This window comes from Martes martes, assembly GCF_963455335.1.
Source record: "Martes martes genome assembly, chromosome: 13".
Classification (NCBI taxonomy): Eukaryota; Metazoa; Chordata; class Mammalia; order Carnivora; family Mustelidae; genus Martes; species Martes martes.
The window spans coordinates 85840179-85964306 of record NC_137901.1 but is presented as its reverse complement, the minus strand read 5'-3'; the positions used below and the strand labels follow the sequence as shown (position 1 = coordinate 85964306).

At 52.2% G+C, this 124128-nt stretch overlaps 4 protein-coding genes and 1 long non-coding RNA gene across 6 annotated transcripts; 3 read left to right on the top strand and 2 right to left on the bottom strand.

Moving 5' to 3' along the window:
• Window positions 1-5032: 5032 nt before the first annotated feature.
• On the top strand, window positions 5033-15079 carry HPD (4-hydroxyphenylpyruvate dioxygenase). The gene is made up of 14 exons (XM_080821813.1): window positions 5033-5146; window positions 5261-5287; window positions 5905-5967; window positions 6323-6427; window positions 7010-7052; window positions 7250-7332; window positions 8267-8356; window positions 9671-9774; window positions 10412-10489; window positions 11026-11188; window positions 11296-11367; window positions 12592-12714; window positions 14519-14635; window positions 14733-15079. Exons 1-14 carry the CDS (start codon window positions 5144-5146, stop codon window positions 14841-14843), a joined length of 1182 nt encoding a protein of 393 aa, XP_080677939.1. The 5' UTR covers window positions 5033-5143; the 3' UTR covers window positions 14844-15079.
• A 3306-nt stretch (window positions 15080-18385) lies between these two features.
• Window positions 18386-41362, bottom strand: SETD1B (SET domain containing 1B, histone lysine methyltransferase). Its single transcript, XM_080821406.1, has 16 exons — window positions 41175-41362; window positions 40836-40934; window positions 39884-40154; window positions 37679-37791; window positions 35596-36834; window positions 31176-32003; window positions 30556-30817; window positions 30120-30475; window positions 29930-30032; window positions 28866-29366; window positions 26326-27598; window positions 25350-25509; window positions 23381-23512; window positions 23161-23280; window positions 22946-23083; window positions 18386-21031 (listed from the first exon to the last, which is right to left on the bottom strand). Exons 1-16 carry the CDS (start codon window positions 41346-41348, stop codon window positions 20858-20860), a joined length of 5943 nt encoding a protein of 1980 aa, XP_080677532.1. The 5' UTR covers window positions 41349-41362; the 3' UTR covers window positions 18386-20857.
• A 1527-nt stretch (window positions 41363-42889) lies between these two features.
• LOC308353916 lies at window positions 42890-51006 on the top strand. 2 transcript variants are annotated; one of them, XR_013967829.1, is made up of 3 exons: window positions 42890-44198; window positions 44310-44415; window positions 46323-51006. It is a non-coding gene; the product is annotated as an uncharacterized lncRNA (long non-coding RNA). The 2 variants fall into 2 exon arrangements; XR_013967830.1 differs by having other exon boundaries at window positions 42890-44415; window positions 46323-46419; window positions 48938-51006.
• A 1589-nt stretch (window positions 51007-52595) lies between these two features.
• RHOF (ras homolog family member F, filopodia associated) lies at window positions 52596-63232 on the top strand. Its single transcript, XM_080821069.1, has 5 exons — window positions 52596-52787; window positions 53073-53160; window positions 60552-60661; window positions 60756-60890; window positions 61673-63232. The coding sequence occupies exons 1-5, from the start codon at window positions 52656-52658 to the stop codon at window positions 61832-61834; spliced, it is 627 nt and encodes a 208-aa protein (XP_080677195.1). The 5' UTR covers window positions 52596-52655; the 3' UTR covers window positions 61835-63232.
• Window positions 63209-106210, bottom strand: TMEM120B (transmembrane protein 120B). The gene is made up of 13 exons (XM_080821067.1): window positions 106004-106210; window positions 86684-86802; window positions 85684-85800; window positions 81951-82010; window positions 81185-81280; window positions 76084-76173; window positions 70052-70117; window positions 69197-69258; window positions 67630-67722; window positions 66071-66135; window positions 65633-65701; window positions 63809-65112; window positions 63209-63588 (listed from the first exon to the last, which is right to left on the bottom strand). The coding sequence occupies exons 1-12, from the start codon at window positions 106070-106072 to the stop codon at window positions 64999-65001; spliced, it is 1020 nt and encodes a 339-aa protein (XP_080677193.1). The 5' UTR covers window positions 106073-106210; the 3' UTR covers window positions 63209-63588; window positions 63809-64998.
• Window positions 106211-124128: the final 17918 nt, after the last annotated feature.

The following is a 124128-nucleotide window of genomic DNA, read 5'->3' as shown; positions in this document are numbered from 1 at the left end:
GGCCACACCCTGCTGTCAGGTGGGCTCTTGGACGCAGAATCTGAATTCAAAGCTAGAAGTTGCTTGGGAAGGCAGCAAGGGCAGTTCCCTTCAGAAAGAAAGGAAAGCTTCCAGAACAGTTCTGAAAAACCAAGATCAGTAATGCTCTCTCCTCTCCTCCCATGAGCATCCTACTACAGGGGTTTTGTTTTTCTCTGGTATTAAAAAAAAAAAGTCAGTATTGGGAGCCTGAGTGGCGCAGTCGGTTGAGTGTCTGACTCTTGGTTTCCCCTTGGGTCACGATATCGGGGGCCTGGGATCAACCCCCATGTTGGGCTCTGTGCGTGGTATGGAGTCTGCTTGAGATCCTCTCTCCCTCTCCCTCTCTGTCTTCCCCTCCTGCTCATGCTCTCTCTCTCTCTCACTAATAAATAAATAAATCTTTTTAAAAAATCAGTATGTCCCATTCAGTAACTAAAACTTTAATTCTTTTTCAGTCACTCCCTACCCTCACCCAGACCTTTGTCGGGAAGGGTTCCACACAAGAAGGACAAAAGTGTTTTTGAAGGAAAAAAAAAAATTTATGCGACTTATCTAGAAAGACTCCTTAGGTACAGCAAATAGGGCAAAATCCTGCTTTTTCAAAAATGTTCAAAATGGGTTTCTATAACTCTCTACCCCTTCCACCCTGACCACGGATCTAGTGAGGCCCCTGGAAAAGATAATGTCTTTCGGGGGGACAGCTGCACTTAGCAGATGGCCCCACTAAGGTGTGTGTACCAAGAGAAAGTGAGGAAGGAGAGTCAGACTATCTGTCCACCGATGGAAATTGCAGCTAAAGGAAAAGACAGATGCAACAATCCACAGCCATGGGATGTCCCCCGTCCATCAGGAGTTGGGGGGGGAGGGTCACAGTCCTTGTGACATGCCCTCACCCAACCTGCTGCTTTGGGCAGGGGGGTGCCTGGGTGGCTCAGTGGGTTAAAGCTCCTGCCTTTGGCTCAGGTCATGATCTCAGGGTCCTGGGATTGAGCCATGCCTCATGCTCTTTGCTCAGCAGGGAGCCTGCTTCCCCCTCTCTCTCTGCCTGCTTGTAATCTCTGTCAAGTAAATAAATAAATAAATAATTTTTAAAAAGAAAGAAAGCCTTTCATCATGGACACCTGCAACAACCACACGGTCCAGCAGCATCCGTAATGTTTTCACAGCATCTGCCACTCAGGGGCTGCCCCGCTCCTCGGGTGCAGTGATTTTACCTGATTTTAGCTCCAGGCAGCTTGTGATGGGGCTGAAACAGCCGCAGGTGTCCGCTTGGAGGCGGAGTCAGGCATCTGGGATCTGTGAATGTGGGATTCCGAAAGTCAGTGGCCAAAAGGTAACCGTGTAAGACGATGGATACACTAGTTAGCTTGACTGTGGCAAACCTTGCACCGTGCCTATACCGTTTATCAAAACATCACATTGTATACCTTGATTATCATCAAGGCAATTTTTGTTAGACCTCCCTAAAGCCGAGGGGGGAAAGGCTCTGGCTTTTCTTCTGTTGCAGCCAAGCGAGACAGCTTTCCTAACCCTTTCTGAGCCCAAGTGGATGTCCTCAAAAATATGCCTCTAGGGGCACCTGGGTGGCTCAGTGGGTTAAAGCCTCTGCCTTCGGCTCAGGTCATGATCCCAGGGTCCTGGGATCGAGCCCCGCATCAGGCTCTCTGCGTGGCAGGGAGCCTGCTTCCTCCTCTCTCTGCCTGCCTCTCTGCCTACTTGTGATCTCTGTCTGTCAAATAAATAAATAAATAATCTTTAAAAAAAAAAAATATATATATATATATGCCTCTAACGGTCACACAGGCAATTTCACGAGAGCTCATTAGCAATGAAAAAAACTGCTTTTTCGAGCCTCAAAGGTGTATCTCCATTTGGAGACTGCTTCTCCTTCTCAGTTGCCTTCCCCCCTCCCCCAAGCCCAGATGCTCCGAAAGGCAAAAATCATGGTAAGAATCTTGTTACAGAAGATTGCTCTGGTTTCAATACTCAAAAGATTTCAGGGGTGCCTGGGTGGCTCAGTGGGTTAAGCCTCTGCCTTCAGCTCAGGTCATGATCTCAGGGTCCTGGGATGGAGCCCCGCATAGAGCTCTCTGCTCAGCAGGGAGCCTGCCCCTTCTCTCTCTGCCTGCCTCTCTGCCTACTTGTGATCTCTCTCTGTCAAATAAATAAATAAAATCTTTAAAAAAAAAATTTCAAATTCCAAGCAAAATCCAAGAAAGTTACATCCCAGTGACTTTTTTTTTTCCTTTTTTCCTTCTTTCTTTCCTTTTTTTTTTTTTTTTTTTGTTTGCGACTCTCTCTGATGGGGACGATACCTCCGGCACTTATGAAATTATAGGCATATGACATTTTACATCAACGTTAACCATACATCTAAATACAATAGCTATGAAATACAAAGGAATTTTTAAAATTCCTTCTCCTTTAATTGCATTGCAGATGAGATTCCTGAAATCCGAGTTTCTCAGGACCAGCCAAGGCTTCAACCTTACAAGCAGGCCTTTCCGTGAACGGCAGCCTGGAGCCTGCCAGGTTCCCTCCTCTCTGCATACCAGGCCCCAGTGGAGGATGGGTCTTAAGGGCCCCTCTGAAAAGAGGGCACCAGGAGCAACGTCTCTAGGACCCACCCAGCTCCCAGCTCAGGTTGGACAGAAGGCCGCAGCTCGGAGCAAAGAGAAGAGACAGCCACCCTGGGCCACCGCTGGCCTGTTATCCTACCCGGCCCAGCCTGAGAAGGAGAATTAGGAGGGAACACGGGGGCTCCGGGGACTGGGTCCTGCTGGTCTCCCTCCCCGGTTTCCGGCGGCCGCTGGAGGAGGAACCTAGCAGTGCATCCACAGTGTGACTGAGAGCCACAGTGTTTCTGGAAGCAAAGTCCAGGGGTAGGACAGAGCCACCAGCCCCGGCCAGCTGTGCCACTCACCTGCCTTCAGCACTCTGAGGCTGCTCATAATCTGCTCCCTGGTTTCGGTCCACATTGACTGTGTGCCTAGGACACCAGTCAGGCCAGGCTGCAGGAGCGGGGGCTCGACTTGGCCACTGTGAACAAAGGGACAGGATGTTCACCTGGGAGGCTGAGAGAGCTGCATCGAGCCCTTCTCTTTTGGAAACTTCTGGCCTGGGAGCTCCGTTCTGGGCTACCTCCCTGCCGTTTTCTCAGTTGGAAACCTAGACCCGGGGGCTGAGGAGGACACCCCCAGGAGGGAGGGGCAGAATAAGGAGGTGGGACTAGCTGGCCAGCCTCCAGACCTGCCCAGGAAACAGAGGAGAGAAGCTGGGGGAAGTTGTCTGGACTGGTGGGAAAAGATCCAGTTTCAGAAGCGAAGAGGCCAGGGTTTGGGTCTCTCTTCTTCCCAGATCTGCAATCTTGCAGACCTACGTTCGCCTCTCCGGGGCTTCGGTTCCCCCATCTGTCTGGTGGGAATATCAACATCCCCGATGTGTATAGGAGGCAGTGCGGCCATTAGAAAGGTGGTCTTGGAGTCAGAATAACCCGGTTCACATTCCAGCTCTACTATGTCTCTTGCTAATTGCATGGCCCGGGAAAGTTCTCGAAGCGTCCTGGGTCCCGTCTCCAGGGCTGCGGGCTAAGCTGGCCAGTAGTAGAGCTCAGCCTCAGACCCGCTGAACCTCAGACCTGCTGCTGGGAAGTGCCCACGGGCTTCCTGGGGAAGACGGCAACTTGAGAGCCGCTCAGGGGGCCTGGTGGGGTTTGTAGAAGGAAGGCGGGGGTGGGGGGGAGTCTTCCCTGGCACAAGTCCCTCTCTATTCCCTGGTGGGAAGGGAAAGGCATGGGAGGGAAGAAAGAAGAAAGGAAGACAGTGGCCTCAGGCACTTTCTTGCTGCTTGTTACTTTCTCTCATCCGAAATATGGCAATGTTGGACCGACTGATCCTTGAAGTCATTACTAGACATGCTGATGTGTTTTTCTGTATTTAAAAAAAAGAAAAAAGAAAAAGAAAAAGAAAAAAGGGCTGGTGCAGGACATTTTGGGAACCCAAGTGATGCAAGAGGGCAGGGGGTCGTAACACAGTCATGGGCCAAGACTGAAAGCATCAGGGACTGGAAAAAGTTTCCAGGCAATGACGATAGTTGAAAGTCAGTTCCCTGGAAAGAGGGCAAGATGGCCCAGCAACAGAGTTTCTGGGGATTGGGGTAGAGCAAGCAGCAGGGGGCTGTCCTTGAACCCTCAGGTGAATGCCCTGGCTGGCCAGCAGTCAGTCAGCATTCTATCTTTTAGGAATGTGAGACCTAAGGACTCGGGTGTGGCTTTGCTGGGAGAGCTCTGAAATTCCCCCCAGAGCCATCTGCTCTCCCTTCCACCACCCTGCAGATACTGAGAACCTGGGGCAGGGCCATAACCTCTTTCCCATTACTCAGGCTGTGGCAACCCCAAGGACCCCTGTTCTCCATCCATTGCCCAAAGCCCTAAAGAGATGTAAGTAAGCATTAACCAACATTAACAGGGAAGTTCCTGTGTGCCGGGCTCTACTCTAAAGACTTACACTTTATCTCACTTAATCCCAACCATGCTATTATTGCTTCCATTTTACACATGGGGAGACTGAGGCTCAGAGGGCTTCTGTGACTTTCCCCAGTCACATAGTACATAGCAGGTCCAGGATTCAAACCCCCATACCCATGCCTCTAATCACTATGGAGTACAACCCTTTTACCTAATTATAAAGCACATGCTCGATATGCAAACAGGGCTTCAAGACCAATCCCTAATTCCTCCTCAAATTCTCCCTAAACAGCCACCAATGCACTCAGTCTGGCCTTGACTTCTGAACTTTGGATTCTGCAGAGCAGAGATCATAGTCCTCACCCGAAGTCCTGGAGTGCACCCTTGGCTCTCTGCCTTGGCTCTGCCCTACTGGCCAGCGGCCCTGGGGAGTCACTCCCCTTCTCTGGACCTGACGACATCACCCTGCCCACTGAGGCTGCAGCCAGATCAGAGGCTCCCAAGCCTGGGAGTTTCCAGTGTTGGTGGAGATACCGCCCGTCCCTAGGAAGGCCAGGAAGCGAGGGGCGGGATCTCTTCGGTGTTAAATACTTCTCTCTGGTGCTTCACTGGCCTCTTGTCCCAATCTCGGAGCAGGAAGCGTCACCAAGAACAACCATGGTAAGTGCCTGCCCTGGGGCACAGCAGCCTCCCCTGTGATGATCTACAGTGAGACTTCTAGAAGCGCCTTGTGTCTGAGCTTCCAAGTCTCACTGTCCTTTTCTTTCTCCTTAGACGACTTACAGCGACAAAGGGAAGAAGGTAAGCAGGAGGGGAAATGTAGGGTCCGGGTCCTGGGAAACTGGGATGTCAGCAAAGAGCAGAAAAGAAACCTCAGTGGGTATGTGATGTCCCAAGATGCTCACCCTAATCTCTCGCCTTCCCGTCCCCCCCAAGACTGAGCTGGACCCAACCCGGCTCTCCGAAGAAAAACTTTACCTCTTCTTAAATTCCTGCTAATCTCTTAATCCTGTCTAGGAGTTCTTTCTAGGTTGTTTTTTTAATGTGTAATCTCTACCCACAATGTGGGACTCAAACTCACAACCCCAAGATCAAGAGTCTCATGCTCTACTGACTGAGCCAGCCAGGTGGCCCTGGAAGTTCTTTCAAAGGTCTAACTTAAATCTGTGTTGCTGTAGCACACGGCAGTGAAATCTGGGCAGGCCTCCCGGAGGGGGCTTTCCGATCTCCAACACCCAGGAGCTCGGTTTCTCCATGAGAACCCTTTTTAGGGGCTTGGCAAGGCCGCAGGGTGTTTGGCTTCTCAGTTTTGGAACTAAGGCTGGGACAAGGAAAGTGGTTAGGGGACACCTCTCCATCCACACTTTTCTAGACCCACTTCCAGCGACTGAGCCGTTCCTCCTTTTCTCCTCCTGCAGCCTGAGAGAGGCCGATTCCTCCATTTCCACTCGGTGACCTTCTGGGTTGGCAATGCCAAGCAGGTAAAAGCTAGGGCCAGGTATTAGAGCCGGCAGAGGACGGGCCAGAGGGCCTCCTGGACAAGGGCGGGTCCCCAGCTGGGCCTGTGATTGGTCCCTGTGTGGGGAGGGTCAGGGCCAGTGTTGGGACCATCCCAGATATACAGACACTCTTTAGATCCTAATTACACAATCAGGGCTTTGGACCCCACCAGGAAACTTATCTGACGCTGGAAATGGCCAGGGAGCCGCCTTTCATCCCAGGATGCATTCCGCCCCTGGGGCAACAGGGCAAGCAGGCTGATGGGGACTGGAGGTTTTGCGAGGGGGGGTCCCCGAGGCTGGCCCTCAGGAACTCCACTGCAACTCTGTGATTCAGGCTGCGTCATTCTACTGCAACAAGATGGGCTTTGAACCACTAGCCTACAAGGGCCTGGAGACGGGTTCCCGGGAGGTAGTCAGCCATGTGATCAAGCAAGGCAAGGTGAGTCCCCACCCCAGGACCCCACCCCAGGACCCCACTCACCGAGGAGGCCAGCCTCTCTGCCCCTGCTGGCCTCTGAGCCTCCTAAGGGCTCTGGTGCCTCTGGGTGAAGGAGACCAGGAGGCCCTTTCCCCAGGCCCACCTGGTTCTCTCCCCGGATGTCTGGCAAGGCTAAGGGGACAGGAGCTGAGAGCTCCCACCGGCCACTCCGTTGGCACCTTTGTATAACAGACCACAGGGACCTTAGTTTCGTCTCCTTCTCGGCCTGGCCCAATGTTGGCCTCACAGATGTTTGGGAGAAGTTGACAGAGGCCTCAAACATCAGAGCTGAAAGTCTGACTAGTGCCCCCCGATCCCTGGGAGCCCTGGCGCTTTTTCCTGTGGGGGGCCCAAGCCACAGCTCATCTCTGAGGGGAAGCTGAGGCAGAGAAGGGGCTGGAACCCACGGTCAAGGAGTCCTTCCTGGCTGGGAGGGGTGATCTGATGCAAATGCCCCACGGGGGTGTCTCACACGGGGGTGGGGAGGAGGGGATGGGGGTGCCCGACCCACTGGCTACGTGTCCTCCCTCCTCTGTGCCCTAGATCGTGTTCGTCTTCTCCTCCGCCCTCAACCCCTGGAACAAAGGTGAGGAGGCCCAGGGGGTTCAGGACGCCAGGGAGTGAAGACTCGCTATCATGGGCGGGGCGGGGGGGTGCTCAGGGACAGGGAGGGGGTCTGGCTCAGCAAGGATTCCCAGCCTAGAAGAAGATGGACCCCAGAGGCTGACTGTCGAGGTGAGGGAGCCATGACTCCAGCGCCATGACCTCCCCCACTGGCCACAGAGATGGGCGACCACCTGGTAAAGCACGGCGACGGAGTGAAGGACATCGCGTTTGAGGTGGAAGACTGTGACTACATCGTGCAGGTGAGCCCGCACCTGGGCTGCCCTCTGCGTGCCACAGGGACCTCCGTGGGTCCGGGCTGGAGGGCCCGTCATGTTGGAGTGACAAGCCCAGACACTGGTGTGACACACACCCGAGTTCCAGGGATACCCTGGCCCTCGCTAGCTGCAGGCCCTCTTGCTGAGCCTCAGTTTCCACATCTGTAAAATGGGGACAAGCACAGTGCCTATGTCACTGAGTTGGACACAGAGGACACGAGACCATAATTACCACTTCTTGAGCAGGACTCTGAACCCAACACCGTATTCAAGAAGCAGCTCAGAGGTTCAGAGCATAGAAGCCAGAGGCTGACTGCCCAGGTCTGAATCTTATTACTGTTAGACTTTGGGCAAGTGACTTAACTTCTCTGTGCCCATAGATCTCATCACCTACAGAATGGAGGCAGGAACAGTACCTTTCCTGTAATGTTGCTAGGAGGGAGAAGGAGTTTGGTAAATACCTTCACCAACGCCTGGCATGTGATAGGCACAGCCATGCAGTAAGGTTTCCCTACATAAATGTGGAAGCCATGCCCGGAAGGCCCTGCAGGGGTCTGACACACAGCAGGTGCTCAGTCAGGGCTAGCTCTGATTCTGCCTCTCCCGCCTCCCACTGCCTGGTTTACAGATGGGGAAGCTGAGGCCTGGAGAGGGGGAGGGCCAGAGTGGGTTAGCAGAGGTGGGACACAGCCCCACCCCACCTGGTTTGTCTCTCATAGCCCCAACTCTGGGCCTGGGCCTCGGTTTTCCTATCTGCCAAATGGGCACAAGGCATGGGGGCAACAGCTGGTGCTGGCTGTGGTTCCTGCCTGGGGCTGGGAAAGCTGGGGAGCCTGTGGCAGGCCGAGGTGGGGAGCAGCTAGCCAGGGCTCCGGGAGGGTCCAGCACTTCCTGCCTCCCTGCCCCATCTTCTCTGCAGAAAGCCCGGGAACAAGGCGCCAAAATTGTGCGGGAGCCCTGGATAGAGCAAGATAAGTTTGGGAAGGTGAAACTGGCCGTGTTGCAGACGGTGAGTTCACTTTGGTGCCCCTACCCCTCGTGCTGTCAGCTCCCCTGAGATGCCAGGATCCCCTAGAGCCCTCTCCACCCCCGCTCCCTCATGCCATCCCACCCTGGTGCTTTGAAGCAGACATTCTCCCTCAAGTCTGACTGCCTATAAGGCTTGGCCAGTTTGCAGAGGCTGATGGGAGCTACCAGCACGAAGGTGCTTCCCTTAGTCCTCTGTGGGCGGGGATGGGGGCTTGGGGAGGGCGTCGGGAGGCGGGTGGTTAACAATACACCAAGGATGTAAACTGAGGACAAGGGCTTTAAGAGGGGGAAAGTGGGGTCTGGGGAAGCCCTACTCTGCTCTAGCGGTATGACTTTGGACAAAGCACTCCTCTCCAGGACTCCATTGAAATGAGCAAGGACGATGGCTGGACCACCCGTGTGGCCTGCGGCATGCTACTTAACCCTTTCTTCACCGATAACCCCATGCAGGGTCACTGCAAGGCTCAGATGAGATCATTCACGTCCAGCACTTAGAACAACAGTGCCTGGGATCTCACACACCCAGCAAAGATTCCCGCGTCTGTGTTACTGCCACACAGAGACGATCAGAGGTCCCACCTCCTCAAGGCTAAATACAACTTAAAGATTGTTAAGAGGATTGAAAAAACCCTTTTTTTAAAAAAAAAATCTTAAAGATTTTATTTATTTATTGAGGGGGGAGGGGCAGAGGGAGAGGCAGAGAGAGGGTCTTAAGCAGACTCTTGAGGAGGACGGAGCCTAACACGGGACTCGATCCCACGACCCGGAGGTCATGACTTGAACTGAAATCAGGAGCCAGTTGCTTCACCAACTGAGCCACCCAGGTGCCCCTTAAGATTTTATGTTTTAAGTAATCTCTACACCCAGTGTGGGGCTTGAACTCACAACCCTGAGATCCAGAGTCTCACATACCACCAGCGGAGCCAGCCAGGTGCCCCAGAACCCTGTGATGTCATCTGAGCCAATGTCCTCATCACTCTCACTTAGTCAGTACCTTCGTATGGAGCATCTCCAGTGAGCTGGGCAGTCCTAGGTACTGAGAACGCCGTGAGGAGTAAAACAGTGACCCTGCCCGCGCAGGGATTCTGGTCCCGTGGGGCAGGCGGACTGCCAAAGAAAAGTCCTGAACAAATGACAGACTGCAATTCATTTCAGAGAGGGGAAGTGACTTCCCCAAGATCACATAGAGAGTTAGGGTCAGACCCGGCTTGGAACTGTGTAGGCACCACGAGATGGGGCCCAGTCTCGGCAGGGATGGGGTCTCAGGCCAAGCCGCGCTGTTTTCCACCCATAGTATGGGGACACCACGCACACCCTGGTGGAAAAGATGAACTATACTGGCCGGTTCTTGCCTGGATTCGAGGCCCCAGCATCTGTGGACCCCCTACTTTCCAAGCTGTGAGTGCCCCTCGGGCTGGGGCGGTGGGAGCAGAAAGTCCTGAGGCAGGGGGTGGGGGAGGGTGGCAAGCAATGCCTTATCCTCCATGCAGATTGGGCATCTCTGAGCTGCCCTGGGAGACTGCTGGGGAACGCCTGAGGGTCCCTAAGTGTAGCCTGAAGAGGCAGCACAGAGGCTAAGCACCTAGGCTCTGGAACCAACTGCTTGGGCTCGAACCCCCACTCTGCCATTTTTTTTAAAGATTTTATTTATTTATTTGAGAGAGAGAGAGCAGGGGGGAGGGGGAGAGGGAGAAGCAGACTCCCTGAGGAGCAGGGAGCCCGATGTGGGGGTGACCCCAGGACCCCAAGATCACGGCCTGAGCTAAAGGCAGCCACTTAACCAACTGAGCCACCCAGGCGCCCTAGGGCTCGGTCATTTCCTAGCTACTTAACCTTTGTAGTTACTTTATTCCTCTCTGCCTCAGTTCCCCATCTGTACAATGGGGCTGGTAATAGCACGCCAGTCATGACACCTGCAAGGTGCCTCCAGTAGGCGCTATGTCACAGTGAGCTGTCACTGTGGGGAGGGGGAGGTCTAGGAACTAATCCTGTCCTCACCTCCTAACGGCTTGCTCCCCACCCCCATCCCCCCCAGGCCTACTTGCAGTCTCGAGATTATCGACCACATTGTGGGAAACCAGCCTGACCAGGAGATGGTGTCTGCCTCCGAGTGGTGAGTCCCTGGCCCAACCCCTCGCTGCAAAGGAGACAGGCCTGCTCCCCAGTTCTCTTCTCGGGACACGTGAGTGGGAAATGGAGCGTGAGGGAGAGGGAGCTTCGCCTGACGTCCCTGAGCCATCTGTTCCCTGAGGACCAGAGGCTTGAAGGCTCAAAGGGAGCCACAAGTCCTCCGTCGGAGGACTCCTGGGGAAGTTTGGCACACAGAGCGTCACAGTCTAGGGAGACTGGAGAAAGTCTGTCGCTACCCCCAACAGTGCCCTCGTGCAAATGAGAAGCAGGTTCCCTTCTCAAAGCATTTCTCTCGGTCGGACCCGTGCCAGACCACACAGGTCTTGTCACGGGACACTTCACGTCCCCCTGAAGGAAGATGGTCAGCATCGAGGTCCTGGTGTACCATGTGTGTGAGGTGAACAGTGGCTCCTTTCTGGAGCCTGCTCAGGAGACAAATTCTGGAAGGCGGAAGTCGGGGCAAGGACCCAGTCCCTGGTGGGCACGCAGAGCCCATGTGTCCTTACGGTCACCCCACAGGTACCTGAAGAATCTGCAGTTTCACCGGTTCTGGTCCGTGGATGACACGCAGGTGCACACAGAATATAGCTCTCTGCGCTCCATCGTGGTGGCCAATTATGAGGAGTCCATCAAGATGCCCATTAATGAGCCGGCCCCGGGGAAGAAGAAGTCCCAGATCCAGGTGGGGCTTTTCCTAGACCCTGGGGCCCTGGGTGCGGAAGAAGAAAGCAGGGAAGAGCTTGGGTGACAGGAGCCAATGACCGTGTTTGCCTCGTTTCCCGCCCACAGGAATATGTAGACTACAATGGGGGCGCTGGGGTCCAGCACATCGCTCTCAAGACCCAAGACATCATCACAGCAGTGAGAAGCTCATTCCTGGTCCTAATTCACCTTTCGCCTAGCTCCAGAGCCAATCTCTGCAAAATGGAGGGGGGGGGCGGGTAGTGGCAATCCTAGGCCCCCTTTGCCAGCCCCTATGGCCGACCGGGCTCTCTTACTAGTTCCCGCTACTCAAGGGCAGGCACAGTCTCACCCCAGAGAGTTCCCTTTCTCTGCTGTCAGAAACACTGCTGGCTTTACAAGTAGCAGGTGCCAGAGGAAGCCTGGATTCTGGTCTTAGTTCGGCAAGTGACTTGCTGTGTGTCCCTGGGGGATTCAGCCCCCTCTCTGGGCTTCAGTTGACTCACCTTGAAAATGAGGATATTAGGCTACAAGACTGATGAGGTCCTCTGAGCCGAGTTAAATGTGCTGAGTCTGTGGAACCAGCCTATTCCTAAGGCAGCCGTATAGCAGAGTGGACACGAGCCTGACTGTCCCATTCCATCCTGGCCTAACGGAGAAGTCACTGCATGACCTTGGCAACTTCATCCATTCACTCACCCAGGCACTAGCTGGGTATGGGGCACCTACTAGGTGCCGAGCACCCTTTTAGGTACTTGGGATGCATGAGCCGACAAGACGAGAGTCTCTGCTCTAATGATGGCAGAAAACACAGCAGGGAAAATACATGTGTTAGATGGTGTGAGTGCTCTGGGGGAAACCAAGCAGGGCGATGGGAGAGGAAGGGTGAAGGAGATCAAAATGTGGCTGGGACAGAATGAGCAAGGACGAGAGGGCAGGAGATGAGGTCAGAAGGTGGGAGTGAGGACAGATGGTGAGGGCTTTGAATGTGACTCTGAGACAAGACACCGTGGGGTAAGCAGAGGAGGGACGTGCTTTGACTCGTGCTTTTAAATAAAATCCCTCTATTATGTTGAGAACAGATATTTAATCTCTTGATGCCTCAGTTTCGCCAGCTATGAAATGGGGATAATAATTGTCCAGGTGCCTCAAAAAAATGACGGCATGGACATAATGAGGCAATACACGGAAAGTGCTCGAGACAGGCACACAAGGAGAATTCCATAAACGTTAGTGTTTGCGGTTCTTCTCCCCGGGCCCACATGGCTCCGGTGTGGGAGGGCATGAGGTCACGGGGATGCATCTTGGCAGGCAGGGGGAACTAGGATAGGGACTCTGCCTGCTCCTGGCTGGGGGTGTCGTGCACGGAGAGAGGAGACTGACCCTGACGCTTCCTTGAGACAGATTCGCCACTTGCGAGCGAGAGGCATGGAATTCTTGTGTGTTCCATCAACATACTACAAACAACTGAGGGAGAAGCTCAAGTCCGCCAAGATCCAAGTGAAGGAGAGCATTGATGTCCTGGAGGTGAGGCTAGTGTGGGACCCTTGAGTTCCACCTTACCTCACAAAGACTGTCTAAGCCTCTACCCTGCGATAGGTACTGGGACACAGAAGGAAAACCAGACCAGATCCCCGTGATCATGGGACTTGAAGGCTGGTGGGGAGACAGAGGACAGGCAAATAAATAACAACACAAACACCATCGGAGAGAGAGTTGGTTCTGCGCAGAAAATTAAAACAGGTTACAACAGAGAGTGACCTAGGGTTACTTTACCAGAGGTGATCTGGGAGGGCCTCTCTGAGGAGGTGACTTTTCAGTGAACTCTAAACAATAAGGGGGAGATGACTGTGTGAAGGGCTAGGGGAGGGACAGTGCTGGTGGAGGGAGAAGCAAGCACAGGTGAGTCAGGAGCAAGTTGTGAGTGTCCGAGGAACAGAACGAAGGCAAGAAGGGATGAAAGGAAGTGTCTGGGGACTGGCCTAGATCACTAAGGTAGGCAGGGGCTGATTCCTCTTACAGGCTCTTTAGAAGTTGGGATTTTGTTCTTCCTGTGCCCATACACCACTAGAAGATTTTGTTTTGGTTTGGTTTGGTCATATAACATATAAGGCACTCTTTTAAATTTGGGACACCGGGTGGCTCAGTCAATTGAACGTCTGCCTTTGGCTCTGGTCATGATCCTGGGGTCCCAGGTTGGGATCAAGCCCCATGCCAGGCTCCCAGCTCAGCTGCTCAGTGGGGCTCCCTGCTCAGCAGGGAGTCTGCTTCCCCCTCTCCCTCTGCCCCTCCCCCCACTCCTTCTCATTCTCACTCTCCCTCTCAAATAATAGAACCTTTTTAAAAAGTTAAAAAAATAAAGCGCACAATTCAGTGGTTTTTAGCTACTCACTATGTTGTGCAGCTATCATCAAAATCAATTTTAGAACATTTCCATCACCCCAAAAAGAAATTTCACACCCCTCATCACCTCCCAGTCCCTCCATGCCCCCTGCCCAGCTCCCCGCAGCCCTAGGAAAGCATTCATCTGTCTTCTGTCTCTATAGATTTGCCTATTCTGAACGTGTCATATAAATGGACTCATGCACTACGAGATCATTTGTGTCTGGCTTCTCTCACTTAGCATGTTTGCAAGGCTCAGGTGTCCGTTGTAGCAGGTGTCCATGCTTCCTTCCTCTTTGTGGCTGAATTACCATCGTCCATTGTGTGGGTCTATCCCATTTTTCTTACCTATTCATCAGTTGATGGACATTGGGTTGTTTCCCTTTTTTGGCTATTATTGTGAGTAATACTGCTGTAATCATTCATATACAAATTTTTGTGTGGACCTGTGTTTTTAATTCTCTTGGGTGTATGCCTATAACCTGCCAGGTTATAGGTAACCCTATGTTTAACCTTTTGAGGACTCGCCAGTTTTCCCCAGGGGGCTGCAACCATTTTACATTCCACCAGTAACACAGGAGGGTTCTGATTTCCATTGGAGGATTTTAAACCGGGGAAAGACATGATCTGATTTTTTTTTTTAAAGATCCCTTGGGGTGTCTACGGAGAGGCTGGATTGTAAGGAGGCAAGACGGAGGCAGGGGGATCTGTGCAGAGGCCACTGGGGTGATCCAGGACAGCCATGGGGGCTTACACATGGACTGTGGCCGGCAGATGGTAACAGGAAAATTTAGGGATCTATTTGGAGATGTCTGGAACTGCGGGAGAATGGGGTCTTTTCTTGGCTCTCGGGTGCAGGAGTTTTCATGGACTTTCTAAGGACTCCACCTTGCCCGGTTGGGGTGTGGGCCAGCCGCCCCTCTAACTCAGCCTCCTGCCTCCTACCTAGGAGCTGAAAATCCTGGTAGACTACGACGAGAAAGGCTACCTCCTGCAGATCTTCACCAAGCCCATGCAGGATCGGCCCACGCTCTTCCTGGAAGTCATCCAGCGCCACAATCACCAGGTACCAGCTACCCCCGACAAGCCCCCGACGCCAGGCAGGGTAGTACGGTTGGCTTTCTCTAGGCCCGCAGCTCACCTTCTTCTCCCTCCCGCTCCAGGGTTTTGGAGCCGGCAACTTCAACTCACTGTTCAAGGCTTTCGAGGAGGAGCAGGACCTACGGGGCAACCTCACCGACCTGGAGACCAACGGGACCCTACGGGGCATGTAGGCCCTGCGGGACCCACCGAGGCCCCGCCCACCCGCGACGTACGGTGGGCCACGCCCTCAGTCCTGGAACACGCCCGCCCCACAGACCCTGAACTGCAAGCCCGCCTTCCTGGCCCCGCCCTTTAGATCCCGCCCACCAACCCAGTACGCCCCAGGTGTTGGCCACGCCCCCTCGGGTGGGCCGCTCCCTGCTCCCTGCTCCCGCCCTCTGGAATAAAGCCGACCCGGGTCCAGTGAGCGGTCTTGGTGTTTGCGCCGGGCTGGGGCAGTGACGCCCTTTGGCCTGCAGGGGGAGCTCAGGGCCGCAGCATTGCGGGAGGCGTCGCGTTCCGGCTTCGGAGCCCTGCCGAGGCCGAAGCCGGGAAGGGGGGAAGTGCGTTTTGCCTGCCAAGTGGGACCGCGCGGGTCAGGGAGAATTCTGGAAACAAGGGGAGCAGAGGGCTGACACGCTAGAGGGGAAGACTATTATTTGACAGAGGGTTATGAAGATAAAGCGGCGATGATGAGATTGTGTAAAGGTAAAACTGGGAGGGGTGCAAATTTCGGTTGAGAGAGCCCCTCTGGAGAGACGGCTTTTGGGAACCAGCCACGGAAAAACCTGGGAAAGAGGCATACCAGGAAGGGTAGTAGGCCTTGTGGCGAAACCGTGCTTGACAGCATCCCGTCTCATGACTTGATGATATTTAAAGATGAGCTCTCCCCAGGGTTGCTGCCCTGCGCCCAAACTTCTGGGCATCAGAGGGAGGAAAGTGTTAGCCAGGGGACTTTGGGACACATCCCTGCCCAGCAACCTAAGGACATAGTTCCTGGTCTGAGAAGTAGAGCAGGTGGGGGTGGGGAGCTCTGAGCCCCTCAGCTTCTGCCTTTGGGTTTTAAAAACCAGAAGAGGAATTGGGGGCAAATTGGGTCTCTTCTGCTTCGGCAGGCGGATCATCTGAGCATAAGGAAAAATTCTAAGTTGGTAAAATAGGGGGCTTACCCCCCCCCCCGCCCAGATTGTAGAAGTCAGGGCTTCTAGGATCATGAACTTCAGAAATAAAAAGAACAGCAGTGAGAAGCCAGAGGAACAATGGCAACCCTGGTTAAAAATATTCTCCCTCCATTTTCCCATGGCTTATGCAAAGCAGAGAAATTCTGTATCTCAGGAGGTTGCAAACTGGTGGCTCATGGGCCAAATCTGGCTCACAGATGTATTTTATTTAGTCTGTATAGTTTCAAACAAATGTGAGTCATCATTTCAGAAAGTTGGATATTTCACATACAAATTCTAGGATTCTGTTCTTGGAATAACCAGGCAGTTCTGGGCTTGTCTTCCTATGCAGTAACAATCACCTGGTGCCAAGTGGTGGGTGCCTCCTTAGACAGGAGAGCAGAGCGGACCCTCATTGGCTGAGCACAGACGAGGGAGCAGGATTGCCTGGGTTCATATCCCAGGTCAGCTGCTTGCTAGCTGTGTGAACTTGGGCAAGCTACTCGGCTTCTCAGTGCCTCCATTTTCCTTGTCTGTTAAATGAGGATGGTAACAACACCCACCTCCTAGCACTGCTGTACCTTTAATAGCGGATGTTTAAAACAGTGGCTCTTGGCATGATGTCACTGGTATGTGTTTGCTTTTGTTATTTTGGGAGAGGGCCCTGGGTGAGGGGTCTTGCCTGAGTCTGCCTGGCACTTCCTCCTCCCCATTCCACCCTGGTCTACACGCAGATGGCTGAAATTGGGGTTCCCTTTTTGGCCCCCACAGCAGGACCAGAGAAGAAAGGACTTGTCCTATGGGACTGAGAGGGCAGAAGGAGCAGTGGGTCGATTTGAACAAGGAAGGAGAACCGTCTGACTTGGTAGTGAAGAGAAAAGGAGAAGTTCGGGGTTTCTGGGGTTTGGGTTTAGGTAACCAGCCACAGCCGTGGTGGGTGGAGGGGACAAGTAGAAGTGCCATTGACCAAGGTGGAAATTAGGGCAGGAGGAGCAAGTTCAAGAGGGAAGATGAAGGAAACTCAAATTTGGATGTGTTTCCTTTCTTTGCCTTTGGCTAGTTGCCCTGGGTTGTCCTCACTGCCCTGCCAGGCCCCCCACAGCATCTGCCTTCCCCTCCCCCCAACTCGGGACCTCTCAGACCTCATTTCCTTTACTCCCGGCTCCCTCATTTAGCTGCAGCCACACAGACCTCCTCTGTGCTGGTCCTCAAATACACCAGCCATCTTTAGCCTCAGGACCTTTGCACTCACGATTCCTTCTGCCTTCACTACCCTCCTTCGTGGTGTCCACGGCGCTGCCTCCCTGATCTCCTTTGAGTTTTGCTCACATGTGTGCTAAGCAGACTTCCCTGACCACTGTATTTAAAATTTCACCCTCTCTCAACTGATACGCCTTTCTCGTAGCTGTTTTTCTCACTATAGCTTGTGTTCTTCATGTTTGCCTGGCTCACAAGAACACAATCACATAAAGCCGGGGGGTGTGTTTTCTCCAACCCTGTGTCCACAGTGCCTAGAGAACTGTCTGACACCTCATAGGTGCGCAGTCACCTTGGCTGAATGGACAGAATGGCCAGCAGCTGCTCTCTTTCCTGGTCAGGCCCACCCTTAGCTTTTTCTTTCCCCACAAATCCACCTTCAGTGGTGTTCCCCTGTCTGGAGGGACAATTCTGGAAAGCAGCCCACCAACAAGGGCGTCTCCCCTGCCTTCACACGGAAGGCTGCAAAGAACATCCGTGTACATACTGTTGCCTGCTTGTGAGTGTAGGGCTCAACTCCAGGCAGCAGAACACCTGTGCCGAAAGTTTTTGTGCCTTTTTAAACCAATTGTTATTATCTACTTTTTCCTCTCGGAGGTTGTGGCCATTTGAGCTTACATTAATGATGTCCAAGTGCCCCCTGCCCCATACTAGCCAACGTTGGCTATTTTGTGGTAGAATTCACATGTCCCTAGTGAGAAGGGAGGTCAGGCTTTTTTTTTTTTTTTTTTTTCAGTCAAGCTGCTTATGGCTGGAGTTTGGCATCTGTCCTTCTCAGGGGTAGGTGGACAACATCTAAAAAGGCTCCAGGCACCCCATGGCTACCCCGCCACAGGATTAGGAAGAGTTGAGACCTGCGGGGCACAGAGGCCAGAGCCTCAAACACCACGAACACTAGATTCACTTAATGCTTCTCGGCTTATGACTGTTTTATCATTCCCTTTCCCCTCAAATGCAAACCAGAGGGCTGTCTCAAAAGTAGTGACCATCTTTGAGATACTACCTTTCCAATTGGATATTTGAGCTTGTTTCCGAATTACAAGCCTTTAGCAGTGTTAGATACCTAAGATTTTAAGCAAAGTTGTAGAAGCAAAACTTAAAAGCAAAAAAACCTTGAAAGGGTCTAACTAGGCCTAGTTCACAGAATCCACCTAACAGGCTCGGAGTTTAAGAACCACCGGTCTGAGCGGACCACACCACACCTAGCTCCTTCTACCCACTGAGCCTCGCCAGGACACCCTCCCTGTGAGCAGGGTGTGCCCCATCAGAAAGAGAGGAGGAGGAGAGGGAGAGGAGAGCAAGAGAGACGGCGTATCTGTAAGAAAAGTCAGTATATTTATGGTTTGCTTTATAAAAGTTACTATAATACAATGGTACATAGTATTGAATTCACAAAAATATGAACAAATATTTACAGCAAGACACACCCACAACGGAAACACTTCTCTTCAAAACAAGTTACATACGGATGACAGAGTCTATATGCACAAACATCCCTAAAACTTATGGGTTCTCTTCTTTGCAGGAGGAGAGAGGCAGGGAGGGAGGGACAAGAAAAATTTAAGAAACAAAAGTAGAAACCCCCAACTTTTCAAAAGTAAAGATTTGTTCAATGAGAACGAAGGCATTGAAAGAAAAACGAGCCATGTTTCTGGATATGGCAAACCATTTTGGGGGTGGGGAGGGGGTTCCCAGGGACAGGGAGGGTGCAGCCCCTCACCAGTTGGGCATGGTGAGGCCAGGGCGAGGCATGAGGCTGGCCCCCAACCCTGGTTTCCTCACATCCCTCTCCACTTCTTCTCGGGGGAGAGGGGTGAGCACGAAGGCAGCCCCTTGGGGGCTGCACGAGTAACTTAAATCAACCATCTCTACAGACTACACATTTCCTCATGTGAAAAATAAATATTTCCTCAGTTGCACAATTAGGCAGAAAACTGCAAACGGAAGAGAAGGTCGCCGCTGTGCCCAGGTCCCTCCTCTGTGTCTTAATGCCACCGATTCCATCGACCTTGAAACCTTGAAACTGGTGGGCACAATCTCAAACAGGGAGGGCATGGGGTAAAGAAATTAAAAAAAAAAAAATAAAAAACCACAACAAAACCACCAACGACAAAAAAAAAAGAGAGAGAAAAATAACAATTCTTTGTACAGAATTTACATGATAACAAGCTTGACACAAGCTGAAGATACCAGAGGCTCCGGGCCTGCGTCCCGCAGGGTTGGGGGGGGCGGCCCCGCTGGGAGCTCTCCCGTCTGGGTGAAGATGACTCCTGGTCACAACAGTCACTTTCCAGAAATTATTTACATGCCTGCTCTGCTTTCTGGGATGCAAGGGACTTGCCTTGTGTGTGTGTGTGTGTGTGTGTGTGTGTGTGTGTGTGTGTGATTTTTGGAAATACAAAGAAATGAGCAAAAAAGTCTTCCACATGTTTCTACAAGAAACAATGTTCCCGAGAAAAAGTCCTTTATGGCAGCCTATATACAGAAGTTGGTTCTGAACTTCAAAAACCTATTTCTTCCCTTCGTTTTGATTTTATACACGCACAGGAAAAAAAAAAAAAATCTATGGAAATAAACCCTGAAGAGGATGATGGGAAGGGGGTAAAAAAGGTTAAGGGGAAAAAAAAAAAACCAAACCTGTCAGACTTAGATGAGTTTTAAAATCTTCTCCAAGATTTTCCTCTCTCTGGGAGAATAATCTTCTCACTCCAAAAATAAATATGCTCTTGCCTTCTTGGGATGAGGGGGCTGCTGGCTGGGTGAGTTGGGGTGTGGGATAGGGGCAAGTGGGTGAAGCTTATAAATGAAAAAAAAATGCCACGTGCATATGGTCAGAGACCCGTAGTGGCAGGACTGGGGGACCCGCCTGCCCTGGGAGGCCCTCCTGCCCAGGTGAAGGTGAGGGCAGGAGAGTAGACAGGACCCTTCCCAGTGCCCCCACGCCCCCACACTGGGGCCTCCGGGAGGCTCCCTCATTGCTGGCATTCGAATGAGAAAGTAAACATTGAACCCAAGATTTTGGGGGTGGCAGGGCGTGGGGTGGCAGGAGAGCCCAGAGGGGAAATCCCTGCCTGGGACCAGCTTGGCTCCACCAGGGTCTGCTAGGGGAAATGGCGCCCCCAGGCTGCTGGGGAAGGAACAGAAGGCAGGGGTCTTCTCCTCACTGAGTCATCACCAGCAGAGAGGGGGCCTTGCGTAGTGTTCTGAGGTCAGAGCCATGTGGCCCGACCCCCCTCCTCTCTGCAGCACCTGGCCCAGCGCCCTGGCCCGGGGGGGGGGGGGGTTCCGGAACGTGGGCCGACACACCGTCACACCAAGGCCTCTGCAGCCCCCGCCGGGGGTCCCCGCTCTCTGATTCTGCGTTCACATTTCAACGGTTAAAACGTCTTTCCTTACGACAAGGAAGAGTAAAGAGAAGACAAAACAACATAGCAGCATTCATGGGAAGAGGCTGGTGGGGAAGACGGAAAAAGAGAAGGACAGAGACAGAGAGACGGAGAGTGAGAGACACAGACAGAGAGAACTTTACGCTGGAGTTCAACAAAAATCCTGAAGGGAGCATTTTAAAAAACCAAAGAGACGTGGGCCGAGAGACAGAGAAGCCCTTTCCCGCTGAGGGGCTGGAGCTGCGCTGGGTCCTGGGGGTAGTGTTGGGGGCGCCAGGCCCTGACATGGCTGCTGGGTAGGGGAGAGCACCTGAAATGGGGGTGGGAGGTGGGGCTGGGCCCCAGGGCCCTGGGGTCCACGCTTGGGAGCCCTAGGGCGGCACGGGCAGCCGTCCGCGGGGCCTAGTTGAGGGTCCCCCGGCAGTTCTCGGAGCCACACAGGCAGGGGATCTTGACGTCCTCAATTGGGAACTTGTAGTCGTAGGTGATCTCCTCGTTGACGTTGATGTGCTGCTTCGAGTAGATGACAATCTTCTTCTGTGACTCCACCGTGATCACCTTGGCATAGCAGTTGGGCTGTGGGCAAGGCAGGAGGGGACGGTGAGCTAATGACTCACCCGGTACCCCAACCAGGCCCTCCGCCATGAGGCCCCCCAAAACCCGACGGAGCTCCCTGTAAGGCCTGACAAAGGTGCCACACGACCTCCATGCCCACTGGCCACCTGCTCGAGCCTCGGCTGCCCTATCTGGGTGACAAGGGGAGCCCCTGCCTCTGATACTAAACAGGAATGATAATGATGGTAGTAATAATAATAAATGTTCCCCAGGGCATCAATTTCCATTTATACTACAGGTGACTCCTAAAATTCTGTTCCTAGCCCAGGCCTCACTTCTGGGCTCTAGAGGTGGGGTCAGCAAACACTGGCCCCTCACTACCCGTTTGAGCAAACAAAGTTTCACTGGCACACAGCCATCCCCATTCATTTACATACTGTCTGTAGCTGCTTTTGTTACAATGACAGTTAAGTAGTTGCTAAGAGATCCTCTGGGCCACAAAGCCAAAAATATTTACTATCGGGCCCTTTAAAGAAAAGGTTTGCTCGACCCTGCTCCAGACCCAGAAATCCAAGTACCTGCTTTTGGTATCTGCCTTTGGCAGCTCCAGGAGACATTTTTTGACTCTGTAAACTCAAACCTAAAACTCACAGCAGTAGCCACACTAGGCCCTCAGGCCCCTGGACACGCACCTCCCGCATCTTCCTCCACACACGCTGGATCTGCCACGTCCTGTGGGTTCTTCCTCCAAAGGACCTACTGATTTTGTCTACTGCTCTCTACCTCCACTGCCACAGCCCCAGCCAGGCTCCTCTCATCACTCAGTTGGACTTCTGCATTTCCCATTGCCTCTCCAACCTCGGAAAAAAATCTACTCCTGACCCAGCAGCCAGGGAAATCTTTCCCAGGGAACAGCAGATCCTGTCATCCCATGGCTTGAAACCTTCCAGTAGCCTGCCTGGCTTCTAGAGAAGCTTCTCAGTTCCGCCAGCAAGGCTCAGTGATCTGGCCACCCCAACCCTGCCAACGTCCTCTCTTACCCACCCTCTCGCCCCCCACTGCATCCCAGGTACCAGCCTCCCTGTCTCTCAAGCAGGTGTTCTCCCCTCCTGGGCCTCCCTGAGCAAAACGCCTGCCCCACTCACCGCCACCTGGGTGAGTCCCTCCAACCCTTAGATCCCAAAGGAGAGGCAAGCAAAAGTCCCTACTGGCCCAGGTGATGAGCCAGTGACGGCTGGGAGAGCTGCCCGTGTCACACACGCAGAGGCCATGCACTCAGGAGCACTGAGCTCTCCCAACAAGCTACAAGGAGGGGCGATTCCCATCCAGATCAGGAAACTGAGGCCCTGAGACATGACATCACCAGCCTACGGTCACTTGCTGAGTAGCGACGTCGTGACTTCAGAGTTTGGTATCTTTGCTCTGGAACTCGCCCGCCCGTCTGGAGCTCCCCATGCTTATCTTCAGCATGAGAACCACCCCTGTTACCAGCAGCCGTTGCGCCCCCCGGGCCAGCGCCGTCCGGCACCATCACCACTAGCCACGTGTGACTATTTAAGCTTAAGTGAAACCAAAGTAAACGATGAGCTCAGCTCCTCAGCAGCACGGGCCCCGTGTCCAACCCACCCGCAGCTCGTGCCCCGCCGGGGGACAGCGCGGACGCAGAGCATTTCTGCCCCCGCCCCAGAACCAAAGTTCTCTGAGGGCGGAGCCCAGGGGCGAGGAGGAACGCCGTCCTGCGAGCCGAGCTGACCGCTTCTTCGGCAGCTTGGCTCTCGTTACGCCCGTTTTACAGAAGAGAAAACTAGAGAGACTCCGCGGACGAGACCTCACGCCCCGCCCCCATCACCCCGTGACCGGAACTTGGGAGGGAGGCCACGCCCATCCTGTGCCAGAAGCTTCCGGGGGCAGCCGCCGCCCGCGCCGGGCACTCACGTTGCAGCTGTGGTTGATGAAGCGTGCAAAGTTGCCGCACTTGGTGGCATCGATGATGGTGTCGTGGTCCACCCGGAACATGTAGCTGCTGCCAATGCCCTCGTCCTCGTAACGCTTTTCCCGCATGTCCGCGATCACCTGGCGGGGAGAAGGCCTCAGGTTGAGTTGGGCCGCCCCGCCCCCACCCCATACCCTCCCCGCCGGGCAGTGCCTACCTGGCGGATGTTCTGGCCCACGTACTCAATCACCATCTCGTCGGCCGCGATGGGCTCCATGGCAAACAGGCCCCAGTCGTGAATGTGGCTCTTGCAGAACTTGAGCTTCTTCTTCCGGAACTGGGGGAGAGAAGGAGCTGAGAGGTGAAAGCTCTGGTCTCAAGAGTCCCGCGCCCCCCCATCCCCCTCCCCCGGCTACCCTAGGTGGGGCCGGCCTCACCTTGAGCTGGTTGAACTTGAGCAGGTCACTGTCACAGCTGCCAGTGAAAGAGGACAGCAGACGACGCTGCTCGGATCGCCGCTCCGAGCCCGCCCGAGTGGAGGCGTGAGGCTGCGCCGGGATGCTCATGCCCTGCGGAGGACAGGGGCCACGGGTCAGGGGCGTGGCTGTCCTGCGGTGGCCTGGGGGCGGGGGAGCTGGCCCACTCATGGTGCTACAAGGTACCGTGTCCCTATCACATTCTTGGCGACTCCATCCTAAGCTCTGGGTCCCTGTCTTCCCAACTTCCCAGCCCTTGCTCTGGGCCTGTCTGCGCCTGTCCCATCCCTACTTGTCACCTCTCCTCTTTGCTGGTCCTTCCTGCTGGAATCTGAACGTGTTCAACGTCCTCCAGGCAAAGCAAATAATACAACTTTCCCTTCACACTTGTTGTCTTTCCCGTCTCAGCCAGAAGTTACCTCTACTTTCAGGAGGGAGGATGGTGCGTGTCTATCCACCCCACCCCTCTTGCTTTCACCACGGGGCCTCTGACTTTTCCAAGCATTTGAGATCACAGCTCCTTCCTCAACATCCTTGCCTCCCTCCCTCTCCCTTGGTCGCCCTTGTCCTCTGCCCTCCTCCCCACAAATGCCCTCTCCCTGAATAAGCTCATCCTTGCTGTGACCTTCCCTTAACATTTCCATCCTGATGACCAGACAGCTGTCCTCCTCCCAGGCTCTCTTCTGTGCCAAAAATCTAACTGCCTAACAGACCTCATTACCTGGATGTTCCACAAACCCCAAAACTCAAGCTTCCCACCTCAGTGCTTGGCACCCCGCTTCCTAGTTCCCCAAGCCAGGCCCAGTGACGTCCCAGCTGGTTCCTTTGTCCCCTGTGGCCAGTCTGGCCCCCAGGTGCGTCCTTTCGGCTTCCTAGTATTCTTTCAAACACACCCCCTTTTTTCTCATGGCCAACGCCGTCGAATGTGCCCACATGTCTGGACTGGGAACTGCCACAACTGTGCCACAGTCTCCCCTCAGGACCCCTGCAATCAACTCTCCACAGCAGCCAGAGGGAGTTATCAAAATCATGGGCTGAGCCACATCGCCCTCACCCTCCGTCAGGAAGCCCCCATGCAGCTCGCTGTCACACACAGAATACATAACCTCGTCACCACCACCTCCAGGGGCCTTGATGACCTGCTCTGTCTCTGGCCTCAACTCATCTTTCCTTCCCTTTCTCACACCACCTGAGATCCTCTCTACCTCAGGGCCTTTGCTCATGCTGTTCACGCTGTGCTGACTTCCAGACTTAGTGAGTCCCTCTCCTGTTCCAACTTTTTTTTTTTGAGGCTCCCCACCCAACATAAGGTTTGAACTCACCACCCCAAGATAAAACTCACATGTTCTACTGACTGAGCCAGCCAGGTACCCTTCCTGTTTTAACTTTTTACTGAAGCCTTCTTCTACTTCTCTGTGGTCTTTCCCAGTTATCCACATGGCTCATTTCTTTACTCTATTCAGACCTGGCTCAACTGTCTCCTTCTCTGACTCACCACACCTAGCCTCCTCTCCTGTTTACCCCACTTGAAATTCTGCTTATTTGTTCACATATTTCCTACCTCCCTTCTAAAAGGTAAGTTCTGCAAGGAAAATGATTTTATTTCATTCACTGAACCCAGTGAATGAACCCAGAACAGCGCCTGGGGCACAGCAGGCACTCAATAGACATTTGCTGAATTTAAAAAGGAAAGAATGAACCTTCTGGAAATGCAACTCCACTCGGCTCACATCCCTGATGAAAACCTCGGAGGCTCCCCCTTCCCATCCTCGCCGCGCTTTTCCAACCCGAGCGCCCAGGTGAGTAACACCCTCTGTGCCAGCCCCTCTGACTCCACAAGCCCCCCCACATTCCCTGGCACCCCGTCCTGGAATCTCCACCCACCACAGCCCAAGAGGCTCCAGTGTGGCCAGGCGCCTGATGGCAGTACCTGGGTGTCTGTCGGGGGCTCATCGGTGCTGGCGCGGCTGCTGTTGAGGTATCTGAGCTTGTCCTTCTTGTCGATGGTATAGAAGCCCTCGCTGCGGGCACAGCCCGTCACGTGCTCACGGATGCCATCGTCCCGTTTCTTTTTCTTAGCTGAAGAGAGGCTGGTGGGTGGGTGTGGGTTAAGGGCCACAGGGACATTCTTGAAGAGCCCCTCCCAGTCCTTCCGGAGGCCAGTCCCACAGCCCAGCCTGCCTACCCTGGGGCTGATCTCCAGGAGGCTCCACCCCCCACAGCTAACCCACAGCTAAGCCACTGCCCTGAGGCTGCCCGCAGGCTAACCCTGCTTATGGTCTGACCTCTGTCGGGTCTGGGTACCAGGTGCACGGCCCTGGGTGTGGGTCTTAACAATGCCTCTCTGAATGAGTACATATGCTTAGGCGCCTAGCAGACTTCCTGAAGTGGAGGTACTCAGTAAATTAGTTTGATACAGTGGGGACAACGACCACTCCCAACTTGATAGTGCTTAACCAACAATCCAGGTAGCATCGTGGTCCAGAGCCCAGAGTCTGGAAGCAGAGTTGCCTGGATTCAACTCTCAGCTCTGCTACTTCATAGCTGTGGGGCTTCGGGCAGGTCAGTCAACCTGAGCCTCAGTGTCTATATAGATAAGATGGGAGTAATGGCCCACACCTCCCTGGGCTGTTGGGAAGATTAAATGAGGTGACAGGGCAGCTAGGAGTGGGCCCTCAGTCTCCGCAACTGTGATATTGTACATTCACGTTGCTACCTTGGGCCCCGAGACCTGCACAGGGTGAGACGGGCCTGGCACGGAAGGTGTGTTTCAGAGTGCCAGTGATGACTCCGTACAGAGCCCGCATCTTGCCGGCCCAGACACGGCTAGTAGGTGATGGGCATTTGTGCTGGTGCCTGTGTGGGTGTCCTGGGAGACAGGGCCCAGGGAGGTGGGCGAGGACCACACCCCGTAGGCTAGGATATAGGGATGGTAAACCCAGAGGGTGTCATTGAGCCAGTCCATGCCGTTGTCCTGCTGCAGCAGCCGCTCATAGGTGACACACAGGAAGCGGATGTCCTCCTCATCGATGCCACCATTCCAGATGTCATACAGGATGGTCATCTCCTCAAACTCCGACCGCGGCCGGAAGAGGGGTTGTGGTGGCGAGAGCTCGGGCGAGACTGGGGCCACCAGGTCCTCGTGGCGCTTCTTAGGCGGCCGGCGCCAGGGCCCCCGAACCTTGGCCAGGTCCATAAACTCCTCGGTGACTTCATCGCGCCCACGAGAGCCTGGAGGGATGGCCTCTGAGGGCCACTGGTTCTCTAGCTCCTTAAAGGGCAGCTTGGACTCAACAGGGGGTGGTGGTGGGGGTGGAGGAGGCTGGGGGGGCAGGGGGGGTGGGGGGGCTGGGATCCCCGCGTTCCGGAAGTCCAGGGTCACGGCCCGGGGGTCATGGGTGCTAGGAAAGACAGGGGTCTGTGGCTGGCCTGGCAGGAGCAAGAGGTCCCTGCCGAGGGTGGCGCCTCCTGGGGCCCGGACCAAGGGCCCATCCAAGGAGAGCACAGCCGGCGGGGATCGCCGGGGCCTGCCCGGCTTCCTCTTGATCGGGGGTGGGCAGGGGGCCAGCGGCGCGGGCAACAGAGGTGGCAGCTGGGCTGGGGCCCGTGTCTGGGCCCGCAGGACGGGGACAGGCAATGCCAGGGGCAGGGGCAAGGACAAAGGCAGGGGGAGAGGCAGGCCCGTCTCCAGGAGCACCGGGGAGGCCAGGGGGCCAGACCGCTCATCGCGCCGGCCGGCTGGGAGGGGACAGACAGGCAGGAGCAGGGGCCCGCCAGGCTCGGGGAAGGTGGGTGTGAAGCTGAAGTCCCGACCAGGTGTCCTGGGGAGGCCCCCACTGCTCAAGCTCGGGGACTGGGAAGGGTAGGAGAAGGGGCTGCCAGGCACCTGCGGGGAGCTCAGCGACAGGCCGCTGCTGCCCCCTGAAAGTGGGGGCTCCCCGCTCGGCGTGGCCGGCACTGTCTCTGTACTCTGTGACTTGGCCAGGCTGCCACAGAGGCCCGGAGTACGCGGGGGCTGCTCCTCTGCAGAGGGCTCCAGAGGGACAGGTGGGTGCGAGGGGGGTTCTGGGGTCTCAGGCTCTGGTGGTGGGCTAGGCGGCCGGGGCGGTCGTGGGGGTGGTAATGGCGGCTGCAGGGGTAAGGAGAGCAGCGCAGGGGGCTCCACTTCCAGGTTCTCCTCTGCAAAGAGGTGGGCAAAAACCAGACCATTAGTATTCGATTCAAACATCTCTTGGTGCCCTATTCATGCTGCCACACTATGTGCTTAATACCTGACCTCATAGCCCTCTGAGACCCCTCCAGTTCTGTGAGTATGGGGACTGTCCCCGTATAGCTAAACTACTCAAGGCTTCTCAATATTCAGCCCACTGTCAGGCACACGGTAGGTGCCTGATAAATGACGGTGGAATAAATGAAAGACATAAGAGGACATGGTTGCTAGCCTTTGACATTATGTCCTTAGAATGGTGTCCTTGTGAACAGGAAATGTCCTGTGGACCAAGAAAATGGACTCTGCTATTGAGTAAAATTCAAGTCCCTTTTCTGCAGGACTTATCAGAGCCTTTCTCCTAGCATTTATCTCCACTGTCATATAAAACATTTTTCTAGCTTATCTGCTGTCATTTATCACCCTGCCCTAGAATGTAAGCTCCATGAAGGCAGATACTTTTGTCTGTTTGGCCCAGTGTATTGACGATGCCTAAAATAGTACTGGAGACACAAAATAGGCTAAATAAGTACCTACGACAATATTAAAGACCCGTGGTTCTGTAGCCAAATTATACAGAATTACAGAAAATACAACAGGTTTTTTTTCCCTAAAGGACTTATTAGAGGTACGAACTAATCACACATGACTATGTAAGTTTAAACTAATTAAACTTAAATAAAATTACAAATTCAGTTCCATTTGCTACATTTCAAGTGCTCTTAGCAACACTGTGTCTAATGGCTATGGTACCGGACAGGGCAGAGAGGGGACATTTCTATCACTGCAGAAAGGTCCACTGGGCAGTATGTTAGAGCGCTGAGTATGCTCTGTGCAGCTCCATAAAAATGGTGGTGGGGGCAGTGTCCACAGCCTCCCCCACCTGCCTGTCACTGAAATGACCATGCACGTCTGTCCCCCACCCCCTTCCTCCCCACCTTCCTGGGAGCATCCCATAGGACTCACGGGCCAAGGCCCAAACCATGGGGAATTACTCGCACCGAGGACTATCCGGAGTTCTGGCTGGGTGCCAGGCTCTACACTGGCACATTATGTCCCCTCCCTCTCTCGTTCCATCTGACCTCATGGGAGAGACACAATCCACTGACCCCGTGTTACAGACGAGGAAACCGGAGCTCGGGAAGGTTCAGGGATTTACCCAAAGAAGCCTGGGCTCATTCTGTGGGTGAGGCCATCCCGCCTCCCTCCCCACCATCCCACAGGCGGCGCAGGTGTTACCTGGGGTGCGCTCCGGGGACGGCGGGGGCCGGGCCTCCGCCTCTCCCCCTGCGGGGGGCTCTGGAGACAGCAGCCTGGCCGCTTCCTGCTTCAGGCCCGGCTCCTGGGGGGGCTCCTTGCTGCTAGCCAGTGCCTCGACGCACACAGGCAAGGGGGGCTCTTCCGGCACGGGGGTCCGCTCCCTGGGGGGTTCCTCCTCAGCCTCGACGTCCACCTCCTCCTCCATGACCGAGGACTCCGTCACAGGGGCCCCCGTGGCTACGTCCTCCTCAAAGTCCTCGTCGGGAGCCGCCGGAGCCATACTTTCATCCACTGCTGCCTCTTCCTCCTCTCCCTCCTCCTCCTCCTCCTCCTCTTCCTCCTCTTCCCTCGCCGCCAGCTCTTCTTCATCCTCCGAGGACGATGACGAGGACTCGGAGCTTGATTCGAACTCAGAAGACTCAGAACTCTCGCTGGAGGACCCAGCTCCAGCCTTGGAGGTGGCGATGCTCACGGTCTCCTCTGGGACAGGGGACACAGGCAGGAGCCCTTTAGCATCTGCGGCGCTCCAGGGACGCTCCCCCGCAGCCCCCGCACGCGTGGCCCCCAGGCTGCACGGGGCCCTCAGGTGGCCGGGGGACATGTGTGCGTGTGTGTGCTCACGTGTGGTAACTGGTCACCATCTTAAAAACTGAGGTGGATCCACAGAACATAAAACTAACCGTTTTAAGGAGAATAATTCAGTGGTGTTTAGTACATCCGCAGTGTTGTACAACCACCTCTAGTTCCAAGACATCCTCATGAGCTCAAGAAGCAAGCCAGCGCCTTTAGCGTGATATCAGGCCTCCAGCCTCCCAGCGTCAGACCCAAGCAACCACTAGTTTCCTTTCTGTCTCCAGGGACTGACCTATCCTGGACCCGTCAATGTACACGGAACTGTCCCTTACATCACGCGTGGGCACGTCACTGAGCTTACATGCTGAAGGCCAGAAATCCTGCCCCAAAAGTATAGCTGAGAGCTGCCCAGGCTGTGTCCTGCAGGGGGACCCTGGGCCAGGCCAGGCGCCTCGGCCCATGCCGCTCACCTCCGTCCGAGTCCCCTTCCTCCTTCTCACTCGCCTCCGAGAGGGCTATGTCCTCATCGTCATTCTCAGACTCATCCTGGTCCTCACTGTCGTCGTTGTCATCCTGGGAGAGACGGATGGGAAGCCAGGGTGAGCCAAAGGGGCGCCTTCATCGGGCACAGCACCCCAGGCCTCCCCAACCCAAACGTACCTTATCTGACATAGATGAGGTAGAGGAAGAGGAGACCTGGCTCCGGGGGCCTTCCTCCTCCTCGTCCTCCTCGTCCTCCTCGTCCTCCTCCTCCTCTCCCTCTTCTTCTTCCTCAGTGCTTTCCCGCTCCTCCTTGTCGGAGGCTGAGGACGACGGTGAGGTCGTGGAGGAGCCCGAGGATGAGGACGCCGACGACGAAGAGGACACCGACAGGGACTCCTTCTCGTCCTCCTCCCCACCGCTGTCCAGCTCCAGCGGCCGGGCTGGCCGTCGCCGCACACCGACACCCTTGGGGTCCCGCTTAGTGAGCTCGCAGGGAGCGTCGGCCATGTCCCGGTCCCGCTCCCGCTCTGACTCTGAGGGGAGAGAGGGGTGTCTGAGCCGGGCTGGGGACACGCTGGGGGACAGCCGAGCACCCGGTAAGGGGTGCATATACCTTCATCTTCCTCATCCACAGAGGTTGAAGGTCGCAGGCGCTTCTGGTCACCAGAAGAGGCTGTGTCTGGCGGCTCCTTTCTCTTGACCTTGAAGGACGGGAGGCGGATGGCCCCACGCAGCCCGATGCCCAGGCCAAGGCCCTCGTAGCCCAGGCCCTCGCCCTTGCCCCACGACTCCAGCAGACATGAGGCGATGCGGTCCTTGGGCTTTGGCCTGTCCTCGTCCTTGTGCTCACCTGACTTCACTGGGGTCAGTGAGGCCTGGGGGTGCCAGAGAGGAGGAGACTGTCACCATGGTTACGGGCGGCCCTCTCTCAGCAGCCTGCCTTCCCTCAAAAGTGACAGCCACATCGTAACTGCTGCTTCCTTCCCACAAAACTGGCTGCGCTTTGTGCCCACGGCTCAACACACAGGCAGCGCTCCACGCTGCCTCCCTGAACCCCGACGTCCCCACCCACAGAGCGGGTGCACACCCGTGTCACGGACACACACGCTTCACGGAGTCACACGCACACTGTCCTACTTAGGAGTTAGAGGGAGCGCTGTTTCCAGTAACACAGCTTGGGAGAGGAGTGGGGGCCGGCTGGCCGCCCCGGGGCACTCCACAGCTGCTGCCTACCTTGGCCATCCGCTCCTTCTTGTCCCACCACTCGTCAAAGGCCCGGAAAGCCACCACCTCCACCATCTTGCGGTTCAGGTCACGCTTCATGATGGCCTTGAGCTCTTTCAGTACCACGAGCAGGACGCCATCGACCGTGGCCTTGTGTGGGTCTTCCTGGCGTGGCACGTAGCCTGGTGGCGGCACTGACGGGTCAAACTTCGGGAGGGGAGGCCAGGGCTGCCCACGGCCCGGCCCACTGTTGCCCAGGGAGAACGGGCCACGGTAGGGCGGCAGGTTGACAAACTGTAGCCCCGCTGAGGCCGCCGCCGCCGCCGCAGCCATGAAGGGTGGGTAGGGACAAGCGCCCTGGCCGGTCATCAGCCGGCTCAGCATCTGCGTTTGCATCTGGAAGGACATGGGCATGCCACCCCACTGGCCACCCAGCACGTGGCTCATATCCACCTGCATCACCGGAAAGAGCCCGGGAGGGAAGGGCGGCAGCGGCGGCAGGATGGGTGGGGGTGGGACACCGGGTGGGGGTGCTGGCAGGGGTGGTGGGGGCACTGTCACAGCTGGGTGGGCCGGGGGCGGTGGGGGTGGGGGCGGTGGCAGAGGTGGGGGCATGGGGAAGCCTGGCTGTGGTGGGGGCGGTGGCGGTGGTGGGGGCAGTGGTGGGAAGCCGGGGGGTGGGGGCAGCGGCAGGGTGGGAGCCAGCACAGAGGGGGCCGCCACAGCCGCTGCCCCTGGGGTCACCACCATGGGTTTGGGGCAGTCGGCGCTGGTGATGGGGGCTGAGGGCATCTCATCATCCGAGATCTCCATGTCCTCGCCCGAGGACTGCTGGCCCTGCAGGGAGAGCCAGTAAAGAGAGTGCTGAGGTTAAGCCTGGGAGACCAAGCTGGCTCACAGAGCCCTTCCAAACACCAGAAAGTCAGAGAACCCCCCCCTCAAGACTGAGGAGCACTGCGGATCCTGTAGTTCAGATCCTGGTCTCCTCCCTTCTGGACCATGTAGGCTCAGTGAGTCTCTTAACCTTGCTAAACCCCAGTTTCCCTGTTTGCATAATGAGCATCTCAGTACCTGCCTCACAGTTCATGAGGATTCATTCATTCATTCATTCATTCAACAAACACTTGCTTGGCACCCACTGTGGGCCAGGCACTGTTCTAGGTGCTGGGAACACAGTGGTGAACAAGACGGATAAAATTTTTGCTCTCATGGAGCTAAGCTTCTAGAGGGAAGAGGCAAAGGATGAGCAGAACGAAGATGGGAAATACACAGCCTACCATGGAGAGGAAGGAAGCTGGGGAGGGAGACAGGGGGTGGCGAGAGAAGCACATTCCGTGAGCTTGAGAGATTCTATTTCCATCTGTACTCAGAGAAGGTAATACTAAGGTGCTACACTGCTTCCATTTCCACCCATCTTCCTAACGACTTGATATGTGGACTGAGTCAGGTAGTCCTCAGAACGACTCTACAAGGTGGATCTGTTATCTCCTTTTTTTACCAAGGAAACTGGAACACAGAAAGCTTAAGTAACTTGCCCAAGGCCACAGAGCCAATAAAGAGATGGCACCAGGATTCAAACCAGTAAGTGGCTCCCCTGCCTCCTCTCCCAGTCAGCCTGCCGTCCTCATTGCGACAGGGCCAGCTGTCCAAGGTGACATTTGAGCTAAAGGTTTGGCAGTTTTAAGGCTGTATAAACAGGAGGTATGTCTTTTCCCTTCCTTAGTTACTCTTGGTATCTGGTCCTGAGACCGCACGCTGAGCGCGGGCCAGTGTGGGGCTGAGTGCTGTGGGTACAGTGTTTCATTTTTCATCCGCGCTCTAGCCTTGTAAGGTGGGGGGTCGACTCCAGTCCCCCTGACAGGTGAGAAAACGGCCACTGGCCAAGGAGGCACAGCCAGTCAGAAAGAAGGCTGGGACTCAAGCTCAGGATGGATCCCCATGGAATCTAGCAACATGGTACCAGGTGAAGAGGGGAGGAGCCGAGGACGACCCCAGCTCTGAAATGGGCACGGGCCCCTTTACACTGGGACACAGGACTGGAAACTGGAAGGGGGCACTTGGGTGTACATGGCAGAGGTAGAGTGAAAAGGCAGAGCAGAGGTGGGAGAAAGAGTCAGGCTCTAATGTCAGGACAGGAGGTGAGAAGGTGGCTCAGGTCTTGACCTAGATGAACTTGGCTGAGGAGACAGAGCGTTTGTAGGTTGGAGGGACGGAGAGTGCATCTGAAGCCTGAGGAGGCGGGGTGTGTGGAGGCTCTAAGTTCGGGTTCAGATCTTTAGGACAGTGAGTGCTCAAAGGGAAATTGGGGGAGCACCGCAGGGAGGAGGAATACCAAACTTTCAGCACCTGTAGGAAGCTCTGGATTTTGCTAGACCCCCTCTACACACACACACACACACACACACACACACACACACACACAGTCTCTCTCTCTCTCTCTCTCTCCCCCTCTCTCCCCCTCCCTCTCAGGGTCCATCAAGCACATGCTGGACGAGACACAGACAGGCTCAGCGTGAGTCTCAGGGACGGAGCCGGGGAGGGAGATCAGTCCCGGACAGCGCCCAGCTTCGGGAGCGCAGCACACACAGGGTTAACCCGGCACCGCGGCCAGCCAATCACAAGGAGACCCGGAGCCTGCGCTCCAGCCCTCGGCCCTGCCTCTCCCTCCGCCCCTCCGGCGCCCGGGGGTGGGGGTGAGAACCAGCGGGAACTAGCCTACAGCTGAAGTGCTCAGCACCAGGCCGCCGCCGTGCCTGGAGCTCTCCTTGGGGCACCTCACTTAAGCCGAAGACAGTGGGAGGCAGGTACTTTCACCGTCCCATTTCACAGACCATGAAACTGAGACTCAGAGAGGGAAAGTGCCTTACCAAGGTCACATAACCAGTAAGTGACAGAGCTGGGTCTCCAGGCTCAAGAACTGGAGCCTGAACTTTTAACCACCAGCCTCTGTGAAGAAAGGGAATGCCCCTTAGTGGTGCCCCCTGCTCTCTCCCTGGAGTCTTCTGCATGAGCTGGGACAGCCTCCCAGTTCAGTCTGGAGGAACGCAGGTGCCGCTCTCCAGACTGCCAGCAGGGGGCTCCCGAGGGCCAGCCTGGATGTTATCAGTACTGTGGTCTTCCCAGGGCTAACGTCCTGGGGCATCCCGACCCCACCTCTCTTGGGCCTCAGTCTCCCCTTTCCTACAGTGACAAGATGGGAGAGCCCCGTCCCGCTGGCTGCCCTGGGCTTCCCAGTCCTGGGCCAGCCAGTCAGCATGGTAAACTTCCCCTTACCCCAGGTAGCAGAGGGAAGAAAAGACGGCAGGGCTATCAGCCCCTCACCTCGGCACACCTGTCAACTCCCCCTGCTCAGACCCCTTGGCACCAGAAACCACTTCCCTAGAACCGTCTCGAGGGTGTCTGGAGCACCAGCCACCGGCAGTCCCCTCCTGGGCAGACCAAGTTCCTCTCTGTTCCTCCCTGAGGCAGCCAAACATGCCTAATCAAAGGGCCTGGGAAGGGGGGAACCCTCCTTCCTGCCACCCACAGGGGCAGAGAGCTCTGTCTAAATCCCTGGCTGCTCAAAGCCACTGGGCGCACATGTTCCAACCCAGGTCTCTGGGAGTACAGGGACAGGTGCCTGGATCAGAAATGGGGAGGAGCAGAGCCAAGGGAAGATGACCTAATCCTTCCCTCCAAGGGACTGTAGCACAGCAGTGCGCCCACCCCACCTCGGAGGCTGGAGATTTGGGTAATAAGACCCCCGATGAGGTTCTATGGGTGATGAGCAGTGGAGAATGATGCTTTGCCTGTTTCTGGCTGTGGCCCTCCCCCTGGGCTAACCCTTAACTCCTTCACTCCTGGAGACAGAGAGAGAGGGCTAAGGGAAATTTCAATGCCCTCCCTGCCCACCATGGCTTTCCATTTCTTCAGAGGGCTCTAGGTTCTAGGATACAATGCTCCAGAGCTCCCACCTGGCCTAGCCTAAGAATGCTCTGGCTAATCCCTTTCCCAAATAAGCCTGAGTGTCAGGATCAGCCCTGATCATACCCAAGCCACCCAACAGAGGAGGGGATCCAGAACCATTACCACAGTCCATACTATCTGGGGCCTCAGTAAACTCCCACCCGAGAAGCTCAAGTCAGAATGGATCCCTAGAAAATGTCTTAGCTTCCCATACCTACTAGGAGAGCAACAGAACTAGGTCATGTTTCCCTTCTCTCTATGGCTGCTGGGCTGCTCAGAGCCAACCAGCTGCTCAGTCACAGTCCCTGGTGCTTTTTGCATTCTCTTTTTATTCTCTGTATTTGACCTGTTATTTTCGCTGCCCTAACCCTGATGCTTCTGTGTTTTAGCTCATTGTCCTAAGGGGAGAATGTTTCAGAGGAGGAAAGAGGGAGACACAAGAGAGACAAAACCAATCCAAGACAGAGGTGGACAGACATGGTACCTCATCCATCTTCTCTGAGGTTGGGGTCCTGTCTCCAGCCAGGTCCAAGGCTACCTCAGCTGTCTGGCCCAGAAGACCAGAAGGGTCCGGGGGGCCTGGCTCCGGAGGGGGCCGGGGCCCCAAGCCCAGGTCGAGCTCATCATCCTCATCTGAGTCAGGCAGTGGCGTGGGGCTGATATCCTCCAGGCCGGTGCTGGAGGGGCGTGAGGAGGGTGGTGTGGGGCCTCGAAAGCCTGGCTGGGAGTTGGTGCCAAAGGGGGCCAGTGGGGAAAGCTGGGAGGAGGAGGAGGAGATCGGGCTGCCCTCCATCTGCAGCTCGGTGTCCGAGTCCTGCTCCCGAAGGAAAGGCAGCTTGGTGCGCTGCTCCTTCAGCAGCATCTCTATGCGTGAGTCCAAGCTGTCATGGGGCTTCTCCAGCCCCGCAGGGGATGACTCCAGCGTAGGCGTGCCTGGACTGTCACAGGGCTCAGGACTCCAGCCAAAGGTCGGCCGGCCACCCAACTCCATGCTGTTGGCATCAGGAGGTGGTGGGCCAGGCGGGGTGCCTGGCTTCTCCTTGGTCAGGGGCTCAGCGGGTGGCAGGGGTGGGGGCACAGGTGCTCTCCGGAATTCCCCGCTGTCACGGGCCCCAAAGGTGGTCGTGGTGGCGGGCTCCTCGGGGGGTGGGGGGAAAGGGGGCACGGGGGTCTGATACGGAGAGAAAGTCGACTTGAACGTGACTCCAGGAGTGGGGGTTGCTTGGGCAGGTGGTGGAGTGTGGGCGAACGTGGCCGAATCCTGTGACTGGGCCTTGAACGGAGGGCCACTGTTGCCCCCACTGCTGCTGACTGCCCCAAACGGGAGGTCCACGGAGCCCCTGAAGGCAGCCGGGGCCCCTGCCACCGCAGTGACGGCACAAGAGTTGTGGACGTAATGATGCTCGTGGCGGCGGTTGTAGGCATCTGTGAACTTGCTTTCGTGGCGCCGGGCCTTGAAGGTCACTGTGGGGTCCTGGCTGAAGAGGTAGGAGGGTGTGGGCTGGCGGCTGGAGTAGCTGGAGTCCTGTGAGAAGGGGGTGCCCAGACGCGGTGTGAGCGGTGTGCCCTGTCCGTAGGAGTTGGGCGTGTCCAGGCGGCAGCTGGAGTATGCAGTGTCCTGGGAGAAGGGGGTCCCGCCACTATTGGGGGTGACAGAGGATGAGCCAGAGCCACAGCCCGCAGACAGGCTACCATCCTTGAGGCGCTTCAGAGCATCTGACAGCTGAGGAGAGGGAAAGAGAGGGAGAGCGGCATGTGAGATCCAGGGTGGGTGGGGGGGCGTCGTGCAATGGGGGGGGTGCCGTTCTCCCTTCTCACTCTGGGGATCTCAGAGCCAAACTGGTCACTCCAGAACTTCGGCCTGGTAAAAGGAGGCGGCAGGGCGGGGGGTGGGGGGGCGGGGAAGGGAGCAGGAGACTGAAGAGGGGTTTCTGGATGGTCCTATCTTTAATCTTAGGATATCCAGTTATCCTCAAGGAACCCTGAGGATTTTTTATCATCTCTAAAGCAGAGAAAAGAGAAGATCTTGACATCTTGGTTTGAACTGGGGTTTCCTTCCTGTCTCAGATTGTCAGAAATCAAAGACCTTCCAGCAGGAAGAACTACGGTTTGGGGAGGGAGGGGGTGGCCAAGGGCCCTGTTCCCTCTGGCCCCCCAATGTCCGAAGAGTTAAATAGCATGACATGGTTAAAATGCCTACTGAACACCCCAGCAAGTCAGCAAAGACCCTTCGTTCTGGAAAAGCTCCTCCTGAGGGCAGCTGAGCTGTTGCCGGGGAAGGGCTGGACTGAGAGCCCGTCCGAGGGCCGTCCAGGTGGAAGGCAGCGGCAGAGCAGTGACAGGGCTGTCAGACACAACACTGCACCGACACAAAGCAAGCCCCGGGAAGCCTCGGTCTGCGGGAGCCCCAGTCCCCGACAAGGCGAGGCTCCTTTCTCTCCGAGGCTCTGGAGTCCAGCGCTGGAGATGGTGACGTGGGGGCGGGGGCACGCCAGAAGCTGGTGATGAGTGTGAGTGTGAGTGTGAGCGTGATGGGGGGCGGGGTGTGCCGATGGTGATGTACCCACCTGCAGGGTCTCGTTCACGAGCGGAGAGACAGCGTCCAGCTCGCCCACTGGGAGGGTCTGGGGTGTGTATCGGCCTGTGACCAACAGTTCGTAGAACCGCATGCGGGTTTCCCCTGTGAGAAGGGCGAGGGAGAGAGGACTGAGGGAGGCTCCAGGTTGGGGCAGACCCCACAGGTTGGCTTCCTTGTGGCTCCCTTGTGCCTGAGACCCCAAGCCTGGGAAGCTGTGTGACCCTGACTGGGTAACCCCCTCTCTTTGCACCTGACTCAGAAGTCCCATCGGTTCAACGAAGCTGCTAAACTGTATGGTTTTTTTTTTTTTTTTTTTGGACAAGATTCAGAACTTAATTCTCTGTGGGACTGGGACTGCCCCCACAACAGAAACGCCACCCCCAACACAAAGCCCTTTCCTGTCACTTGGGCCAGGGCACCCAAACAAAGGGTTAGGTCTTCCCACTTAAAAGCCAGAGGCTACAGTAAGCGGAGAGACCCAGGGACACAGAGGCAACAGTTTGTTGCTAACTTTATCAGGGGCCAGGTGACAAGCAGTTTGTAAAACACACTCCAGCTCCCCATTACTGTGAACTCCACAGGCTTCCTCCTCTGACCAGGCTCCCCGGGCTCCCCAGCTCAGCGTGGGACTCAGTCCCAGAGCCCTGTCTGGTAACCCTCCCCCCACAGCAGAGAGAGGCCTCTATAGACCAGGGGCCCCAGATTATTGATATTTATAGAGCCCTCTGAGGCAGCTGCTTACATATGCAAAGGAGACACATTCCTTGAGCTACACTTTACACTTTACTGGTCTCTTTCTCGAAATACAAAGTTAGCTGGTAGTTTCTGAGGGCCTCCCACTTCCCCCCCCCCACCTTTGCAGAAGTGGAATTTTGGTGAGAGCTGGCTGCTCCTTAAAATGGGCATGTGACAGGGGAGAGGGGTCCATAGTCAATTCTCAGGGAGACATCAGGAAGCAGCCCCCCAAGGGATGAGTAGATTTGGAAGGGTCGGAATGCCTCTGACAGAGACTGAGAAACTAGAGGGAGGGACAGGGGTGCTGTGTCGTGGCCAGGAACCTGGGCTCATGCCCTGAGGAAACTCAGATCCAGGTACAGGCTTGGCAAGACTTGTGGGATAACTGTGCCCACCCAATTCCAGCGTCCCTCTACAACCTCTAGCAAGGGCTTAGAGACCCAGTCAACACGTATTCATTATTAAAAGCAAAAAAGAAGGGTTTGGATTTTCCTGTTTGGGTCTGGTGTGCCCTGGTTGCCTTGAAACCCTGTGCTCACAGAACTCCTGGAAACTGCAGGCCAAAGCCCTCCCAGGCAGAATCTCCCAGGAGACCCCAGGAAGCCCTGGACCCAAGGAGGCCTGCCCACTCACAGGGCAGGCTGCTCCTCAGGGCACCCAGCACCTCCTTCTATATTGGTGGAAACTTCCCTAAAGAGGCCGCAGGCGAACTGTGGGGGATGCCCAAAGCCCCTCTCTGCAGCATCCAGCTTCTCCTCCCAAGAACCTAAGGGAGGAAGGGTGGCTTCTCCAGCTGCACTCTCCCAGCAGCCAGCTCGGAGAGAGCACACAGCTGGATCCCGGTGCATGGGAGGCGCTGCTGTCTCTTTAAGAGAGAGGAGGGAAGGCACAGTGTCAACCCTTGAGCACCCAGAGCAGCTCCATCGGAACATTATCAATGAAACCACACTCTGGGCCCAGACTGGCTTCCACTTCCAGAGGGAAGGGGTAGCATGGGGGCGGTGGGGAGGACCCTGGATCCTCGGAGGGCTCTCTTTTTAGTTGAAGGACCTACCCTTTCTGTATTTAAAGGCATTCTGGCGGCTCTCCCTCAGCCCCTCACAAATAAACAAACCCCGCCTCCTCCCCTAACACAGATGGCAACACTGGGGACTGCCTAAACCCAGGCCACCAGGGCTCCAAGAGGGGCCCGCAGGGGTGTCAGTTGTGGGGAAGCCTCTGGGTGGTCCCCAGGGGTACATGCAGTAGCCAAGGACAGCACATTTGGTAAATTATAGCTTGTCTCCTAGCAACAGACAACACATTTAGCTCCACGTGACTCTACCCTCAGGAGGGGGGCAAAAAAAAAAAGAAATAGGGTTGGGGGGTCCCCAACGCTACGAGAGAGGCTCAGGGAGGGAAAGGAGTCCTAGTGACAGAACAGCCTACTGCAAAGGGGAGGCAGGACCTAAGCACTCACCTTTAGTGTCCAGCTCCACGTGGATGATATTCCCCATGACCGAAGTGCTGTGAAGGTGCTGAACGGCCTCCTTGGCTCCCCTGACCGTGGCAAAGACCACCTTGGCGATGCCCAAGTGCTTCTTGGTCTTGGGGTTGTACAAAATCTCCACCTCCTCCACCTCCCCATACTTCTTACACATGTCCCTCAGGAAGTTTTCTCGGATGTTATCATTCAGCTTGGCAAATGTCACCTGCTTTGGAGGCACCGGGCCCACGTAGAACTCATCGATCTGGCAGGGAGGAGGGGGAAGGGAGTTTGGAGAACATTGAAACCAAAGGGAAACACAACATTCCCCACTTGCATCCCCGTTTAAAGCAATGAAAATTTAAAAAAAAATACATATACATATATATGTATGTTTTGGGGGTTTGTTTGGTTTTTTTTTTTTTTTTTTTTTGGAAAAAAATGCACGCGGGCGGGCCCGGGAAGCGGAGGATTAAATCGTTTGGAACGTGGAAGTCCTTTGGGTTCGAAAGGAAAGGGGAAAAAGAAACAGTTTCTCTTTCCCCACCCCCCATTCCGGCCTCCTCTCCCTGCTGCCGGGTCAGGGGCGAACCCTTGGTCTAGGAAGTTGGCCCCCTTAAGCCGTAAGGCTGAGAAGGGGGGCGGGTCCCGGGGCAGAGCAGCCGGCTGGCAGGAGCCAGGTGGGGACCCGGAGCCCCCAGGTGGGCCGGCAGGACACTGTATCAGATCCTTGATTACAGTTTCACTGAGTGTTACTCTGTTTACAGCAGCCCGGAGGGGACACCCCTCTCGCTGCCATCTCCCCCTCCCCGCCAAAACTTCCCCAGCCGTGGACGGCGGGAACTCAGAATCTGGCTGGGCTCGGTCAGGACTGGCGTTATTTTCGAACTCGGGGAGCGGGGAGGGGGCAGGGAAGAGACCGTGGGGTCGGGGGGAGGGGTCCTACCTTGAATTTGGGCACCGACAGCTCCAGCTCCTTGTTTTTGGTCCAGATCCCAACCACCCGGGGATCTTCGACAATTTCCACCGGGCGGTTGCTGGACATCTGTGGGGAGGAATTGGTGAGGGGGGGGGGCGGAATGGGAAGGCTGGTCCCACTCCCCAGGGGCAGGGGCAGACCCCCTCTTCTCCAGGCACTTGTCAAACTCCAGGACTGGGGACCCGGCTGACAGTTGGCCCAGTGGTCGGAAGGGGGGTAGCCTGGGCCGCTCGGACCCTTTTCCCCCTCGCCCCGGGCTCGGCTGGGGGTGGGTGGGGGCGGCGGGGAGGCGCGCCGGCTACTCACCGCCAGGCTGAAATGCTGCCCATCGTAGCGGTACAGTTTATGATGCCCCTTTTTCAGAGCCGGGTCAATCATCAACTTGTAACTTCTCCAATGGTGGTTCCTCCTCTCGCCCGAAGGGCCGGGCTGCGGCGGGGGCTGCTGGTGGTGGTGGTGGGGGGGGTGACTGTTCTCCATGCCGTTAACCCAACCTGAAAACGAGCAAGTTGTTGTCGTCTCCGCCGCGGCGGCGGCGGCGGCCGCTTCTACACACACGCGAAAGAATCAAATCGTCCAGCCCCCACCCCCTCCCACCTTACCAGCGCGCCCCAAAAGGAGCTGTCTCGCTGGCTCCCCCCAAAATAAGAATAGAGCGAGAGAATAACCCTTCCGGGAGAATTAGGCGCCCGCCCGCTCGGCCACCGTCTCGGGGCGGCAGCGAGGGGCTCCCGGGGGCCCCCGGTGCGTGCTGGCGGGGCCCGGGGCGCCGGGAGGACGCGGGCTCCGGCCCATGGTGTCCGTCCGGCCGCCTGGCCGCCCGGCGTGGCGCTCGCTCGCTCGCTCGCTCGGCCCGGCTCCCGCGCCGGGCTCGCGGCAGGCCTGGCGCCGCCCGCCCGCCCGCTCGGCCGGAGCCGGGGCCGTGGCCGGGGGCTCGGGGCCGCCCGGCTGCCGACCGCGGCCTCTCTCTCCCCGAGCCGCGCTTACATCCCCGCCGGGCGCCGGCCTCCCTGCGCCGCCAGCCAGTACATGGTGTCCCCCGCGGGAGCCGAGGCCGGGGCGGCCGGACCGGGGGCCGGGAGTGGGGGGCGCCGCCGCCGCGGCTGCCGGGCCCGGAGCTGCTGCCGCCGCTGCTGCTGCTGCTGCTGCTGCTGCCCGGGAGGCGGCTGGCGGCGGAGGCTCGGCTCCCAGTAGCCGCACATCCCACAATACACCGCTAAGGAGCCCGACCCGAGCGCTCACCCTCCTCCTCTTCCTCCTCCTCCTCCTCTTCCTCCTCCCCTCTCCTTCCTCGCCGCTTCCCCAGGCACTCTCCCGGCGGCGGCAGCTGCGCCGCCAAAGCCCCGGGCCCCAGCGGCCCCCCACCCCTCACTCGCGCGCTCCCACACTGCCTCCCCCCTCCCCGGGGGAAGGCCTTTTAATTTATTTATTCTGCTGGGACTTAGGTGGGGGGCTTGGCTGGCAGGGGAGGGGGGGGGTCTCCCCGGGCTCTACCTCCCGCGGCTGGGGCTACCCTCCGAGCCGCGGCCGCCGCGGCGTGCGCCTGGGGCCTCCAAAACTGTTTCCAAACTGCCAAGACCGGAGGTGGGCGCGTGGGGGCTCGAGGGAAAGGGCTGGGTTTTTTTTTTGGTGGGGGGGTGTGATTGTGTGTTTAGACTCTGGGAACCATGGGGGGAGGCAAGGCGACTCAAAACGAGTTGCAATCGAGGTATCTCTGCTCCGGCTTCCTCCTCTGCCCCGAGACCCCCTCCCCCTTGGAGCTGAGCTAGGGAGGGGAAACCAGGATTTTAACCAAATTAGCATTCACATTCCTGGGAGGATGTAGCCCTCGCCTGGACCTGGGTGATAGAAGCTTTTTGCTCTGTTTTTTATTTTTGGAGAGGAGCGCCCTGTAATTGTCCTAAACACATGCTTCTCCCCCCCCCCTTCTTCCTCCACCAGCAGAGGAGAGAGTCCCCCTTTTTTGCATTTATCTTTTCCTTCCCCTTTCTTTATTAAAGGTCCGGGAGTGGCGGCGGCCAATCAGCGCGCGGCTTCCATTTTGTGAGTTCAACTCCGAGGCTCCCGGGCTTCACGAGGACGCATTTGCAGCCCCCTCTGCCTCTCCTCTCGGGCCGCCGAGGCGAAGGAGCCGCCTTGCTGGGGCTTCGTGGTGGTGTATTTCATATTGGGGCTCTTTTCGGGGTTTGTAATTTGGCCGTGGGTAGGTAATTGGCTGGAGCAGGGCGGCAGGGCGCGGCAGCCAATCAGCGCGCGGCTTCTATAGGGCTTGAGTTATTAGACGCTGATCTCAAAACATCGTTCATCAGACACCAAGGAGAGGCCAACAGATGAGGGGAGCCATTTTTCTGCAATGGAATTAAATGGCCAAGTGGGTTTTTCCTTTGTTGCAAATGGGGAATGTTTTTCCTTTGACTCCACCATCCAGTTCAGGACGCCTCAGTGTTGTGTTTAACATTTGTCAACAGGCTAAAGGACTCACAATTGGAAGAATGAAGAAGACTTTTTAAAAAGATCTGGATTTTTCCTTATGACTTGGAATCCATCTTTGTCTTGTATAACTAGGTCATAGCACACCATTAATGTCAGCAGTTAACAATTTTGAATTCCAAAAAACCTAAGTAAATGACATATTTAATTATTTTTCCTCTTTTTTTTTCTTGGGTGGGTGGGGGGAGCTTGGAGCTGTCTTAATCTGTATTCTCTTGACTGACTGAACAATAAATTTTTAAATATATATAGTTTCCTCTATTAAACACTTAAACCTGGCCATCTTATTAACTCCTTCTGCTCTCTTTTTAACAAGGTAATGTTTTAAATGTATAGTTTTAGGACTAGCGAAATGGCAGCAACAAAAAATTGTAAGCAGTTGTTACTTTTAAGTTTTTAAAAACCTTTTACATTGTAAGTACCCAATCCATTGTGTCCTTACGCAGTGCAGTTTCTATGTTAATGTTGCTGAGATGTCCTTAATTTTCTGAACCTTCATCTGCATGTATGTCTTTGTCGCTCTTGTCTAATATAAGCCAGTTAAAATGCTTTTAGACGATTTTGCTTTTTAGAAAGCTAAGGTTTTAGCTTTAAGCTTTTGAAAATGTTTACAGCCATAAATGCTAGTCAGCTTTCTTCCCAGTAACATGTACACTTTCTTTGAAAATCGATCTATTTGAAGAAAAACAGCTCTGTTTTTCTCGTCTTGGTAGGGGAGGGGGTGAGGGAAAGGAAGACCTTCTCTTTGTGTACAGAGACTAAAGCCGTCACAGGAAACTAGATTAAAACTGGAAAACAAGTCCTAGCTGGTTCGAGCCAAACACCAACGTTAACTCGCGGGTATTTTCTATGGTGGTTGGGATGGCCGTGCGTCTTTTGCCTTTTGTTTGATTTGACTGTGTATTTTCGCCTTTTGTCTCTTAATGACGATCACACCATTGCTATATCCAGAGCAGTAAACAGTCCTCAGCGAAGCCGCCTTTTGCCAACCCAACCCTGGAAAGTTTGCAGAAGTGGAAGGAGCAGAAAATGCCATGAGAGTGTAACTTACAAAAAGGTAACAACAGGAAAGACACCACCATTCTCCCCAAAATCCTAACTAAACAATCCCCCCCAAAAGATATTTTTTACATAACACGTCCAAAACCTCCGCCCAGCTTGATCTTCCAGACTCCATGGCACCGGGCTGAGCGGGTAAGTTTAAAAAAAAAAAAAAAAAAAAAAAAAAAAGGCCTTTTGCCCCTTCGAGGAAATCTTTTTTCGAGCAGGCCAAGGGGCTGCAGATGCTTGGGAGCCGAGGGGAGGAGGAGGTTTCTGGAGCTTTAGGTCTGGCAGCCGGATGGGGAGGGGTGGGGGTACGAGGAGGGCTCCTTAGACCCTTCTGCCCCGGAGGCGAGGGGAGGGTCTCCCCCAGCGAGCTCGGGCATCCATGGAGCTGCCTGCGCTCATCCCCTCCTGGCTTTTCTAGGTCTGCGCCTTGATGGGGAGGGGAAAATTGAAGTGTTTTGGCGGTGGGGGGGCTCAAAAGACAAGGAAACGTCCCCGCTCGGCCTAGGAACTCTTTCTCTTTTGATTGTGGGGCTCGCACTCTGAAGCCGGCTTTTCGGGGCTCCGGGGCGTGCCTGCGCTTCCTAAGCAAAAAAAGGACAAAAGGCCGGCGTCCATGTTGGCACCATGACGCAGCATCTCTCCCGCCTGCCACCGAGCGGTGCCTGTTCTCCCGGCCGCGCTCGCTCCTCCCTCCCAAACACGAGTTTTATTTTCAGGTTCAGAGCAGAGCTGTCAGCCGGGGCCCGGGGCCGGGGCCGGGGCCGGGGGGCAGGCAGGCGGGCGGGCCGGGCTGCCGGTGGCTAAATGGCGGCCGCCCTCCTCCTCCTTCCTCCCTCGTTCCTTCCCCGGTTGTCGTTGGGGGCCCGGGGCTGACGGCGGCCCCTCGCCGGGCCGGGCCCCGAGAGCCCGCAGGGCACAGAGCCCCAGGTCGGAGGGTGGCCGCGGAAGCCGCTGCGGGGGGCCGCGGGCTCGGGGGCGTCGCGCGCCCGGGCTCCCGCGCTCGCCTCCGCCGGGCGAGGCGGCCAGACGGGCGCCATTTCGCGCGCCGCCCGCGGCTCGGGCGGTGGCGGCTGCTGCGCGCCAGGCGGGAGGAGGGAAGGAGGCGGCGGAGCCGGGCGAGGGGGGAGGGGAGGCCGGCGCGCCGCCGCCCGCGTTCCAGGCCGCCGCCCGCGTGGACGCCCCTGGCCCGGGGAGGCCTCGACGACGATCGCGGGCTCCGCAGAGGTCTCGGACCCCGCGCCCGACTCGGGGCCCACGCGGGCACGAGGAGGCCTCATGGCTAGGCGGGGCCGTGGGAGCCAGTAGCAAGGGACCACGGGGACGGTCGGGGCCTCGAGGCTCCCCCTGACTCCGACCGGTGCCTCCCGAGGCGGGGGCAGCCTTCCTCGGGGCCCGGCCCTGACCCGCTGCCTACCCGGGCCTCGGCGCCCAAGTCTGGCTCCCCGAGCCCGAGGGGTGGGGGCCCGCTTTGTCCCCAGTTTGGGCTCGAGGCCCTCCCGGAGGCCACCGACGTCCTGATTTGGTCGTTGAGGGCACACCCTGCAACCTTGCGCTCCGGAGGCCGGGGGTGGGGGGTGGGGAAAGAGTGTAGCCTGGGAAAGCTGAGCGGGCCTTCCCCGGGATCCCCCGAGGCGGAGGGCTCTAGGGTAAGCCCTCACATCTCCGGCCCTTTCTCGGGGAGGGGATGTGGACAGGGCGGGCCTTTGGAAATGTAGATGAGTCGCCTCCTGCTGCTAGTCGCCCGGGCTGAACCTTCGTGACTCAGCGGCACCCCCCCCCTCCTTTCCAGAGTGAGGGCCGCCTGGGCAGATGGAAAAGGGGGGGGGGCCTATTGTGAGGCTCCCTTTCAAAGGGGACCCTGCCCGGTTTGTGGCTGTCAAGTCCCTAACAAACCCTCCGACTTTGTCCTGTCAGGCTCTTGGCTGGAGGAAGGGCAACCGCCCAGTACCCCCAGAGTGAACCACCCTCCTTTGGACCGCAGGAGCAGGCCTGATTTCACTCTGACAATAAGGTAGGTGTGAGTCCTTTGCCAGCCTGTGAAGGAGATTTGGGGGGCTTGGGCCTGGAGCCCAGGGAGGGCGGGCACCCCAAACCCGCTAGGCTGGTTCTGCAGCCCCTCCCCCTCACAGTTGTGTGGGACTGTGTGTGTGTGTATGTGTGTGTGTGTGTGTGTGAGAGAGAGAGAAGTCGGCTCCCTGCTGGGCCTGCTCGGTCCATCCATCCCCGCCTGTCAGCTTCTGTTGTCAAGCGTTTGGGGCGTGCAATTCTCTGCCGTATTGAGCCGCATAGGAGGCTGCTTGCAAGCATTTCCCAGTTGTGTGTTGGGGGGGGCGGGGGGGGCGCGGAGGGCCCTGGGTGCCTCTTCTGAAAGGCACTGTCTGCTGCCAGGAAGCCCGGCCCTACTCTGGCCCTCCCTTCCGGCGCTGAGTGGGGGCGTGTGGGGTGACTGTGTGAGCTGGCCTCTTCCCTCTGCTGTCTAGCTGCTAGGGAGGTGGAGAACACGAGGACCTGAGATCTGGGCCAGCTTCCTCTTGAGAAAGAGGTTTCTTAACTCTTCTCCCCATTCCTGGGAATTCCACCTTTCTCTGTGCCCCCACGCCCCCCCCCCAAAGAATACTGTTTCTAAAACCAGACAAAAGGATTTGAAACCTGGCTAGCCACTTACGTGCTGTGACTCTGCTCGAGCCGCTTAGTCTCTGAGCCCGTTTCCCCCTGTGCACAGATGGGGCTGGGTCCTGATTCCCGGTCTTGGGCATGCCCAGTAGGATCGACCGCAGGGTCCAGTTTTTCATTCGGTAGGCGGGGTCCGAGAACTTTTATTTCTAACAAGGTCCCAGGTGATGCTGATGGTTGCAAGCCGAGGACACATTTTGAGAACCTTTGGGCTGGGTAACACCTTGGAGGTTTTGTGAGGACGGGAGCTAGTGCACTTGGAAACCCCACGCTCAGGGCCTGACACAGGCGTTAGCTTCCCAGTCGTGGCAACTCTCTCCTTACTCAAGCTGACTGCTGATCGTTTCCCACTGTCTCCCGGAAGCGCCACAGCTGGAGGTGGTGTGGCCCTTGATCTCTGCCCCCTCCCCCATGTGATCTCTAGTTAAGGGATTACTTTGATGAACCTTTTGGGCCCAGGTGCCGCTGGCCGGCAACCACTCCCCCATCAGGACTGAGGTCTGGCTTCCTTGTGGGATGAGCCCTGCCCACTTTGACCCCACCCCACAGTGTGAGGGCTAAACTGAAGTTTGGGGGAGCCCGAAGGGCTTGACCTAGAGGTTGGGTTGAGAGCCATCTTGGCACTTGATCAAGGGAGGCTCTAAGTCCAGTGGTTGTGCGGGTGACCTTGGGTGAGTCTCTCCTGTGTGCAATGATAATAAAGATGCAGGCTGGAAACAGGAGTGGGAGGATTAAGTGTGATTAAGGGGGCTTGGCCTCACGTTCCGGCTTCACACTACTTGGCCTCCATTCCCATGTGGCTGCAGGGAGTGGGGGTTGGGCTGTCTGTGAGCTCCTCCCCCACCAACCCACCCCCAAGGCACGTGGCACAGCCTCAGGGCAAAGGGGAAGACTGACTTTCTGTAGGCAGGGAGCCAGCCCCGTTTTTCCTCCTGTGTGGTTTGAGTCGGAATGGTGGCCTGCCCTCAGCTGTTCCACGATCAGGTCATGATTTGGGGTCACTCTCCCAAAACACAGGGAGTAGAAGTGACTCACCCAAGGTCACGAGGCCACCACTGGCAGCCAGGATGGGATTCCAGGTGTCTTGACTTGCGGCCCATCGCCTGTGTCCATGGCACCCCCCCACCCCAGCTGTCTGGGTTATTTTGGGCTCCCTCCCGTGCCAGCTGTCTGCTGGCATCATTGCCAGGAAGCTGGGAAAACTGTCTGGTTGAAAGTAACCAGCGTGGTGCTCTTGGCTCTTTCTGGCCCCTTTGCCTGTGTGCATGAGGGTCTCCAGTCCCAGATCAGCTGGGTTTGTCCATCTTGTGCTTTGCGGGGGGCGGGGGGGGGTGGGAAGGAGGTTCACTCTGCTGCACCTGGCACCAGGCCCCCTTCCCCCTGTGGGGGGCGGGGGAGCACTTCGTACAAGTTGATGAGGTTCACATTCTTATTATCCCATGGGGCTCTTCCTTCCACTCTGGCTCCAAACTCTTAGGATTTAAATTTGGTGCTATTGAATTGCTTTCAACCCCCTTGATCCGCACGTGACTGGCTCGCTGCCTGAGGGTGTCCTCCCTCCCTTTAGATAGAGTCCTTAGGGCTTAGGGAGACAGGGGTCTTTATGTCCGACGGGCATCGGATGGTTAAATGATTGGTTTAAACTACCCCCCCCATCCTAGCCACAGCCCGAAGGGCTACAGCCAGCTCCTCCACTCCGGCCCTTGGAACAATTAGGGAGCAATTAGGTGCGAAACTGTGGTCTGGTTGTGTGAGGGAGAGGTGTCCCGGTGACCTGTAAGGGTCATGCGCCCCTCCCCACTTCCCTTTCTTTCTTACCTCTTTCACCTTTCTTTGTCCCCTTCCCCCCACCCCAGCCCATCACCTCCTGGGGACGAGGAGAGGCGGAGCAGCCTGCCTGTCCTCCGGCCGCGGGTCCTCCTGGCTCAGAGGCTGGCCCCGCCCCCGGTCTCCCAGCGAGCTCAGGGCGGGGCTGCTCCTGGCGCCAATCTGGTAGGGCCATCCTGGAGAGGGCCACGCCAGCGGAAGGGCGGCCCAAGGCTGGGAGGTGGCTGGACCTGCCTTGCTACTGGACACCAGGGTCCCGCCTCTTCCGGCCCATCCACCGAGAGCCCCAGCCTGGAATACGACCTTTTGGACCCTCTGGGTGGAGACTGCCTCTGCCTGGACCGGGGCTAGAGGCACCCTGCCATCTTGGAGGCCACCTGGGTCCGGCGCTGTCTCCAACCGGCCAGTGACCTCAGCAAGTCCCCGCCCCTCTGGGAGCTGAGGTCTCCCCATGTGAACCAGGAGGAAGAAGGTGGATGGTGACCTTTTGAGCTGTTTCCGAGTCCGGCTTTGTGAGGAGAGCTTTTTGTGTCTCAGCATGACCTCCCCAGCAGCACCACCAGGTACTGAGCCCTGGAGAGAGTCCTTGACTCCCAGGCTAGACCCCTGGCCACCTTCCATCGCCGGTACCTCAAAGAATAGCTCAGTTTCTTCTGTCTCATCTGGGGTGGATGACTCCTCAGGTGTGAGGTGACCTTTTAGGAGGTTCTGAGGTACCAGGGAAGTAGAAGCTGGAAGAATTGTCATTACCTTCCCCATCCTGTGCTGATCAGACTTTTGACAAGACAGAAGTGGATCTGGCCCTTAGTTCTCTTCCTGGGCTCTGCTGGCCTTACTCTAGCACAGGCCAAGTGGGTTCACCCCACAGATGCGTCCTGGCCTGCTCCCCTAGGCTTCGGTGTCCAGCAGCTCTATGTTAAGATCCAACGTACAGACTCTTTCTTGTTTTCCTAAACCTCTCCAGGAATTCCTGGTGACTAGAAGGTGAATGACTTGGGTCCTCAGAACCGCTCACAGGTAAGGGAGCAGGGCTCCCCGGGCGTGTGGGCAGGCCCAGCTCCTCAGCCGGCCTGCCCTGGCCCAGCTGCCTCTGAGGAAGCTCTCAGCAGCTGGCCAGGCTCCTGGGTATTTTTAGGTACAGATCCAGCCCCTACACCACCACTGGAGCCCGGTCCAAATCAAACACACTCCAGGCCGTGTGGGGCTGGGGTTGTGCCAGCCTCTTGGCGAGGTGGGGGTGGGTGGGTGGGTGGGGGAACGGCTGGGGCCAGTGTCAGCTGTTCTGCCTGGAATCAGGCAGGGCTGGGAAGCCTTGCTTTTCCTCCCGGACATCCCTCCCCCCCCACCCCCCCATTCCCCCCCCCCACTCAGTTTTGTAGAAGCCATTTGTTCTGTCTTAAGTTGGGATCAGAGTCCTGTCTCTCAGGGGGAGAAAATGACAACTTGAGGTCAGGGATTTTGAGGAAATTTCGTCAGGAGGTGTGGTTAACCCCCAGGTGACAGTTTGCTCAGAGTGGGGCAACTGAACTCTCCCCCGCCCCTCCTCCTCTTGCCCTCCAGCCCCTCCCTGAGCTTCAGGGTCCAGGCCAGGGCTGACTGTGAAGGTAAGTGGTCCTCGCCTCACTCAGAGTTTCCTTCCATCCTTCCTCTCTTGCTGGCCTCAGGCTGCCTCTATGAAAGTGTGACCCCAGCCCTGCCTCACCAGCCAGTCACAGATCCTCTTGGGTCACCAGAGAGCTTGTGGGACTGGCTTTGGCTGGGCACTTCTTTTCGGGAGCTTTCTGTCCCACACCCGTCTTGAACCTGGCAGCAAGGCCCTCCCTGATCTAACCCCAGTTACCTTGACAGCCATGTCTGGCCTCACTGCCCAGGTGCTGTGGAACCTGATGGGGTTTTCCAGCTACCATGCCTTTGCCCAGGGTACCCATCGTGCTCCCACTGGTCTGCCTTCCCAACACTGACTAGCTTGGGCTCAACCTTCCCAGAACCCTACAGAGGTTCTGGTCTCTAAATTGTTCTCATCTCCCAGGCTCCTTTGGACTGCTTCCTCAAGATAGCTCCTTCCAGGCAGGAACACAGTTGCCTCTCAATAAACTTGTTTTGCAAAAAAGGAATCATTGAGTTGCTGTAAATTTGTATGGGGGATGCTTGGCCCAGCGGGTGGCCCTCTGACCCAATGAGAGGCGTGGTGGGGCGGGCGTAGGACTCCACTTGACCTGGAGCTGGGCCTTGCCTCCTTTTCCCAGCTCTGGGCTCTTATTTGTAAGCTTCCACGAGCGGTCGCTGCCGCCCTCTGGTGGTCAGACCCTGCCTTGCTTCCGCGGAAAACCTACCCGGCCTTTATGGAATTGCCAAGTTGGCAATTTCCTCCGTGAACTAAAGTTTACCTGGTCTTTGCTGAGAACTTGAAAATTGAGAATCTTTCCTGGGGGGTTGTGGGGGGGGGTTGTGGCTAGAAGATCCTGAGTCCTTCCTCTCTGAGGAAACTACCAGAATAGACAGGGTAGGACCTGTCTCTCACTTGCCCCGCCTCAGTTAATGCCTGCCAGCCGCACACTGGCTCCAGAGGTCCCCTGCCTCTCCTGACCGCCGGCCTGGCTTGTGCAACGGACCGTTGGCCCAGAGTCGCGGGAAGGGAAAGAATGGGGGACAGGAGTGATCTCAGCCAGCAGCCCCAGTAGTACCTGCACATTGTGCTCAATAAATAGCTGTTTTGATCAGGGAAGTGGAAGGGTTGGTGAGTCCTTGGGATGAAGATACAAGGCTGCTGGCTGGAGAGCGCTTAGTCAAATTTCAGGCTGGGGTGGGTGTTACCAGGGAGCCCAGCTTACCTCAACTAGATCTGCCCTAGCTTTACCCATTCCTTCCTCGACGGTGTTTTCCTCGGTTCATGCCTCTGCCCCTGCTAGAAAGAGACTTCCGCCCGCGTGGTTTGGGGCCAACCCCCAAAGGGTATTGTTCCGGAGTCGTTCACCTGCTCTCCAAGCCGCCCGCCCCAAGGCGATTGCCCGCCAGAGGGCGCCAGACGTCCACCTTGCGCTCTTGGGGAGGTCGCCCGGGGGGGAGGGTGGTGAGTGGAACCGCTATTCCCCAGCCCCAACCCGCACCCCTCACTGGCGCCCGCAGGGCTGGTCTAGGTGAGCAGACACGCCCCCCATGCCAGCATCCTCCCTGGCACTAACAACCTACCTCGTGGGGGACCAGATCAGAAGCCGACTTGCCCCAGGCCACACAGCTGAGGCGGGGCAACGACAAGGGGCTTTTCCCTGAGCCGGAGACCGAGGCTCCTGGACCCCTGGTGTTGGGGCAACGATCCGCCAATCAAAGGGTCTCTGTCCGATGGTGGGGGAGGCGAGCCGGCCAATCAGAGGGTCCCTGCCAGAAGGCGGAGCCTGCCAATCAGAGGTGCCCGGCGAGGAACGGCGGAAACGATCGAATCTTGTCGGTGGGGGGCGCGCCTTGACATGAAGGGAAGGGAGTGGGAGACGCGCTTCAGGCTGAGTGCCCCCGTTTCCCAGTTGCCTCAGTTTCCCTGGGAGTGAAAAGTGAACGCCCCGGTCCGGGACCGAACAGAAAGGAAAACTGAGGCTGGGAGGTGGGCCCGGGTGGCTGCCTGGCGGAGGCGATGCCGGCACATAGTGGGCGGGGTTTGCCTCGCCCCGCCCCCTGGATCCCGCCCCCGCTCCCGATCGTTCAGCCCCAGAAGTCTGCCCCGCGCTCGGTTGCAGTTGCCGGCTGCTCGCAGCTATGGATGCCCCCGGGGCCCCGGGCCCCAATGCGGGCCCGGGCAGGAAGGAGCTGAAGATCGTGATCGTGGGTGACGGCGGCTGCGGCAAGACATCACTGCTTATGGTGTACAGCCAGGGCTCCTTCCCTGAGGTGAGGCCCGCCGGGGGGTTGGTGGGGGTGAGACTGCGGGGCAAATGGGCTTGGGACCACGGGGGGCGACGGACGGCCTTCAGCCTGCGCCTCGAGCCTGGACCCCGGCTCCCCGGCGTCCTGTGCGCAGAGAGGCAGCCGCCACCCCGGGGCGCCCCCTCGGGAATTCCGGAGCCCAGTAGGGTGAGGGGAGCTGAGCTGGATGGGGTGAAGGGGAGGCGGCGCAGCTGGGCCCTGGGCACCCCGTCGCACCCCTTAAGAACCGGCCGACCCCTTCTCCGACAGAACTACGCCCCATCCGTGTTCGAGAAGTACACGGCCAGCGTGACTGTGGGCAGCAAGGAGGTGACCCTGAACCTATACGATACCGCCGGTGAGTGCGCCTGCGCACCGAGGGTCCCGGGTGCCCGAAGGGTTTCCCCCGCCGGGGCGTCCCCCTCCGGGCATCCCCGCCCACCAGCCGCTGTGGGGCCCTGACCTCCCAGCACTCCTGAGGGCCGCCAGGAGCTCTGGCAGGGTGGCCCTGGAGGCTCAGAGGGCCTCAGTCACCCCATGTTTGAAAGGAGGGGACTTGAATGAGAGGAGCTCCTGGGCCACCCTGCTAGCGCTAATGTGCTGAGAACCCACGGCTTCATTCCTCTCCTGTGGTTCTAGAAAACCGTGGGCATCGCTTCTGCTTCGCATGGTTCCAGGCTTTCGTGTGTTGCATGCTGTGGTCTCTTAAGATTCTGTGGGCTGCAGATTTGAGTGCCCTGGTGCTAGGATCCTGTGGGCTGAATTTCTGGGTCCTGTGGTTCTAGAATACTCTGGGCTACAGATCAGAGACTGTGACTCCAGGATTTTGTGGTTGACACTCCTGAGGCTCGGGGTCCTGTGGACATAAATTCTGGGTTCCACACTAATTCTGAGTTCCACACTCCCGGGATTCCATCTGCTACAATACACGGTTCTGGAATTCTGTGGTCGTTTTGAGCCTGTAGTTCTAGGATTCTGGCTACAATTCTGTGTCTTCCTGGTTCCCTGGGAGTAAACCAAACACGGAGGAAGGAGCAGAGCTCCCAAGATTCTCTTGGCCACCTGCGGCTCCTAACACAAGTGGATTTATGCTAATCCTGTCAGTGATCAGAGACCCTGTTTGGGGAAGGGGGGGAGCCGGCTGGGTTGGGGGGGGCAGGGAGTGTTGGGTGTCTGCCCTCAAGGAGCTTCCATCCTGTCCTCAATCCCCTCCTGGGCTGAACCACCACTGGGGAACAAAGGTCAGGATCTCACCCCACCTCTCTGACTCAGTGTTTAGTGACCTGCATGGAACCACGTCATTGGGTGCCCTGTCCACTGCCAGCCAAGCCTTGTATATGCTAGGTCTCCACCAGCCTTGGATGGAGCCAAAATCCAGACATCCCCCACCCGTAGGCAGCGAGTGGCATCTCTTCATTCCACCGTGGAGAGAATCAGAAAAGGGATTGGCCCATCCCCAGGCCCCTCCTCCATTCCTGATTTCCCCAGCCTTTACTGTATGGTGGGCCCTGCCCTGTAGTGGCTTCTAAGGACCCCCTCTTGTTGGTTGAGGGCCCCGAAAGTCTTCCCCCACCCCCAACAGGGCCCCGCTTCCAGCCCTGAGAACTGAGAAAGGCAAAGGTTGCTGAGAAACAACCCCAGGAGCACTGTCGTGAGAGCCGTAAAACTTACTGTGTGTCTGGGATACTTTCAGTTTCACATACTTTCTGTCGGGGACCCAGGGAGGGGCAAGCCCATGAGCCCCACTTTGTGGGTGAGGTGCCGGTTTTCACTCTCCTCTGCCCTCCAGGACCTCAGGGCCTCTCCTATCAGATCCCTGGGGTTCACTGTTCATGGAAGCCTCCCCCATCAGACCCAGCACAGGGACCACTTCTGGTCTTTGTGGCCTCACCCAGAGAAAGATGCTCAAAGAACACGTTAGGGCCGATTGTGGTGTGGAGGTTCCAGAAGTTTTCTGTTTGGTGTAAGGAAAGGACTTGCGCTCCCAGCTGCTGCAGGAGGGACTGGAGGGGCACCAGAGGGTCATCAGAGGCACGTGGCCACCACAGCAATGATGCTCTTCCCGCCACATGCTCTGGAGTCAGACCTAGGCTTTGATGTTGGCTCCCTGGCTGTGTGTCATCTGGGTCTCGGTTTCCTCATCTGTAATCGGGGCTAACTAGATTAGTCTTGAGAGTTAAATTAGATCCATGTGATGCGTAACACAGGGGTTGGTTCTTGGAAAGGGCTAAGTGTTGTCATGATTTTTTAAGCCCCCTCCACCCCCGCCCGGCCATTCAGGCCCAGACCCAAGTCCAACCAATTCGAAGGCCTGAAGAGCTCCAGGCTGGCCCCTACCCTGCCCTCCCCAAGGACCTTTGCAAGCAGCAGAGAAACAGAGCTGGGGGGTTGAACGACTCATTGGAGTCCTAGGGAAGTCCATTGGCTTCGCGGTCAGCAGGACAGCCCAGGGGCGAATGAATATTCAAGATGAAAGAAATGTGGCCACTCCTTCTGGGGTGTCCCGCCGTGACCCAGGAAGCCCTGTCACAAGGAACATGAAGGAGAGACTGGGTCATTCCTTTTCCATGTGCCAGTGCCCAGCACGGTGACTGTGGAATGAATGCAAAAGAGATTGGAGGCAGAGGCCCTCCTGGAGAATGTTCCATGTGATAAAGGCAGTGAGATCGTCTCTACCCGTGGATGGACAGAGATCAAAAATCAGTGGCAGGAAAGGAGGCTCAGTGGACCAAGTAGAGGGAGAGAGTAAGGGTGGGGGAGGGGAGTGGCTGAACCAGAGACAAGGCTCGTGAAGGTTGTAGACGGTTCTGGAACCCGCTGAGCTGGACCCCGTGGTGGGGGATGGTGGTGCAGAGTGCCATCTTTCCAGCTGACCACCGGTGACCAGAGCTATGGAACAAGGGTTGGCCCCTGGGAGGCCAAATTTCTCCAAACCCAGGACCCGGGCCGTAGGGGTCTGCGTGGGAGGCCAGTCTGGCTGCTCATCTCCATCCTGCGGAAGCAGACGCAGACGCCACAGCAGTGGGAGGGTGGCTGGAGGGGTGACGGAGCTCTCGGTGCCGACAGGGGAAGGGGAGGCAGGCACAGTGAGCTCTCTTGCCCCAGCAGCCTTGCCTGCTGTGGGCCTGACACCCTCCGAGGCAGGAAGCTGTGGTGCGGTCCGAGGTTTGCTGGGCAGAGGGGAGGCGGGGGCAAGGTGGGATGTTAAGACACCAGCTAGAGGTGAAGCTGTCTGGGTCTTGGGGTGGGGCCCAGGGGTGGGGCGTCCAGGATGGGATGAGGGTTGCCCCCGGGAGGTGGGGGGCTGTGGTCCCCTTCCCAGCCTGAGATGGGAACAATGGGAACAGTGGGGTTGGGGGGGGCGGACAGAGGAGTTGCTGAGTCAGGGAGTCAGGGACCAGGGGGCTAAGAGCCAGAAGGCCTGGGGGCTTGAAGAGCTGAAGCCTCCGGTCGGTCGGAGCGGCCTCCTCGGCTCCGGGCTGGGGCTGCCCAGCCGCTCCTTCCTCTGGGGAGGAAACGCAGGTGGGCGGGGAAGTGGGTTCCTCTTCTGGCCGCTTCCCCTTCTCACGCTGCCTGCGCCCCTCCCCTGACCAACGCCCTGGCTGGAGCCGGGAACCACTGGCTCTCTGTGTGTCCAGCAGATATGGGGGTCCCTGTGGCCCAGTGACACCCTCTTCTCAGCTTAGCTCCGGGCCTTAGAGACCCCTGCCTCTGGAAAGTGACTGGCACAACAGAGCTCCTTCCCACAAAGGAAATACCCTGGTACGAGGTGAGAGCCTCACTTGCTCTCTGCCCCACAGCCCCACCAGCTTCCGGAATATGGGCCACTTTCAAGGGGAGCTGTGGCCCAGAAGACCTTTCCTGGCTACAAACAAATGCATCCCTTTGCACGTAACTCCGTGCAGGCCCATCGGCAGAGGCCAGAGAGGGACCCCGGTGTGCTGCTGGACAGGTGACTTGGCCCCTTTAAGTCTTGGCATCAGTGTGGGTAAACGGGGAAGGCGAGAGTATCACCTTGTGGCTGGGGGCCCCCTAAAGCTTGTGGGTCCAGAGATCTGGGGTTAGATCCCCGCCCAGGCCCCCATCCCCTGGAAGTTTCTGTTTTAACAGTAACCATAGTAGCAGTCCTTCACCTTTGTTCAGTTTTGCTTAGCCTGCAAGTCCTTTACTTCTGGTGTGGGGGGCAGGTAATCATCCCCTCCGCCGGGTAACCGAGCTCCAGAGAGGGAAGGCACCCAGGTCACAGAACATGAGTCTGCATGTAGCTTGGTTCTCCTGACTCCTATGGGAGAGGCGTCTAGGGGGACACGAGGTCAACGTGTCCCTCTTTTGCAGGCCTGGTCCCCACGTGGAGGTCCACACTGAATCTTGCGAAAAGTTGAGCCAGGCCCAGTCAAGTCAGGAAGGCAGCCTGGAGGAGGGAGCTAGGATCCAGGCTGGCTGCCCATCCCCTCCCAGAGCCGCTCCCCCCTTTCTCTCTCTCTCTCTCTCTCTCTCTCAATACCTGTGTTGGCAGCCTTTTGGTCAGGCCTGGGGCTTGTAGGGTGAGGACAGCTGCCTAGCCTCTGGAGTGGGCTGAGAGAGAGGCACCCCCCCCCCGCCCCCAGTAGTCTTATGGAGCTTCTCCTTAGCTGTGCAACCTTAAGGCGACTCACTTCACCTCTCTGTGCATCAGTTTATGCATCTGTAAAATGCGGTGGCAATAGCCCTACCTTGTTAGCGTCATGATGAGGCATGACGGCTTAGTGTAGGCTCTGGGCTTCAAGTGAAGCCGTGTGCGAGCCTAAGAGCCTTCATGACAAGGGAGCATTGCCAACGTGCGTGGTTGATTGTCACCCCTTTTAGTATTGTTATCAAACTCACCCGCTTCTCAAGTACCCATTTCACAGGTGAGGAAACCATTCGTACGGGAAATGAGGTTGATTCTCAATTGGGAAGTCTGGAGAAGCCTTCCTGAGAGAGTCTGTGGCAGTTTTAGAGTGGCGTGGCCCTGGAGGGACCCTGGAGTTGACCGAGTTGGCCCTCCAGCTCACAGGGAACCTGTCTATGACCTTGGAAAAGGTCCCTCTCGGCCTTATGGGCTCCTTACAGGAAGAACTTTCTCGGCGTGGCTTAGCTCCCCAGGGCGGCTGCTTAAGTGAACACAGGTGACAGAAGTGAAATGCCCTTGCAGGAAACCGGAGAGGTTAGCGTTACACCTTAACCCACACTCATTTGTTCGTTCCTTCACCACTTAACGGAGGAGCTCGCTTGTGTCCCAGGGGCCGTAACTGTCCTCAGGGCCTTCTGTGCTCACGGGACAGACAGAGCCAAACCAAAACCCAACATCGGGGAGTGACGCGTACTCCAGAGAAAAACAGAGCCATGGTGGGGGGTGGGGCAGCAGTCAGGGGAGCGCTCCTGGAGGAGGTGATGTTTCTGCAGACCTGAAGGAAAGGAGGGAGCAAGGCACGTTACCTGGACAAGAACCTTTTGAAGAGGGACGAGCGAGAGCAGAGGCCCTCGGGGGAGGGGGCAGGCGCAGTCTGACTTCCTCCTTCCAGCCCCTGCGGCCGACTTCTGCTGAAATCCTCCCCAGCCCGAGTTACTAAACCCCCTGGGCCGTGGCAGCCCTGCTCTCTGCTGCATCTGAGGGAACTGAAAAGCTTCAGGCAATGAGCAGCCAGACTGGACACCTGCCAGGCGTCGGTGATGATTTTCAAGGACAGACGAGGTCCCTGCGCTCAGAGCGCTTATAGGCCCTGGGGAGGCAGGCCCAGGCTGTGGACACCCAGGGCGGGGTGGGGGGGGGCAGATGCTGTGTGGTGAGGGAAGGCCTTGGTCAGGAGGAGGGAAGCCGACAGAGCCCAGGAGGCCCATTTTGCAGCTACTTGTCCACTCCCGCCAGATTTCCAACAGATCAGATATGCACATTGTGCCAGAAGTAGGAGCTGCGTCGTGACATCATAGGGGCCCAGAAGCTATGTTTGCACAATGCAGAACCAACTAGAGGACTGCTGGGTGTCAGCAGGACAGCTCCACCGGGACCGGGCAGACTGGGGCTAAGCCCTGGCTGGGTCACTGGTGCTGTGACCTGGGGGAGATCACTTCTCTGAAGTTCAGTTTCTGTGGAAATGGAAATATTCTTCACTTCCTGTCTAGCCCATCAGGTGATGGCTGTAAGGATTTCTTAACTGTTCATAGGCAGAAGGACTCTAAAAAGTGTGTAAAGCATAAAGTGGTGTTACTGTGGAGGAGAAATAGAAGACAATTATCCTGAAAAAGGAAATAATGTAGACGTTCAGTTTGAATGTCTTAAAGTAAAAGGCTAAGAAGGAAAGGGGGGTGGTAAGTAGGGAAATCATTCCAGGTTGGGGGAGGGGAGCAAGTACAAAGGCCCTGAAGCACAAGAGCTTGGTGGGTTTGAGAAACAGGAGCAGGGGGTTGGGGGCTGGGGGGGTGGGGGGAGAAAAGGTCAGGGTCTGTGGGTGCCAGGTCATGCGGACCCTTGGGAGATGTTCGGACTTTATACAAAGGACAATAGGGAGCCATTGAAGGTATTCTTTGAGGGGAGAGAGGCAGGATCTTATCTTAGATTCAACCAACTGCCGGGTGGAGAATGGATTATTGAGGGGCAGCATGGATCACAGGAGGCCAGCGGTGGCTGCGTGGGGATGGTGCCATGCTGTCCAATAGAACTTTCTGTGGTGCTGGGATGTCGGGTATCCACACTGCCTGTTACGGGAGCCACTAGCCCTGTGTTGCAATTAATCACTTGAAATGTAGCTAGTGCAATGGAGAACCTGAATTTTTAATGTTCATTAGTTTAAACAGCCATATGAGGCTAGCAGCTACCCTACCAGACAGCACAGATCTAGAAAGACATGGACCAAGATTAGGAGAGGGCACAGTTTGGAGGACGTGGGCAAACCTACAGCCCCCCCCCCCCCCCACTGAGATGTGAATGTGGCCCGTGGGCTGGGTTAGATAGAGCACAGAGTCTGTGGTGGTTGCCCCAGCTGGCTGCCTGTTCTCCGCGAGATGATGGAACGCTAGTTCTTAGAAATCTGCAGGCACTGTCCTGGGGCGAAGCCGCGGAACACGCGCAATTACGCTTGCCTGTTCAAGTGTTTACATATAAGAGGACAAGTGGGGCAAAATATAAACACTCAGGAATCTCAGGAAGGGAGTTCTTGGCACCCTCTTTGCAACTTTTCTCTAAGTTTGAAATTGTCAACGTAAAAAAATTACAAAAAAGCATTAAAAAACCACACCCAGCCTTGGGGGCTGATTCAGTGGCGCCGGGGAGGGGCCGGGCACCAGCCGTCCCCCCACCACTCTCCTCCTGGGGTTCGCAGAAGGGCAGGAGGAATTCAACCCAAGGCCAGGCCTCTGGGCCTGGGGGTCCCCTTCCAGATCCTGCAGTGGCTTGGTCGTGCCCCGGCCCCAAACCTTCTTCAGGGAGAGGAGCCGATCTGGCCCGAGTCTGTTCTCTTCAACCTGAGCACCAGGGCAAGCTGGGGGGTTGAGGGGAGGTGGCAGTAATTGCCAAGGACATAATTGCTAGCAGTTTCTCCAGCTTCTCCTGATTACCCTGTAATCAGACCTGGTTCTGAGCCCTGCCTGGGTTTTATCTCCTCTTATCTTTGCTACTGTGGGCTGCCCCCTCTGTTTTACAGAGGAGCAAACCGAGGCCTTAGAGACAGAGCCCAGACTCACGTGGACAAGGAGGGGGTGCCTCCCTGACCCCTACCTCCTCTCCCATTCCAGGGCAGGAAGATTATGACCGGCTTCGGCCCCTGTCCTATCAGAATACCCACCTCGTGCTCATCTGCTATGACGTCATGAACCCCACCAGCTATGACAATGTCCTCATCAAGGTGAGGCCCGTGACCCAGCCAGCCTGTCTCCGGGGTGGGGCCCCCGAATCTGGCCTTAGCCCTAAGGCCTAAGGCCTGCCCTCTCCCTCCGCAGTGGTTCCCTGAGGTGACACATTTCTGCCGTGGGACCCCCATGGTGCTCATTGGCTGCAAGACAGACCTGCGGAAAGACAAGGAGCAGCTTCGGAAGCTCCGGGCAGCCCAGCTGGAGCCCATCACCTACATGCAGGTCAGGAAGGGGTCCCCCACCCCCACCTCATTTAATCCTTACAACCCCGGGGCACGGGCTGTTCCCATCCCCCGTCACACAGGGGAGAAACTGAGACCCAGAGAGGCAAGGTAGAGGTTGAGAGGGACACGACTGACCCGCAGCGGAGCCAGGATCCTGTCCCACCTGCCGCAGGGGACTGGAGGGGGGGCCCTTGCTCCAGAGTAGGGCTCCCCTAGCCGTGCGGCTCGTGGGCAAAACCAAACCCTGCGGCTTTTCTGGGTGAGGCGTGGGACAAGAAAAGGAACACAAAGGACAACTAGTAAGAAAGTTTAATAAAAAGGAATAAGCATTAATAAAAGTAAATTTTGGATGAAGAGCTAGTTTTTACTGTCCTCGCCAGCTCCGTTGCCTGGATGGAGCTTGTGAGAAGGGACGAGGGGGAGGGAGGGAGGAAGCCCTTTTTGTCTGGAGGCCTCTGGCTCCTGTCACAGGCCTGGTGCACACAGCGGCCCGGCGTCGGGATGCAGCCCCCTCTCCGCCTGAGGTGGTGGTGGGGATGTGGGGGGGCAGGAGGGAGGGCAGAGGCCAGGATGGGGCTTCTCAGCTGCAGCCCTTGGGCCACACCACAGGCCTTTCCGTTCCATCCACAAACACTGTTGGGGACTGGGCCTGGGATGGGGGAAGGGCCCCGCCTTGGAGAGTCCCCAAAGCCAGCTCCAAGTCCCCAGATCCGTGGAGGGCTGTCAGGAGGTGCCCCGTGCTCCAGACTCATCTAATGCCAGCCCCTCCCCCCCACCCAGGGCCAGAGCGCCTGCGAACAGATCCGAGCCGCCCTCTACCTGGAATGTTCTGCCAAGTTTCGGGAGAATGTGGAGGACGTCTTCCGAGCGGCGGCCAAGGTTGCCCTCAATGCGCTGAAGAAAGCACAGCGGCAGAAACGCCCGTTGTGCCTGCTGCTCTGACCCCTCCGGGCAGGGCACACAGCCCTCATGGCAAGACTGACAGGGCCTAGGCTGCTAGGCCGGGACTGTACCCCAAGATCCTGCTCTGTCCCCAGCTTTCCAATGGCACTTTGAGTTAGGGGTCTCCGAGTGTCTGGAGCCTGTGGCCAGACTTTTAGAACATTCTGGAGATCTCTCCTTTCCCAGCTGGGGCTCTGGCCATGAACTCACCTCAGGCCAGGGTTCCCACGCCTGCAAGGAGGTGGGTGAGGGTCCCAGACTCAGTCCCTCTGTACCCGAGAACCAGCATTTGTCCCTAGGACGCAGGAGTACACAGCCTCCCCCCAGCCATGTGAGTCCCCCTTTGCACACCCGATAGGTCCTGAAAACCTATGCTTGAAACAAACAGCCGCATCTGATACGTGGATAAATGTGGATTTGTCAGCGCTCCACACGGCCCCCCACCAAGCCCGCCGCTCCTGCGTCACCCGCCTCCCTGGGCTCCTGAGATAGGCACGGCTGCATCCTCCAGCTTCTGGCTTCCTTCCTCCAGGAACGTGGGGGCCACAGTGGGATGGGGACTTATCGGGACAGCACACGCACCAGCCCCGGACATGGGGGCTGGCACCGGCCCCTACCCCTCACCCCCCGAAGACTTCGGTCTCAACCTTCGGCTAGGCTGCCATCTTCCCAGAGCTGGGCGCACATACCCAAGGGGGAGAAGGGACTTTCTCAAGAAGCAAAAGGTACCCTGGCCCGCCCATCCAAGCCCTGCTCCAGGGCTCCTCACCTGCAAACCCCCCCCCCCCCACTGCCGGAAACTCAAGACGAAGAGTGACATCAGCTGCGAGTGATCGTGGGCAAGTCACTTCTCTCTGCAGACCGTTTCCCTATCTGCAAAAGGACAGCACTGACTCATTTTAATAGTCATCATGCTCCCTCCTATCCCTCACAGCCTCCACTGCTGCCAAGCTGAGACTATCCTGGCCTCCCGCGAGAACACGCAACCCCCGGCTGTAGATTCACGGAACTTTCTGGAAGGTCGGGGGCCAGGAGTTTTTAAACAAGTGCTCCAGGTGGTTCTAATGCCCTGGAGAAGGAGAGCTGCTTACTTCCTGAGTGAGCTACAAGTCCGTGTTACTGAACCTAGGATGGTGGCTTGAGGGGGCTCCTGCCCTCCCAGGGATCTCCTGCCTCAGCCCCCACTAAGACTGAGCCTCTGAAGTCAGCTGCTGGAGAGAGAGAGAGAGGGAGAGGGAGAGACTCCTGTATCCCGTCCCATCCCACCGCACCCACCCCACACTGGTTCCCCAAGGCCTCATGGACAAGCGATGGTATAGGGTGGCGGTTAGCAAACCGTACTCCGTGGACCAAATCTGGCAGCTGTGTGTTTTTGTAAATAAAGTTTTGCTGGGACTCAGCCACACCCATTTATTTAGGTATTGGCGGCTTTGGCCCTACAGCTGCCGCTGAGGGAAACGGGGACCGGTTATCTGGCCCTTTACAGAAGACGCTTGTCGACTCCTAGTCTCAGGAAAAGTCAGGTGCCCCAGGGCCAGATGGAAAACCCAAAGGAGTCAGAGAGGGCACGTATGAAAGGGAGCGGTGGGTGTGTGGCACCAGAAAGCAAGCACCCCATCCTAAGCAGGCAGCTAGCCCAGCCCAGAGCTTTCCATTTTTCTAAGCAAAGTAGAAATCTGGGTTTTTTATGCAGACCCTTACTGGGATGGAAGGGAAATTTCTTATCTTAAAAATAACAGTTAAAAAGGCGCAAACTCGGGCGCCTGGGTGGCTCAGTGGGTTAAGCCGCTGCCTTCGGCTCAGGTCATGATCTCAGGGTCCTGGGATCGAGTCCCGCATCGGGCTCTCTGCTCGGCAGGGAGCCTGCTTCCCTCTCTCTCCGCCTGCCTCTCTGTCTACTTGTGATCTCTGTCTGTCAAATAAATAAATAAAATCTTTAAAAAAAAAAAAAAAAAAAAAAAAAAAGGCGCAAACTCCTCTGGGGGCCCAAGCAGGACCGAGGATGCCAGCTGTGAACTCCGCTCAGAGGACCCAGAGGGAGGTAGTTAAGGGGAGCTGAGACCCGTGCGTGCGTGGGAGGGAGGGCTGCAGCTCGTGGGGGAGCGGGGGCAGAACATTCACCCAAGCCTGCCGGCTTCTTCACCCTCGCCTCAAATATAGAATCGGACCCAAGGTGACCAGCGGGCTTGTCCTGGCCTCCCAAGTGCCACCTGGAAGGGGGCCTGCTCAGACTCTCTCCACCCCATTCCAGAACCTGAGGGGAAGGGAGGGAAGGTGGGGAGGGTGGGTGAGCTCCACGATGGCCTGAGTGTCAGCCAGCGCGGAAGTGCGGGTCCCACTCTGAGAACTCGCTGCAAGAATTCCGGGAAGTGGGCTGAGGGGTGGGGGTCAGGAAGCCAAACTCAAGTGTCCAAAAAAAAAAAAAAAAAAAAAAAAGCCCTCCAACCGCCCAGGGGATGCCAAGGCTGGGGCGCCCTCTGGTGGTCACAGCGAACCCTCCCGCCTCCGGCCCACGCGGGTGGGGGCGTGGGGCCAAGCCCTGGGGCAGGAAGGGCAGCTGTCCCCGGGGGGGCCGGCAGCCTGGGAATCGCAAAGAGCACAAGGCACAGACAGACAGTGGTTCTCTGAGAACTTAAATACCCCCACCGCAGAGCAGCGGCGGCCAGGAGAGCTTACAGCAGAAGCGGTGGGCCCCGGGGCGGGAGGTTCCACAGGACGCCCAGGGCTTTTCTCCCACCCACTGGGGGTCAGTAAGGAGTCGGCTGGCACCCCAGTGAGGCACATCCAGACCCCAACCTGAGGGGCTCCCTGAGGCTTTCGGCCACCCCACCCCAGGAAGACTGACCCAGGCTCAACCGTAGCCAAGAGGGCAGCGAGGGAAGACTGCAGGTTCCGGGGCAGTCGGGAGGAGGCCGTCGTGAATATGTCATAAATAGGGAGGCCAGGGCAGGCGACACTGAATGGACAGGCAGGGCTCACATTCCTCTTGTCCGCCAGGGACCGGGACCTTGGCCCTCCTCCCCGCCATGCGCTGGCCCCCGAGCTGGCTGCTGCCAGTGGCCACAGACACCATGAGGAGAACCGGGCAGCAAGGGGGCCGGGCGGAACCCCCTGCAGTCTTGAACCCCCCGGGGGGTGGCTGGGGGGCGCACAGGTCCCTTGGCTCACAGCTTCTTCCCCTTGTTTCTGTTCTTCTGAAGTTTCGCGTGCACGACTTTGAGTGTGGTCAGGAAATTGCCCAGGAAGAGGATGAGGAAGGTGAGCGCCAACACGAACACCTGGGCAGGGCCATGCAGGGCGACAGGGGAAGGGGTGGCAGGGGGAGGAGAGGAAAGGAAGAAAAGGTTGAGTCAGCTCTGGTCAGCTCGCTGCTGAGACGCCCCCCTGGCCAACCCCCCCCCCCGCTACCCACCCCCACCCCCCGCCCCGTGACCTTGCAACCCCCTTAGCACAAGCCACTGACAAAGTGCAGAGCTCCCACAGCAGAAAGCAGAGATCTGGGCTAACTGCGTGGGAAGGTGTCTCCTCTGGCACCCCCACGGCATTCAGTAGGGTTCTCAGACACTTGGGGGGTCCCTGGCTTCCCGAATTCCCTCCCACAGTTTCCCGGGCCCCAGTGGCAGGGAGCTCGGGGTACAGGGCCCCATGGTGGGGAGCGAAGGGGTGGCTGAGGAATTCTCTCCAAGCTAGCCCAACCTTCCCCAGGAACCCCCACCCTCACCCACAGCCACAGGCACACGCACGCGCGCGCGCGCACACACACACACACACACACACACACACACACTGACCCCATACCTGCCATTCTCTGCATTCCTCGTGGCTGGAGAGCTCAAACAACGTGACGGCATTGTAGAGCTGCCAGAACTGGAAAGAGGGGAGGCAGGCAACACTTACCCCCAGTGGATTCCCCCAGACACCCATGTGGGGAAGCCCTGGGAGTGGACCAGGTCCCCCAGCTTCTGGTATCAACTGTCCTACGACACTGAGAGCCCCCCAAAATGAAACCGGGGCACTCTAGGCCGGAGCAGCCTAAAACTCTGGGGCTCAGCGTGCTGGTGCTGAGAGCCACTTCTGGCTCCTGCCTGCGGCCCAGGACCCAGGGGCTATCTCCGTCCCAGGACTCTGGGGGGCCCAGCTCAGGGATGGCTGGTGGATGCGGGAGAGGCCTGAGGACCTTTTGTTCTCAGGGGTCAGCCCAGAACAGGGGATACCCACAAATTCCAGGGGACTCACATGGCCACAGAACAGGAAAGGCAGGAGGAAGGTGAGGCCCCGCCACATCCAGGACTGGAATCCTTCTGTGGAGACGAAGGAGGAAGTGAACGGCCTGTCTGAGGGGGTTCATTTGCCCCCACAGTCCCCCGAGATTAGCCATGTGGGGCGGGGGGGGGGGGGAGCCCTCACCTATCATCAGTGTGTGAGCACTCAAGTATGAAAATCACCCAGAGACCATGCACAACACCCGTCACGGGGCCTGACTGCTCTCATGCCTCAAGTCATCACGAACTCACAGGGCTCGACAACACTTACAGAAAGCTGAAGGGCCAGGCACCGGTTTTTGATAATGTCTTTGATCTGTATGGGGTTTTGCATTTTATAATGGACTTCGGCACGTATCATTTCAAGCGAGTCTTGACAAAGTCGGGCCTACTCTGCAGAGTAATTTGGTAGAAATGACCATCTCAAAAGATTTGAGAATTTTATTAGTTTCCTGTGAAAGTTAAGACTTCTCCAAGTTAAGAGTTAAGAAACTCTTAAGAAAGTTAAGAGTTCTCCAAGCTCTTCTGACTGGGCACTTGACCCGTGAGTTAAATAAAGAAGGTGAGCACAGGGGAGCTAAGGTGGCTCAGTCGATTAAGTGACTGACTCTTGATTTCAGCTCAGGTCATGACCTGAAGATCCTGAGATCAAGCCCCATCGTCAGGTTCCAAGCTGGGCATACAGCCTGCTTAAGATTTTCTCTCTCTCTCCCTGACCCTCCCCATTGCGTTCTCTTGCTCTCTTTCTCTAAAAAAATATATATACACATATATATATATTTACATATATATGTATATTATATATAAAAGCTAAGCACACATTCCCGATGTATGTCTCTACATATTTATACGTAGCCATATTATTTTTTAAGTAGACTCCATGCCCAGCAGAGAGCCCAACTCATGACCCTGAGATCAAGACCTGAGCTGAGATCAAGAGTCAGATGCTTAACAGACTGAGCCACCCCTGTGCCTCTATATGTAGGCATATTACACAAATTATACATGCACAACATAATGCATATATAATTACATGTATTACAAAGCACAGACAAAAAAAAATAGGCCTTTAAAAAGGATAAGACATGGGGTGCCTGGGTGGCTCCATTGGTTAGGCAACTGCCTTCGGATCAGGTCATGATCCCAGGGTCCTGGGATCGAACCCCATCCCGTGTCAGGCTCCTTACTTAGCAGGGAGCCTGCTTCTCCCTCTCCCTCTGCCTGCTGCTCTCTCTCTCTGTCAAATAAATAAATAAAATTTTAAAAAATAAATAAATAAATAAATAGGATGAGGCAGAAGCCAGCATCGAGGCCTGGCATACAGCTGGCCGCAAGCTCGTCGGCTGAAAGAGAATCCACGATGAATTATGAAAAGCAACTCAGGTAGAGGCCGGCAGCGCAGGCTTTGTGTTGTTACGTTCTTAATGGCTCATGCTCCCAGGGCGGGGAGTAGCGATGAGGTCTGGGGGAGCAGGGAGGGGCCGGTACTTGTCCCCCACCCACTATCCCCTCCCCAGGCTGGGGGCTACTCACCCACCGTGAGGTCCAGATGATTCCTCTCCCCCAGGGCACGCAGCCGGTAGAGGCAGCCTCTCTGGTAATAATATTGCAGGAACTGGACACAGCCTATAGGGGGAGCACAGCGCCCGGCTCAGGGCCCGGAGGACGGGATGCCACTACAGCATGCACACCCAGGGGTCTTCACAGCCCAGAGGGCGCCCTCTCTCACCCCAACACACACACACACTTCAGCCTGAACCTACTTTATCCCTTCTCCAGAATACAACGAGAGCAGGTTATCTGAAGACCCAACTAAGCGCCAATGAGATTAGAAACTTCTAGAGCAGATGCTTGCTGGAATGGTGGCACCGTACAGGGAGCTGTGTGTAATGCCAAGATGGCAAGAGACACTTTCATACAATGGGATACTTAGTCGTTCCTAAAAATGAGGTAGAATTCTGTGTCTTGACATAGAAAAATACCCTTCGTTATTGTTAAAAATAAATAAAATAAATAAATAAAATGAATAAATAAATAAAAATTAAAAAATAAATAAAAATAAAAAAATAAACAGGTTATAAGCAAAGCTCTGTGTACAAAGGGATCCCATATTTATAGACAACATAATGAAGTACATATGCATATATGAATCAAACTGAAAGGACATAGATCAATTAACAGTGATCACTCCTAAGGGTGAGATTAAACATAATTGTCATTCTTGGGGCACCTGGGTGGCTCGGTGGGTTAAGCCTCTGCCTTCGGCTCAGGTCATGATCCCAGGGTCCTGGGATCGAGCCCCACATCGGGCTCTCTGCTCAGCAGGGAGCCTGCTTCTCCCTTCCTATCTGCCTGCCTCTCTGCCTACTTGTGATTTCTCTGTCAAAAAAAAAAAATAAAACATAATTGTCATTCTTGCCTTTACAGATTTGACTTTGTTGGCAGGGTTTTATTTAAAAATTAATTGTATTTTTTGAGTCAGTAATATGTACACAATAAAATTCAAAGGGAACAAACAAGTACTTGGTAAAAAACAAAACTCTCTTTCTGTCCCTATTCCCCACTATCCAAGCTCCTTCTCAGAGGGGACCCTTAGGACTGGTTTACTGTATATAAATCCAGAGCTATTCTTTTTTTTCTTTTAAAGATTTTATTTTTAAGCAGCCTCTATACCCAACATGAGGCTTGAACTTACAACCCCAAGATCAAGAGTCATTTGCTCTACCGACTAAGTCAGCCAGTATCCCCAATCTAGAGCTATTCTTAAATGAGAAAAAGAACATATACTTTATTTCCATTTTCACGTAGTGTCCCCAACACCACTCAGATCCCAAAAGTCACCATTGGTCCCCAGAAAAGGCAGCAGTGGGGGTTCCTGAAGGTGGGGGATAATCAGGCTGTCCCTCCCCCAGGACTGGGTGGCGATCTGGGGGCAGAGAGCTCTTTGCTGGATTTCTGGGACCATCCCCTGCCCCAAGCTCCCTTCAACACTAGACACAACCCTCACAAGGGAAGAGGGATGACAGGGGCCTCCATCAGCGAAAGACCTGGAAACCGGAAACCGTACCCCCTCCCCTGAATCCAGGCAAGAGGCACTCACTCTGAAAAATGGAAAACGCTAAAAACTGATTACGAAACTTCTGATAAATCAGTCCGTTGGGCCTGCGGAGAAGTGGGGAAAAGCAAAGGTGAGGTGTGCTGTGAAATCAGACATTCATCCCTGCCTCTCTCCGTTCCAGCCAAGATCAAAATAAAAAAAAATTATTTAAGGGATGCCTGGGTGGCTCAGTGGATTAAAGCCTCTGCCTGTGGCTCAGGCCATGATCCCAGGGTCCTGGGATCGAGCCCCGCATTGGGAGCCTGCTTCCCCCTCTCTCTGCCTGCCTCTCTGCCTACTTGTGATCTCTGTCTGTCAAATAAATAAATAAATTTTTAAAAAATTATGTAAGTAATCTCTACACCTAATGTGGGGTTCGAACTCACCACCCCGAGATCAAGAGTCACATGGTCCACCAACTGAACCAGCCAGGCACCCTCAGAAGAAAAGCTTTTACAATGAAAGGGAGGTCCCTGATTTCTGTCCTTCTTTAGCACCAGTGTCCCTGGGGCTGGACCCGATTACTTTCGTCATTGCTTTAACCCTGTTCTAGAAGCAGGGGGACCAGTATCATCATTCTGAAGCCTAAGTTCTCACTGATCTCCACTCTCCGTCTGTCTCCTTTGGAGCCTCATCCCTGTAATTCTTTCTGTCCATTGCTCCCTGCCACTTCTGTCCCAGCAGGCAAGCCAACGGGACATCCCCAGAAACTTCCCAGTTGGCTTGGGGGATCCCTGTGGCCCGGTTGTAAGCTCACACTTTCTTTCTTGGCCTAAAAGTCAACCCATGCCAGGAGCCTCGAAGGTGTCCCTCGCCCACCACCAGCTCCCCATTCACGGGCCCCCATGAGACACTCACCAGGTCAGCATCACTCCAGAGAGGAACGTGGACACGTAGTGGTGAGACACCCACCAGCCTTTAATTCTTGGAGATAAGAGAAGGAAAGGGCGTTCAGGTGGGGAGGGAAACACAGGTGGCCCTTGCTTCCCGGACTCTGTGTGCATGGGCTACTCTGCGGCCCCCAGCCATGACACAGGCCCAAGCCATGATCTCTCCCTTTCCTTTGTCCTCCAGAGATGCACAATCACATGTAAACCACCCACAGATTGGCCAAGAGGCCCACCGAAGTACTCGGGCCTCCAGGGGCTTCCAGCTACCCTAAAAACACATCTCTCACTGCACCCCAACTTCAAGCCCTGTCTCCCTGTCCTCTCCTTGAACCTGCCAAGCCCATTACTATTTCAGGGCCTGCTATGGACAGAACTGTGTGCCCCCCAAATTCCCATGTTGTAGTCCTAACCCCCTTAGGGCTAGTACCTTAGAATTTGACTGTATTTGGAGATAAGAACTTTAAAGAGGTAAGTGAGGTTAAATGAGGTCCTAAGGGTGGGCCCTAACCCAACAGGGCTGGTGTCTGTGCAGGGGGGAGACACCAGGGGTGGGTACGCTCACAGAGAAATGGCCCCCTCAAGACACGGTGGCATCTGCAGGCCAAGGAGAGGCCTCAGGAGAAACCACTGGGGCTGGCACCTTGATTTTCAACTTCTAGCCTCCAGAACTGTGAGAAAATAGACTTCTATCTTTTCAGCCGCCCAGCCTGTGGTCATTTGTCATGGCAGCCCACACAGACCAACAGGGCCTTTGGACTGCTGTTCTCTATGTCCTGAGAACTTGGCATGCCTGGCTCCTGGTCCAAATTCAAGTTTTGGACCAACTGTCACCTCCTCCGAAAGGCCTTCTCTGGCTACCTTATCTAAAACAGCCAGGCGGCCCCACTCTGGATCACACTGCCCGGTTTTATTTTCTTCATGGGGCTTACCGCTATCTGAAATTATTCATTTCTTCCCCTTGGTTTGTTCTCTGACCCCTCTTCCCCGCTCACATGTAATCAGGAAAGCTGGGGTCTTGTCCGTGTCCTTCATCGGTGTATCTGTGACCCCTGGCTCCGAGCAGGTGCTCAGTGTGTTGAATTAACACAGCATACGTGCGCGTGCGAGCGCGTGCATACACACACACACACACACACACACACACACACTCACGCTCTCCCGGAGCTATAGCTACCTGTTATCCCACACAGACACAGAGAAATGCCAGACTGCCCACACAGCTTCTCAGCATCCCAGACGCACTTTCTCCCCGGGAGCTCACGCCCTGGGCTCATCCACTCCCCCATCGGCAGCAGGCCCTTACCCAGCCCTGGACGTCATGTGTCCAGTCCAGAAGCTGTGGGAACCCTGGTTTCAGAACCCGGTACTCCCCCAACTGAGGGCTCTCATTCCACAGCAGGGCAGGGAGTCTCGTTGTCACCCCACCCTCTGTGTCAATGTCCCAGCCTAGGCTAAAAGCTGGACCCTCAAACCCTTACCCTTCAAAGTCCTTGAGTCTGTCTCTGGCCTCTGTTGGCCTCCTCCGGCCCCTGTCTCGGAGCTCAACGAACACAATGTGGCAGCGATTTGCTTTGCCAAATACAGCCTGGGAGCAGCGGGGCTCCTGCCTCCCAAGGACTGGGCAGTAGAAACTGGGTGCCTCAAACCCTCACCAGTGCTGGATTCCAAGCTTTAAAATTTCAGCCAGTCTTATTGGGTGAAAATCGGTATGTTGTGGAGGCGTCCGTCCACGAGCCCCTCAGCCATCTGCACACTCCAGGGTGCTGAGCTGATTTTGTGCACGTTTATGCAACCGTATTACTGTCACTTAATTCAAATATCATACAATTCCCCCATTTAAATTATACACATCAACGGTTTTTAGTACATTCACACAGTTGTACAACCATGAGCACTCTCAAATTTTAGGACATTTCTATCACCCCAAAAGAAACCTGGACCCACTAGTGGTCACTCTTTGGGCCTGTTTTGCCACGGAAATACAGCTTGCGTGGCCTATGGGTATTGTAAGGAGCAGACAGCAGATAACCAATTAAGAGTGGTACACACAGCTACGGTGTAGGAATAGCACGGCCTGCTATCTGGGAATTGTGCCCGAGCATACCATGGCCCTCCTTTCGGGACACCTTAGCCACGTGGGCACCACTCATAGGCACCAGCAGCCACAGACTGTATCTGGCTTGAGTTTCGGGTCACGTGGCAGGTGGGGGAATGGCTTCCACACTGAGGATCCCTCCCTCCTGGCCATCCCTACACGGCTTTATCCCAGGAAAGGCCCCTCTAATAGCCAGTTGGAAGCAGGCTCCCATGGGCTGGTTGGCCAGAAAAGCTAACACGATCCCTGATTCATTATTTATTCTGGCCCAGAACGAGCTGTAGAGGACATCTGCTGTTTTGCCTCTCTGTCAATCACCCCACCCCCACTCCACCCCCTATGTTCTGGTTGCACGCCAGGCCTTTCTTTGGGTGAACCACCTCATCCCCACACTCAGTCTGGGTGGCTGAGGGGGAGCGGGAGTGATATAACTGGGCACGTGACTCCAAGCCAGCCAACCAGGGCGCTGCATCCTCCACAGCCACACTGATTGGCTCAGGAATGAGCATGTGACCTCACCTGAGCCAATCAGAAATCTTGTGTCAAAATCACAACTCAATCTGCGAAGGAAAGAGCTCTTTCCTGTGACATTGTCAGTCTGGCGGGGTGGTGGTCTGGGCTGCTAGAAGCCAGTGCTTCCAAGAGGGGCCAAGAGATCAGGGTGGAGGACGGTTAGCACTGTGTGAGCCCTTTGCACCTCCTTGAACCATTGATACACAGGCACACTTCGGAGATACTGTGGCTTCCCTTTCAGGGAATAAAGCAAATGTCATGGTAAAGCAGGTCGAATGAAGTTTCTGGTTTTCCAGTGCCTCTCAAAGTTACTTTTACACTACCCGGTAGTCTAGTAAGTGTGAAATAGCAGGTCTAGAAGAACAATGTACATACCTTAATTTAAAAAAAAAATAGTGCTAAAAAATGCTAACCATCATCTGGGCTTTCAGCAAATTGTAATCACTGATTTCAGATCATCATAACAAATATAATAATAATGAAGAAGTTTGAAATACTGCAAGAATTATCAAAATGTGACAGAGACACAAAATGAGCAAATGCTGTTGGGAAAATGGCGCCAACAGACCTGCTGTACACAAGGTTGTCACAAACCTTTAATTTGTAAAACACACACACACACACACACACACACACACAATACCTGCATAGTGCAATTAGACAAGGTATGCCTATATATGTTCCCCCATCATATTTACTCCTATCAGGCAGTTTCCCTCATTTGCAGGATTTCCAAGGGAACTTTATTTGCTTATTGCATTGAGCTAATGAGCTACAGCTCCCAGTCCTTCCAGAAGATAAAGCACCAATCCCACCCCACCCATACCAGACCCCAGCCCCCACCACATCCAAACCCCTGCCCCAGGCCGAAGCAGGCAGACAGGCCCAGAGGAACAGTACCACTACAACTTCAGATATAGGCTGAAGTGTTAGGCACATGAGGTCTGGCTTTGGAACTTCACTTCTACCCCACCTCCAGGGCCGTGTCCTCCTCCTCACTTTCCTGGTGTGCCCCACCCTTGCAGGGACCTCCAGTCAGTCCTGTTCCCTTCCCTCTAGTAATCACACCACACACTGCCCCCCACACAGCTGCCCACCACACACAGCTCGTCACACTAGATAAAGAGCTGACCAGAGTAACTCTTAATAAAGTAAGTAAACTTTAGTAACTCTTACTAAAGTAAGAGTAACTCTTACTAAAGTGTTAGTGATTGTTAGAGATGTGGCATGCCTTTGAAGACTCAATAGGAATCCATCAGAAGGATGAAACTGTACGACTGGCAGCAAGCGCATGGGAACAGGTAGAGAATTTATGACAAGGAGGCCTTGCCATTTGCCCAGCCCTCTTTCCCGACTACCTGCCACCCTGGCTCCCCTCCAACGGCACCCCAAAGCAGAAAGATACTATTCAGTAAAATTAAGGAAGACTATGAATGTTATTTCCTTGGTAAGATTTTCTACTTCAGTGTTTCCCAAAGCATGGGGTGCGTACCACCAAGTTTTAGATGACATTCAACCGTAACTCTAGGTGATACTGAACCAGGTGGCGAGAGGTCATCTGTTCAGTTCTTTGGTCTCCCGATTAAGTCAAGGAGTCTCTTTAATGCCTCTCAAGGCCCACTAATCTCCCTTTTTATACACACGTACATACACGGAGAGACAGCAGGCCTCAGGCTCAGAACCTCCCGGAAGCAAGAATAATTGACTTCAATACATTATACAAGGAAAACAAAAGGAGATTTTTACACTACTTCCTCTTTCCTGCAACTGATGCTGGCTTTCCACGTATAGTGATGAAATAAAATTTCCTTTTAAAATAAACTAGTATTTACTTAAGTTAAAAAAAAAGGGGGGGGGAGGTTGATTTAGAATGTTGAAAATTATCATCCGGGTGATACACGGAAAAGGCAAAAATGGCGAGGATAGGTCAAGAGTAAGTGCTGTTTGAGAAACACTGATCTTTTCTAACGGGCTACATGCTACAGGGCTGCACACCTAAAAATCGCTGGGCCCCTGGTCCTTACCTCTGGGCTCTACCTTCAGGTTAAGGCCCGGCAGGGCAGGGATCTGCCATAAGAGACCACTGGGCAGAAAAGCGAAAAGGTGGCAAATTATTTAGGGGTTTGCAGACACCCCCAATCTTAAATACACAGTTCATGATGTTCCTTACTAGCGCCCAAGAGGGAGGAAGCAGGGAGGGGCGGGGAGGTTGTTACTTTCCGTTTCAGGGAAAAACTGGGACAAGCATGGTACACAGAGAAGAAACAGCTTACCCCAGAAAGGAAATCAGATCTATGGAAAATGGGTCCCACAGGTGGCAAATCATGGGTCTTAATTGGGCCCCAAGACTCTCAGCTCAGAGACAGGTAGGGTAGGAAGGAGAGTGACAAAAGAGCAGGGCTCCTCGTATTTGCAGCCCCTCAGAGGTGGGGACCCCCCCCCAACTGTGCCTCCATTCACTCAGCAATGCTGAGGCACATGTCCTTATGGGGCTGTGAAATAGCCCAGGGAGGGGACTTCAGTTGCCCAGGGCCACAGAGCCACTCAGCAACAGCCGCGGGACTAGAACTCAGGAACTCTCATTCCCAGCTTGGCTGTCTTCCTCTTTAGCACCGTCTGGGTAACAAGGTAGGTTTGAACCAAGACCCTCACCACCTGTCCTCCGTCCTCCCCATCTCCCTGTGGGGGACCTCCCATTCTTGTCACCAGAATCCATTCATCCTTCTAATGACACTATCCCAATTTTCCTCTGGGGACCCACCCACTGTCCCCTTGACACTCAGCTCCTAGGCTTCTGATGGTGGCCTGCAGGGGCCGGCACGAGGCTCAAGCCTGACCAATCAGAGCTGCGCATTCTCTGACCACAATGATTGGTTCAGAGACAGGCACAGGATTCAGCAGGTACCAAGGGGACCCAGTGAGACTCTTGGAAAACAGCAAGGTGCCCTATTTTGCTGGGGATGCTAGAAATAAAAGACGTGGGCCCAGAGCTCCGGGATGCCTCTGCATGGAGCCTGAGAAGGAAGACAGCATCACAGAAGGCAGAAGTGAGGGATGGAGAGAAAGTGGATCCTGATGCCATTGTCTAAGCACCTGGATTAAGCTTGACCTGAAGTCAGTCCCAACAGACCTGTTCCTTGAGAGGAGAAAACCAACTTTCTGTTGTGTTAAACCTCTCTGAGTTAGAGTTTTTGGTAAGCAGGAGACCACAGAAGGTGGCCTCGCAGCAGCAGACATGGTTTTCCTCCACCCTGGGGCAGTCAGGGACACCCTGCCCCTCCACGGAGGAAGGGAATATGGGCTGAGGGTGCCAGCCCTCACATGCATCCCTTCCATGACAGACCTCCCTTTGGCTCCCCCAATACCCCCTGCAAAGCCGGGCCCCCAATTACCTTGAGCCATTGCTGATGAGAATACTTTCTCGAATTGTCAGGGTGCAGTAATACCACACCAGCAGGAAGTTAAAAACTTCGTCCGTCACCCTGGTGGAAAGAAACAGCCCCGGGGAGAAGCGCAGGCATGAGAACCAGGGATGGCTCTTACCACCCCCTCCCCCACCACAGAGCAACAGAACAGCAAACCGGGCTGCCTCTGGGAACAACCCCCCCCCCCCCACCATCCTGCAGAAGACAGAGTAAGCATGGCTGCCACCTAGCCTGCCTGTCCCCCTCCTCACCTTTCTGCCAGAATCCTGCTTGCTTTTAAGGCTCTAGCTGAGGTTTTGTCCCCTTCCCTGAGCACTGGGACACCCTCGTTCCCTTCTAAGTTCTTACTGTCTGATGTAAAATTTTTGGTGGAAGGGCAGCAGGAGGACTTCAAGCAGAAAACTGAGTCTCTTAAACCGTCTACAGTGTAAATGTAATTTACAAATGTCAATTCCCTCGGACCCCTTAAAAGATCTATTAACTTTGTTGCACTTACAAAAGAATTCTTTTTTTTTTTTAAATATTTTATTTATTTGGCAGAGATAGACACTGCGAGAGAGGGAACACAAGCAGGGGGAATGGGAGAGGGAGACGCAGGCTTCCCGCTGAGCAGGGAGCCCCATGCAGGGCTCAATCCCAGGACACTGGGATCATGACCCGAGCCAAAGGCAGATGCTTAACGACTGAGCCACCCAGGCACCCACAAAAAAATTCTTATGGCCCGAATGGTCTGTAAGATGAATTAAGAACCCCCTGCCTCTTCTGCAGTCCTCGTGGCCCAGAGCCGGGCAGAGAGGCCTTAGGACAGCACAGAGAGGCTGGAGCCGGTGCTGTGCCCTGGTCAGAGCGGAGAGCTGGCAGACAAGTGGGGAGAGCTGGCAGACACGTGGCAGGTGACCTCATCAGAGACCTCCCTCCCACTACCGCCCTGGCCTCAGCTTTGCTGTGAGATTCGCAGGCTGACCCCCTACCTGACTATGGCTGGATGAAGGGTCCCCGGGCAGAGCCTATGACAGACGGCCCCTCGGGACCTCCTCTGCCACTGACTCTAATGGAGGCTCTAGCTTCCAACCCAAAGGGAAGCGCCTCTGTCCTTCCCAGTGCCAGACAAATCCTTTCACGACTGTGGGGGGGGGCAGTATCCACCTGCACCGGGGAGGGAGAAACTCCCCATCTCCTCCATTTCCATATCTGAACTGGGACAACTACGATAACCCTGGGAGGGAAATGGAAAGGTATGACTCAAACAGTAAGAGCCGAAGTTGGAAGGTTGGCTTTTAAGCAATGTGACCCTGTTTTGTGGTCACAGATGACAGACTTTCAACCCCAAGCCCTCCTGAGCCATCGCCTGTGGAAGGCCGGGAACCATCGCCCTGGGAGGGCCAGGAATGGACTCTGGAAGCACAGGGCCTGAGTTCAAATCCCAGCTCTGCCTCTTCCGAGCTGTAGGATGAGGGGCAAGTCATTGATTCTCCCGTGTGATCACTCCTGCACTAACGTGGGGAGAGTGAGAGCAACTCTCGTGTAGGCTGGAGTTTAACCCAGGAAGCACGGGGAGTGGGGCCTGGGGCATAGGAAGGGCTCCCTGCATTCCCTGTTATGACTCTGGGAAGGATCACAGAGTACCCAAAGCCTGAGAAATGAGTCTCAGGTGCTGAGTTCTGAGGAAATCAAAAGCCTACTTGACTTGAATGGAGTGTTGGCGTGGGGAGGGCCTCCCCAGGGCAGAAGGTCACTCAGACACCGACTTCCGGGCTCCCCTTCAGGCAGGAGGCAGGCCCAGTTGTGAGTCGTGGTTACCAGGATGTTTCTCGATGGGCCTTTCCTACACCTTCTCCATAAAGAGGGGAATAAAAATAAGGTTTTATGGCCCCAGCACTTCAGGGAAATGCTTGAGGTACCAGCCCCAGCCTTCTCTGCCAGAGTGTATGAGCTCCCTGTTGCGGCTGTAACAAAAGAATTAGTGGCTGAAAGCAACACACATTTATTCTCTTAACAGTTCTGGAGGTCGGAGGTCTGAAATGGGGAGGGCTGGGTTCCTTCTGGAGGCTCTCGGGGAGAGTGCACTTGCTGACCTGTGCCGGCTTCTAGACACTCCTGCATTCCTTGTTTCGTGGCATCACATTTCCTTCTCTGACTCGGACCCTCAAACCTCCCTCTTATAAGGATCCCTGGACTTACTGAATAATCCAGGATAATCTCTTCTCAAGTTCCTTCACTTAATCTATCTGCAGAGATGTTGTGCCAAGCAAGGTCACACATTTGCAGATTCTGGGGATTAGAACACGCACCTCTTCGGGACCGTGACTCGGGCCACGCCAGGCCAGCTCTAATTACCAGGAACTTACAACGCCGCAGGCATTTCACGTGAACGATCTCTCTGAATCCTCGTCCGACCCTACAGGACGGCTTTCTGTGGTAGATGCACTTAACCACATCTGCGCCCGTTGACAGAGCTCCCGACAGCCAGACCCTCCCGTTCTGGCACGCCTGGCTTTCTCAGGCCCCCGCTGCTGTGAGAGGCAGATCGGGGCCGGGGGAATTGATGCCCTCTGGAAACAGTCCTCAACTCCCCTAACCAACAGCAGCTGGAAGATAAACACCCTTGCTCCTTCACCCCTCAAGTGGGTAACTGAGGCATGTTCCATGCTGTCCCCCAGGTCTCCAGATGCCTATAGGGGAGCCCCTCCTGTCTTACTTCCCATTCCTCTACCATTGTTTCCTGGGATCACCTGTAAAAGAAACTACTGGCACTCAAATGCTTGTCTTCGGGTTGCCTCTGGGGGAACACACACCAAGACAGGACAACTTCCCATTTTACAGATGAGGACATTGAGGCCCAGAGAGAGGAAGCAAGCTGCCCAGGAGTGAGATCCAAAACCAAGCCCCAACTAACCTGAGCTTAACTCCAACCACCTTTTTCCCGCAGCTTCAAAACCAAATCCTGGGACGCCTGGGTGGCTCAGTGGGTTAAGCCTCTGCCTCCGGCTCAGGTCATGATCTCAGGGTCCTGGCATCAAGCCTCACATCAGGCTCTCTGCCCAGCAGGGAGACTGCTTCCCCCGCTCTATCTGCCTGCCTACTTGGGATCTCTCTCTCTCTCTGTCAAATAAATAAATAAATTCTAAAAAAAAATAAAAAATAAACACTGCAAATAGAACCTATGTGGTCCTCTCAGCCATCCTATCAAGTAGCTCCCGTTACCCTCATTTTGGGTGTGAAGCAACCCAGGTGGGGAGAGGTTAGGTCATTTGCCCAAGGTCAAACAGCAGGGCAGACTTCCCTGAAGGCAGAACAGAGAGGAGCTGCCTGTCCAGCCCCCTTCCCCCGTCCTATTTTTAACCCACGGAAGGGGTACTAGTGTTGCCTCAAAATTCATGTCCACCCAGGACCTCAGAATGACATTTGGAAACAGTGTCTTTGCAAATTTAATTAGTTAAGACAAGGTCATAACAGGTTAGGGTAGGCCCTGAATCCAAAGACTGGTGTCCTCCCGAGAAGGCCATGAGACAAACACAGGGACACACAGGGAAGGGGGCTACGTGACAAGATTGAGGCACAGGAGGCTGAGAGGGGCGGGAAGCAGCTTTAAGCCAAGAAGAGCCAAGGAGGCCGGCAGCACTCCGGCTGGGAGGCGAGACGGGACCTTCCCCTACAGCCTTCAGAGTGAGCATGGCCCCACCAACACCTGGATTTCAGACTTCTGGCCTCTAGCACTGTGTGAGAATAGATTTCAGTTGTCCCAAGCCAACCAGTTAGTGGTGCTTTGTTATACGAGCCCCGGGAAATGAATATAGAAAGGGATGGGGAGAAGCTGAGAGAGCCAGGCCCTCGCTGAACTTTAGAACCAACCACAGGTTTGCCCTTTGAGGGCCCCCGAGGTGTGCCGGCGCCAGGGGATCTGGCTGCACATCGAGAACGTCTCTCCCTTCCAGAGGGGCATGTGAGCGGGCAGTGCCGATGTGTGCAGCCTTTAGCCTCTGGGGAAACAGGCCAGCCCAAGGCAGCAGGTGGGCACGGGCCCGGGACCTAAAAGAGCCTTTGTCTGGACATTCAAGTGGCCAGACCAGAAACCGGACTCCCAGCCAAGCCCTTGCCAGCAAATAAGCCCGACACAAGGGCCAGATGCCCAAGCTGTACCCAGCTGCCTCCCCTCGAGGCACAAAACCGGGGGGGGGGGGTAGAAATGAAACCCCCCGAGGCACTGGCCTTCAGCCTCTCAGAGCCACGTGGCTTCTTCAGGCTCCAGAAGGAGCGGCTGGCGCTCTCTCTCCCCAGCACTGCTGGCGCCCGGCAGAGCCCTCCGCATGCAGCGCTAACAAAGCCTGGTGTCACCCCCGTTTTACAGATGGGGAGACTGAGGCTCCTGGAGGGAACCCGCTCATGGTAACAGCCAATCAGTCCCAAAGCCAGGATTCAAACCCAGGCAGGCTGTGATCTTCCTTTTCTTCCTTCCCTTTTTTCTGGCTTTCTCTTTTTATAACTGATACATAATTCACATACCATAAAATCCACCCTCTCAAAGTGCCTAATTCATTACTTTTTAGTATATTCGCGGAGCTATACAATCACTGCCTCTATCTAATTCTGGAACATTCTCTTCACTCCAAAAGAAACCCCTTCCTCATCAACAGCACCCACCCCCACCCCCACCCCCACCCAGCTCCTGACCACTAATCTGCTTTCTGCCTCTATCGATTCACCTGTTCCGGATATTTCATGTAAGTGGAATCATATAATGTGTGACTGGCTTCTTTCATCGAACATAACGTTGTCAGAACCCATGTTGTAGCATGTGTCACTACTGTATTCCTACTCATTACTGGAATGATATTCCACTGTGTGGGTGTGCCACTGGGATCCTTCCTAACTCCTAGTTATAAGATCTCTCCAGTAGTGGTTCAGTAGGTATTTGTTGGACAGATGTCGAGTAGACAGGACTGCTGTTCTGCAGGAGAAAGGGCTCTTCTCTACCTACAATCGCCCAAACACTGCAGACGCAGGAGAGAGCCACCCACCCCCGCCAAGCCCCCGCCAAACCTACACACACCACCATGTTTCCTGTTACCTGTAGTGAAGGACAAATCGACAGGCCACAGCCCCTAGGAGCAGGATGATGGTCAGGTAGAGCTTGAACTTCTCATACTCGTCCTTGTAAGCAAATCTGCAGTGACAGACACCCCCAGGAAAGGTCACGTAACTATTACTATAGTTACAGTAATATAACTATATCCCGTCTGGGGACAGAATCCTCGGCACCATCAGATCCTCCACCTACCACCAGCCACTGTCCACAAGAACCTCGTGATCCCACTAAAGGAAAGCTCTGGCCTTGAATGAATGGTGATGGTCAATGAGAGAAAGAGGACCGATGGGCAAAGCTTCCCACGTCCCTGGGCTCCTGGGGGAGGTCTCTGGGCTGGTGATGGGGATGGGCAGGGGGTGGAGAAGGGCTCCTCCCTAATCAGCTACGGCAGCAGAAACACCACAGCTCGACCGCCCCTGGGACTGACTGATTTCAGGTGGACAGCACTGCCTGCTTCCCAGGAGAACCGTGTGTGATGAGGGGTGGAACGGAGCAGGGACCGTTTCTCATGGGAGAGTGGCAGTTCTGCTCACCCAACCAACGTACTGACTGCATGAAAAGAAGGAAGGAACACTCCCAAGGCGGTCTCCTCACTGAGTAGGAGAGTGTCAGGAAGACCAAGGGCCCCAGCCCACACTATAATTTTTTTTTTTATTTACACAAAAATTCTAGCTAGTTCATTTCTTCTAAGTTGAAAGGGCAAAATTCCTGGATTCCCTAGAGTCAGGCGGGGGTCAGAGATACTTACTTGGCCTGGTTGCTGAGAAGGGTCACATTCACATTGCCAAGGACCAGATTTAAGTAGAGCCTGGAAGGAAAGGACTGGTGAGGGCTGACTCAGCCCAGCCCTAGGAATGGGCCCCAACCAAAAACATTCAACCAATAAGCATGCCTTGAGCACCAATGTTAGAAAATAGCGTGCTAAACTCAGCAGTAAAATTCTCACATGGAGAATAAAGACTAACTAGAGAATGCAACAATTATGACACCCAGCAGTCATGACTAACCCATTTCTTCCCATCTTAGCTGGCTTAGAGACCATATTTCCCAGGCTCCCTTGCAGCTCATGTGAGCATGTGACTGAGTTCCAGCCAATGAGGTGATGGCATATGTATAATTTCTACAAATCTCTAGGTCAATTTAAAAAGCTTTTATTTTTTTTTTTTTAAAGATTTTGTTTATTTATCCGACAGACAGAGATCACAAGTAGGCAGAGAGGCAGGCAGAGAGACAAGCGGAAGCAGGCTCCCCGCTGGGCAGAGAGTCCGATGCGGGACTCGATTCCAGGACCCTGAGATCATGACCTGAGTGAAAGGCAGAGGCTTTAACCCACTGAGCCACCCAGGAGCCCCAGAAAGGGTTCTTTTTTTAAAACTGAAGTATAATACTTCAGTATATTTATAGGTATACCTATAGTATATTTTATGGCTGAGTTCTTTTCCTCAATATTATGTCTGGGAGGTTCACCCACATTGTCTGTGTATAGTATTCCCCTGAGTGGAGACCCCAAAACTTATTTATTCATTCTACTACTGATACACGCTTAAGTTGTCTTCAGTTTTTGGCTAATAGAAATACATTGCTGTGAACAGCTTTCTTTTTTTTCTAACTGAGATGTAATTCACATACCATAACATCACCCTTAAAAAAAAAAAAAAGTTGTATTTATTTATTTAAGTGATCTCTCCACCCCACATGGGATTCGAACTAACAACCCTGAGGATCAAAAGTTGCATCCTCTTCTGACTGAACCCATTAGGCATCCCCATAACATCACCCTTTTCAAGCACGCAACTTCACGGTTTCCAGTATATTCACAACATTGTACAGCAACATCACCATTACTTAATTCTAGACCATTTTCATCATCCCGAAAGAAAGCCCATACCCATCAGCAGTCACTCCCTTTCCGCCCTCCCCCCCAGCACCTGGCAACCACTATCTATTCCACATGTATGGATTTGCCTATTCCGGACATTTCACTCAAAAAAAGACTCTTGCAACATGGGGCCTTTTGTGTCTGGATTCTTTGCTGTCAACCTTCTTATATACGTCTACTGGAGGCCAGAAGCACTCATTTCCATTGGCTATGCAGACAGGAGTGGAATTTCTGGATTATAGAGTAAGTGCATTTTTGGCTTCCCCAGGAAAGGGCAAACTTTTTTTGGTAAAAGGTATCTGCTTGCCCTCCACTCCCTGGAGATGAGACGGTGAGAGCCAGCTTTGGCTGCGAAGGTGAGGACAACTCCCTGAAGGGTGGTGAACCAGCGAGCTGGAGACGGAAGCACCCTGAGTCCCTAGACGACCCCATGAGCCCACCACTCTTGGTCCCCTCAGCTCTGGACTGCTGTGTATGAGAAGAGAAACCTCCCCCTTGTTTGAGCCCCCGTATCATTGGGCTTTTGTTACAACAGCCCGTACTCTAATGGCACTAATAAAGGTGCAAGTAAAGAGTTACAAAATCTCAGGGGAGAAGGGTTTAATTCTACAGAGGGAGGCGGGGTCTTTGGAAAAGCTTCACTGAGTTGGTAACATTTGAACTGGGCTTTGAAGGGTGAGTAGTAGAAGGCTGAGAGGAGAAAAGCAAACAGAAAAGTCTTCTTTCTAGCTCTGAATAAATTCTAGGGGCATTTCTGGTCTGAGGTAACTGAAACAGAGATGTAAAAAGAACATCAATTTTTTTCCCCCGCTTAGAGATACAGCCCCTACGTCCTGAAAGAGAGGTTCCATTTCCCTTCGGAGAATCTCTCCGCTCCCCCCCAGGTCCCAGGGTAAAGCATATGACCCAGCCTTAGCCAACCAAAGCACTGCACCCTCCTGATTGGGTCAATGATGGTCATGTGACACAATGGTCTCAGGCCAATGAGACTCAGTCCTGGGACTTTTCCCAGAACTATAAAGAAACAAAGAGGCTTTCTCTGCTGGAATTGCTAAGCTGGCAGAATGCAAACTGAGAGCGCCTGGGGCCAGCTTGTAGAGAAAGTCTCCCTAAGAACAAGACACACATGGCAAAGGGAATAAAAGAAAAGCTCATGGAGAGACAGAGCCTAACAGTATCATTTGAGCAGCAGGATCCAGCCAGACCTGCAGCCACATCTGCACCTTGAGGTTACATGAGCCAATAAATCGCCCATTTTTTTGTAAGCACTCTGAGCTGGGCTTTCTGTCATTTGTAATCCAAGGATTTCCAACTGTTGCAAAATACACAGAGGACTCAGGAGGCTGGAGCTGGGAAAGTGGACCTGGGCCGCTCTGTAAAAAAGGGTCATGGGGTTTCATTCTATGGAAAATTATCACCACCCAACTCAGGGAGTTTTTCCTATGGCAAAAGAGGAGAAGCCAAGAGGAATGGCTTCAAGTGTAAAAGAGCGAGTAAGCCTCCTGATCAGAGGCTCTGATTCAGCGCTAGGCAAAACCGGGAGAAAGGGCCACAGGGAAGTGATGGGAGCGCACTTAGCAGCCCACCTCAGTTTCGATACAACACTATCCGATCTCACTCTGGAACAGGTGGCAGTCATGTCACCTGAGGGAGGAAATGGACTTCTCCAAAGGAGGAAGAGTGTTCACATCCAAACCTGGCCTGAGCCGCCTGAGCAGAACACCCCCCTAATGTCTTTGAACCTTGTAGAATTTGGATACCTGGGTCTGACTCACCAAGCTGCAGACAATTCAAGAGCTCCCAGCACAAGGCTAGGCATAGAGCAGGCACTCAATACGTGTTTGTTCTTAAAGGAAAAAAAAAGAAAAAGAGAGAGAGAGAGAGAGAGAGAGAAACCAACAAACACACTCTTAAGTGCAGAGAACTGATGGTTACCAGAGGGGATGGGGTGCGGGAGGGGTGAACTAGGTGATGGGGATGATGGAGTGCCCTTGTTGAGATGAGCACTGGGTGACGTATGGAAGTCTTGAATCACTCTGTTGTACACCTGAAACTAACACAATACTGTTTGTTAACTATCCTGGAATTTAAAATGAAAATAAAATCAGTGGGGGTGCCTGGGTGGCTCAGTAGGTTAAGCCTCTGCCTTTGGCTTGGGTCATGATCTCACGGTCCTGGGATCAAGCCCCAAATCGGGCTCTCTGCTCAGCAGGGAGCCTGCTTCCCCCTCTCTCTCTGCCTGCCTCTCTGCCTACTTGTGATCTCTGTCTCTGTCAAATAAATAAATGAAATAAATAAAATAAATTAAATATTTGTTTCCTGGGAGAAAACATCTTTCCTCTTCACCTCGACTGACACCAGGCATGCAGCAGGTGCTGGAAACCAGATCTTGTATGTGGTTCCTCACAAAAGGCCTCCTGCGATCCCCTCCTGTTCCATGGAGGAATGAATGTATGAGGAAGCCTCCTTCTCTTTCCTGCCCTTGCTTCCCTCCTTTCCCCTCAACCTCAAGCCCTAGCAGGGAGATGGGAGTCACCAGACCAGGTATGCTAGGCCTGGGCATCTGCCCGCAGCAGGGGTCCAATAAGCTCCCAGCTCCTACCCATTCTTCTTGGGCAGGTAGGCCTCCATGTCGAAGAAGACGTTCTGCCGCTCCTTGATGTTGGCACCCATCTGCTGAATGAGCTCTGCCTCCTCCCGGCTGGCATGCTTCCTGTACCTGTTTGGCCAGAGATGTGGGCACAGGAGAAGGAGGGGTGTTACTCAGACTGGAGGAAGAATGTGGGAGCTCTGGGCACTGCCCTCCCATCTTTCTATCTCGATGCTTCTTACAACCTCAACCAGTCTCCTTGCCTGCCTGGGGATCACAGCACCCATTGGACTCCTTCACCTGTGGGGGAATGAAAGCACTTTCCAAACCATGAAGACATGAGGACTGGGAGGTGAACATATGATCGTGGCCTCAAGAACTGAACTAAGTCATGAGCTTAAGTATTTCCCCCTGGGGATCCCAGACTTCCTACCACCTACACCAAAGACCTACAGCAACTTTGCTCCGGGAAACTACCTCTCATCCTCTTTCCCCCTCCATATGGTTCCAGTAAGGCTCTTCCATCCTATCCTCCAGGTCCATGAACTGAGCACATGACCCAGTACTGCCCAACCAGAGTCTCAGGGATTGGTTCACAAATGCTCACGTGACCAATTCCAGCCAATTAGGCTCACACCCAGAACTTTTACTGAAAAACAAGTTATTCTCCTGGGGTAACCAAACCAATAGGAAGGAAGGCTGGAGGAATTATATCTGGATGATATAAGTTGGGCACTGCTGGCGGCCATCTCGGTGACCCTAAGGGGGCAGTCAGCCTGAGGGTGAAGCCAATCTAGAGGAAGGCAGAATTTAGAAAGGGGGCAAAAACAAACAGATTCCTAAAAACATCTGTTGACCCCAGGATCCAGTGATGTCTGAAGATACTCCTGGGTTTTTTGTTTTTTTGTTTTTTTTGGTTTTTTTTTTCCCCATTAAAATTTCCATTCTCTGCTTCAGCCAGCTTCGAGCTGGGTTTCTGTCCCTTAAAACCGAGGAGCTCAGCCTCGCCTACCTCTGGAGTGTGTGCTTCAAGTCCTTCAGGCGCGCCTTCTGCTTGTTGATGGAGCCGCTACACAAAGTCTGGAGCGAGGTCAGCTCCTCCAGCTTCTGCTTGTAGATCCTGTGGGTCTCCTGGGGGATGGAGGGGCCCGAGCAGGGTGTACAGGAGAGTGTGAGTGGGTGGTTCTGCACCGCCGGACATGACCGGGGAAGTCGGTTTGACAGCTAAGATGATACAACTACTATGATCAGAGAGGTGGCTTAGACAACCAGGACGGGAATTGGGGGACGCAGCACGGCACAGCACTTCTGTGCGGAACTCGTGGTTTTTTTCCTACCCAGGTTCCACCCTTCCTAATAGCAACAGGCGCCAAATATGCCTCTGAGAGGCAACCTCTTGTCAACCTCTACTTGGCCCAGGTGGTTTGAGAGGAGTCAAGCGTCTCCGCGTCGACAGCGGTCATGTGATCCAGGCCTGGCCAATCAGTATCCTCCAATGCCCCAGCCACTGATTGGTTCAGAGACAGTACACACATGCTCAAACTGGGCCAATGAGAGTCAGCCCTGGGACTCTGGTTTAGAAGTATTGGTTTACAAACGCCCTCCTTCTTCTGGGTTTGCTCATCTGGGAGAAAGTACACCCGGGACTGCTGAGCCAATGAAGCCAAGCAGGGAAACAGAATTGCAGTGCAGTATGGGACAGAATTCTCCCCATCAGCTGAGCCCTGAGATCTAACCAGGTCTGAATGTAATGCTCTTGGTGATATGATGCATAGACCCCTTTTCACTTAGGCCAGTCTGAGTTGGGTTTCTGATCCTGGCAATGAAGAGAGTTCTTGCTAAGCCAACTAAGAAAAGGACACACCTCTTCCCTTAGAGCCAGCCCTCCCTACCCCAGGCTCTGGAAATAACCACTCAGGACTGCAAGGCCTGGGGCAATACAAGAGACTTCACCTCAAGGCAAGGAGAATGAACGCATTAACTGAACTTCTCAATCTTGCTGCCCCAGCACACTCCCCCAACCTTCCGCCATATGCTCCGAAACAAGCCCTTCCCTCCAGTGTTCTGATAATCTCAGACAAGCACCAACAACTTGGAGGAAACAATATGAGGGACAGGGACCATGAAATTAAAAACAATAACCCAATGAACATATTTAAAGTGTCTGTTTTCTTGGGGGGAGAGAAATGTATTTACCAAGGGAGAGAAAAACAGGATAGTCAAAGGATGAGGCCAGAGCCTAAACGGGGTCTCTAGACATCTGCCAAGCGGGGTCTTTAGATAGGACAGTCAAGCCAGAAAATAAAGAATCGAAGGCAATGAAGTGAACAGGTAACAATTAGGAGTAACATCAAAGAACAATGTGAGCAAGTCTCCCCTGAACCCGAGATGAGAGGGTCTGGTCCCCTGAATTCACACAGCACCTTCACTCTCTCCTTCCTGGGTCCCCGGAGAGGAAAATCATGTCTTTTACGTAACTTTCTCTTTTTATTTATTTATTTATTTTTAAAAAAGATTTTATTTATTTATTTGACAGACAGAAATCACAAGTAGGCAGAGAGGCAGGCAGAGAGAGGTGGTGGGGTGGGGGAGCAGGCTTCCTGCCGAGCAGAGAGCCCGATGCAGGGCTCGATCCCAGGGCCCCAGGACCATGACCTGAGCCGAAGGCAGAGGCTTCAACCCACTGAGCCACCCAGGCGCCCCTAACTTTCTCTTTTTAAATACTTTCAACCTTACTAAAGAAATCTAAGAATACAAAGAACCTCCCCCCTACCCTTCACCCAGATTCACTGTTGGCGTTATGCCATATATATTTGCTTTATCGTATGTGTGTGTGTGTGTGTGTGTGTGTGTTTTCTTGGTCTATATCAGGCAACAGTGAACTACAATCCACAGGCCAAATCACCAGCCACCAGATTTTGCATGAGCAGTAAGCTAGGAATGGTTTTTGCCTGGCTGGGGGAAAAAAAAAATCAAAAGAATATTTCAGGATGCATGAGAAGTCCATGAAGTTGAAATTTCGGAATCCGTAAATAAACTTCATTGGAGCACAGCCACACCCGTTCGTTTGCATATGGCCGAGGATACTCTGGTGCTGCGGCAGCACAGTGAGTAGTTGTGACACAGACCATATGGCCCGCCAAAATCTAGGATCCTCATTACCTAGCCTTTCTGCCAAAAAAAAGTTTGCCTACTCCTTCCTAAACCGTTGGTCGTAGACAACATGCTTCTTTACTCTTAAACACTTCACAGCACCCATTTCCTAAGAACGTGGCATTCTCGGGGCGCCTGGGTGGCTCCGTTGGTGACGCATCTGCCCTTGGCTCAGGTCATGATCCTGGGGTCCTGGGATCGAGCCACAAGTTGGGCTCCCAGCCGCTCCCTCTCCCTCTGATGCTCTCTCCACTCCTGCTCACTCTCTCTCTCTCCCAAATTAAATAAAATCTTTACCAAAAAAAAAAAAAAAAAGAAAGAAAGCTCAACATTCTCTCATATATCCATAGTACAATGATCAAATCATCGTATCTCTTTAGGTTCCTTTAACAGTTCCTCAACTTCGCTTTTTTTTTTTTTAAGATTTTATTTATTTATTTGACAGAGACAGACACAGCAAGAGAGGGAACACAAGCAGGGGGAGCGGGAGAGAGAGAAGCAGGCTTCCTGCTGAGCAGGGAGCCTGATGTGGGGCTCGTTCCCAGAATCCTGGGATCATGACCTGAGCTGAAAGCAGACACTTAACGACTGAGCCACCCAGGCACCCCTCAACTTCGTCTTTCATGACATGGACGTGTTTTTTTTTTTTTTTAACTTGACACAGAGAGAGAGAGATCACAAGTAGACAGAGAGGCAAGCAGAGAGAGAGGGGGAAGCAGGCCCCCCGCCGAGCAGGGGGCCCGATTTGGGGCTCGATCCCAGGACTCTGAGACCATGACCTGAGCTGAAGGCAGAGGCTTAACCCTCTGGCTTAACCCAGGTGCCCCATGACATGGACATTTTTCAAGGGTTCAGTCCAGTTGTTTTGAAGAATGTCCCTCCATCTGGGTTTGTCAGATATTTCCTCATGAGCGAATTTTGGTTATGCTTCTGGGACAGAAATGCCATTAAAGTGATGCTGTGTCCTCCGTTTCTCCTATCAGGAGGGACACAGTGTCTGTGATGCTAACTTTGATTGCTTCTGCCCATTGCTTTCTCCATTCACAGTGACCAGCTTCCTATCTGTAATTAACAAGCACTCTGGAGAGAGGGAGGCTGTGATTTACTACCTTTTGAATTCCAGGGCCCTCTATGTTCAACTAATCTGCTAGTAATAAAGGAAACCCTCCAGAAAGGGACAGGAAGGATGGGGGCAGAGAGATCCCAAGTACCCTACGCAGGTCCTGAGAAGGTGGCGCCTCAGACTCAGAATTCCTCAGCAAGAGCAGCTGAGGCTCCTGGAAGATAAAGGGCTCTGCTATCTCCTGGCACTCTCTGGGGTGGGGTCCCATCACAGAAAGATAAGACCAAGACTGCAACATCAGACAGCCAGATGCTCACCAGGTCCTCCTGGGTTTAAATTAATATTTAATTTCTTAAGTAAAACATGAAGACATGATCCTTGTTAAAAATTAAAACACTACCGCCAGGCCTACAGTCGGCTATGAATATCCCACATCCTGTCTTCTCCCCTTTCTCCAGAGGTAATTACTGGTACCACTTTCTTCTGTCTATGTATTCCTCCAGACTGTAGCCTGGCATTTCTATGTTCTATATAGACCTATTCGTATATATATGCACATAAATATATATGCATACATATGAGAAATGCACACCGTTGCAAAACCAAATTGTTCCTAATGCTTATTCACCTTTACTTCCTTTAGTAACAGGACCCCACTGAGTAGTAGCTCGGCACATGGTCGTCCAGTAACAGACATTTCTCAGACTCCCTTGCAGCTACGTGTAGCAGCAGGATGACGAGCTGGCCAAAGGGGGGCAGGTAGGTGTGTAACATCTGAACCACACCTTTATAAGGAGCTGCTTGCCCTCCGCTGTCCCTTTCCCTAACAGCGATATGGCGACAACAGGTGCCGTTAGTTACCTTGAAACCGGATATGGAAGCCGCGTGATGTCAATGGCAAAGCCTACTGTCCCTTCCCCAGCCAAGCCAACCTCTGTGACCTCATGTCACAGAGCTTCGCACCTGTGATGGTGTTAAAACATGATGGCCCATCCTTTAGCACGCCTCACGTAGAGGTGGGATCTCTGTTCCCACCTCTTAAATAGAGACAGGCTTGTGGCTGGTTGTGACCAATAAAATATGGCAAGAGCAACACTACAGGCTCTGAGAAAAAAAAGTCATGAAGCCCATGTGGCTTCTGCCTTATTGCTGGAACACTTGCTTTAGAGCAAACAGTCCAACTACCCCGAGGCCACCATGTTGTATGGAAATCCTAGCCACACAGAGAAGTCACACGTAGGCACTCTGACCAACAGTCCCAAATGATACGAACATTCTCATCATTGCAGATCAGACATCTAGGTGTGTGGGTAAAGAACTACCAGATGATTCCGGCCACAGCCAAGTAAGCTACCCCCGTCCATTCAGTCTTCCCAGCTAAGATCTCCAACATCACAGAGCACAGTCAAGACATTCTCATCACGCCCTGTCTAAACTCCCAACCCACAGACTCCATGAGCAAAATGTAATCATTGTTGTTTCATACATATGAACACACATAACTGAAACTGAACACCATTTAACCTGGACCACACCTCCCTTTGGACTGTTACGTGAGAAAGATGCTATCTCATTTAAGCTTCTTTTTTTTTAAAGATTTTATTTATTTATTTAACAGAGAGAGATCACAAGTAGGCAGAGAGGCAGGCAGAGAGAGTGAGAGGGAAGCAGGCTCCCTGCCGAGCAGAGAGCCTGATGCGGGACTCAATCCCAGGACCCTGAGATCATGACCTGAGCCAAAGGCAGCGGCTTAAACCACTGAGCCACCCAGGCACCCCTTAAGCCTTTTTTTTTTTTTTTTAATTTGGGGATATCTTTGTTATAGCAGCTTAGCTTATATCTTAGCACATACTTTTGATTTTTAAAAATATATTAGCGGGGGGGCGCCTGGGTGGCTCAGTGGGTTAAAGCCTCTGCCTTCAGCTCAGGTCGTGATCCCAGGGTCCTGGGACCGAGCCCCGCATCGGGTTCTCTGCTCAGCGGGGAGCCTGCTTCCCTTCCTCTCTCTCTCTCTGCCCGCCTCTCTGCCTACTTGTGATCTCTGTCTGTCAAATAAATAAATACAATCTTTAAATATATATATATATATATATATATATATATATATATATATAAACAGTATCAGGGGCGCCTGGGTAGCTCGGTCGTTAAGCGTCTGCCTTCAGTTCAGGTAATGGTCCCAGGGTCCTGGGATCGAGCCCCGCATTGGGCTCCCTGCTCAGAGGGAAGCCTGCTTCTCCCTCTCCCCCTCCCTCTGCTTGTGTTCCCTCTCTCGCTGTGTCTCTGTCAAATAAATAAATAAAATCTTTAAATATATATATATATAAACAGTATCAAAATATGGACATGATTCCACAAGTTTCTTTTTATTGCTCAACAATATGTCTTGAAGATCTACCAACATGAGAATGTAGAGATGTACTTCAATCTTTTTAGTGCTAGGCAATATTTCACGCTACGAACATACTACCGTTTATGGAGCCGTTCTAATGCTGGACATTTATTTAGGTTGTTTCCAGTCTCTGTCTGTAACCAACAACGCAACATTGACTAATAGCCTCGCACTGCCTCCCTGGGCACACACACAAGCATCTCTCTAGGGAAGAGAAGGATCACTGGGTCAGAGTGTACAGCCTTGTTTTTAGTTTTAATAGATCTTGGCAAACTGCCCACAGAGTGGCTGTACCAATTTACACTCCCACCCACAGCTTATGACAGTTGTCAACACCTCACCAGCACTCCGTGACATCTACTTTTCTACAGGCACTTCTCTAATCTCTGCTGGTGATACTTTCTGCTCAATCCTAAGGCATCAGACTGGGTAGGGATAGGAAGTCCATGAGCCTTGCCACTATTTTGTCCCCTGCATATGGAGTCACTCCTGCTCCCCTTTGGTTCTTTCTCTCTGCCATTAGCTAGAGCCACTTCCCAGGGGAGATCTTATATTGGAGACCATACATCTGGGACCAATCTTGTCTTCAGTTCCTGACTCAAGATTTGTCAGTTAGGAGGAGGACAATGTGGGGTTGGGGTGGGGGAGTCAGAAACAGGGCCCTCAGTGTGACATATTCTCCACTCCCGGGGCATTCCTTGCCCACAACCAGACTCTGCTGATTCCACCTCGTACCAGTCCCACAAGCAGTAGGAAAGGTTATCAATTATTTCTTGGATCCTAACTTTTCTCCAGACAGCTGCTTCCTATTCTCGCTCTCTAACTGTGGTAAAATACATATGAAATTTACTGTTTTAATAATTTAAAATGTCAAAAATTTTTGATTTTAATAAAATACATATAGTATTAGCATCTTAATAATTTTTTAAAAGATTTTATTTATTTATTCGACAGACAGAGACCACAAGTAGGCAGAGAGGCAGGCAGAGAAAGAGGGGGAAACAGGCTCCCTGCTCAGTAGAGAGCCCGATGTGGGGCTTGATCCCAGAACCCTGAGATCATGACCTGAGCCGAAGACAGAGGCCTAACCCACTGAGCCACCCAGGTGCCCCAGCATCTTAATAATTTTAAGTGTAGGGGCACCTGGGTGGCTCAGTCAGTTAAGCGGCTGCCTTTGGCTCTGGTCATGATCTCAGGGTCCTGGGATCAAGCCCCAAATAGGGGTCCCTGTTCAGCAGTGAGTCTGCTTCTCCCTCTGCCCCTCCCACTCGTGGTCTCTCTCTTTCTCCCCGTCTCTCTCAAATAAACAAAATCTTTAAAAGTAATAATTTTAAGCGTACAATTAGGTGGTATCAGATATGTTCACATCATTGTGAAACCATCGCCACCATCCATCTCTAGAACTTTTTCATCATCTCAACTGAAACTCCAAATCCATTAAATAATAACTCCATTTTCTGTTTCCCCAGCCCCTGGAAACCACCATCCTACTTTGTCTCTGAATTTGACCTTCCAGATACTCTATATATGTAGAACCATATATTATGTCTTTTTTTAAAAAAACCCAACAGAAGAAAAAAAAACCAACAGAAGAGAATATAGTTTAATTGAATCATACAACATGTGAACCCTTCTAGTTCTTCATAATTTATGTCTGACTTCTCAGAAATATTTTGGGTGGGTGGAACTAGAGGGTATTATGCTGAGCGAAATAAGTCAATCAGAGAAAGACAATTATCATATGATCTCTCTGATATGAGGAATTTGAGAGGCAGGGTGGTGAAGTTGTGGGGGGCCGGGAGGGAAAAAATGAAACAAGATGGGATCAGGAGGGAGACAAAGCACAAGAGACTCTTAATCTCACAAAACAAACTGAGGGTTGCTGGGGGTAGAGGGGAGGGATAGGGTGGGTGGGTGATGGACACTGGGAAGGGTGTGTGCTATGGTGAGTGCTGTGAAATGTGTAAGACTGATGATTCACAGACCTGTACCCCTGAAGCAAATAATACATTATATGTTAATAAATAAATAATAAAATAAAATAAAGAAAAATAAAAATTAAAATTTTTTTTAAAAAATACATATTTTGGGAAAAATGCAGAGAGCTTTTGGGGGGAGTAAGGGGAGATAAGTTACTACATTTTTAAAAATTCCTATCAGTTAACATACAATGTTATATTAGTTTCAGGTGTACAATATATTGATTCAACCCTTCCATACATCACCCAAAGCTCATCACAAGTGCCCTCCTTAATTGCCATCACCTATTTAACCCATCTCCCCACTCCCCTCTCCTCTGGTAATGATCAGTTTGTTCTCTATAATTAAGTTTGTTTTTTGGTTTGCCTCATTTTTCCCCTTTGCCTGTTTTGTTTCTTACATTCCACATATGAGTGAAATCACATGGTATTTGTCTTTCTCTGACTTATTTCGCTTAGCATAATACCCTCTAGCTCCATCTACGTTGCTCTAAATGGCAAGATTTCATTCTCTTTTATGGCTGAATCATATATATATACATACATACACGTACATACACACACACACACACACACACACCACACCTTCTTTATCCATTCATCATTCGATGGACATTTGGGCTGCTTCCGTATCTTGGCTGTTGTGAATAATGTTAGTATGAACATTTGGGTGTATAATATCTGTTTGGAGTCCCTGCTCTCAGTTCTCTTGGGTATATAACCAGAAGTGGGATTGCTACATCAAATAGTAATTCCACATTTAATATTTTTTTTTAGGAACCACCATACCATTTTCCATAGCAGCTGCACCATTTTACAACAGCTCTCTCTCTTTCTTTTTTTTTAAAAGATTTTATTTATTTGACAGAGAGAGTCACAGCGAGAGAGGGAACACAAGCAGGGGGAGTGGGAAAGAGAGAAGCGGGCTTCTCACAGAGCAGAGAGAGCCCAATGCAGGGCTCGATTTCAGGATCCCAGGACCATAACCCGAGCCAAAGGAAGACACTGAACAACTAAGCCACCAGTGCCCCTCAACAGCTGTCTCTTAATGCACTGTCCATGGGGTGGTTCTGGGAGGTCGGGTGGGGAATACAATTCTTGTCTGCCCTTGGAATCCCCAGCTATCCTCCGCACATGAGCGTGTCCCTCAGACACAGGTCCCTCAGACCTGTGTTTTGAAATGCATCTTCCAGGAGCAGGAAGAGCCACACCGCAGCAATCCAGCCCTGGCTTTCATCCAGTCGGCCTTGAACCTGTAGCCTCAAATGGAATTGGTCACCATATGGAAGCCTTCTATTGCTTCTGCCAACTAGGCAGCTATTCCCCTTCTGGTTAATGTCTCCACGGGTTCTTTGGAAACCCAGCCCTCCCCCTACTCAGTTACTGAAATCTGGCTAGGAATGGGGTTGAACTTGCCCCAGGTTCCAGGGCATGTGATCCGGGCCTGGCCAATCAGAATATCACCCTCGGGACCCAAATGGCCAATTCAGGGACAGGCATTCAAAACCCACAAATCAAAAAAATAAAATAAAATAAAATAAAATCAAAAAACAAAACAAAACCCACAAATCTCAGTTGGGGGTCGGGGAGGGGGAAGCTTTTACCAGAAATGCTTTAAAAGAGCAGCTCTTTTTCCACTAATCTGAAGGAGGAAGAGCTCATGTGAGCCCAGAGCTAATAGAGCTGTCTTGCTTGAACATGAATCCAAATGATGGGAAAACGGGGCAGAGGGGCAGATGAAGGCTGAGCCCGGATGGCTCCATTTGAGCCCCTGGATCAACTCATTCCTGCAGCTGGTACACCTCTGACTTCCCAACTACATAAACAAAGAAATGCTGTTTTATTCTGTTTGGCTTTGCCAGTTTGGATTGAATGTCTTTATTTCAGAGGCAAGTGTCAGAATCTAGACTAAAATGCCAAAGCACAGAGTTCTCCTTCTAGGCAAAGTTAGCCACACAAAGTAAGAAGAGAAGCCACAAATCTTGGACTCATTATTACCAAACTCTGGCCCTGGGCGCTATCATCCTAAAGACACAAAAAACAAGGACTTGGAGCCTCGTCGAACGAATCCTTCATCAAGCTAGTAACTAAGCAGACACCTAAAAATGTAGATCTTTGAACAATCAAATTGGGTGTTTTTTCTACAAACCAAAAACGTTAGCCATCATTTTTAAACAATTTTGAGGTGTAATTCACTCATTTTTTAAAAAAGATTTTATTTATTTATTTGACAGACAGAGATCACAAGTAGGCAGAGAGGCAGGCAGGGAGAGGGGGACGCAGGCTCCTTGCTGAGCAGAGAGCCCGAAGCAGGGCTCAATCCCAGGACCCCGGATCATGACCTGAGCCGAAGGCAGAGGCTTTAACCCACTGAGCCACCGAGATGCCCCTAATTCACTCATTTTACGTGTACAATTCAGTGATGCTTATATATTTGCCAAGTTATGCAACTATTACCACATCATTTTTGGACATTACACCACCCAGTAAGATCCCTCACGTCTATGACAGCGCTCACTCCTCCCTCTGCTCCCCTCCCTCCGGCCCCTGGCAACCCCTACCCTACTTCTGTCTCTACAGATTGGTCTTTTCTGAATAGTTCATATAAATGGAGTCATACAGTTTGTGTGTGGGGTCTGGCTTCTTTCACTCAGCAAAAACACTCCTGTTTTTGAGGTTTATTCATGTTGGAGCATACACAAGTGTCCCGGCTTTCTGAAAGTTCACGTTATGCCATTTTGCTTTTACGAAAGACCGCCATTAGTAGAGCAATGGTTTGTTTTTTTTTTTTTTTTTAAGATTTTATTTGTTTATTTGACAGACAGAGATCACAAGCAGGCAGAGGCAGGCAGAGAGCGAGAAGGAAGCAGGCTCCCTGCCGAGCAGAGAGCCCGACGCGGGGCTGGATGCCAGGACCCTGAGATCATGACCTGAGCTGAAGGCAGAGGCTTTAACCCGCTGAGCCACCCAGGCACCCGGAGCAATGGCTTTTTTTATAGAAGTGAGAATCCTCCTTGGATCTCTTTTGGTTAGCAAAAACAGGTACTAGTGGAGGTCTTTCAAAAAAAGCAGTGGTGTAACTCGAACTTTCGGGAAGCAGGGGATACTCTTTGCTTTACGCCATTCTGGCGTACGAAAGGTTTCACCGGAAGGTGGTACTTTCGGATAGTAGGGGGGAAGCATGTATTACTATGTTCTTATTGCTACTTAACAATAAAAATTTAGTATAGATGCATCACACTTTGTTAATCCATTCACCTGTTATCGGGCATTCCAATTATTTCCACTTCTTGGCTATTATAAATAATACTTCCATGAACATGTACAAATCTTTGTGTAGACATATTTTCATTTCTCTTGGGTAGATACCTAGGAATGGAATTGCGGGTCATATGGTAAATGTACGTTTAAGTTTTAAAGAAAATGACAAACTGCCAAACCACTATTTTAATTTCTAAACTTGGCAGCAGTGGATTGGAACACGGGAAACACCAAACACTGGGAGTCCGCTCTCTGCACATGGTGCAGGGAGTACCAGCTTATTAAATGTGATTGACTCCCACATCAAGTTGCTACCTCTAAAAATAACCCCGAGTGCTGGGGGTACCAAAGTAGACAAACAGCTGCAAAAGAAAGAAAGAAAAAACTCCATTCGGGAGCACAAAGCAAAGCCCCCAGCCCCTAACTTGTCTAGTTCAAGGCCAAAGAAAAGAAACACACTTGACAGAATATCTAAGGAAGGAGCTTTAAGCGGTTAAAAAAAAAAAAAAGGATAATTATAAGCACTGCCAGTAAAGAATTAAATGCTAACTATATAAATTTAGTTAAAATCTCCAAAAGAGAAAAAAAGCATAGTTCACTACTCAACTCTGCAGTAAACAATATCTACATGGTCATAATCACATGTAAATGACAGTGAACCTATAAAACTGCCTTTCTTTTTTCTTTTCTTTCAGTTTTTATTTTAATATTTTATTTATTTGTTTGACAGAGAGAGAGAGATCACAAGTAGGCCAAGAGGCAGGCAGAGAGAGAGGGGAGGAAGCAGGCTCCCTGCTGAGCAGAGAGCCTGACGCGGGGCTCGACCCCAGAACCCCGAGATCACGACTCGAGCCGAAGGCAGAGGCTCAACCCACTGAGCCACCCAGGCGCCTCCTTTTCTTTCAGTTTTATTTATTTAAGTAATCCCTGCACCCAACATGGGGCTCGAACTCGTGACCCGAGATCAAGAGTCACAGGCTCTTCCAACTGAGCCAGCCAGGCACCCCGGAGCTGTTTTTCTTTATTAGCGTTTTGGTACTGTTGGGTTACTTTCTGGCCTCCTGCTCATTGTATTATGAAATATTCCAGGCATACAAAAAAGAAAATCATATAATTGATAGAAAATAAACATCAGGACCCATTTTGTCACCCTCAGTTTAACAAATAATAGTAGTGCACAGAGAGTTAAAGGCCCCCTAAGTATTCTTTTGAGATGGTATTTCTATCCTCTGTCCCCAAAGAGGGGAACCCGTTTGCTGGTTATTTCTGCCCCCATGTTCACCCCAGATCAATTCTTTCCCTCTGCCCAAGGAGGCTGACCCCTGGATCAGGAGGCTGATCTCCTGGATGCCGCTACCCTGCCTCCCACTTGAGACTGGCCCATGGGATGCACAGCAGGAAGAGAGAGAAGCTGGGGTATTTGTTCCTCCTGCCTCCTCTGGTTTGGTGCAGCCATCAACCATCGCAGCGCCGTCCTGAAGCTCTCCTTCCCCAGCAACAAGCTTTGGCCAAACTCTGGTGATGCCCCCCTCCCTCTGCCCTTTTAGGAACAGGACTGGCCCCAGCTCTAGAAGCCTCACCCTTAAACTGCCACACTTCTGTAAATAGTCCCTCCTTTAAACTCCTTTGAGGGGTGCCTGGGTGGCTCAGTCGTTAAGCGTCTGCCTTCGGCTCAAGTCATGATCCCAGAGTCCTGGGATCGAGCCCCACATCAGGCTCCCTGCTTGGTGGGAAGGCTGCTTCTCTCTCTCCCACTCCCCCTGCTTGTATTCCCTCTCTTGCTGGCTCTCTCTCTGTCAAATAAATAAATTTAAAAATCTAAAATTAAAAACAAAAACAAAAACAAAAAATAATCCTTTGAATGAGACTCTCATCAGGGCCCTGCCTGATCTCCACTATACTGAATCTGGCCCATATCACTCCCTTGTACTCCATAAACGTGTATCAGCAAGCAATACATAGTATCGGTTAGAATGTGTTTAACTTTATCATACATGTTATACTGTATATACGTCTCTGCAACTTTCCACTCAATGTTGCTCTTCTTTTAAAAACATTTATCCAGGTTGACACATGTAGCTCTAGTTTACTCATTCTGCTCATCATACCTCATTCTAAGGATGTTCAGTGGAGTTATCCATTCGGAAGAACATTAGGTTTCCAGTATTTAGCTGTTAAAAACAAGTGTTCTGAAAATTCCTGAACGTCTCCACTTGAATATTTAACTTTGCAGATATGTGTTACTTCTAACTAAACATGTAGGATGGATCAAAAGAGAGGGAGAGAGAGAAGCGCTAACATTGCCTCTACGAGCTGGGATGCCAATACCTCCTTTCCTACACAGCTAATTGCCATCCTTCTATACCACGCACAGAAGACACAAACAAGCAGGTTTCTGTTGGAGGCTTAGGCAATCTGCTGCCTCTCCCGTTCTCTGAGGCCCCAAGCTCTGCCCCGGTGGGAAGATGAGGTTAATGATGCCAGGTCTCAGCACGGCTGCGGAACATCTGGAAATGCCTGCTTAACACAACTTGGCTACATCACAAGATCCAGAACCTGAGTTCACATTTACTGCATAATTGCCAGCAATGGAATCTCACGGCATTTTCCGACAGGGGTTTGGCCCAGAAGCATCGCAAAGCTGGGTGGGCAACCCAGTAGGTTGCAACAGAGGCATGGCCACCAGCAAAATGTGGTGTCTGATAGTTGTGCTTCTATCAGAAGTTTTTGAGAGATTACATTTACGTAGTTCTCTTTCCAAGGAATCAAGTTCAAATGAAGATTTCTGGATGCTGAGTATACTTCGCTAAGACTCATCACCATGAAAACACCACCAAGGATAGCAAGTTGACTTCACCAAAACGGCATCAGTTCTGTATTGGCAAGAACTCTTCATGGGCCAGGATTGATTGGTGATGTCTGTTATAGGAGCGGTAAGTGCGGGTATTAGACAGCGGTGTCAGACATTTGGGAGGCCAGATAACCTAACTCTTCATCCCAGAGTTGTCACTTCTTAGGTAAGTCATACAAACTCTTTGTAGTTTCCTCAGCTGTGAAGGGGTCATGAGATGAGTTTTATGTAACAGGCCATATACTGGTTTATTTGTTTTTAAATCAGTTTTATTAAGGTATAATGTACATACCAGTGCATCCATTTTCAGGTGCACAACTAAAGGAAGTCTGGCAAATATATACAATTGTGTAAACACCACCGCAATCAGGACATACAACAAAGGTTCACAAACTTTGCTGGTTCTCCATGCCCTTTGGGTCTCAGTACACTTCCCACAGTCTTCAGGCCAAATAATTGAAAAGTATTTATGTCCTAACAACTTAGTAGCCTTTTGGGGGGAAAAAAAAGAATACGCAGAAATGTACAAAAACATTTTTATTTCACTCTGAAATAACCAAAATTATTTACTAATGGAATGTGTGTGGCTATTGGGCTCAGCACAAATTCTCTGACCTTGGAATCAGATTGGACACTGTCACCCTCCTTTCTTTTTTCACACGGATTTTCACACTACTTGATTTTTTTTTTGAAAGATTTTATTTATTTATTTGACAAAGATCACAAGTAGGCAGAGAGGCAGGCAGAGACAGAGAGAGGGAAGCAGGCTCCCTGCTGAGCAGAGAGGCCAATGCGGGACTTGATCCCAGGAACCCAAGATCATGACCTGAGACAAAGGCAGAGGCTTAACCCTCTGAGCCACCCAGGCACCCCATACACAGTACTTGATTTTAATCACAGATCGCTAAAAACCTAACTGTACAAAGATATGCCATCACCAGAAAGAATGTGACCTAATGTGTAAGCATGAACTACCCCAAGTTAGCAGTCTAAGCGGTGTAGGACAGATGTTACTGTGTTTCCCTTGAAAATTGAAATTACCCCATGGTGTCCCTGGGAGCTTAATGCAGCTCCTCGGGGGTGCCTTGACACAGTCTGGGAATGACAGACATAAACTACTTCTATGACCCCCCCGCCAAAGATGCCTGTCCAGCATCCCTCTCTCTTTTCTTACTACCAGTATTTTCATTTTCCTTTATAGGTTTATCCAGATCTCCCTCATTCTTCTTTCATATGGCTTGTGTGGGACTCCTGTGGGAATTACCAAGGAAAAGTCGCTCTGTCTTGGCCAGATTTGCTGAGTTGGGAGACGTCAGCCTGGGGTGGCCAGTGTGTACCTCTTTGCCACAACATGAAAGAGACTGCCTGAGAACAAGGCTGATATAGAAGACACAGAGAGGGGGTGCCTGGGTGGCTATTTAGTTATGTGTCCAACCCTTTGTTTCGGTAAGGGTCACGATCTCGGGGTTGTGGGATCGAGCCCCACATCGGGCTGTGCCCTCAGCATGGAGTCTGCTTGTCCCTCTTCCTCTGTTCCTCCCCACACTTGCGAACGCACACACATCTCTCTCTAAAATAAATAAATAAATAAAATCTGAAGAAGAAGAAGAAGAAACAGAGAGACACACACACACAGGGACATCATTGGAGCCCCTGGACCTAGCCTGGCCTGAAGCCGTTTGTCACTGGACTTCCCAATATATGAGCCAATAAATTCCTTTTTTGGCTTAAAGCCAGCTGAGTGGGGTTTCTGTCACTTGCAACTAAGAATCCTGACTAATGTATTATACATATGCATTTATATATATATATCTATAGTTCAGTGCTTTACTACATATACATTTATATTATATATAGAGAGAGAGCATATATAAAGTAGTGCACGAATGAAATGAGACCCCACAAGTTCAAAAGCTTCTTTGCAGAGCCAAGGGTCTCAAGATACTTTGGGAGCCCACAGTGTTAGGAACCCCCAAAATATCTGACATACACAGCAGACCTGGGTTCAAATTCCAAAATTCCATGACTTTCAAGTTAGTTAACATCTCTTAGCCTCAGTCTAAAGCAGGGTTGGTCATTTAGATTAAATGGGATAATCCATGTACCCTACAGTTAGCTCTTACCGTTATTATTGTCAGTCTTTGTTTTGTAGATAAAGAAACTCAGAAGCTCAGAGTGATGGCTTGCTGAAGGTCAGATACTAGACAGGCACAGGCCTCAGGCCTGAACCCAGGAACTGTGACTCCCTGTCCAGGGGCTTTCCATACAAAGCACTTCTAAAGAAAGAGACCCGTAAGGCAATGGAAGATGGAAGAGAAAAGCCTACAAAAGTGTGCCCAGGGCACAGACCTGCCTTAAGCAGTGGTTAAGTGTATAGACCCTGACATTCAACAGCCTGGGTTTGAATCCTGACTCCAGTACTTACAAGACATATGACTCTGGGTATATGAGTTTCCCTCTGTAAAACGGGATAACAGGATCTCTTTCGTAGAGTTTTCATACAATAATACTGACCTTCTTGCTTCCCTCTCATGTGTCCCTCTCTTGTGTCCCTCTCATGTCTATAGTATACACAGCAGCCAGAGAGATGCCTGTTTCATTGGTAGGAAAAGCCAAAATCTTTACAGTGGCCTACCAGGTCCCTGCATTTCTGTAAGGTCAGATTTAGGGAACAGCCTCTTCGGGCCACCTCCTTCCTGGATGGGGAGGGATGGGGTCAGGTTTCCAGTGATGCAAGTCAGGAAACGCTTATTAAATCACCTGCCACAGTGTCTGTAAGTGACCTTCTGTGGTCACACCACAGGCCACAGGGCCAAACGTAGGCTCGTCTCAGACTGATGCTCAATTCACCAGCATGGATGAAACCCCAGCCAGCCAAAACCAAAGTTCCCACAGCCACCTGACCTTGCCCCTGAGTCTAGTGAGGCCCTGGCAGATACAAATCAGTCAAAAGAGAACAGATCCTTTCCTCTAGAAAGTCCCAGAGAGTATGACTTTTGCGGTGAGGGGATTCCAAAGACATTTTGAATCCTCTGTGGTCTGACAATTAGGTTTCCTCTTTCCTCTATTCATTTGAAAAAGGGAAGAAGAGGTGAAACACAGACATTAGCTATGACCCCAAGAAAGAATCAGAGAGATACAAACATGAAACCCACAAATCCCAGATTCAGAGGCAGATTTAGGAAAATTAAGATACACGGGAATTTTCTGGTAAAAAAAAAATTAATCCTTCCTTTTAGTTCCAATCTGTTCACCTGCCTACCTGTTGTGACCTCCTTGCCCCCCAATAAATGTCTCATATCTGAAAGTCTGTCCAACACAAACCCAATGACAACGTATACCCTACTTATTATACACATATCCCAGAAACTTTCATCTCGGGAGTTCAAAGCTCTCATATTTATTATGGGGGATGTGGAAGTGAGAAGAGAGAGCACAATGACAGACATCCAAACTAAGCATTCAGACTACTAAGTTCTTTTTTTTTTAAATTTTAATAAACATATAATATATTTTTATCCCCAGGGGTACAGGTCTGTGAATCGCCAGGTTTACACATTTCACAGCACTCATCATAGCACATACCCTCCCCAATGTCCAAATCCCCACCACCCTCCAGACTACTAAGTTCTAATGGCAGCTTTACCTCTCAAGAGCTGTGTGACCCCAGCTGAGTGAATTAGATTCTCAAGTTTCAGTTTCCTCATCTATGAAGATACAGACAATGTCTATGACCTTGACTCATGGGGGACTCTGTGGCCTTCCATCCATCACTGACCTCTGACCCAGGAGTTGTCCACCAAACCCTGAGGCCAGCAGAGTCCCTCCTCCCCATAGGCCCAGTCCATTCCAGTTCCCCCACCTGAAGAACTGAGTAACGGACACCACAGTTTCCCCACAGTCAGCTGTCCTCCAGCCCTCGCTGTGCACCAGGGGACAAAACCCAGAATTCCCAATTCCTCTCTGTCTCTCACATACCTGAACCCCAAAGATACCAAGTAAGAACACAACAACAAATCCAATGTCTCCTTTGCGAGCTCTGCCTGCCAAGACTAGCTAGCTAATTGCTGTTGATTGCATTAATTGCATGGCTCTGAAGTGTTAAGACAACTCCTCCTCCTAGTGTAAGGCAGGGCAAGGGAAAGGAATTCAGGAACGAAAGCTCCACACGGTAAAACTCTTCTCCCTCTCCCGACCCTAACATCCCTTCCATGGCTTCACAGCTGAATATGACCCAAGAGCCAGTAGGACAAAGTGTTAGGAGGCAGCTGAATCTTCTTGATGGGACTGGGGCCAGACCGGTCCCCTGAGAACTGGGTGGGCCCCAAGCCCCAGACGTGAAGGAGAGGGCACCAACCCACACATGCCGCACAGGCCGAGAAAGGCATACCGGTTCTGGATACTTTATTCTCTGCTCATGCCTAAAACAGACCCCTCGCCCCCGTCTTCCTGCTCTGTCTCTGCAGCAACTCCCTCTTTAAACATCAGGGCCTACTGCCTCAGGACCAGAAGACTCATCACAGACAATCTCCTCTCCCCTCCTCTGGACCCTGTAAGAGGCCAGTCAACTGGAGATGAGAGCTACATGGACAGGGAAAATGTCATGGCTCCAGCCGGGGATGGGAAAAAGTGGGGCAGAGCTGTGCAGTATGGTTTCGGGCAAACAGAGCCCAACTTCAGAGAAAACAGACACAATCTAGTAGCTGCAGAGGAAAAAGCCCCATCTCCAAAACTGGTCCAGGAGTCCCTCTTGGCCAACCCCAAGGTTTCATGTGTGAGGTGTCTCTAGCCACCCGAGTTGGTAGCTGAGACCTGTCTGAACCTCCTTTCAGGGGCAGCTCTTCCTGCCAGGACCCCACAGGGGCAATGCCATTTTCTCAAGGGTCCTCTCTTACATCTGCCCTATCCCTACTCCGTATAAGGTTCTGGGCCAGATGGGTGAGGGCTGAGAGCAGCCTCTATCACGGAGGGAGGCAACGCAGCTGTCAGAACTGACAGATGCCATCCACAACGCCAAACTCAGCCTGCAGTAGCAGCACAGAGGAGGGCACAGACACCAGAGTCCCAAAGACGCAGAACAGGGGTCTCTAATCCCTGAGCAAAGCCTAGGGGTTCAAGGGGAACGGCTCCCAAGCACATCTCTCAAAATGTAGTTGCAGAAGAGAGCACTGCTCCACCAAAATACAGAAGTTAGGCTGCCAAAAGCAGGTGGACAGGGGTGCGGTTAGGAGAGACCCCTGCGGAGGTGGGGGCTGGGCTGTTCTGAGTCCCAGCACTGGGCTGAACTGAGTCCCAGTTCTCCAGTCCCCTCAGGCCTCCCCCACATGACACACCTGGAAGTTCCCCTCAGAGGCCACAGACCAACTTTCTGCAGAGAAGGAGATGCGCGGAGCAAAGAGTCGGTGCGAAGGCGGAGTAATGGGGAGCTTCCACCGGGCGCCCCAAGTGGATGAAGAACTGAAGTGCTGGGAGATAGGAGGGTGCTGGCCCACGCGGACCACCAGCCCCCAGTGCCCAGCCAGGGGCAGCCCCCTGGACCCTGATGGTCCCCACCGCCCCGGCTGGGTTGGCAGGAAGGGGAAGGCACCGCACCGCAGGTAGCAGAGTTGCGCGACCAGGTGGCCCGGCCCTACCTGCAATTCCTGAAATTCTCCCTCCAGCTCATGCCACTCGCGCTCGCAACGCTCCAGCTGGCCGGACATGGTGCGGCGGTGCGAGGCGGCGGCAGCGGCGGCGGCGTCAGCTCCCGCAGCGTGGCGCGGGCGGCCACCAGCACCCGAGCCCGTCCGCCCGCCGGCCGCCTTCGGAGGCACCAGCTGTTCCTGCGCAGCCGGAGCCACGCGCGCACCTGACGTCACAGCCCCCGCCCCAGCGCCCGCCCCACCCCCTCGCCAGGAGGCGGGGCCCTGCGCATGCGCAACGCACCACCCCAGCTCCGCCCCCGCGCGCGCCCGCGCGCCGGATGGGGGGCGCTGTAGTTTGGCGCGGCTTGGCGGGGTCTGTTGCCGCCCCCTTGAGAATGCTCTGCGCTTCCAGTCTCTCCTGTGAGGCTGGGGAGCTTGTCCACAAGCTGCATTTGCAGAGCTTATTTTACTTGGATTGTGTTTATTTGGGATGTCTGGAGTCGTAAGGAAGATTCGGGGGAGGTGAAAGCTCACCACCCCTTGGCATTGCCTGACCAGAGTCGAAGCCAACGGCCTGGAATGCTAGAACTGACATTGACCATCCAGCAAGGTCGCCAGGCAGGGCGGGGAAGCTCCGAGAGGGACCCGTCGTCTCCCCTGTCATTACTTAACTGCAACCAAGACTCCTGCCCTCTAAGATTCTGCGTGACTCTCTTGACAGCTGTGTCTGTCGCTCATGTGACACCATTGCCTCCTTTCCCTGCATGGACCTCCGAGATCTAACCCTGCCTAGCTTCCCAGTCACATCTCCTATCTCACTCCCCTGGATCAGTACTGCCCAGACACGGTTTCTTTTTCTCTTCTTAGCCTTGAGGAAACATTCTCTCCAAATCTTATGATTGCCTTTTCCTCATCATTCAATCCTCAGTTCCAGTGACACCTGTGTTAATTTCCTAGGGCTGCTGGGGAACCTGGCTGGCTCAGTGGGCAGAGTGTGCAAGTCTTGATCAGAGTCCTGAGTTCAAGCTCCGCACTGGACGCGGAGACTACTGAACAAAAAATAAAAGGAGGAGGAGGGAGCGGGGTGGGGGAAGGGGAGGAGGAAGAGAAGAAAAAATCCTAGGAGTGCCTTAACCACAAACTGCCCTGTTTAAATACCACAAACTGAGTGGCTTAAAAAATAGAAGTGTATTCTGTTTCACAATTCTGGAGGCTAGAAGTGTGAAATCAAAGTGTCAGCAAACACAAGCTCCAAGACTGGGTAAATCTTTCCTTGCTTCTTCCTACCTTGTGGTGGCCCTCAGTCCTTACCATTCCTTGGCTTGCGGCTTCATCCCTCCAGTCTCTGCCTCTGTTGCTACATGGCCTTGTTCCCTGTGTGCTTGTCTCTGTGTCCTCTCCTCTTATAAGGACACCAATCTTACTGGATTTAAGGGTCCACCCACTCCAGCATGACCTCATCTAAGCTGAACTAATTACATCTGCAAAGACCCTGATTCTAAATAAGGACAGCCTTCTGAGATAATGGGTCGTAGAACTTCAACATATCTTTCTGGGGGCCACAATTTAAATGGTAACAACACCTCTGAAAAAAAGACCTTTCCTGAATACTCAGAGCTTCATGCCTCCTCCCAGTCACTTATATGTCACCTGTCTTATTTCCTTCATATAAGTTACCGTTGCTTGAAAGTGTTTGTCTCCATATTGGTTGTCTGAATCCCTCCGTGAGTATAGAATCAGCATGAGATCTCAGGGATCTTATCTCTGTCTTGGTCATCACTGTATCCCCCGAGCTTGGCACATAGTAGTTCCTTAATATTTGTTGAAGGAATAAACATGAAAGACCATCTAGTGCAAAGGTTCTCAACTTTTGGGGTTCATAAACCATTCTAAAAACTCTGAATGGGGAATATACACATAAGCACACAGAAACATTCAGAAGTTTTTTTTTTTTTTAAGATTTTATTTATTTGACACAGAGAGAGAGATCACAAGCAGGCAGAGAGGCAGGCACAGAGAGAGGGGGAAGCAGGCTCACCGCCAAGCAGAGAGCCCAATTCGGGGCTCGATCCCAGGACCCTGAGACCATGACCCGAGCCAAAGGCAGAGGCTTTAACCCACTGAGCCACCCAGCCGCCCCAACATTCAGAAGTCTTAACTGATGCCTGAAGAAATCATGACTTACTCAAGATTCCCAGTTAATTAATGACTGACTTTGAATTATGATTGTCATCCCTGGAGGTTGGAACTTCAACATATCTTTGGGAGGGATGCCTGGGTAGCTTGGTCAGTTAAGCATCTGGGTCGTAGTCCCAGAGTCCCGGGATGGAGCCCCATGTCCAGCTCACTGCTCAGCAGGGAGCCTGCTTTTCCCTCTCCCTCTGTCTGCCACTCTGCCAGCCTGTGCTCTCTCTCTCTGCAAATAAATAAATAAATAAATAAAATCTTTAAAATATATATATATATATATCTTTGGGAGACACAGTTCAACTCCTAACAATACCTCTCAATAGAAGTGAATTAAGGCTTGTTTTCCTGCCTCATTATTGAAGATTGGATGCCAGGCATTGTGAATTTTACCTTGTTGATTGATTCCCTTCCTCTACCCCTTTTTCTCCTCTTCTTCCTGTCTTCCCTCCCTCTCCTTCTTTTGTATTTCAGTTTCCCTAAAAATATCCTTAAGCTTTACCTTAGACGCAGTTACTTGGAAACAATTTTATCCTTTCCGATCTTGCTTTTAGCATTTATCTGGGACTAAAACAGGGCTCAGTCGAGAGCTGATTTTCCCCCACTACGTGAGGCAAGATCAGTACACCATGAAGTTTTCCAGTCTGGCGGTTGGGATGAGGCACTATTCCTGGGCCAGTGTGAGGGCTATACACTCTTACTTCTAATCATTTTAGGTGGTTCCTTCCTTGGCCTCAGGTGGCTATCCTTGCATACATGCTGACCAGTGCTCCGCTGACTGCTGGAGGGGGTTTGGTGGGCCCCTGGAGTCTCTGTGTGCAGCTGTTTCCCCTTTACATAAAGTTCTAACTTCCTTGCATCCCCTGGGGGCTCAGCTCTATCAACTCTGGGGGTCTCCCAGGCTTCACCTGGGATCCCCCTCCCTGCACCATCGCCTAGAAACTCTCAAGACAATAAGTGGGACAATGGTAGAGTAACTCCTACAGTTTGTTTCCTGTTTCCCAGTGACCGCATCCTCTGTTGACTGATGTCCAGTGTCTTGAACGAAAAACATAATTTCGTGTGTTTTTCCCCATTTTGTGGTTGTTTCAGATGAGAAGGTAAGTCCGGTCCATATTACGGTATCTTGGCCAGAAGCAGAAGTCAGCATAATGCATTTGGGATCCGTGTGCATCAATAGTTCATTTCTTTTTTTCTTCTGCTGAGTATATCTCTTTGTGTGATCAATTTGCTTCTCCAGTCTTTATCCATTCACCAGTTGAGGGAACTTTGGGTTGTTTCCAGTTTGAGCTGATTATGAATAAAGCCACTATAAACATTTATGTAAGTCTTTTAATTACAAAAAGGACAATTTCTTTATTTTTTTAAAGATTTTATTTATTTATTTGACAGATCACAAGTAGGCAGAGAGGCAGGCAGAGAGAGAAGGGAGGAAGCAGGCTCCCTGCTGAGCAGAGAGCCCGATGCGGGGCTCGATCCCAGGATGCTGGGATCATGACCTGAGCTGAAGGCAGCAGCTTTAACCCACTGAGCCACCCAGGCGCCCCGAAAAGGACAATTTCACATTAAAATCCAAACTTTCTTTTTTTTTAGATTTATTTATTTATTTGACAGAGATCACAAGTAGGCAGAGAGGCAGAGAGAGAGAGAGTGAAGCAGGCTCCCTGCCGAGCAGAGAGCCCAATGCGGGGCTCGATCCCAGGACCCCGAGACCATGACCTGAGCTGAAGGCAGAGGCTCAACCCACTGAGCCACCCAGGCGCCCCTAAACTTTCATTTTTTTAAAAAGTAATCTCTACACCCAACTTGGGGCTTGAACTTCACAACCCCATGATCAAGAGTTGCAGGCTCTACTAGCTGAGCCAGCCAGGCACACTTAAAATCCAAACTTCTACTGTCTTTTGAAAAATGGGAAGATCTGATCACACTAGGCTCACATCTCTCTCTGTGTGGCAATGGGCTGGAACAGAGTAAAATGGGCTTGCCACTTGCCCCAGTCCCCACCATGCTCAACTGTCTTGCCCCAGACCACACTTCATGTATTTTTGTAAACTGTAGTCCTTGGAGCCACCTGAATTTGAGACTCCCGATACAGTATGTCATGAAGATTACAAAACCAGATGGACCACTCATATGGTGAAAAAAACAGAAGTGGGCTTACTTAACTGGGGTTAGTGGAATCAAAAAGGAAACGTGGGGCCTTGAAGGATGAGTAAAGCGGCACCAAGCGGAGGATTTGGGAAGATGTCCCAAATCCACCTTTGCTGGCAGCTACTCAGTCCAACCAAGTCCATCTGCCCCGGGCTGCCTGTGTTGGGAGAAGCTGGGCCTGCCCCCCAGGGAGATCTGGGCAGGTGCACCTTATCTGCAGGCTGGCCAGCAGTCAGGCTGCAAATCGAAGGGACTGTTCTCCCTGTGGGATCAGGACTTGGTATGCATTATTCACCAGCCCTTTTGTAGACGGCAGGGGCTGGCCACCCCGATCGGCATAGCCATTCGGGTGCCAGAAGTCTCAGTTCATACCTGGCTGCTGTCACCCTGTCCCGGTTCCTGCCCAAGGTGTGTTCAGACTCCGTTTTTGTCAGCTCCCTGGGGCCGGATCTGGCTCTGCTTAAGAACTTTGATCACTCAGGTTGAGAAAGTATGTTATCCTCCTCACCCCCTGCCCATCCCACCAGGGGGAAATCTCCCCTATCTGTTCTCTTTAAAGCATTCTATTTAGGAGTAGGTAGCCTGAGACTTTGTACAACCAGCTGGGAAGAGTCATAAAAGTAGCAAACACATAGCGGTCACTACGTGCCTGGTGCTCTTGTAGATACTTCATGTATACACATTCGTGCTCTAAGTCTTCAAGTGCCTTGAGGAAGGCCCTCTATTCTCCGTTTGACAGGTGAATATTTTAAGGCATAGTTTCTTCAGCTTTTAAAGTGATCAAGAACTACCTTCTGAAGATCTGGGGTGCCTGGGTGGCTCAGTGGGTTAAAGCCTCTGCCCTCGGCTCAAGTCATGATCTCAGGGACCTGGGATCCAGCCCCGCATCGGGCTCTCTGCTCGGTGGGGAGCCTTCTCCCCTGCCCCCAGCCTGCCTCTCTGCCTACGTGCGATCTCTGTCAAATAAATAAATAAAATTTAAAAAAAAAAGAAAAGAAAAGAAACTACCTTCTGCAGATCTTGTTAAATGCAGATTCTAATTCAGTAGGTGCTAGGAAGAGCCAGTGATCCTGTAATTCTACAAGCTCCCAGCCAACATCATTGGTCCGAGCACCACATTTTAAATAGTGAGAGTCCAAGTTGCAGAGAGGTGAAGTAACGTATCCAAGATCATACAGCTACCAGTAGCTGTGTTATTTACCCGTTACAGGATGCCAAGAGCTAATTCTAAAAACAGAGCATCTGTCCAAGGAGAACTGAAAATTCCAGGGACTTTTCCTTCATCTGCTTCCCACAAATGCCCTTGCTCAAAATAGTCCCCAAAGATTGTAACAAGCAATTTGGGCAAAGATGTTTATAGCAGCACTTTTTAGATCAGCCACGCACTGGAAACGTCCCAAATGCCCCACAACAGGCAAATGGTGAAGTAAGCTGTAGTCTATTTCATATAATACTATACGGCTGTCAAAATGATCACTATGAGAGCTAAATGGATGCCTCTAAACAGGTATATTAAATCGTGTTAAGTAAAAAAGTAGAGCCCAGAATACTGTGTATAGGGACGCCTGGGTGGCTCAGTTGGCTAAGCATCTGCCCATGGCTCAGGTCATGATCCCAGGCTCCTGGGATCCAGTCCTGTGTCCGGCAACGAGCTTCTTGCTCAGCGGGGAGCCTGCTGCTCCCCCTGCTTGTGCTCTCTTGCTCTCTCTGACGAATAAATAAAATCTTTAAAAATATATATATTGTGTACATACTGATTAAAGGTACATGATCATTCCTGCAACCTGAAAAAAAGATTGGGTGAATTTAGTATAACAGAAGTAGTCCATCATGTAAATCGAATGAATTTTTTTTTCCTAAAATGTTTTTCAGGTGTTTGATAGAAATTGTAAGCCCCTATCTTTCTGTTCATGGCTTCTTTTTTTTTTTTTTTAAGATTTTATTTATTTATTTGACAGACAGAGGTCACAAGTAGGCTGAGAGGCAGGCAGAGAGAGAGGAGGGAAAGCAGGCTCCCTGCTGGGCAGAGAGCCCGACTCGGGGCTCGATCCCCATGACCCGAGCAGAAGGCAGAGGCTTTAACCCACTGAGCCACCCAGGCGCCCCTCATGGCTTCTTTTTTTTTTTTAAGTTTTATTTATTTAAATAATCTCTACGCCCAACTTGAGGCTTGAATTTACAACCCCGAAATTAAGAGTTGTGCTTTGCTTTTCCAACTGAGCCAGCCAGGCACCCCAGTTCACAGGTATATAATGTAAACAGCAAGCATTATTATTAAATTTCACTTATTTAGTGTTTACTCTTCAGGTATCAAAATGCCCTTTCTGTCCTTGCTCAGTTACTTGCATTACTGGACCTACCCGGGGCTATAAGTCCTTGCTAGAAGGGCATGTGATTTCTTAGGCCCAGCCAAACCCATGTTTAAATCCCAGCCCTCCCACTTGCCAGATGCATGACCTTGAGTCCATAATTTGCCTGCTCTATAAACAGGGTTGCCATCGGTAGTATTGTTGTGAGGATTAGTCCATTAATGTAGATAAAGTGCCCAAAACTATGTAAGTACTGGAAAGCACTGACGATATATTTGGATTTAAAAAAAAACAAACAACATTTTATTTTGGGATACTTTTAGATTTACAAAGCGGCAAAGAGAGTACAGAGAGTTCCTACGTACTCTTCACTCAGGTTTCCCTCATGCTGGCAATTTACGTAACCATGACACCTTTATCAAAACCAAGAAATCTGGTGCCTGGGTGGCTCAGTCGTTAAGCATCTGCCTTCGGCTCAGGTCATGATCTCAGGGTCGTGGGATTGAGTCCCGCATCGGGCTCCCCGCTCAGCGGGCTGTCTGCTTCTCTCTCTGGCCCTCTGGCCCTCAGCATGTGCTCACACTTGTACTCTCTCTCAAAAATAAATAAAATCTTGGGACGCCTGGGTGGCTCAGTGGGTTAAAGCCTCTGCCTTCGGCTCAGATCATGATCCCAGGGTCTTGGGATCGAGCCCCACGTCGGGCTCTCTGCTCAGCGGGGAGCCTGCTTCCTCCTCTCTCTCTCTCTGCCTGCTTCTCTGCCTACTTGTGATTTCTGTCTGTCAAATAAATAAATAAAATCTTTAAATAAATAAATAAATAAAATCTTAAAATTAGAAAAAAAAAACAAGAAATTAACACAGGCATGTTACTATAAACAAAACTTCAGATTTTTCCAGTTTTTCCATTGACATCCTTTTTCTGTTCCAGAATTCAGCCTGATGTGGCATTTAGGCTTCCTGTCTTTAATAGTCTCCTCTGCTCTCTGATAGTATCTCGGTGTTTCTTTGGTTTTCATGACCATTACAGTTTTGAAGGGCAATATATACTGTTGTTTTAAGTAAACTCTATGCCCAACATGGGCATAGATCAAGAGGCTCATGCCCTACCAATTGAGCCAGCCAGGTGCCCCTATATATAATATATAATAGTATATTTTAATAATATTTTTATTTTTATAATAATTTTATATTTTTATAATAATTTTATTTTTTATTTTTATAATAATTTTATATATTTATATATATTTTTATAATAATTTTATATTTATATTTTTATAACAATTTTTATATTAATTTTTATAATAATTTTATATTTAACATTGTGTTACAATATATAATACAAGATATATAATATTACACAAAATTTTTATAATTAATATATTTAATACAATGGTATATTTTCATAATAGTTTTATTGAGATATTGTGATGGTTGATTTCATATGTCAGCTTGACTAGGCCACACAATGCCCAGATGTCTGGCTAAATGTTATTCTTGGTGTGTCTGTGACGGTGTTTCTGGAAGAGATTATTTGAATTGGTAGGCTGAGTAAAACAAATTGTCTTCCCCAAAGTGGCGAGGGTGGCTCAACCAATCAGTTGAGGGGCTGAATAGAACAAAAAGGTGGGGAGAGGATTCTCCCTCTCTCTCTTTCGCTCACTCTGACTGACCACTTTATAATTTTATATATTTATATATATTTTTATAATAATTTTATATTTATATTTTTATAACAATTTTTATATTAATTTTTATAATAATTTTATATTTAACATTGTGTTACAATATATAATACAAGATATATAATATTACACAAAATTTTTATAATTAATATATTTAATACAATGGTATATTTTCATAATAGTTTTATTGAGATATTGTGATGGTTGATTTCATATGTCAGCTTGACTAGGCCACACAATGCCCAGATGTCTGGCTAAATGTTATTCTTGGTGTGTCTGTGACGGTGTTTCTGGAAGAGATTATTTGAATTGGTAGGCTGAGTAAAACAAATTGTCTTCCCCAAAGTGGCGAGGGTGGCTCAACCAATCAGTTGAGGGGCTGAATAGAACAAAAAGGTGGGGAGAGGATTCTCCCTCTCTCTCTTTCGCTCACTCTGACTGACCACTTTAGCTGGGACATCAGTCTTCTCTGGCCCTCAGAAGGGGATTCACAGCATCAACGCTCCTGGGGTCTTTTTTTTTTTTTTAATAAAGCTTTATTTTTTTATTTATGTATTTTTAAAGATTTTATTTATTTATTTGACAGAGAGAGGGAACACAAGCAGGGGGAGTGGGAGAGGGAGAAACAGGCTTCCCGCTGAGCAGGGAGCCTGATGTGGGGCTCCTGGGATCACGACCTGAGCTGAAGGCAGATGCTTGACTGAGCCACCCAGGCACCCCTTCTGGGATCTTTTTGTTTCTTTGTTTTTTAACTCTCTTGGCTTCTCAGACCTTTGGACTTGGGCTAGAACTCTCACTGTTAGTTCTCCTGGTTCTCAGGCCTTCGGACTCAGACTAGAAGTACACATTTTGCTTATCCACTCACTGGTTGATGGTAATTCAGGTTGTTTCTACTTTTTGGCTATTATCTGTGATGCTGCTGTGACATTTGTGTACAAGTTTTTGTGCGGACTGACATGTGTTTACTTTTCTCTTGGTATTACACCTAGGAGCGGGATTGCTGAGGAGTCTCTGTATTTAGCATTTTATTTCCTTTTTTTAAAAATATTTTATTTATCTACTTGACAGAGACCACAGTAGGCAGAGGCAGGCAGAGAGAGAGGGAAGCAGGCTCCCTGCTGAGCAGAGAGCCCAACTCGGGGCTCGATCCCAGGACCCTGAGATCATGACCTGAGCCAATGTTAGACACTTTAACTGACCGAGCCACCCGGGTGCCCCTGTGTTTAACATTTTGAGCCACTGCCAAACTGTTTTCCAAAGTAGCCACACCATTTCACACCCTCACTAGCAATGCACGAAGCCTCCAATTTCTCCACATCCCTGTCAACGCTGGTTATTGTCTGTTTTTCATTTTAGCCACCCTTGCAGTTCTGTGTGGAGTGTATCTCATTGTGGTTTTAATTTTGTGTTTTCCTAACCGCTAAAAATGTTACGAGTGTCTTTTCATGTGTTTATTGACGCTTCATATATCTTCTTTTGGAGAAATGTCTATTCTAATCCTTTCCTCGTTTAAAAAAAGGTTTTTTTTAAAGATTTTATTTATTTATTTGACAGACAGATCACAAGTAGGCAGAGAGGCAGGCAGAGAGAGTGAGAGGGAAGCAGGCTCCCTGCCGAGCAGAGAGCCCAATGCAGGACTCGATCCCAGGACCCTGAGATCATGACCTGAGCCGAAGGCAGAGGCTTAAACCACTGAGCCATCCAGGTGCCCCCTTTCCTCATTTTTAAATGGGGCTATTTCCCTTTTTTTTTTTTTTAAGATTTTATTTATTTGAAAGAGAGAATGAGAGAGAGAGAGAGCAGACGCACATGAGAAGGGAGAGGGACAGAGGGAGAAGCAGACTTCCCACTGAGGGGGGGCGGCAGGGGGAATGCGGACTCGATCCCAGGACTCCAAGACCCTGACCTGAGCTGAAGGTAGTTGCTTAACCAACTGACCCACCCAGGTGCCCAGGGCTATTTCCCTTTTTTACTGTTGAGTTGTAAGGGTTCTTTATATATTCTGGATACAAGTCCCTTATCACATACACAATTGCAAATATTTTCTCCCTTTCTGTAAATTGATTATACATACACATAAAATTTTTTTAAGATTTTGTTTATTTATTTGACAGAGAGAGATCACAAGTAGGCAGAGAGGCAGGCAGAGAGAGAGGGGGAAGCAGGCTCCCTGCCGAGCAGAGAGCCTGATGCAGGACTCAATCCCAGGACCCTGAGATCATGACCTAAGCAAAAGGCAAAGGCTTAACCTACTGAGCCACCCAGGTGCCCCAAAATCTTTTAACTTATTTAACAATCTCCAACTTAAGGAAAAGCTGCAAGTACAGTACAAAGAATGGACTTTTCAGACCCATTTGGCTGACGTGCTTTGCCCCATCACTCCTGAACACTTTAGTGAGCACTTCCTACAATCAAGAACATTCTCCTAATCAGTCAAAGCACAATCATCGAAATCAAGAAATTAAGACTAATATATCACTACCCTCTAATCCTCAGACCCATTCAAGTTTTCCAATGTGCCAACAGTGCCCTTTAGAGCAAGATCCAAATACTCACTACATGCCCCTGGAAGTCTCCTTTCATATGGGACACTCCCTCCATATTTCTTTGTCTTTCTTATCTTGGTATTTCTGAAGAGGACAGGACGGTTATTTTGTAGAATTGTCCTCAGTTAGGGCTTGCCTAATACATCCTCATGATTAGACTAAGGTGGGGTATCTTTGTTTAGGACCACCACAGAAGTGATGCTGTGTTCTCACGGCAGCTCATCAGGTGGTCTGAAAACCTGTGTTCCACGAGAGATGATGTTCATTTCACTTAATTAAGGTAATGTTTCCCCAGCTTCTCCATAATAAAGTTACTCTCCTTCCTTAACTGACTTTTGTGTCCTTGCAATCGGTCCCCACAATGAGTACTTCCTTGGTTTTTTGACACAAAAAGATGTTCCAGAGGTACCTGGCTGGCTCAGCTGGTACAGCATGAGACTCTTGATCTAGGGTTTGTGAGTTCAAGGCCCCACACTGGGTATAGAGATTACTTAAAAATAAAATCTTAAAAAAAAAAAATGTTCCAAGCACATCTTACAATTTCCCTGTTCCAACTCTGGAATGAGCCATTTCTCCAAACATTCCTGGTTCGTGTTAGTGGAGAATGGAATCTAGAAACCAAGTTCAAGGTACTTGATGTGTGTTCATCACTACAGGATGTCACTACTGCCAGCTGTCTTGGAGGGCAGATCTAGGGACCATATGTCTGTGTGTACATAGATATTTGCTCATATTTGCACCTTTACCTAAAGCTCTGTCTTTAATGTGGAAAACCACGACCTCACACCAATATCCAATTCCACTCCACAGGGTTCATTCTAGCTTTCTCCCTTTCCCATATCCTCAACTCCCTTTTCCAACAGTGGGAAACCTGGCTCCCATTGTCCTGAGCATAGTTATTTACCTGATCTTTCCTTCTCATCTGTAACCAATCGCCCATTACCACCATCTTCCTCTGTCAGTCCTAATGCCCACCTTGCCCCAAAGAAATGTATCTTGACAAAAGGGCCGATGAGCGTGGTGATCCCTTCTTTGGCTTGGTCTCCAGATTTAAAAAAAAATTTTTTTTATCCTTTCTATTATGAATTCTCTAGTGAAAATCTCCCCAACCTCCAATCCCCAACCTCCAATGTGGAAGGAAGTGCATGATAAAGGTTTAGAAGCTGAACACGTCCTAATTCATCTCAAAAGCCAAATGGCATCGCAGAATACACGAGGAATGTATTAGTAGACACCTTTGCTCTCCTCATTTGTTGCAGACACAAAAGCCCTATATCGTGAGTCCCCGCCACTCCTACTATTTTGAAGGCCCTCTGTGGAACAAAAGAGACAAAACATGGAACATCTATGTTTTTCTTTGTTCGATGCATTTGAAGAATGAAGTCTGACAGTTCCCCAGTGAAGCCGTATGTACCAGATTCTTTTGCATGATGGAAGATATTGGAGGAAGATTGTAGAGAGCAGGAAATTCACAAAAATGTTTTCCAATGACTAGGTGGCGTGTTGGCTGCTTTTCATGTTTTTGTCTTGGTTTGCTTTTTAGGCTCCAAGATTAAGTCTTGTTTCATTGCACCACCTGCTGGCGACTTCTCAGAATTTGTTTCTTCCAACAAAAGGCAAAAAGGCTTGTTCAACAAAGGTTAACAAATATTTTTTTTTCCTCCCACCTAAAAAACTACCATTCACAGAGTTTGGGTGGTACAAATATTTCAATGCTCTTCATCTTTAATAAAACAAAACACTTGATTTCCAAATTTAAAACAATTTATATCTTTTTATTGTGACATATATATGCTTAAAAGTACATACTATTTTTTAAAGGCTTTTTTTTTTAAGATTTTATTTATTTATTAGACAGAGATCACAAGGAGGCAGAGAGGCGGGCAGAGGGAAAGGGGGAAGCAGGCTTCCTGCTGAGCAGAGAGCCCGATGTGGTACTCGATCCCAGGACCCTGGGATCATGACCTGAGCCGAAGGCAGAGGCTTTAACCCACTGAGCCACCCAGGCGCCCCTACATACAATTTTTACATATAGTTTAAATGATAATTATAAAGAGAATCTGTACAACTAAGACCCACATCAAGAATAAGATTGTCACCATTCTAGATAACACTCCTCCCTGATCATAACTTTCTCCCACCCTCCCCATGAAAGTAACCTTGATTTTGGGATAATCATTTCAGCATGTACTACTTGATTTTGGGGTAGTCATTTCAGAATGTACTACTTCTAGAACCAGAAAACAACTAAAGTATTAATTTTTTAAAATAGTGCAAAAATTGGGGCATCTGGGTGGCTCAGTTGGTTGAGCATCTGCCTTTGGCTCAGGTCATGATCAGGGGGTCCTGGAATCCAGACCCCGTTGGGCACCCTGCTCAGCAGGGAGTCAGCATCTCCCTCTGCTCCCCCCCCCTTTCATTCTTTCTCTCTCTCCAGTAAATGAATAAAATCTTTTTTAAAAAATGGTGTAGGGGCACCTGGGTGGCTCAGTGGGTTAAAGCCTCTGCCTTCGGCTCAGGTCATGATCCCAGGGTCCTGGGATCAAGCCCCGCATCGGGCTCTCTGCTCCGCAGGGAGCCTGCTTCCTCCTCTCTCTCTGCCTGCCTCTCTGCCTACTTGTGATCTCTGTCTGTCAAATAAATAAATAAAATCTCTAAAAAAAAAAAAAAAAAAGACAGACAATACAATACTAGGGTCACCTGACTGGCTTAGCCAGTAGAGCAGGTGACTTTTCATCTCAGGGTTGTGAATTTGAGCACCACTTTGAGTGTGGAGATTACTTAATTTTTTAAAAATTTTTAAAAATTTATTTTAGGAGCACCTGGGTGACTCAGTAGGTTAAACGACTGCCTTCCACTCAGGTCATGATCTCAGGGTCCTGAGGTCGAGTCCCACATTCTGCTTCCTGCTCAGCAAGGAGTTTGCTTCTCCCTCTCTCTTTGCCCCTGCTTGTGCTCTCTCTCAAAGAGATGAATAGAATCTTTTTCTTTTTTAAAGATTTTATTTATTTATTTGACAGAGAGAGAGAGAGAGTGCGCACACAGGGGGAGCAGCAGAGAGAGAGGGAGAAGGAGGCTCCCTGCCCAGTAGCGAGCCTGATGCGGGGCTCAATCCCAGGACCCTGAGATCATGACCTGAGCTGAAGGCAGAGGCTTAACCTACTGAGCCACTGGGTGCCCCAGTAATTTACATTTTTGAGTGCCTACTATGTGCCAAGCACCACGGGAGGCACTGGGATTATAGTAATGAGCAAAGCCAGATAGAGCTCCGATTCATACGTAGTCTGTGTCATATTAAATATTACACTACACAGAAGATACTGGAAGGTCAGCAAAGGGAGGGCAATAGAGAAGTATAGAAATATTGAATCAATCTGTTGTACACCTGAAACTAACATAACACTGTATGTCAATTATACTTTAATAAATTTTTTTTAATTAAAAAAAAAAAGAATTATGAGGTGAACACCACCCCTTTAACAACAATCCAGGTCAAGAAATAGAACATACTCTTCCAGCTATAAAATAAGTAAGTCACTGGGGGAACCTGGATAGCTCAGTCGGTTAAGTGCCCAACTCTTGATTTCAGCTCAGGTCCTGATCTCACAGTGGTGAGAATGAGCCCCATGCTGGGCTCTGGGCCCTGTGTGGGGCCTGCGTAAGATTCTCTCTCCCTCTCTCAGCTAAATATATAAGCCATAGAAATATAATATACAGCATAGGGAATATAGTTAATAATATTGCAATAGGGGCGCCTGGGTGGCTCAGTGGGTTAAGCCGCTGCCTTCAGCTCGGGTCATGATCTCAGGGTCCTGGGATCGAGTCCCGCATTGGGCTCTCTGCTCAGCAGGGAGTCTGCTTCCCTCTCTCTCTCTCTCTCTCTCTGCCTCTCTGCCTACTTGTGATCTCTGTCAAATAAATAAAATCTTTAAAAAATAATAATAATAATATTGCAATAATTCTGAGGCACCTGGGTGGCTCAGTCAGTTAAGCATCTGCCTTCAGTTAAGTCATGATCCCAGGGTCCTGGAATCAAGCCCCTTATCAGGCTCCCTTCTCAGCAGGAAGTCTGCTTCTCCCTCTCCCTCTGCCTGCTACTCCCCCACTTGTGCTCTCTTTCTCCGTCAAATAAATAAAACCTTTTTTAAAAATTTAAAATACAGGGGTGCCTGGGTGGCTCAGTAGTTAAGCGTCTACCTCGGCCTGGGTCATGATCCCAGGGTCCTGGGATCCAGCCCTGCACTGGGCTCCCTGCTCGGCAGGAAACCTTTCTCCCACTCCCACTTCCCTTGTTTATGTTCCTTCTCTGGCTGTGTCTCTCTGTCAAATAAATAAATAAAATCTTTTTTAAAAATTTAAATACATAAACAAAAATTTAAAAATAAAAAAAACCATTACAAATAATAATGACATTGTAATAACTTTATAGGGTGATCATTTTGTAATGTATAAAAATATTGAATCACTATGAGGTATACCTGCATAGGATTTTGTATGTCAATTAGATTTCAGTTAAAAAAAATAAATAGAACATTGACAGCCCCCAAAGACTCTCCCATGCTGATTCGCAATCCCCGTCTTTTCCCCAGAGGTCACTGCAATCCTAATTCCTTTGCTTTTCCTTGTAGTTTTTATTATTTATCTTTGCATCCCTAGATAACATAGATTTGTTCTTCCTAGTTTCAAGATTTTCTAAATGAAATTATACTTTTATTTTCTTCTTGTTATTTATTTTTACCCTGGTTTTCTCGTGGGCTACAGTATATTTAAGACTCATCTATGTTGCACATGACTGTCATTTGTTTGTTTTACCTGTTATGATATTCTAGCCTATGAATAGTACCTAAGGTTTACTTTGCTATCACTGATAAACAATCACGCTGCTTCCTGTTTGGGATTTGCAGAACAATGCTACAATGAGCTTCGTGTCTATTTATGCTGGCACACAGCTAGGAGTTCATTGCCAGAGGCAGGATTACTCTTACTTTTTTTTTTTTTTTTAAGATTTTTTTTTATTTCGTTATTTGACAGAGAGAGAGAGAGATCACAAGTTGGCAGAGAGGCAGGCAGAGAGAGAGGTGGGGAAGCAGGCACCCTGGCCAGCAGAGAGCCCGACTCGGGGCTTGATCCCAGGACCCTGAGATCACAACCCAAGCCGAAGGCAGAGTAAGCTTTAACCCACTGAGCCACCCAGGCGCCCCATCATGAGATTTTCTTATTAATATTTATACTTACGTCCTGCTATGGCCTAAATGCTGTATCCCCCTAAATTCACATGTTGGAACGCCAACGCCCAATGTGATGGTATTAGGTAGTGGGGCCTTTGGGAGGCGACGAGACCTTGAGAGTGGAGCCTTCATAAGTAGGATTAGTGTCCTTATAAGAGACCCCACAGAGCTCCCTGGTCCCTTCCACCACGTGAGGATACAATAAGAAATCTACAACCCAAGAGAGGGCGCTTGGCTGACCATGCTGATAGCCTTATTTTGGACTTACAGCCTCTAGACTATGAAAAAGAAAACTCTGTTACAGTTTCTAATACCAGCCTGCGGTATTTTGTTACAACAGCCTGAAGGAAGGAAGGCGGAGCCTAACATTTTGAGTAAGGCATGAGGTCCATATTATTTGCAACATGATTTCAATTTCATTCATCAATATTTTACAAGTGTAGAGATATATTGTTGCCATATTTATATATCATTGTTACCACACACACACACATTTGGCCTTCAAAGTAAAAAAAATATTTATTATCTTTACAGAAAAGACTTTGCCCTCTGGTTCTAGGAGGTGGGGGTCACTTTCCCTGGACAAAAGGGAAGCTCATACATTTGGAGATCTACCACCAAGGAGGAAAGGGCACTGAATTTCAGTAGCAACAAAGAATGTCCACCACAGCAACCCGCCCACTCTACCTGCCCATATTATCATGGCCCAGGACATGTGTGAAGACATAGGGCAAAGTCAGTATCAAATACCATGATTACATCATAGGACAAAATGAAGTAGGTGAGGGAAAGGACCAGTTTTTCAACCATTCACTAGGGTTGAAAGGACTGACAGCGGCGGGGCGGGTGGGGGGGGGGGGCGGCTGGCTGTCTCAGTTAGTAGAGCATGTAACTCTTGATCTCATGGTCCTGAGTTCAAGCCCCATGCTGGGTGTGGAGCCTACTCAAAAAAAAAAAAAAAAAGAAAGAAAGAAAGAAAGAAAAAGAAAATAAAGGACAGACAGTTATTATCTTGATAGGTCTTTTGTCATTCTTTAAAGAGGCAGAGACAACACAATTATACATTATTCATCAATCCATTTATTTATCAAATTATTTATTAAGGGCCTGTGGGGACCTGTATTCATTTCCTAGGGCTGCCATAACAAAGTACCATAAACTGGGGGGATTTAACAACAGAAATGTATTGTCTACAGCTCTGGAGGCTAGAAATCTGAAATCAAGGTGGCTGCAGGGGTAGAAGCTCTGAGAATCTGTTCCACGTTCCTCTTCTAGCTTCTGGAAGAGTTCCTGCCATCTTTGGTATTCCTTGGCTTGAGGCAGCATCTCTCCAATTTTACTTGGCATTCTACTTGTGTCTGACTCTGTCCATATTTTCTCTTTGCATAAGGACACCAGTCATATCGTATTAGGACCTACTCTAATGACCTCATCCTAACTTGACCATCTGCACAGACCCTATTTCCAAATAAAATCACATTCACAGGGGAGCCCCCTGGGTGGCTCAGCGGGTTAAGCCTCTGCCTTCGGCTCAGGTCATGATCTCAGGGTCCTGGGATCAAGCCCCACATTGGGCTCTCTGCTCAGCAGGGAGCCTGCTTCCCATTCTCTCTCTGCCTGCCTCTCTGCCTACTTGTGATCTCTCTCTCTCTGTCAAACAAATAAATAAAATCTAAAAAAAAAAAAAAAAATCACATTCACAGGAACTGGGGATCAGGAGTTCAATGTCTTGGGGGGAAACACAATTCAACCCATGAGAGAAACATGTTTGGAGGCTTACAAGGGTAGAGCATCCTTTTTTTTTTCTCCCAGAGAGAAGGTGAGAGACAGCATAAGCCGGGGGGAGAGGCAGATGGGAGAGGAAGCGGCAGACTCCCCACCAAGCAGGGAGACTGCCATGGGGCTCCATCCCAGGACCCTGGGATCATGACCCGAGCCAAAGGCAGATGCTTAACCAACTAAGCCACCCAGGTGCCCCAAGGCCACAGCATCCTTAAACTTAGCCTTAAAGGAGTGGGAAGAAACCAAGG

Coding starts and splice junctions, on each gene's coding strand:
- HPD (XM_080821813.1), top strand. Junction 10,490..11,025: donor ATGGTGTCTGCCTCCGAGTG/GTGAGTCCCTGG, acceptor GTCACCCCACAG/GTACCTGAAGAATCTGCAGT. Junction 11,368..12,591: donor CCCAAGACATCATCACAGCA/GTGAGAAGCTCA, acceptor TCCTTGAGACAG/ATTCGCCACTTGCGAGCGAG.
- TMEM120B (XM_080821067.1), bottom strand. CDS start 106,072: ATGTCCGGCCAGCTGGAGCGTTGCGAGCGCGAGTGGCATGAGCTGGAG. Junction 86,803..106,003: donor GAGAATTTCAGGAATTGCAG/GTAGGGCCGGGC, acceptor TCCATCCCCCAG/GAGACCCACAGGATCTACAA. Junction 65,702..66,070: donor CTTTCCTGTTCTGTGGCCAT/GTGAGTCCCCTG, acceptor CCCTCTTTCCAG/TTCTGGCAGCTCTACAATGC.
- RHOF (XM_080821069.1), top strand. CDS start 52,656: ATGGATGCCCCCGGGGCCCCGGGCCCCAATGCGGGCCCGGGCAGGAAG. Junction 52,788..53,072: donor GCCAGGGCTCCTTCCCTGAG/GTGAGGCCCGCC, acceptor CTTCTCCGACAG/AACTACGCCCCATCCGTGTT. Junction 53,161..60,551: donor GAACCTATACGATACCGCCG/GTGAGTGCGCCT, acceptor CTCCCATTCCAG/GGCAGGAAGATTATGACCGG.
- SETD1B (XM_080821406.1), bottom strand. CDS start 41,348: ATGGAGAACAGTCACCCCCCCCACCACCACCACCAGCAGCCCCCGCCG. Junction 30,033..30,119: donor CCTCATCTATGTCAGATAAG/GTACGTTTGGGT, acceptor CGTCTCTCCCAG/GATGACAACGACGACAGTGA. Junction 23,281..23,380: donor TCAAGTTCAACCAGCTCAAG/GTGAGGCCGGCC, acceptor TCTCTCCCCCAG/TTCCGGAAGAAGAAGCTCAA.